The following is a 140462-nucleotide window of genomic DNA, read 5'->3' on the forward strand; positions in this document are numbered from 1 at the left end:
CTCACCTTCCCCTACCTAACCCACCCGCCTGCCCCTGTCCTAAACCCCCCTTACCTTTGTCGAGGGATTTACGCCTCCCGGAGGGAGACGTAAATCCCCGCGCGCCAGCAGGCCGCTAGCGCGCCGGGACGCGACCTGGGGGCGGGTCCGGAGGGCACGGCCACGCCCCCGGGCCGTAGCCACGCCCCCGGAACGCTCCCGACACACCCCGAAAACGCCCGCGCGGTTCGGGGCCCGCCCCCCGACAGCCCCCCCTCAGAAAACCCCGGGACTTACGCGAGTCCCGGGGCTCTGCGCACGCCGGTAGGCCTATGTAAAATAGGCTCACCGGCGCGCAGGGCCCTGCTCGCCTAAATCCGCCGGATTTGGGTGGATTTAGGCGAGCAGGGCTCTTAAAATCCGCCCCTTAATGCGAACTCCGCCCAAGGAAGGAGGTCGGCCCAGTCGTCCTGCGCAAACTCACATAGGCTCGCAAGAATTGCTTTAGAGTTCTATTGGTCCTCTCTGTTTGGCCATTGGCTTAAGGGTGGTAAGCCGAGGTGAAATCTAATGAAATATTAAACTTCTTGCAAAGAGATTTCCAGAAGCGGTGTGGTGAATTGAAACCCCACAGTCTGAGAGAATATGCTTGGGAAGACCATGGAGCCGGAAACACACGCCGAAAGAACAATTTGGCCAGCTGGGGCGCCGTAGGAAGGCCGGGTAGGGCCACAAAGTGTGCCATCTTAGAGAAGCGATCAACAGTGACCCATAGGTGTTATTCCCTTTGGAGATGGGCAAATCCACAATAAAGTCTGTTGCAATATGGGTCCAGGGTTCGCTTGGAATGGGAAGTGGCTGCAAGAGTCCCATGGTCTTCCTGCTGGAGGCTTATGACAGGTGCACGTAGGGCAGGATTCTACGTAAGCTTGGATATCCTTCCGAATTGTAGGCCACCAGAAGTACTGCTGAAGATGGGAGAGAGTCCTGGGCTGACCCGGATGTCCAAAGGTCAAAGAGGTTGTGAGCCCATTGTAAAACCTTTCGTCTTAGCGGGCGAGGGACCACCATCTTCCCCGATGGTACTGGGAAAGGTGGCAGACAAAATGACCTTAGGCAGGGTCTATTATATGCCATGGGGTATCAGGAACATCCTCAGCAACAACAACCTGGAGAGGGCAATCGGCACAACCATTCTATTGGCTGGGCGATAACGCAGTCTAAAATTGAATCGAGTAAAGAAGAGGGACCAGCGGGCCTGCGAATGGTTTAAACACTGAGCATGATATAAATACTCAAGATTTTTATGATCCGTGTATACGGTAATCTGTGTTGTGCACCTTCGAGCCAGGGTTGCCATTCCTCAAAGGCCAGTTCGATGGCCAACAATTCTTTATCCACGATGGCGTAATTATGTTCCGCCGGTGAGAAGCGTTGGGGAAAAAAAAGAACAGGGGTACAGAATATGAGTAGTGGATTATTGACTCAGTACGGCTCCTACTCCAATGTCGGAGGCGTTGACCTCAACCACAAACGAGCACATAGGATCCGGATGGCGGAGACAAGGTTCCTTATGGAAGGCAGACTTGAGGTCCTGAAAGGCGGTCATAGCTTCGGGCGACCACTGGGAGGGGTTGGCCCCCTTGTGAGTCATGGCCGTGAGTGGTGCGGTCAGTGTGGAATAATGGTGGATAAAAGAACGATAGTAATTGGTGAAGCCAAGGAATCTCTGGAGAGTCTTGATGCCTGTGGGTTGAGGCCAATCACGGATGCTCTTTAATTTTTGAGGATCCATTCGAAACCCCTGACTGGACACCATGTCGCCCAGAAAGGAACAGTTTCTTGTTCGAAGGAGCACTTTTCAAGTTTGGCGAAAAGTTGATTATCTCGCAGCCGCTGGAGGACATGAGAGACATCCTGGTGATGGCGAGGAAGGTCGTGAGAGAAAACGAGAATATCGTCGAGGTTTACAACTATGCACTGGTAAAGCATATCTCTGAAAACCTCGTTCATCAGGTTTGAAATACCGTGGGTGCATTGCAAAGCCCGAATGGCATCACAAGGTATTCAAAGTGACCGTTGCGTGTGTTAAAGGCAGTCTTCCATTCGTCGCCCTCACGGATCCAGACCAAATTATAGGCTCCACAAAGGTCTAATTTTGAAAAGATCTTTGCTCCTTGAAGCCTGTCAAAAAGCTCGGAGATGAGTGGCAGTGGGTAGTGATCCTTGAGAGTAATTTGTTTAGGCCACGGTAGTCAGTGCAGGGATGGAGGGAGCCATCTTTTTTCCCTATGAAGAAAAACCCTGCTCCTGCAGGGGACTTGGAGGGCCAGATGAACCCTTTGGCCAGGTTCTCACAAATGTATTTTGACATGGCTTGGATCTCCGTCCATGAGAGAGGCTAGATCCTACCCCGAGGAGACTCTGTGTTGGGCAGTACATTTATCGCGCAGTCATAGGAGCGATGAGGAGGTAACGTGTCCGCAGCCTTCTTTGAGAACACACGCATATTGTGGTAGAAGGCCTGGTAGAGAGGGCGCTGTAGTCAGACAAGGCAGTGGAGAGACGGGTTCCAAGCAGTTCTTATGGCAAGCAGGCCCCCAACAAGAGAGCTGTAGGGTGGCCCAATCGAACTGTGGAGTGTGCTGCTGGAGCCTGGGCAGTCCCAATACTACGGGATGGATGGCCTTGTCCAATATATGGAATGAGATGGTTTTCACGTGCAGTGTCCCAATGCGTAGCTGGATGGGAGCTGTGGTGTGGGTAACCTCACCAGGAAGAGGTTCCCCATGATTAGATGAGAGTAGTAGAGATGTGAATCGTGTGATCGATCGTCTTAACGATCGATTTCGGCTGGGAGGGGGAGGGAATCGGATCGTCGCAGTTTGGGTTTTTTAAATATCGTGTAAATCGAAAACCGGCACACTAAAACATCCCTAAAACCCACCCCGACCCTTTAAAATAAATCCCCCACCCTCCCGAACCCCCCCAAAATGCCTTAAATTACCTGGGGTCCAGTGGGGGGGGGAGGGGAAGGGGGAGGGCGGGAAAACCGGCACACTAAAACAACCCTAAAACCCACCCCGACCCTTTAAAATAAATCCCCCACCCTCCCGAACCCCCCCAAAATGCCTTAAATTACCTGGGGTCCAGAGGAAGGGTCCCGGTGTGATCTTTTACTCTCGGTCAAAGGTAGCGCCGGCGCCATTTTGTTTTTTTGTCCCCCGACGTCAGGAGCGTAGGAGATCGCTCCCGGACCCCCAGGGACTTTTGGCCAGCTTGGGGGGGCCTCCTGACCCCCACAAGACTTGCCAAAAGTCCAGCGGGGGTCCGGAACGACCTCCTGCAGTCGAATCGTGTTGCCGTATGGCCGGCGCCCGCTGGACCCCCAGGGCCAAAAGTCCCTGGGGGTCCAGCGGGGGTCCGGGAGCGATCTCCTACACTCCTGACGTTGGGGGACAAAAAAACAAATGGCGCCGGCGCTACCTTTGACCTGTCATATGACAGGTCAAAGGTAGCGCCGGCGCCATTTCTACAACGCACGGAGGACCGAGAGTAAAAGATCACACTGGGACCCTTCCTCTGGACCCCAGGTAATTTAAGGCATTTTGGGGGGGTTCGGGAGGGTGGGGGGTTTATTTTAAAGGGTCGGGGTGGGTTTTAGGGTTGTTTTAGTGTGCCGGTTTTCCCGCCCTCCCCCTTCCCCCGATTTACGATTTTTTAACGATAAATCGGGGGAATTGTTATTGTATTGCGGCTCTAACGATTTTTGACAATTTAAAATATATCGGACAATATTTTAAATCGTCAAAAAATGATTCACATCCCTAGAGAGTAGTAAGGGCACCAGAGAGCGGATGGTGGGACTCCTTAGGTGTTAAGTGAGTTGCTTTAATATGAAGTTCCCACCAGCCCCGGAGTCCACCAGTGCCAAAGTGTGAAACTCCTGGTTGTACATCTTGATGGACACGGGGACAGTCAGTGGAGGAGAGGGTGAAATCAGGCCTAGGAGTAGTCCTCCAGCAGAACCTAGGCCCAGGAGTTTCCCGGACAGACTGGACATGAGGCAATGGCATGTCCGGGCTGGCCACAGTACAGACAGAGGTCGGATTGCTGTCGATGGTGTCATTCCTTAGGAAAAAGTCTACTCCTACCCATCTGCATGGGTTCCTCCTCTACTGGATTCTGTGGTGTGTTCACTCGCGGAGAAGAAGAATGTCGGGCTCGGGACGGGCCTGGTGCAGACTTCTGGACTGCTCTGGACTCAAGAGAGCATTCTTGTAGTCGACGTCAATATACCCAGTGAGGTCAATCAAGGAGTCCAAAGAGGAGGGCAATTCGCGAGCCGCCAACTTGTCTTTAATCTAAGGATTCAAACCCTCGAGAAAGATGGAATGTAGACAGTCGGAGACCCAGTGTAATTCTGAGGTGAGGGTTCGGAATTCAATAACATAGTCCGTTAGAGGGCGAGAGCCTTGTTCGAGATGAAGAAGAGATGACCCGGAAATGGCTCGTCGACCAGGGTCTTCGAAAACGGACCAAAAACAGGGCCAGGAACCCTAGAAGGTCGTGGAGGACTTGGTCTGCTCGCTCTCAAAGAGGTGACGCCCAGGCCAAGGCCTTATCATCCAAAAGGGCCAGGATGTATGTAGTCTTGGTGATCGTGTCTGGGAAGTAAGCTGGTTGCAGACAGAAGTGCATATTGCACTGATTCAAGAAACAGGAGAAGGTTTCCTGAAAAGCGTGGGGGTGCTGGCAAGGGCACAGTCAGCCGAGGAGCCAGTGCAGAGGTGGAGGTATTGAACTTGATAGACGTCGTCGTAGCTGTCACAGTAGCATCTAGATGAGAGCTCAGGTTGTCTATGGCAGCTGCCAGAGACTCCAAGAATTTCTGTTGTTTGCTGATCCTTTGTGCCAGGCCAGGAATCTGTTATGGTTTGTGGGTATGTGGACCCTTGGCCCGAGGTGAGGTCAGGCACGGCAGGGAGCTCTGTGAGACTGTGGAGAGGTGCCGAGGAGTCAGGAGGAATTCCTCAGTAGACAAGCAGGGAGCACAGACAGTCTCTGTATGATAGAGAAGCACAGCCCTGTGGTTCTCCTCAGTCTTGGCCAGGGATTCATGTTTTCTTCTTTTTAAGCCCTGGCGTCTCCCCTTTCTCTCCCCTAGAGCCTGTAGCACACAGTTAATGGGAATGCACTGGAGTGGGGGCAGGGGCACAAAGAGGTGGAGGCAAGCTCAGTCACAGAAAGAGATGGAGTGAGCCAGAAGGAAATGTCTGTGTAGTGTTGGGGAGACTTCTGTCTGCTGGGCTGAAAGGGTCAGCTGGCTGTGGAACCAGTGAGTCTCCTGGAGTGGGAGTGCCAAGAAGGGGTGGATGTGGCAATGGGAAAGGGAGAGGGATTCTGCCGGCTATAGAAGGCCTGGCAGCAAGTAAAAACTTTTTACATGATAATGCAGCAGTACTGGAGCGGGGGCATTCACTGTCAGGCCGATACAGAACAGTGCGCTCCAACAGAGTCGGAGGTCCCGAAGGGTAAAAAAAGTAAAAAAAAAGAAAAAAAATTTTTAAATGGGCCGGTGGCTGTCGGGCCAAAAACCGGACGCTCAATTTTGCCGGCGTCCGGTTTCTGAGTCCATGGCTGTCAGCGGGCTCGAGAACCAATGCCGGCAAAATTGAGCGTCGGCTGTCAAACCCGCTGACAGGCGCCGCTCCGGGCTAAAAGGAGGCGCTTTTGCCCGTTTCTACCGCCGGGCCTCAATTAAATACTGAATCGCACGCACAGGCAAGTGGCCTGTGCGCACACCGGGAGAGCGGGTGTTCGTCCGCTCTCCCGCGGACTTTACTGAATCGGCCCATGTGTGAGCATATGAGCAGCAGCACAACCGTGGAAAGTGTGTGTCAGAGTGTGTGTATGGGTTTCTTTGCCAGGTTCTTGTGGCCTGGTTTTGGCTTCTGTTGGAAACAGGATGCTGGGCTTGATGGACCCTTGGTCTGACCCAGCATGGCAATTTCTTATGTTCTTATGACACCCACACGCTCACTTTCAGTGTATGAGCATAGCATATCATAGAGACAGTGTGTGTATATGTGGATGTCTTTGTGTCAGAGAGATACATCCACACACACTCTCTTTCAAACACTGATAATGTGAGTGTCTAAAAGAGTATGTGTAGGTTTTTGTGTCTGGGAGAGTATGTATGTGTCTGAAACTGGCTGGCAGTGTGGTTGTCACATTGCTTGGCAGCTGGTTCCAGAGCTGATTGTGTGGCAAGAGACTTTAATACCAGACCAGGACTACCATTTTGTATACACAACAAACCCTCCCTCTATTACATCATTGGTTGATGGAAAATAATGCTCCTATAGGGCCCCTCACCTCCTATTATCACCAATGCTAACCAACCACCTCAGTAAAAAAGCTTCCCACTCAATCACCAAATTTAGGCCTCTAGGAGCCATTGTTCACCAGTTATAAATGTATCATTGTTCATGGTGTCTGAGGGCTCAAGTAAACTGCATTTGCTGGATAATAAAAACATGCATGTCATCTTCCGTGTATCCCTTCTCTAGCCAGTGTTGAACCACTGGGGCTTCAGGTTTTTTTTGTTCTAATGCAACTTTTATCCTGTATGATCCTTGTTTTTATGGCTCTCTTAGGCTTAAATTCATCAAACTGCTATAAATAGCGCCTGCAATAAAAAAAACTCTGGAATTCACTACCAGTTCATTTAAGGTCACAGCGAGAAAAAAGCAAGTTTAAAGCTGAACTTAAAACATGGTTATTCAACGCAGCTTACATTGAAAATGAGCAACAAACACGCGCTTAAGTTCATGATGCACAGGCTGCTTCCTATTAATCTTTAGGCACCTTTAAAGCGTATATATTTTTACGGTTTCTAATGGTTTTATTGGTTTAATATTTTAGCTTTATCTTATATTTTGTTTTATATCTTTTAACAGCTAATGTGTTTTAGTAATTTCTTTTGAATAATTTTAGCTGTTTTATCTTTTATGACCGAATGTAATTTCCCTACTGTATTTTTATTGAGATGTAAACCGTTGTGAAGGCTTGCTGAGACAACGGTATATAAATATTAATAAACCTTAACCTTAAACGGATACCTATTTTACCACAACGTGCGCAGGAGGGGGAGGGAGAGAGAGAGAAGACTCTATAGAAGCTCACAAAAAAAGTTAACTATATTTATCACTTGATCCTGGGGGAATTCTGCACTACCACGAAGTGCAGAATTTGTACAGAATTCTCCCCCTGCGCCGAATTGCCAAATTCTGCGCAGAAATGGCAGAGGAGACCTTGACATGCCGCAAACAGAGCGCACGAAGATGAAGGCCCCAACGCGCCGTTCGTGGTGAAGGTAAAGTTCCCCATGTGCCAAGAACGGAGTGTGTGCCATTTGCAGCGAAGATGAAGGCCCCGGTGAAAGGGAATGTGTGTGTGTGTGTGTGTGTGTGTGAGAGAGAGGGGAGGGGATGTGAGATAGGAAAGGGGGAACAGATGTGAGAGAGGGGAGGGGAGAGGGGGTGTAAGAGAGGGGAGTGGAGGGGTGTGAGTGAGGGGAGGGAGACTGGGGTGTAAGAGAAGGGAGTGGAGGGGTGTGAGAGAGGGGAGGGGACGGGTGTGAAAGAGAGGAGGGGAGGGTGAGAGCAGGGGGAGAGAATGTGAGAGGGGAGGGTGAGAGAGCACGGGAGGGGGTGTGAGAGAGAGCAGGGTGGTGAGCAGGAGGCTGTGAGAGAGAGCATGGGAGATGAGAGAGCAGGAGTGGGGGGGGGGGGGGGGGGGGATGCTTGAGTGTGGTTGCCAGAGAGAGGGAGCCTATATGAGGAGATTGTGAAGGAGTGTGTATGTGAGTGAGAGATTGAGAGCTGGTGTGTATGAAAAAGGGATCTTGTGTATGTGAGGGTGCTAGCCTGTGTGAAGGGACTGTGTATGTGTGAGACAGACCCTGTGTGCAGGAGTGCATGAGAGAGAGAGAGAGACATAGGTAGCCTGTATAAGGATGTATGCGTGAGAGAGAAAGGGAGCTTGTGTGGGTGTGTATGCAAGAAGAGAGAGGGACCCTGTATGAGGGGATGGGTGTGTGTGAGAGAGTGAGGGAGTCTGTATGAGGGTGTGTGTATGTGTACTAGAGAGGGAGCATGTGTGTGAGAGAGGAAGGGACAGAGGGAGCCTGTGTGAGGAGCAGTACTGAGAACGGGGTCAAACTCTGGGAATGGTGATAGAGTGGAAGGGGTTAAGCCTAGAGGTGGAGGGGAGAGATACTGGCAGGTGGAGGAGATGAGGCCTGAGAGGGCAAAGTGGCCAGGGGAGTAGGGAGAGCGAGTGGAACATAAGAACATAAGAAATTGTCGTGCTGGGTCAGACCAAGGGTCCATCAAGCCCAGCATCCTGTATCCAACAGAGGCCAAACCAGGCCACAAGAACCTGGCAATTATCCAAACACTAAGAAGATCCCATGTTACTGATGCAATTAATAGCAGTGGCTATCCCCTAAGTAAATATGATTAATAGCCGTTAATGGACTTCTCCTCCAAGAACTTATCCAAACCTGTTTTGAACCCAGCTACACTAACTGCACTAACCACATCCTCTGGCAACAAATTCCAGAGCTTTATTGTGCATTGTGTGAAAAAGAATTTTCTCCGATTAGTCTTAAATGTGCTGCTTGCTAACTTCATGGAATGCCCCCTAGTCCTTCTATTATTCGAAAGTGTAAATAACCGAGTCACATCTACTCGTTCAAGACCTCTCATGATCTTAAAGACCTCTATCATATCCCCCCTTAGCCGTCTCTTCTCCAAGCTGAACAGCCCTAACCTCTTCAGCCTTTCCTCATAGGGGAGCTGTTCCATTCCCTTTATCATTTTGGTCACCCTTCTCTGTACCTTCTCCATCGCAACTATATCTTTTTTGAGATGCGGTGACCAGAATTGTAGACAGTATTCAAAGTGCGGTCTCACCATGGAGCGATACAGAGGCATTATGACATTTTCCGTTTTATTCACCATTCCCTTCCTAATAATTCCTAACATTCTATTTGCTTTTTTGACTGCTGCAGCACACTGAGCCGACGATTTTAAAGTATTATCCACTATGATGCCTAGATCCTTTTCCTGGGTGCTAGCTCCTAATATGGACACTCTTACACTGAATTTCTTGGGAAATTCTGCTCAAAATATTTAAAATTCTGCATCTTTGGAGGTCACGTTATGCGGTGAGCCGGACGGGCTGGTCTCGCGGCGGCTCCGGGTGTAGCCCCCCTTGAATCGCTCATAGCGGCCATAAACTCGTTGCTGGCAGCTGAAATTTGGGCAGCATTCGGTAGGAGAACTGCTGCAGCTGATAAACGCGCCGAGGAACGTTGTCGGAATGGCGGCAAAACCGGCGAAAAAGGACAAAAATAAAAGCGGCGAGCAGGAGCTTAAAATGGCTGACGCACGCAGTACTGCAGACGGAACAGGCCTAGATGACTCGGCGATCACAAAGCTCACAGATGCAATGCTCAAGGGCTTAGAGCCTAAATTTGAAGGCATCGCGGTCAATTTCCAGGTACTTAAAGACGCCATGGGAGATATCGGGAGAAGAATAGACATAGCGGAGGGACGGATAGCAGTGGTGGAAGAGGATGCCCAAGCCCTTACAGTGCGCGTGGCAACTTTGGAAACCGAGGTAAAAGCGGCTGCCAGCAGAGTGGAAGATTTAGAAAACAGGGCCAGAAGGAATAATCTAAAATTTCTTGGGTTGCCTGAAGCGATTGGTGAGAGGGAGCTGAAACAAGTGCTGGAAGAATGGCTCCCAATGGCCCTACAGCTGCCGGAACTCTCTGGAAAATTGATTGTTGAAAGAGCGCACCGTTTGGGGCCAAGACGTGAAAATGAGCGCAGACCCAGATTGGTGATAGCACGGTTTTTAGATTGGACGCAGAAGACACGGATCCTGACCGCTTTCCGAAAGCAAAGAGAACTGAAATATCAAGAACAGAAGATCATTATCTTCCAGGATTTTTCAGCAGCGGTGGCGGCAAAACGCAAGCTATTTTCTCCTACTTGTAGTGACTTATACAATAAGAATATCCGTTTTTCCCTGATATTTCCAGCCACCCTGAAAGTTTGGAAGGATGGGAAGGTTTTCTCCTTCGAAGGTCCGGAAAAGGCTGCGGAGTGGTTAACTAGCCTGGAAGGAAATCGCTGACAGAGCCTTACAAGTTGAGATTCTGGAGGACTTGGATCAATCACGAGGACTGTATTCCAGTTAAATGGTTATAATGGGTTGCGGGGATGCTTCAGGCCCCAGTGGTCTGTGTGGTTTGGTTGGCTATAGCTACCTTAGTTACAGTAGGTTGCTTATTATTGGGGTGCTGAGAGTTTGAGCATGGATGTGGGAGGGGGGGGGGGCTACACCCGAACGCATTTTAGACACTGACCTCATGCCTCGTTTGGGAGAGGCCGTTGTTACCTTTTTGTTCTTGGGGGTAATGGGGTGGTGGGGACTCAGGGGAATGGGGGTGGGAGACAAGGGGAGGGTGGGTATGGGGGAGAAAAAGGGGGGTAGTGCGGGGGGAGGGAGTCGAAGGCACACAAATTTGGGAGGAGATGATATAGTTGATATGTATGACATCAGTTACTGGCTTCAGACAATACCAGTGTATGTATGGGAGGTTCAGGATGAGAGTGGGCGGGGGGTCCAAGCTGGGAGGCCTTCTGCCACAAGGTGGCGAATGATGTATGTGGTTAAGCTCTATAATTATATAGGGGATGGGTAATGTGAGATACTGTACATGGAATGTAGGGGGATTGAACTCTCCAATCAAACGGCAAAAAGTGATGAGCGCGTTAAGTAGACAAAAAACAGAAATTGTTGCTTTGCAGGAAACACATCTATCAGACCAAGAGAGTAAAAAGTTAAAACGGGGATGGGTAGGGTATTGTTATCATACTCCAGCAGTAGGTCGGAAAGCTGGAACAGCTATCCTCATTCACAAAAATTTACAGTTTGAACTAGATCAGCAAGTTATTGATGACACAGGACGTATCCTGATAATTACAGGACGGCTACAGGGGAGGGAAGTGACTCTTTGTTCTATCTACGCTCCTAACACGTATTCACATAAATTTTTTCAAACATTGGTGAGCAGACTGCTCTCTATACAAAAAGGCCCGCTTATCCTTATGGGAGATTTTAATTGTGTGCATGAGCAAAGCTTAGACAGATCTCAGGCTCAGCCTCCCATTAGGACCTCACTGCAAAGGGGAATAGCGTACTTATGTACAGAACTCCATTTATTAGACATTTGGCGTACCCTGCACCCCACTGAACGGGATTACACGCACGTATCGAGGGCCCACGCAACTATGTCCCGGATTGATTATATTTTAATTTCTGATGTTTTGTTCCCTAAAGTACAGAATGCGCAGATTGGGAATGTAGCGGTCTCTGACCATGCGATAGTGTGGCTGGATGTGAGAGGGGGTAGAGCGGAGGAGTGCCGCCTATGGCGTTTCCCGTCGCAACTGGCGAATGACAAAAACTTTCAGGAGTATCTGCGTAAACAATGGCATGAGTATGAGACACACAATCAAAGGCATGCGTGCGACCCCAGTTTATTTTGGGAAGCCAGTAAGGCAGTATTGCGTGGAGACATAACTTCATATCTTATAGCAAAAAATAAGGCTATGCACAAAAGTATCCTCCTTATGGAGCACAAGGTGGGGTTGGCGAAACAGAACTTGGCGCAACAAAAGAATAGTGCGAATCAAAAGGAGTATAACGAGCTCTTGAGCGCTCTGAATACGCTATTGCATGTGAGAGCACAAAATATGATTCAAAAGGGAGCGCACAAATTTTTTCAATTTGGAAATAAAACTGGGGGGTTGTTGGCAAACATGATACGGAAACAACGGGGCAAAACGTATATAGATAAACTTAAAAATGAAAAAGGAGACCCCATTGTATCTAGTGCGGAGGTTTGTGCGAGATTTAGAACCTTTTATGAGGCCCTTTACAGAGACGATAGAAAGGGGGGTTCAAAGGAGGAAAATGAGTTCTTTAAGGAGCTACCCATTCCTCAGATCACTACTGAACAATTGGAACGTCTGAATGCACCCATCATGTTAGACGAGCTGATAGATACAATTAAGAGTAGTAAGAGAAATAAGGCTCCCGGCCCAGATGGGATGCCTGCAGAGTATTATAAAATCCTGCTTCACCAAGCAGCGGGGGCCCTTCTGGAATTTTTTCGAGATGCCCAACAGAAGCGGCGGTTTCCCAAGGGGGTTACGAAAGCCTATATCACTGTCCTTGAAAAACCGGGTAAAGACCTTTCTGCCCCAGCTTCATATCGGCCAATCTCGTTGCTTAACTTTGAAGCAAAGCTGTTCGCCAAGATTTTGGCAGACCGGCTGAGTACTGTTTTCCCGGATATTATCATAGCCCAACAGGCGGGATTTGTTAAAGGGAGAACTGTAAGCGCTAACATGATTAAGTTGATTGTAGCTATGGAAACATGTCAGAGACAGGGTCGGGAGGCCATTGTAGTAGGTTTTGACTCGGAAAAGGCCTTTGACAGGGTCGCATGGCCGTACCTGTTCTCAGTATTAGCTCGGTATGGGATCCAGGGGGAAATTGCAGATAGTATAGCTATGCTTTACAGAGAGCCGCACTCAGCTATATGTGCTAATGGGCAGGTCTCTGAGGAGTTCTGTCTTTACAGAGGCACGAGACAGGGATGCCCATTATCCCCTTTATTGTATGTGTTGTCCATTGACCCTCTTCTACGCAAGATAGCAGCAGACCCGAGGATTACGGGTTTTCAGGTGGGGCACCAAAAGTTTACAGTATCTGCGTTCGCAGATGACGTCCTGGTGTTCCTAACTAAGCCTCAACAATCCCTGACATATGTGCTTCAACACCAGCTTGCTTTTGGAACCTTTGCTGGTCTAAAAATTAATACAGATAAATCGGAGGCCATGGCACTGGGTGGTTCGGTACAATTAAACTGGGAAGGCCCTTTCCCATTGAAGTGGGTGGATTCTGAAATGCGGTATCTGGGGGTGAGACTTCCCAAAGAGGTATCCAATATTTACGCTGCGAATATTGGACCGTTACTTAAAAAGATGGAACAGACCCTTCGTATGTGGACTGGTTTGCCCCTGTCCCTGACAGGAAGGATATGTTTATTGAAAATGGTGGAACTGCCTAGATGGCTGTATGTACTCCAACAGCTCCCTCTATGGCTAAAGAGACCTGACCTGGTGCATATTAACAGAATAATTCGGGCATACTTGTGGGGCTCTCACAAAGCGCGATTACCTTTGCAAACTATAATGAAACCAAAGGGAAGGGGTGGCATGGGATGTCCTAATTGGAGAGAATACAATTTGGCGTGTAGTCTCAGGCATATATATGACTGGCTAAATAATACTAGTATCTGTACGCCTTTAGCATTTCTTAATGCTTGGTGTTACCCTCTTAGACCGGGGAATATCCTTCAGGTTAAGAGTTCTGAATTGCCGAGCCCAATTAGGGAAAGTCTACTTTTTGAGTCGGGAAGGGCGGCCTGGCGGTTCTTTTGTAACCACAAATTGGGAATGAGGAATGGATATACGCCCTTTTTGACATTGCTTGGTAATCCCCAGTTTCCTGGAGGTATGAGCTCGCCGATGTTTAGCTCATGGGAGATACGGGGATTAACCAATTTATATCAATTCTTGGACCCGCGTACAGCAGGGGTCAAAGACTTCCAAGATCTTAAGGATCAATTCAATATAGAATCCAAGGAGTTCTATGGGTACTTACAAGTGCGTCACTATATACAACAGCTGTGGCCCAAAGGGGCTGACCCCTACCACCCAGAAATATTGAGAGATTTTTTCTGGCAAGTGGGGAAAAGAATAAATTACAGTGCTTTATACATGAAACTCCTACATTCTATCCCGAATGATGAGGTATTGGTTAGCATCCAAAGCAAATGGAGGAGACAGGCTAACCTTGAACTTACTATTGAAGAAATTAAGCAAGTTATAAAGGGATGGGATATGTTTTCAGAGAACTCGGTTACCAGGGAAGTGGGGTATAAAGTGCTACAATGTATGTACATGTCTCCCACTTGGATGTTTGCGGCAAAAATATGCGAGTCTGATAAGTGTCTGAAATGTGTTCAGGAAAGAGGAACTTTTTTCCATTGCATTTGGGAATGTGCTGAGATTGCATATTTCTGGACTGATCTCTTATTAGAGGTAAACAAAGTGCTGAGTAACAACATACCTCAAGATCCGAAAATATGCCTATTCCGACTGTTCGGTGATATTGTGACACCTCTTACAGACTATCAGGAGATATTTCTAGGAAAAGTCCTATTAATTGGCCTACAAACCATTATGGCACATTGGATATCTAAGGACCGGCCGCAGGTAGTTCACTGGAAAAACCGGGTGACCATGGTCATGCAATATGAATACATAACTGCTGGAGCTAGGTCGGAGAAAGCTTGGGCTACATGTGAGGCCATATGGAAGGATTATTCATCCCATATATCGCCTACCATAAGAGACTCTATTATACAAATTGCTCGGCCTAAGTATAAAAATTCATCTTAAACTTTACCCTCAGTCTGAGGGATGCCTTGTGACTCCTTCAAAGGGTGGTTGGCAGTGCTGTGTGTGGGTGGGTGGGAGGGGGGAACGGGGGGGTTATCCTTAGGACATCATTAGGCTATTAATAGCTATCATTCATATGTGGTCTGTATTCTCAATTGTAGTCTTTACGCCAATGTGTCTTTATTTAAGGGAAGGGTGGGAAACGGCGTGGGATTGTGCAGGTTATTTTATATGACTTAGTGCTTGTCTTTTTCTATGTGGTGCACTTAATAATACAAAATGTTAATAAAGAAAATATGAAAAAAAAATTCTGCATCTTTAAGTAATAACTTTTTTCTGTATTAATTTAAAATGTAATTACTTAAAGACTGTCATATAAATTGTGTTATTTTGACCAATATAAAGTCTGCAGAATTTTAAGTTTTTATGCACAGAATTCCCCCAGGAGTAACCACTGTAAGAGGGGGCACTAGTAACTCGGGGTGAGGTTTGTGGGGTGGGCTGGGTTCTGGGGGACAGTTTTACATGCACAGTCATACATATGAACAGCACAGTTACCATCAGGGAAGATTTAATGTGATTTGGAGTGATGAAACGTGAAAGAAGAGTAGATGTGTACCATGTTCTCTGTACTTAGCTTACAGCTTACAGACACTTTATTTTGTAAGGTAGTAAGACGTGGAGTCCAATTAGTAGTTATTGAGAGTGTATCTAGCAGTATTGCCCCTCTGACATTTTATAAAGAGCCAATACCTGTATAATATGGGCCCAACATTCAAAGCGTGTTCAGTGCTATTTAGCTGGATAAATGGGAATTATGTGGCTAAGCAGTGGCCACTGAGGTCTCAAAACACATTTAGAGAACTCACTCTAAAAACAACAGTTTGACCCCAGTTAAAAAATTAAAAAACATAGTATCTTTTGTAGTTTTTGGAACAAACTTCTTTATATTGTGCTGAGCTGTTTGTGCATTATATTGCATTCTAATGTTGTTGTCTAGCAATGTCAAAGATGCGTCAATTGGTAATTTCAACAGTTTTTAATTAGACAAGATAAATTGTGACAGTGTGTATGCGGTATGAGTGCTTGAGTGTGCATGGTATGCAAGTAGTTACAATATGGGCGCAGAATTATGTTAAATCTTTTTTTTATTAATAGTTGCAATGAGCAATCAAAAAGATGGCATATGATACATAATGAGTTCTGTTACATATCATACAGATGTAGACTTCAATGAACTTTTTAGGTCCCCCCAACATACCTAGCCCATCCCTTTCCACTCCCCCCGACCCCCCCAGCACTGAGAAGGACTGTTTAAATATAACAACAGAGATCAAATTTATCTTTTACGATCTCTGTTGTTATATGGGTGCAGAATTATAACATAGATATTTGAATATGCAGGTGGTTCCTTTTGCAATTTATTCGTTTTAAGTATGTATATGTGTTAGACTAAAGGATTTTCAATATCTGTGAACACTGCATGGGTGTACTCTTGAATATTGCTTATATTTATTTATTTAACAGTTTTATATATATATTTATATATATATACACGCACACACATATAAAAGGTGTACACAAACACGCATTCACACCCTTGACAACTCACACGTATAAATATAAGGCTTAATCTCTTCTATCTCATCTTTTTTCAGCCCCCTTAGGAAAATGTACAGGTTGGAGGGAAGCAGACATGGTGCACGAAGGCTCTCTGGGAGAGTTGTCCTTTCGGTTTTATGACTCTGGCCTATGAGATGAAGTTGCCTTCTGAGGTCACCTTAGGATATACAAATTCTCAACCCTTTCTCAGTGAAAACAGGCACAGATTTCTTTGATTTATTGATCTTTTTTTTTTTTTTTAAAGAACAAATGCTGAAAGTGTGTTGGGTTTGGGGGTTTTGTTTTCCAGTATCACAAGTGACCAGGGGACGGCACTATTGCTCCACCCAGCACAGATATTCTCACTTAAAGAGTTTAGCTGCCAGAAGTTTTTAGGCTATGTGGCCTTTCTCAAGAGACTGCCAAGCACTCTCATTTCCCCCGTCTACCTTGCACAAGCTGTGCTGGAGATTTCATTTTATTTATTTCACAATTTTTATAAACCTCCTTCCCGATCCCGGTCCCGGTCCCAAAATGGTGTACAATCAATCAGAACAACTGGGGAACATCCTTGCATGGGTGCTTCTACTGCTTATTCTCGTCAGAGGTTCAGCCATACTTCAAGAAGCCATAGGCACCGGAGACAGGTAGTGAAAGAGGTGAGAAAATGCTGGACCCAAGCAGCAAAAAAAGAATGGCAAAAACATTAAGGATAATCTTAGCCACCTGATGCTTCAACTGATGGTTTGCACCCTGCAGAGGTTCTCTCGTTCCCAGCCCCCCTATTATATAGAAGGAAGAGAAAATATATAGAATTACTGTTTGAATCAGGCTCCAGATCCTAACTATCCCCCCAGGAGCCTTTGTTTATACACTCAATCACTGCAGCATGATGAGGCAACAATGCTCAACAACTGCTCGGCAAGTAATGTCATCTTTTGCTCATTTTGCTCTGGCCTGAGGAAGGGAGTATTAGATCCCAAAAGCTACTCAAGAAATGTATTGTTAGTCCAATAACAAGGTATCATCTTATATATATATATTTTCTTTTTTTGTGTACAGATTCCATGGGGGATCATTCTCGACTCATAAGTGACCCTAGTGTTTGGTCTACTCTTACTTCCTCACCGGTCCTTTCTGTTTTGCTATGGCACCCCCACTGAAGGCTGCTGCAGGGGTGGGCTCCTGCCTACTCAAGGACAGATGATCATACAATGGGAATTTTTAATGTTGAATCATCCTGAGATTTTCGGCAATTAGTAGGGAGAGGGGGAGGCAGGCAGGCAACGTGTGCACATTTCCTCACACACACTCACATGCCCACTCATACTTTCAAAAGGTCCAAAAAAATATGTGCATTTCCTCTGAAAATCAATGAATCCCAAATACAAAATCAGAGGTACTCGGCAAATTTATATGCCACTATTTTTATTGTAAAACAAAATTTAATTATCTCTTTTCATAACCCATATAATTTAAATAGACCACATTACATGCTTATATATTATATACCCTAAAAACATCTACAATGTCATACATTCATTACCCTACATACATACCAATCATACCTTTCATTCTCATCTAACCTCATACCCAACCACTCACATTAAATATTGATTATATTGTCAATATTACACAATTCTTCAAATACAAACTGTTAGAGACTCAATCTATCACATATACAATTCTCATGATACAGGAAATTGTTGTAACAAATTCATTATCTTCATATTATACATTCATCCTTGTTGTAACAAATTCATTATCTTTATGTTATAAATTCATCCGACGAGAGCCTCGTTTCACCCTAAAGTACAGGGCTTCTTCAGGATGTAATGCGTGTGACGTGGATTCTTACAAAAGTTTGTGATTGGTGAGCGGGAATTTAAATAGACTATGGGAGGAGGCGAATGATACACGCTACGTTGTAAGGAGTGGTTTGATGAGAGGACCCGCTGCCGGTTTCATAAAGTGAGTACTTGATCCGTTTTAAGATATAATTTATCTGGTTGCCCATATTATAAGTGGATAGATGACGTTTGTAGGCTAGGGAGGAGAGTCTGATGTTTGTAGTTCAGGTAGGAGAGTTAAACAATTATATTAGAAACTTAAGGAGGATAGTTAAATGCTCAACAACATGTTATGTAAGTAGGAACATCGGGTAGGATTGAGAGTCAGGTATTCACAATACAGAAAAGTATATTGGTTAAGGCATTTGATATTCAATAGTGGTTACATATGTTTTGATGAATGTTAAGATTATAGGGATAAGATGTTAATGTCGGTGACCATATATTTGTTTTAGATGCAAAGAAAATTGTAGATAAAAGGCTGAAACCTGACACATCATTAAGTAACCCTATACCAGAGAGATTATCGATTTGATGGAGAAACATGATTGTGATCATTCCAGTGTGGTAGTAATCCTGACAAGCTGGTACTTTTTTAATAGTGATGGTGGAGGTTCACAAACATTTTTTTTGAGCACAACTATAGGTGGGTAGAGATTATTGAATGTGAGAGTTGACAATAGGTCAATATTTATTTTTACAGATATCGTTGAAACATAATAGACCACGTTGTAACAGATATTTGTGTTGAGTGAGAAAGTGGTGTTGAAGTTGACATTCGATGTTGATACATGAAGAGATATTAAGGGTTGAAGGTCCCTGAAGAAGCCCTGTACTTTAGGGTGAAACGAGGCTCTCATCGGTTGAATGTATAACATGAAGATCATGAATTTGTTACAACAAGGATGAATGTATAATATGAAGATAATGAATTTGTTACAACAATATCCTGTATCATGAGAATTGCATATGTGATAGATTGTTATTGTTTGTAAGGTTTTGGGTGGGCACTTGGACACTGTTGCAGCTGACCACGCCCACGGGGGGTAGTCCCGTGAGGGGCCACAAGTCAGGCTCAGCTTTGGGACACACAACACAGAGTTATATCTTTTATTAGACAGAGTTGATAAGCCACCAGAGGTGGCAGTAGTGAGTAGAGATGAAGCCCGGCTGTGCTAGGGTTCCTCAGGATACTGGAACAGCGATTCCCTCTATGACTGTGCTGTAGTGGAGAAAACTGAGATAGTGAGTACAGTGGAGCATACACAGAGTTCTGGTATAGAGCCTCGTTGGTAAAGTTACTCACACAGCGGTTTCTCCCGGAAGGTGACACAGAAGCTGGAATAGAGGCAGGCCCTCGAGGAGCGAGTACCTGGTTCCAGGGAACAGCTCTGAGGAAATAAAGTTGGTAACTCACTGATGATGTAGGCAGCGGTTTCTTCCAAGCAGAAGCGATAAGTTCAGGCAGCGAGTCAGGGAACATGGGCCCTCGAGGAGCGAGTACCGGTTCCTGATAGCGACCTGAAAGAAATGAGAGAGGCCCCCGAGGAGCGGGTACCCCATTAGGATAAAGTCCAAAAGTTGGAGAGGCAGAGTAGCTAGGTATGGAGAGCGAATCTCATCCGTAAGGATTCCCTTGCTAACTCGATTAGCTAGCAAAAAGTGTAGGCTTTTGTATCCGGGATGCGTGATGTCATCACAGGGGGACACCCCTGAGGTTCGCGCCAAAGAGAGAATAAGAAGCAGGGCCGCACGGCGTGCATGCCCTATGGTACCTGGACAACATGGCGGGATGCAGCGCCCAAGCCGGACCGGGGACGCCGGAGAGGATGGCAGGCAGACGCCGTGGCAGCCAGACGTCCATCAACCGCGGGAGGAGTCGCAAAAAAGGTAAGGTGGGCGGAGCGGAGACTTCGGGCAGTGACAGTCGTAACAGTACCCCCCTTCAAAGGGCGGTCTCCTCTGCGGGTACCAGGTTTTGGCTTCAAAGGATGAACGAGATGAAATTGATGGAGCATCTCCATATCAAAGATTTTAGCCTGAGGCTCCCAAGAGTTTTCTTCGGGGCCGAAACCTTCCCAAGAAAGAAGGTATTCTAATGTTTTGCCTTGCCTTCAGACATCAAGAATAGCTTCGACCTTATATTCAAGGTCATCTTCTGCTTTGATGGAAGGTGGTTCCTGAGTCTTGGAAGAGAATTCACTGAGTATGAGAGGTTTCGAGAGTGAAACGTGAAAAGCGTTGTGGATGTTTAGTTCAGGTGGTAGCTTCAGACTGTAAGTGATGTTGCCAAGATGTCGGAGGATTGGAAATGGTCCAACATAGTGAGGAGCAAATCAAGTGGAGGGTAACTTCAGTCTGAGATGTTTGGTGGATAACCAGACTTTGTCACCAGGTTTAAAGACAGGCGCTTGAGAATGGTGAGCATCATAAAACTTCTTAGTACAGTCACTCGCTTTAATTAGCATGTCTTTTGTCTGAGTCCACAGATTATGGATTTCATCAGCAGTAGATTGAGCTGCTGGGGACGTCACTGAGAGCTTCAGTGGAAGTGGAGGTGTTGGTGAACGACCATATACTACTTCAAAAGGTGTTGATCCAGTTGATGTTCCTGGATGAGAATTGATGGTGAATTCAGCCCAAGGTAACAGTTCAGCCCAGTTATTCTGACGGCAACTCACGTAGGCTCGAATGAACTGTTTTAAGGTTCTATTCATCCGTTCTGTTTGGCCATTTGATTGCGGATGATAGGCTGAAGTGTAGTCTAGAGAGATGTCGAATAACTTGCACAAGGCCCTCCAGAATCTTGCCGTGACTTGGGATCCTCGGTCTGAGACTATGTGTTTTAGTAGGCCGTGAAAGCGAAAAATGTGCGATATGAAGAGCTTCGCAAGCTCCAAGGCTGAAGGTAAGCCAGGCAGCGCCACGAAATGGGCCATCTTGCTGAAGCGATCAACTGTTACCCAGATGGTATTCATTCCTCCAGAAAGGGGTAAATCGACTACAAAGTCAGTAGCAATGTGTGATCAGGGCTGTTCCAGAGCTGGCAGCGGTTGCAGCAATCTCTACGGTTGGCCAGAAGCGGGTTTGTGTTTGGCACAGTTGGTACAAGATGCCACTTAGGATAGTGTATCTTTTTTAATAGTAGACCACCAATAGAACTTCTGGATCTTGAGCAGGGTGTGGCGTTGACCAGGATGGCCAGCCAGCTTGGAATCGTGCGCCCAAAAGAGCACTTTCTTTTTGAGATGTTTAGGCACGATGGTTTTACCAGCGGGCAAAGAATGTGTAGTCGTCAAAATGACTTTCTTCGGGTCAATTATGTGCTGAGATTCTTCAGGCACATCCTCCGAGAGAAAGGAGCATGACAAAGCATCGGCTCTGGTATTCCTGTCTCCAGGGCAATATTTAAGCAAAAAGTCAAAGCGATTGAAGAATAAGGACCATTTAGCTTGACTGTGGTTAAGACGTTGTGCTGGCGGAGATATTCTAGATTTTTATGGTCCGTGAATATGGTTATTTGATGTTGAGCGCCTTCGAGCCAAGGCCACCATTCCTCGAATGCTAGCTTATTAGCCAAGAGCTCTTTATCTCCGATCCCATAGTTCTTCTCTGCTGGGGAGAAACGACATGAGAAGAAAGAGCAGGGTCGTAAGGATTTGGAGACTCCAGTTTGGTTCAATACAGCCCCCGCACTGACATCCGAAGCGTCAACTTCTACAATGAATGGCTTGTTGGGTTCAGGATGACGTAAGCATGGTTCCATGGAAAAGGCAGTCTTTAATTTCTCAAAAGCGGAAATGGCCTCCGCAGACCATTTTGAAGTGTTGGCTTCCTTGCAAGTCATTGCAGTCAAGGGCACTGTTAAAGAAGAGTAGTTCTTTATAAAGCTTCTATAATAGTTGGTAAACCCCAAAAATCATCTCAGGGCCTTCAGGCTGGTAGGTTGGGACCAATCTTTAATACTCTCTAGTTTTTGAGGGTCCATCTGGAAGCCATCTTTAGACACGATATAGCCAAGAAAAGGCACAGAGTCTTTAAGAAATTCGCACTTGGATAGTTTGGCGTAGAGGTGGTGTTCATGGTGTCGGCGAAGTTCTTGCTTGACATCCTCTAGATGAGTGGGCAAATCCTGAGAAAATATCAGGATATCATCCAGGTATACCACGACACTCTTGTACAATAGGTCCCGCAAGATGTCGTTCATCATGTTCTGAAATATAGCTGGTGCATTGCACAGGCCGAAGGGCATTACTAAGTATTCAAAATGGTCGTCTCGAGTGTTGAAGGCTGTTTTCCATTCGTCGCCACTGCGAATGCGAACTAAGTTGTAGGCCCCCTTCAGGTCAAGTTCTGAGAATATTTTGGCCCCCTGAAGCCGGTGAAACAGCTCCGAGATTAAAGGCAGGGGGTAGCAGTCTTTAATCGTGATCTCGTTCAGACCTTGGTAATTGATACAAGGACATAAGGTACTGTCCTTCTTCCCCACAAAGAAGAAGCCTGCGCTGGCTGGAGACTTTGATGGTCTAATAAACCCCTTCTGTAAATTCTCCTCGATGTAGTCAGACATAGCCTTGTTCTCAATCACTGAGAGTGGATAGGCACGTCCTTTAGGAGGTTCAGTATTGGGTTTCAGTCTTATGGCACAGTCATAGGACCTATGCGGAGGAAGAATGTCAGCAACTTCTTTGGAAAACACATCACTAAAAGATGCGTATTGAGGCGGCAGTCCCGGCATCGCTGGAGTTGTAGGCATGCAGATGACAGGAACAATCTCCTTAAGGCACTTTCCATGACAACCTGGGCCCCAGCGGGAGAGTTCCAAGGAAGCCAGGTCAAATTGGGGTTGGTGCAACTGCAACCAGGGTAAACCAAGGACGATAGGGTGCATAGCCTTCTCTCACACAAAGAAGGTAATTGACTCTGTATGGAGAGCTCTGGTGCGAAGGGTTACCGGTTCGGTTTGGAAAGTCACGTAACCCGGTAAGGGCTCCCCATGGATGGAAGATAGGAGTAGTGGAACCTTCAAAGTGACGAGGGGAATCCTCAAATGTTCCACTAGGCGTCGAAGAATAAAGTTTCCTCCTGCCCCTGAATCCACCAGGGCAAGAGTTTGAAACTCAGACGGTCCGCAGATCAAGGACACTGGGAGAGAGAGCGGAGGAGAGGGCGTAGTAAGGCCTAAGAACAGTCCTCCTGCAGGACTTAGGCCCGTCCGTTTCCCGGACGAATTGGGCATGTTGGGACATCGTGACCAGCCTGTTCACAATACATACACAGACCATGCCTCTTCTGAAGTCTTCTCTCTTTAGAAGTCAAATGACTACGACCAAGTTGCATCGGTTCATCTCCACTAGCAACAGGAATTACTGGAACCATCTGAGCTGCAGGTTTAGCACTAACCTCCTTCTGACCTGGTCCTCCATTAGACCGGAGTTCTTTCACCTTATCACGAAGCCGGTGGTCGATTCTAGTAGCCAAAGCCACTAGTTCATCCAGTGAGTCAGGTGTTTCACGAGCGGCCAGCTCGTCTTTCAAGCGAGTATCCAGGCCTCTGAAGAAGAGAGTTTTCAGGCATTTCGGGTCCCAGCAGAGTTCTGTAGCAAGAGTCTTGAACTCTATCGCAAAGTCAGCCAGTGATCGGTTGACTTGCTTCAGGTCCACCAGAGCAGAAATGGCAACAGTCACTCGGGCAGGATCGCCAAAAACGGATTCAAATAAGTCAAAAAATCTGTCAATATCCTGCAAAATAGGACCCTTGCATTCCCACAGTGTTGAGGCCCAAGACAAGGCCCTTTCATCAAGATAAGATAGAATGTAAGTAGTCTTGGCAAAAGCTGTGGGGAAGTGAGAAGGCTGTAATGCAAAATGCATGCAGAACTGGTTTAGAAAGCCCCTGGTTCTCTGAATCTCTCCCGAGAAACGAACTGGAGCAGCCAGCGGTACAGTAGTCTTTAAAGTTACTTCAGGTAACTGACCTTCATTACTGGAAGTAGCGCCTTGGGTCTTCTGTGTGTGCAGCTGATGAAATGCTGAAGTGAGTTCCTCCAACGCGTCTTGCTGTTCAGCAATGCGCAGGGCCAGGCCCGGAATGGCCTGCAGGGCATTGAGCTGTGCCGGATCCATGTAGTTAGCAATCTGTTATTGTTTGTAAGGTTTTGGGTGGACCCTTGGACACTGTGGCAGCTGACCACGCCCACAGGGGGAAGTCCCGTGAGGGGCCACAGGTCAGGCTCAGCTTTGGGACACACAACACAGAGTTATATCTTTTATTAGACAGAGTTGATAAGCCACCAAAGGTGGCAGTAGTGAGTAGAGTGAAGCCCAGCTGTGCTAGTGTTCCTAAGGATACTGGAACAGCAATTCCCTCTATGACTGTGCTGTAGTGGAGAAAACTGAGATAGTGAGTACAGTGGAGCATACACAGAGTTCTGATATAGAGCCTCGTTGGTAAAGTTACTCACACAGCGGTTTCTCCCGGAAGGTGACACAGAAACTGGAATAGAGGCAGGCCCTCGAGGAGCGAGTACCTGGTTCCAGGTAACAGCTCTGAGGAAATAAAGTTGGTAACTCACTGATGATATAGGCAGCAGTTTCTTCCAAGCAGAAGCGATAAGTTCAGGCAGCGAGTCAGGGAACATGGGCCCTTGAGAAGCGAGTACCGGTTCTTGATAGCGACCTGAAAGAAATGAGAGAGGTCCCCGAGGAGTGGGTAGCCCATTAGGATAAGGTCCAAAAGTTGGAGAGGCAGAATAGCTAGGTACGGAGAGCGAATCCCATCCGTAAAGATTCTCTTGCTAACTCGATTAGCTAGCAAAAAGTGTAGGCTTTTGTATCCAGGATGCGTGATGTCATCACAGGGGGACGCCCCTGAGGTTCGCGCCAAAGAGAGAATAAGAAGCAGGGCCGCGCGGCGCGCACGCCCTATGGTATCTGGACAACATGGCGGGATGAAGTGCCCAAGCCAGACCGGGGACGTTGGAGAGGACGACAGGCAGACGCCGGGGCAGCCAAACGTCCATCAACCGCGGGAGGAGTCGCAAAAAAGGTAAGGTGGGCAGAGTGGAGACATCGGGCAGCGACAGTCATAACATAGGTTGAGTCTCTAACAGTTTGTATTTAAAGAATTGTGTAATATTAACAATCAATTGTGTAATAATAACAATCAATATTTTAATGTGAGTGGTTGGGTATGATGTTAGATGAGAATGAAAGGTATGATTGGTATGTATGTAGGGTAATGAATGTATGACATTGTAGATGTTTTTAGGGTATATAATATATAAGCATGTAATGTGGTCTATTTAAATTATATGGGTTATGAAAAGAGATAATTAAATTTTGTATTACAATAAAAATAGTGGCATATAAATTTGTCGAGTACCTCTGATTTTGTATTTTGCACTCATGCTGTTTAGGATGAGTGCAAGACAACTAAAGAAGAAGAAACTGAAGAACAAAGTGGAAAAAGAATGAAAAATTTGAAAGATATTGAAAACATTATCTGGAGAGATCGAATACACATCTTTGAAGTGCTCAGACAAAAAAATGACTAAGGAAGCTCATGAGGCACTACCCATGTGGGAATTCCTGCACATGCTTAGTAGAGGTTAAAGCTGTACTAGTTAGGAGAGAAGAGACCATTCCGTGTCACTGGATGACACCAACCCAGGCTAATTCAGCCTGTTTATTGATGGAAAAAAGTGCCTGTGTAGGTCCTGGAAGAGAAAATCATCTGGGCTCACCAAGGCAGAAAGAAGGAGGTGCACACTAAGAGGCAGCATTAGCCTGCATGAGTTAAAAAGGAGGAAAGGTTATCTGCTGCATGGCCCTGAAAGAAGAATCTGCTGGAGCTGGTGAGTTTGGGGCAGGAGAGGGAGAATGAGTGATCATGTGTAAGAGTGTGTGTATGTGAGAGAGAATGTGAGTGGAAGCCCTCTCACATTCTGTTTCTCATACACACAGACGCCCACTCACATTCTCTCTCACATACACACACACACACTTACACATGATCACTCATTCTCCCTCTCCTGCCCCAAACTCACCAGCTGCAGCAGATTCTTCTTTCAGGGCCATGCAGCAGATAACCTTTCCTCCTTCTTAATTCATGCAGGCTAATGCTGCCTCTGAGTGTGCACCTTCTTTTGGTTACGTGGGTCACTGGGACTCTTCTTCCTGCCTGCCAGCACAACTAGTGCTGGCAGGCAGGAAGAAGGCGAGGGTCCCGTGGCGAGGATCCCGTGGAGAGCAGACAAATATGTCAGGAAGGAGGCCAAGGTCAGGGCAGGCAGCAAACAGCAACTTCAGAATCCAGGCACAGGTCAGGGCAGGTGGCAGACTGCAGAATCAGCATCCAGACACGGGTCAGAACAGGCAGAAGTTAGGCAGTGTCAGAATCCAGGCACAGTTCAGGGCAGGCAAAGATTAGGCAGCATCAGAATCCAGGCATGGGTCAAGCACAAGAGATCAGTCCAAGGAGGGGCAGAGCAGGACAGAGTCAGGAACGAAGCAAGGATGGCAAGATCAGGACAAGGCTAGGACAGAGCAGGGCAAAACAAAGCAAAGTCAGGCTAGAATGAGGAAAAGCTGGGAAAGGCAATTACAGGCTGGAATGAGGCAAGGCTGGGCAAAGCAAAGTCAGGCTGGAGGGCAAGGCAGCATCCGGTAGCAACATGCACTGCAAGGCAGGAGGATCCGTTGCTGAGGGGCCGGCTAGGAGCGTGGCTGGGGTTTAAATCCCCAGCCTGCACTGCCATCATCTCCTGGCAGCACTTCCCTCTTCTTACTGCGGGACCTTCAAGATTCAGCACACACCATGCGCACCTATGGAAAGCCAGGGAGGAGGGAGTATGGCAGCATCCCACTGTTGGTGGCATCCTGGGGTGAGTGAAGCCGGCCGTGGAACAGTTCCATGTTCAGCCAAATGTTACCACCATAACACTTTCACCTTCCAAGCCTCTGGCACAGGATTTCCATTTGGAGTCACTGGACCCCTATCTGTTCTCTGATCCCACTTACCTCCAATTGGCCTCCTAAACCAAGAGCAGGAGCCCATTCTTGTCTCAGAAGATGTTCCATCCATGCCAGGTCAGAGGACATGGCTGTCACTTGACTAGATAGTGGGATTGGTGAAGAGTTTCTTTACTTCTTTGACTATGGATGCAGTAAAAGGTTTCCATCCTCTCCTTTCCAGCTTTGCTTCAGCTAACCCTCTGAATGGAGTCCCAGTTTTCCCTCTTAAGGGAAAAACGTCATCAGAGCCCTTGATAAAAAGGTTCCTCATCATGCTTAATTGTAGTGGAGTCCACCTGATCAGAGGTTGTGGACCAGGGATTATCCCCTCAGACATAACCAAGAGAGTCCCCTGATTCACTGTCTTCATAATTGAGTTCCTGGATTGGTGTTTCTACACCCTTGGGCTCTGAGGAAGGTTAGATAGGGATAACTTCTGATCTGTTTCCAGAACCTCCAGAGGGGAGGTCTCTGGAAGACTTGTCTTAATCAAACTTCATGGAAAAAATGGGAAAAGCACTTGGAGTAAGATGCTTCAAGAATATAGACTCCTGAATGGAAGTCTTAAGTCTCCCTCAAATTCTGGAGACTGCTTCAGAATCATTGACAAGGAAGTTAGATCTTACGTTTAGTGTGCAGGAATCACCTGGTTTCGGTATAATTTGATTGCCTCATAAGTCGTTAAGGTGGAGTCCACCCCAAAGAAGGTAAAGAAGAAGAGGATTCATTCAAATCCTCCATCTGGAAAAGACCATGGGCTGCTTAACAATTATGGAAAAAAACTGTTTCAGAGTTTAATGCTAATTGCACATATCTCAGTTCACTGATTTTATATGGTACAATGCCTGCACAAACTGCATTCAAACACTGAAGCCTGCCATTCAACCTAATGAAGAGGGAGATTATTTTCTTCAGCCACTCCTAGATGTAGAGGAGTGCATACGATGCTTTCTTCGCTTAGTCTATTGTTTCATATCATATCAAGTACCTCATCTGCCTGAATTGACGCTTAATGCTTGGCCTGGTTCCAAGCCAGCAATATTTGAACAACATCCATAAAATGTTGGCAGATGTGACTTGTCTGGGTGACAACCTATTCAGAGAAAAGCTGACAGACATTGTAGCCCAAATAAAAGAACAATTCGTGGCAATCCAATCTCTCTCAATAGAGCATGAGCAACCATTTTCTTCAAGACACTCGTTCTTTTTGTACAAGAGGCCATTCTTCCAAAGATGCTCTTTCCAACCTTTTGAAAGGTACTGACTCCCATCTCTTCTGGAAAAACATAGAAACATAGAAATGGCGGCAGAAAAGGAGCAAATGGTCCATCCAGACTGCCCAGCAAACTTATGGTAGTATCTGCTGTGCCATATAAGTCCCACTCATATTTATCAGTTTCCAAGAGCATCAAGTCAGGGCCTATGTTGGTTGCTTTTTGAGTCCAATTCCCTATCACCTCTTGCCGTTGAAGCAGAGATCAATGTTGGAGTTGCATCAAACGTTTCAGGTTTATTGGTTAAGGTTTATAACAGCCACATCAGCAAGTTACCCCCATGCTTATTTGTTTTCCCAGACCATCAAATTCAGTGTCCTTGTGGTTGCTTTCTAAATCTAATTCCCCTTTTCCTCTTTTCTCCCTGCCGTTGAAGCAGAGAGTAATGATGGAATTGCATCAACAGTATGAAAGCTTATTGGTTAAGGGGAGTAACCACCATACCAGCAAATTACCTCCATGCACTCTTTTCTTCATTTCCATCTTCTAGCTTTTAGGGATCCACAGTGTTTATCCCATGCCCCTTTGAATTCTTTCACTGTTTTTATCTTCACCACCTCTTCTGGAAGGGCATTCCAAGCATCCACCACCTTCTCTGTGAAGAAATATTTCCTGACAGTTCTGAGTCGACCTCCCTGGAGTTTCATTTTGTGACTCCTAGTTCTACTGATTACTTTCCAGCAGAAAAGGTTTATTGTTGATTATGCATCATTAAAACCTTTCAGATTTCTGAAGCTCTATATCATATCTCCCCTGCACCTCCTCTTTTCCAGGGTATACATATTTAAGTCCTTCATCCTCTCCTCATAAGTCATTTGATGGAGACCCCACACTATTTTAGTCACCCTTCTCTGGACCGCCTCCATCCTGTGTCTGTCCTTTTTTAGATATAGTCTCCAGAACTGAACACCATACTATTCCAGGTGAGGCCTCACCAAGGACCTGTACAAGGGGATTATGACCTCCTTTTTCTTACTGGTTATTCCTCTCTCTATGCAACCCAGCATTCTTCTGGCTTAAGCTATCTCCTTGTCACATTGCTTCGCCATCTTCAGATCGCTAGACACTATCACCCCAAGGTCCCTCTCATGCAACAACTTCCAGCATGAGCTCATCAATGTGAACACGGTCAGCCTAAGGTACAACAGCAGGTCCAACCAAAACCTGGACCTAGTTTTTGATCCCCACAAATACTCAGCAATTCCCCTCTCCAGTGGGTGGCAGGACCAAGTCCTCCTGGACGAGAGGCTCCAAATAATCAAGGACCCTGGGTCTTCAAGATCATGGAGTCTAGACAGCATTTGCATTTCTCCCAGCTACCATCTCTTCCGCACTGTTTGACTCAGTCTGATTAGAACTAGAATAATTTTTTTCAGCAGAAAGCAATAGGACCTATCCCTGCACTACAACATGGACAGAGCTTCTACTCCTGATATTTTCTCATCCCCCCTATAAAAAATGTGGGGGGATTGAGACCCATTCTAGATTTGAGAAAGCTGAACAATCATCTTCTCTAAGAGAAATTCAAAATGAATACCCTCAGCATGATATTCCCTTACATACAAAAGGAGGAATGGATGTGTGCTGTAGATCCATTACATCCATCCCACTGGCACAATCTTCGCTTTCACTTGGATTCTTCCTATTACTAATATATAGTGCTTCCCTTCAGCCTGTTGGCAGCTCCTAATATCTTCACCAAATGCCTCACAGGAGTCTCTACCCACAGGAACAGGATTGAGAAGAATGGAATTTATGGAGTTAAGCGGCAGATCATGGATATTTGGAAAGAGATATCTACTTAAGATAGAAGATCTCATTCTATCCTGGGCATCTTATTTTTCCACTTCCTTGGAAGAAAGGGAACCCTGAGACATATACCAAGGGACACATACACAGATTCATTTTGGAGTTAGAATTTGAGATTGAACATGGATGTAATTACAAGAAATGTAATGTTTGGGCTTGATGGTCCCTTTGTCTGACCCAGTATGGCATGTTCTTAAAGCAGGTTTGGTGCCACAGTAAACATTTAATTTTTGAACACCCAATCCGAATGTCCAGTCTGATATGTTTTGGCACTTAAACTCACAAGAACTTAGGTACTGAGCTATTACCCTAAGAGAAACCTTTGTATGACACCCTGGGCCCTGGAGATCTATCCTCCCTATCATATAGAGAACCACACCCGAGTTTGGTGAGAGTTTGTCAGAACTCAGCCCTGAGGCTGAGTGTGATCCCTACTTTCCTAGCCAATACTAGAAGAGGGGCTACATTTGTTGTCCTATCTCATGTATTGATGATTCCTGCATTTGCAGCTCTATTTGGATTGTTTTCTGAATCCTGCTGAGTTCCATTTTGAGCAGAACTCCCATTGTTCCTCAGATGTGTGCTAGCGACTGGCTGCCTTTGATGATGCCGCTATGCGTAGAGATTATTGTTTTGGCACCAGCATTCCTGAGTCTGGAGACATTCCCAGTAGTGCCGGATTTCTCAGTTGTACAGTCCTGTCAGCCCATCCCTGGGATTTCACTGCCTTCTTGATTACTACGCTTAAACAGGGACCATCTCCTTATGGCTGCAGTCATCCTTGCTACCTCCATCACCTGCAATACATCATGGAGCTTGAGGCTTTGCAAACCAAGATGACCACCCGCCTGTCTCCACTTTTATAGCTCAGTTGCTAAGCTTTTTGGTCAGATGAAGAATAAGAAAAATTATGAAAAAAAAACTCAAGAAATCCAAAAGCAGAGAACATTTTTTTAAATGTTTTATTTTATTATTTTGATGCTCTGCTGGAGATAACCAACCTCATTCTTTAAGGAAAACCCAGGCAGGAGGAAGGAACATTCCCTCCCCCCTCCCAGCTGTTCCATCCCACCAACATGAACCTCACTGGATACCTAGAACGGCATTCAATTAGATTGCTCCTCTCCCCTCAATACAATCAGCTATCTCTTAGGTTTGCAAGTCAGAATTAAATTTTCTGTATAAGTGCTGTGTAATAAGTGGTTATTTCCCCATATCACCTATATTATCTATATAAAATATCTCCTGCAGGCTCTGCTTTGCTTTGCTTGGTTGTAGTTTTAAATTGCAAACCAAGAATGAAAAAAAACAAATAAAGTGCTTCTGTGGGAGCATGCAAAGAGTTTCCTGTCCTTACAGTATAGTTCATGGGGAAGGACCCCAGGAGTTCAAGCATGCAGAGTCCTCCCCCCATCTGTTTGTGATCCACACTGAGTACCCAGGACGCAGCCTCCTAGGACAGCCCCTTATCCCCATCCACTTCAGCTCTACTACAGATGCCCATGGTGGAGAGAAGTGTTGGGGATGCTGGCATTAGGGATACCTGGTTTTGGGAAGAGGAAGTAGAGGAACAATACATATGCATCCTCTTGATAATTTTTGCCAGTCCTTCCCTTGAGAAAAGTTATGTCCTTGAAGAGGTAGCCAGTTCTGGATTTTGCATGCCCTTGTGCGGATGTGGTGTGGGTTTCTGACCCATGGTGTATAGCTGGGGAGATGTGCATCCATATCAACCACCTTCCTTCTCACCTCCCTCTGATTTAAGGCCAGGCCTGAGGAGGGGAAGGTTCAATTCCCGTTGTAAGGTAGAGGGAAGAGTGGGTCTACAAATCCCAGAATACTTAACAGCACAGGGACTGGGGGGAGGGGGGGGGGTAAGAGCTTTAAAGAAAAGCAGGACCAGCCTGGGTGGAGATGAGGAAGGGAGGCTGGCTACCAGTAGATGCAGGATTTACCTGGAGCCCTCTGGGGACAGTTGGTGAGGTCATTATACCCTTTTCATCCAAAAGCTCCTAAAAATATGAGCATATTCTCCCAAAGATCCTTCCCCACCAAATGTACCTCAGCATATGATGAAATTTCATAAAGACAGGCTAATTTCTGTCCTGCAGGTTGAGCAAATCAGTGCAGCTCTTGCTATCCATTTCATATATACACGCACATACATACATATATACATATATAGATATATGTATATATATACATATATGTATATATGTAATGAATATTTTTCATTTTTATTGTGAAATATATTTCTGTAAATGCAGGCTGTTTCTTTTTAATTATTATTTTTTTTTAAAGTGAACTGCATTATCATCCTGCATTCTTTGCATCCTGTCATAGCCACAGCCATGGAAAGTTCAGTTAAAATGATGCAGCATTCTCCATGCTACAAGGAGGAAATTTTGACAGCATCCTGGGCATAGCAGACGGCGAGGGCACCGGAATTCCTGAGGACGCCAGGGGGCGAGGGGAGCCGGCCACCATCAAGTGCATTGGCAGGTCGTGTGGGAATGCTGATGATGGCAGCAGAGAGGTCAGAAGCATCACAGTTGAGTGTCAAGTTGTCATGGGCTTTGGCGTTAAGATGGGAGCGGCTGGAGATGGGGGTAAAAAGAAGGAAAGAGAAGGGGAGAGAGTTAGAGAGTTGAAATTTTATGGGAGAAAAACATGATGGAAAAAGGAAATGTTGAGAGCACTATAAAGATTAAGATATGTATAGATCTACAGTATCTATCCATCACACTCAGACATACAAAATATATATATGTGTAGACACACACATTCTCACACACTGGCCTATCTCCTTGGTCCTCTTCCTCCCCCTTTTCTCCCTCACCACTCGAGGGCTGCTCTTTTACTACACCCTCCCACTTTCTCACCTTTGAGGGGGGCTGCTCTTGTGTCCCTGCAACTCATCCAGTTCCTGCATGCTGCCGCGGCTGACGGATATGGTGGAGTTAGCAAGACGGATGGCCCGGCGCTTGGCCCGGCGTGGGCAGCAGGAAGTGCTGAAGCCCTGGTGCGAAGAGATAGATGTACTGCAGCTGGTCCGGTAGCCTAGGGACTCAGTCATCAGTGCCTCACTGTATGTCTGCTCATCCGTGAAATCATGGTTCTGCAGCAGATAAAGAGAATGGTTAGGTGCTCCCCAACTCCTCCCTCAAGATTTGACAGTAAAGTATTTATCATAAAAGTACAGACAACGCCATCCCCATACATAGCCTAGTGGAAGCTAACTCACATAGCTGCGACTTCCTTACTTCAAAGAGCTTACAACTTAGAGAGTGTTGAAAGAATGATAGCAGAAGGTCATCATCCAGCACTGACAGCAAGGTGTTAAACCCCCCCCCCCCTGATATGTCACCTGACCCTGTGGGGGGGCAGGTCTGCAAGGGCTACTAGATAAGATGTAACCTGTATTAGTGAGTGGTGTCTCCATCTTTCTCCCTGACTGTTGTCATAGTTACATTCCAGCACAATCACTTGTATAAACCAATAGGACTGTGTATATAAAGGTCCATATTCAAAAGCATTTAGATGGATAGCTCAGAAGTTATCCAACTAAATTAATATTTGGGAATTTAGCCAGCTAATATGTTAGCCAGCTAGAGTTTAGCTGGCTAAGTCAGGGGTGTTCAAGAGGCGTAACTAGAAGGTCTTGATAGCTAGCTAAGTTATTTGCCTAACTCTGATACTCAAGGATAGCCAGCTAACTGGCTAGTTAAGTCTGGTTGGGCCAAAGAGCTGTTCTAAAGTTAGCCAGGTAAAGTTAGCTGGGTAGCTCTAACATAGCAGGCTATATTCAGTAATACAGCTGCTCTAAAGCTTATACAGTACCTCTAAATTTAGCTGGGTAAGTTTATCAGGGTAACTTTTCTATCCAAAAAGTGACTAAACATAGACTTCATAGTGTTTATTGTTTTCTATTCTGGTTTCTAAGTAAAATATTCTTGCATTCTGCCATAGAAGAACTCTTTCTCATTTCTGCTCCAAAGTAAATGTTTTTCCCACTGTGACCACAAATAGTGAGTAGAATGAAAAAAGGCAATTGGGATGTGATATGCACAAACAGACCTACTGAAAATGCAGATCTTTGAGACCAGAAAAATATCAAAACAAAAGTATTTTCTTTTTCAAGAAAACCAAAAGTACACATCCACAGCTGTGTCACTGTGAAAAGATGCAGGAAAGTTTGAAAAGATTACATGAAAGATGTAATTTAAACAAACTGTTTCTGCTTCACAAATTGTACAATTTAAGGCTGAAAGAAGAAAGGGTAGAGCATATTAATACCATGCTAAAAATCACAGAGAAATTGAAATATATGGGAGAAGATTGAAAGGTGGTCATACAATGCACTCATAAATGCTCTGTAATCATATCAGTACCCCTCAGCCTGTATCCTTGGAGTCATCTTTGACTCCTCGCTCTCCTTCTGTACACATATCTAAAACCCTGCAAAAATGTGGTGTTTCTTTCTCTATATCATCACCAAAATCCATCCCTTTCTTTCTGAACACACTTCCAGAACCCTTCTCCACTCTCTCATCATCTCCCAATTAGGCTACTTCAACCTGCTCCTCACAGGTGTCCTTTCAAACAGTTCTTCGATCGCTAATTTTTTCCAGTCTAGATTACTACAATGGACTATACCTAGGCCTCCTGGATTCCACAATTAAACCATTGCAAATGATTCAAAATGCAGCAGCCCGGTTGTTAACCAGTACACCTATGAAAAAAACATATCACTCCTATATTATACAAATTACACTGGCTACCAATTAAATACAGAATTAAATATAAAATGCTGTCATTAATACACGCACTCGTCAATAATCAAGATTCCATATGGTTGTGTACCTCTTTATGACTCTACAAACCATCTAGAAACCTTAGATCCTTAAATAAGAATCTGCTTGAAGTTCCTACAGTATGGTTAGCCAAACTGAATATTACGAGAGAAAGAGCATTTTCGGTAGCAGGTCCCATATTATGGAACACCCTCCCCAATGATTTGAGACAAATTCATAGTAGTAAAGAATTTAAAAAGGCACTAAAAACACACCTTTTTAAAGAGGCTTTTGCAATGTGATTCAGGCCAACAATAACCTGGTAAACTGGAGAAAGTTAATTTGTTTGTTAGGTTTTTCGGTTCTTCACCTTTCCTACTGTACTTGATTTTTAAATGTAATTACTTTAGTAGGGAGTTTAGTTTACTGATGTATTAGATGTCAGATTAGTATAGGGTTTTTAACATGAAATTGTATTTTTCTCCATCTTTCTATTTGATTTCATTTAATTTATATTATTTATTTTATTATAGTTATCTTGGTTTATGCTTAATCTACACAAGTTAGCTACTGTCATTTTATTGAGTTATTTTTATTACTTTCTATGATTTGATTTATTTTATTCTATTTTATTTTATTTCAATTTTTTACCATTGTAAACCATTTTGGTCAATTCTTTATTGTTATTGAGGTATAGAAATACCATAAATAAATAAATAAATAATGGGCCACCTTTCTTCACTACAATCCATCCAAAATTCAGCTGCATAACTTATCTTTCACTAAAGTTGCTGTGGCCATATAAACCTCTTCATAAGCCACTACGTTGGTTCCATATCCCTTCCTGCATAGAGTTCAAGCTCTTCTTATGTACATACAAGAGCCTTCATTTTGTAGCTCATTACCTTTTCTCTCTTATCTCACTCTACACCCATCCTCATGCACTCTGCTGATCAGGCAAATCACTCCTATCTGGAGTGAAGGAGTAGCCTAGTAGTTAGAGCAGTAGGCTACAAACCAGGAGACCAGCGTTCAAGTCCCACTGTTGGTTCTTGGGCCAGTCATTTTACCCTCCATTGCCTCAGGTACAAACTTAGATTGTAAGCCCTCTGGGGATAGGGAAATACCTCCAGTACCAGAATGTAATCCACTTTGAAGCACTGAAAAAAAAAGTGCAAAAAGTGGAATATAAATCTATACCTTTCTCCTCTACTGCCAATTCCTGATTCCGTGCTTTTCACCTGCCTGCACTAGATGCAGGCAGGTGAAAAGCATGCACTAGATGCATGCTCCCCAGAGCATGATAGTGCTCCCCAGAGCACTATCATGCTCTGGGGAGCATGATATACCAGCTCCCCAGAGAGGGAGCTGGTATATCATGCTCCCTCTCTGGCCTTATTTAAATTCCATCTAAAAGCCCACCTTTTCAAGCCTGCTGTTAAATCTTAACCTTTGATTGTCCTGCTTATAGCCTTATTAATTTTTAACCATTTTCTTAATAAATGAAATTCCCAGAGTCTCTTTTGCCCTGTATGTTTGTCTTGATTAGATTGCAAGCTCTAATGACAAGGACTCTGTTATCTTTTTGTATAGATGTGAACCCTGGGTCGAGATAAGAGATGTCCTGTGGGCTTCACCGTCGATGGGATGGTCTCAGCGACATAGGACACAGCTGTATAGTAGACTTTATTATGAAGGAAGGAAAAGCAGACCCCGCAGAGCAGGGACTGCAAATAAGTTCAGTTCTGAGCAATGGGTATGCTCATGGTGATACCACAGATGTGATGATCCAGTAGTGGCCCGCAGAGCAGGGTACGCCAGGAAGTTCCTTCAGCTGAGTAGATGTTACCTCAGAAGTGCAGATCTGGTAGTGGCCCACAGAGCGGGGTACACCGAGGATGACTGTGATGAAGATGATGATGAATCAGTCTGAGGTCTAGGAACCCGGAAGTGGATCTTGTAGTTGTTATAGCAATACCCTGCAGCACAGAGTATATTGGAACAACTTCTACTGAAGAGGAAAGGTAGTGGCCCGAGGCACAGGGTACACTGCAGAGAAGCTTCAGTAAAGCTGGTATCGCTGAAGTCTGTAAAAAGGTACTCACAGTGCTAGTCCCAGAGTGACCCGAGAAGCGGGTGACCCGAGAAGCGGGTCAGGTCGTAGACTACGTAGACTACGTAGACTTCGACCTGACCCGAGAAGCGGGTCAGGTCGTAGTCCAAGGCAGGAAAGCCCTCTGAGGAGCGGATAGCCAGGAACGCGGAAGGGCCCCCGAGGAGCGGGTACCCAAAGCATCCACACGCCAAGAGCAAGACTGTAACAGGAAGTCCAAGTATGGAGCGGATTCAGCAACGAGGAAAACTCCTTGCTAACTCGTAGTAGCAGAGGGCCAGTCAGCTTAAGTACAGCAGCGAGTTGACGTCATCGGGAGGGGATGTCCCCGAGGTTCCCGCCATGACGTGTACAAAGGAGGCCCTTGAGCGCGTGCACCTTAGGTGATTCCGGAGGCAAGATGGCGGTCGGCAGTGCCTATGCCATCCCGGGGACGCCGGGGAGGTCGGCGTTGGTTAGCGGAGGCCACCATTCTTCCTAGGATTGACGGTGCAGGGAAAAAAGAGGTGAGCATGAGAGGTCGCAGCTGTCTGCGACCAATGGGCATAACAGACTATCTCTGATATGTTTTTGTACAGCGCTGCATATATTGATTAGTTAATAGTAGTAGCAGAGACTAGAAAAGACTACGACTAACACTGGACTATGTGAAAGGCAGATTCATAGATGAGTTTGTTTGCAGAAATGAAAAACTAAAGGAGACAAAGGCAAGCATCACAAGCATCATGAAGTAGCCCTGCATGGAGGAGGGAGAGAAAGACACAAAGGATTTTCAAACTGTCCTTGCTACAGAGGGAGAGGCTAGTGTACAAGAGCAGCCCATAAGAGCTAAAGTTCCTCATGCAGGATGGACAAGCACAGCCCTGAAGAGGCAGTGATTCCTATACAGAAGGGGGTGTAGCTGAGGAGTGGTCGCAGCCCAAGCTATGTTATCACTGCAAGAGGATGGACCACTTGAAGAAGAACTGCCCAGCATGGAAACTGGATAGCAATCGGTCATCAGCTGAGGCAACAGAAGCAGTTAAGAGTGCAAGCAGCCAGAGAAATGCTGAATTGCTTTGGAGCTGCAGATTTAAACTCCCTGAGAAAAGCATCATAGAAAATTGGTGTATTGATTTGGGTGCAACAAGCCACATGACAAGTAATAAAGATTTTTTCACAGACATAGACTATAGTGTGAAAGATAAAGTATTTGTGGCAGATGGGACTTGGATTCCTGCAGCAGGGATAGCTAGAATGTATCAGCATAGCTGGATGCAAGCACAGAATGCTCATGAAAGATGTGTTGTTTGTACCAGACCTGAAGGGCAGCTTATTGTAAATGAAATGCCTGATAAACATATCTGGGAACTTCTAATTTTCAGTCATCCTGAGATTGTCAAGGAATAGTGGAAAGGAGGTGGGGCAACAGGAAATACACAAACCTTTTCCTTTCTCTGTCATACACACACACACACACACACACACACACATCTCCTTCTACCCTCTCTTCTTACTCCCCCTTCCCCTTCAGTCTCACTCACTCATACCTCTTCCCTTTCCTCCCAGTCACTCACCCCCTCACTCCCATTCACCTTCCCTTTCCTCAGTCACTCACCCTCCCTTCCCTCTCAATCACTTGCCCCCTTCCCTTTCAGTCACTTACCTCTCACCCCTTCCCTCTCAGTCACTCACCCTCCTCCACCTCTGCCGCTGGGTGGGATGGGATCCCTCCTAGTTCCCCCCCCCCCCCTTTTTTTAAACACAGAATGTTGTTTTTCCGGGTAACCAAAACACAGTAGAAACTGCCAGTCTCACACTCTGTCACAGGACCCCTTCTCCACTGAAAAAGCCATGCTCCCTCTGGCAATCTAAACTTTTAAAATTGACACTCCCCCTGAACCTCAATGTCAAAATTGGGCAGGAATCATCCACTAACAGTTATGTAAAAATGGTGCCGGCTGGCCCCGTAGCTAGCACCATTTTGTTGTATAGAAATATATGCGCTACTATGGTACCATCTAGTAAACCCATATAGTATTAAGCCTATTGTAACATATTGGGGGTGTGTTTGGCCCTCAGAAAGTCTTGAGTAAACCAAGTAACAATAATGATATAGAAAACTTCCCATACTAAAATAGTACTAACTGCCAACACTCAAACAGGAACAACCATATCTATGAAAAGGCAACATTGCAAATATTAAACCAGGATTAAAACACCAATATATGTCTTATGGGACAAACAGAACAAATCAGGCTGCTATAAGTCCCTACATAGAAACTGCAAGCTAGCACACACATCCAGGCAGGTTCCCATTCACTCACACATACTCAGGTAGGTTTTCATTCACTCTCACTCTCACTCTCCCTCACACACACACACACACATCCAGGCACGTTCCCATTCACACGCACACCTACACACACACACATCCAGGCACGTTCCCATTCACACACACACACAGGTTCCCATTCACTCACATACACATATTCCCATTCATACACACACACACCCAGTCAGGTTCCCATTCATACTCACACATCCAGTCAAGCTCTCATTCACTCATGCATTCATTCATTCACACACGCATACCATTGGGAGCAGGGGAGCCCATTCTGCTGCTCTTCTTTGTGTGCCGGCCCCTACACTAGTCAAAGCTCGTGGGGCTAGCACTTCCTCTATGCTGATCTTCATTTTGGCCACCAGTAGGATAGGAGTTCATCGGCAGCGCTAGTTGGCGTATGGCCGGCGCCATTTTCCGTACGGAAAACGATTCGCGGTAGGAGATCGTTCCGGACCCCCGCTGGACTTTTGGCAAGTCTTGTGGGGGTCAGGAGGCCCCCCCAAGCTGGCCAAAAGTCCCTGGGGGTCCAGCGGGGGTCCGGGAGCGATCTCCTACGCTCCTGACGTCGGGGGACAAAAAAACAAAATGGCGCCGGCGCTACCTTTGACCTGTTGACAGGTCAAAGGTAGCGCCGGCGCCATTTCTACAACGCACGGAGGTCCAAGAGTAAAAGATCACACCGGGACCCTTCCTCTGGACCCCAGGTAATTTAAGGCATTTTGGGGGGGTTTGGGAGGGTGGGGGATTTATTTTAAAGGGTCGGGGTGGGTTTTGGGGTTGTTTTAGTGTGCCGGTTTTCCCACCCTCCCCCCCCACTGGACCCCAGGTAATTTAAGGCATTTTGGGGGGGTTCGGGAGGGTGGGGGATTTATTTTAAAGGGTCGGGGTGGGTTTTAGGGATGTTTTAGGTTGCCGGTTTTCGATTTACACGATATTTAAAAAACCCAAACTGCGACGATCCGATTCCCTCCCCCCTCCCAGCCGAAATCGATCGTTAAGACGATCGATCACACGATTCACATCTCTAATATGTTCTGTGATTTTCATGTTTAGAATACTTTCCACTATTTTTCCTGGCACTGAAGTCAGACTAACCAGTCTGCAGTTTTCTGGATCATCCATGGAGCCCTTTTTAAATATGGGGGTTACATTAGCTATCCTCCAGTCTTCAGGTACAATGGATGATTTTAATGACAGGTTACAAATTTTTACTAATAGATCTGAAATTTCATATTTTAGTTTCTTCAGAACTCTGGGGGGTATACCATCTGGTCCAGGTGATTTACTACTCTTAAGTTTATCAATCAGGTCTACCACATCTTCTAGGTTCACCGTGATTTGGTTCAGTCCATCTGAATCATTATCCATGAAAACTTCTCCAGTAAGGGTACCTCCCCAACATCTTCTTCAGTAAACACCGAAGCAAAGAAATCATTTAATCTTTCCGCGATGGCCTTATCTTCTCTAAATGCCCCTTTAACCCCTCGATCATCTAACGGTCCAACTGACTCCCTCACAGGCTTTCTGCTTTGGATATATTTTAAAAAGTTTTTACTGTGAGTTTTTGCCTCTATGGCCAACTTCTTTTCAAATTCTCTCTTAGCCTAGCTTATCAATGTCTTACATTTAACTTGCCAACGTTTATGCATTATCCTATTTTCTTCTGTTGGATCCTTCTTCCAATTTTTGAATGAAGATCTTTTGGCTAAAATAGCTTCTTTCACCTCCCCTTTTAACCTTGCTGGTAATCATTTTGCCTTCTTTCCACCTTTCTTAATGTGTGGAATACATCTGGATTTTGCTTCTAGGATGGTATTTTTTAACAATGACCACGCCTCTTGCACACTTTTTACTTTTGTAGCTGCTCCTTTCAGTTTTTTTCTAACTATTTTCTAACTATTTTTCTCATTTTATCAAAGTTTCCCTTTTGAAAGTTTAGCACGAGAGCTGTGGATTTGCTTATTATCCCCCTTCCAGTCATTAAATCAAATTTGATCATATTATGATCACTATTGCCAAGCGGCCCCACCACCGTTACCTCTCTCACCAAATCCTGTTCTCCACTGAGAAATAGGGTGAAGGTTCTGGTGTCTCTTGGACTTGGGCCATGTACAAGAGACTGCAAACTGGTATACCCTTTGTGGTCTGGGTGAACCATCAGAGTGTGGACCCCTTAGGGTCTAGCCTTTCAGCCTTGCTTGAACTGTTTGAAGTCTCTTCCTTCTTTGCCTCAGCTGGTTGTTCTGCAGTCTTATCTGGATCCATGCTGACATCAGTATTTATGGGTATATTCTGTCCCAGGCTTGTGGGTTTCATGACATTTGATAAAGGTGTCTCACTGAAATATATGTTCTAGCTTACTATCACCTTGTCCATCCCTGGAAATACGATCCTGTATCCCTTGCTCTGTTCACTATATCCCAACAGCACATCCTCTGTAGCTCTGTCTGCTTCTTGGAACATTTTTCACTCAGGAATTGCATGTAGGCTATGCATCCAAACATCTTCAGGTGATGCACATGAGGTCTTCGGTCATGCCACATTTTGTGTGGTTGGCAAAAGGTTCTTTAGAATTTGTCAGGAAGGTTGGTGTTCAGCAGTATGCTCCTTGTCTTCTCCACCAGCGTCTGGTTCTTCTTGGCTATGCCATTATGTTTGGGGATGTAGGGCACTGTGGTCTGATGCTTGATCCCTATCACCGAATGACAGTATATAAAACTGAACAAATAAATAAATAAATGAATACAGATGGTTCCAACTTTACGCTGCTTGTCACTGAGTTTCTTCAATGTCTTATTTTTTATGTCTCAAGAGGTATGTCTTTGTGTACCTGGAGTAATTATCAATGAAGTTCGGAAAATATCTCCTTCCAGAAGAGATTGATATATTCATTGGTCCACATAGGTCGCTGCGGATTAGCTCCAGTGGTTGACTGGCCCTGTGGTTGTTTGATTTAGGCAATGGTGCATGTATTGCTCTGCTTTTTAGACAGCACACATATGGATATATTTAAATCTACTTTCATAAGAACATAAGAACATGCCATATTGGGTAAGACCAAGGGTCCATCAAGCCCAGCATCCTGTTTCCAACAGTGGCCAATCCAGGCCATAAGAACCTGGCAAGTACCCAAAAACTAAGTCTATTCCATGTTACCGTTGCTAGTAATAGCAGTGGTTATTATCTAAGTCAACTTAATTAATAGCAGTTAATGGACTTCTCCTCCAAGAAGTTATCCAATCCTTTTTTAAACACACCTATACTAACTGCACTAACCACATCCTCTGGCAACAAATTCCAGAGTTTAATTGTGCGTTGAGTGAAAAAAGAACTTTCGCAGATTAGTTTTAAATGTGCCACATGCTAACTTCATGGAGTGCCCCCTAGTCTTTCTATTATCCGAAAGAGTAAAAAAACGATTCACATCTACCCATTCTAGACCTCTCATGATTTTAAACACCTCTATCATATCCCCCCTCAGCCGTCTCTTCTCCAAGCTGAAAAGTCCTAACCTCTTTAGTCTTTCCTCTGGACCCCAGGTAATTTAAGGCAGTAGAGTTATGCAAGTGAGACACATAGATATGAAGACAGCTTTCCTTTATGGAGACATCAGTAAAGATCAGTACATCGAGCAACTATAGAAACATAGAAACATAGAAATGACGGCAGAAGAAGACCAACCGGTCCATCCAGTCTGCCCAGCAAGCTTCACACATTTGTTCTCATACTTAACTGTTTCTCTTGGCTCTTAGTAACCTTATGTTCTAATTCCCTTTTCACCCCCACCATTAATGTAGAGAGCAGTGCTGGAGCTGCTTCCAAGTGAAATATTAAGTTTGATTAGTTGGGTAAGCGGCAGCATAGCTCTCTGCCATGAAGCAGAGGGCAATGCTGGAAATGTGTGAAGTATCAGTTTTTCTTTTCCCCTGTCATTGAAGCAAGGAGTCATGCCGGACATGCACCGAAAGTGAAGAATGCCTTGAAAGTCACATTAACTATCATCAAATATTGAAAAGCCTAATAATTGGTAATACCTATAAGCCCATGAACCCATCCCTGTTTTTTTTCTTTTTTTCTTTTCTTTTTTTAATTGGGAGATGGATGCCCTTCATCCTTCTACTCTGTGAAGGTGGACACCTACCACCGGCCACTGGCATCCCGCTCCGTTAATGCCTCTGTGGCTACTGCCGCTCCATGCAGTGTTTTACTACCTGCTCTTTATATGCGTCCTCTAGAACTGATGGATCCCATCCCTGGGTTTTTTTATTATTTATTTAATTGGGAGATGACAGCCCTCCATCCTTCCGCTCCGTGAAGGTGGACACCTACCACTGGCCACTGGCATCCCGCTCCGTGAATGCCTCTGTGGCTACTGCCGCTCTGTGCAGTATTTTACTACCTGCTCTTTATATGGACACCTACCACTGGCCACTGGCATCCCGCTCCGTGAATGCCTCTGTGGCTACTGCCGCTCCGTGCAGTATTTTACTACCTGCTCTTTATATGTGTCCTCTAGACCTGATGGATCCCATCCCTGTTTTGTTTTTTGTTTTTGTTTTTTATTTAATTGGGAGATGACAGCCCTACATCCTTCCGCTCCATGAAGGTGGACACCTACCACTGGCCACTGGCATCCCGCTCCGTGAATGCCTCTGTGGCTACTGCCGCTCCGTGCAGTATTTTACTACCTGCTCTTTATATGCGTCCTCTGGACCTGATGGATCCACAATATTTATCCCATGCCCCTTTGAAGTGCTTCACAGTTTTGGACTTCACCACTTCCTCCGGAAGGGCATTCCAGGCATCCACCACTCTCTCCGTGAAGAAATTCTTCCTGACATTGGTTCTTAGTCTTCCTCCTTGGAGCCTCAGCTCGTGACCTCTGGTTCTGCTGATTTTTTTCTGTTGGAAAAGGTTTGTCATTGTCTTTGGATCGTTAAAGTTTTTCAAGTATCTGAAAGTTTGAATCATATCACCCCTGCTCCTCCTTTCCTCCAGGGTGTACATATTTAGATTCTTCAATCTCTCCTCGTATGTCAACCGATGAAGACCCTCCACCTTCCTGGTCGCCCTTCTCTGTACCGCCTCCAACTTGTCCTTGTCTCTTTGTAGATATGGTCTCCAGAACTGAACACAGTACTCCAGGTGAGGCCTCACCAAGGACCTGTACAAGGGGATTATCACTTCCCTTTTCTTACTCGATATTCCTCTCTCTATGCATCCCAGCATTCTTCTGGCTTTTGCAATCGCCTTGTCGCATTGTTTCGCCGACTTCATATCATTAGACACTATCACCCCAAGGTCTCTCTCCTGCTCCGTGCACATCAGCCTTTCCCCCCCCATCGAATACAGTTCATTCGGATTTCCACTCCCCAAATGCATGACTTTGCACTTCTTGGCATTGAATTTCAGCTGCCATATCTTCGACCACTCTTCCAGCTTCCTTAAATCCCGTCTCATTCTCTCCACTCCTTCCGGCGTGTCCACTCTGTTGCAGATCTTAGTGTCGTCCGCAAAAAGACAAACCTTACCTTCTATCCTGTCCGCAATGTCGCTCACAAAGATATTGAACAGGACCGGTCCCAACACCGATCCTTGCGGTACACCACTTAAAACCGCTCTCTCTTCAGAGAAAGTTCCATTTACCATCACGCATTGTCTTCTGTCCGTCAACCAGTTTGCAATCCAGGTCACCACTTCGGCACTCACTCCCAAGCTTTTTGTTTTATTCACCAGTCTCCTGTGCGGAACCGTATCAAAAGCTTTGCTGAAATCCAAGTAGATGACATCTAGCGCTCTTCCTTGATCCAATTCCTTGGTTACCCAGTCGAAAAAGTCAATCAGATTTGTCTGACAGGATCTTCCCCTGGTGAATCCATGCTGCCTCTGGTCCATCAATTCTCCGGACTGTAGATATTTCACTATTCTCTCTTTCAACAGTGACTCTATTACTTTTCCCACCACCGAAGTGAGGCTAACCGGTCTGTAGTTACCAGCCTCTTCTCTGTTCCCACTCTTGTGAAGCGGGACCACCACCGCTCTTCTCCAATCACTCGGCACCACTCCCGTTTCTAGGGATCTATTGAACAGGTCACACAGCGGACCCGCCAGCACATCTCTGAGCTCCCTCAGAATCCTTGGATGAATCCCATCAGGCCCCATGGCTTTGTCCACTTTCAGATTCTTTAGCTCTTCCCATACATTTTCTACTGTAAAATGATTTTCATCTATTCCACTACCCTCCAGCTTCTTGTGTAGAAATGGTCCTTCTCCAGGGTCTTCTTTAGTGAATACAGAGCTGAAGTATTCATTTAATATTTCTGCCATTTCTTCGTCTCTCTCCACACATTGATCATTTCCACCTTTCAATTTCACTATACCACTATGGACTTTTCTCTTTTCGCTGATGTATCTGAAAAATGTTTTGTCACCATTTTTTATCTCCTTGGCAATCCTCTCTTCCGCTTGACTTTTTGCCAACTTGATTAATTTCTTCGTCTCCCTCAGTTGAATCAAATATTCTTCTTTGTGCTCCTCCCTTTGGGATCTTTTATATTTTTTGAATGCTGTTCTTTTAGCTTTAATTTTGTCAGCCACCTCGTTTGAGAACCAGATAGGTTTCATTTTCCTTTTGCTTTTCTTTACATTTCTAACATAAAGAGTAGTTGCCTTGGTGATTGCTCCTTTTAGATTGATCCACTGCTGATCCACATCTCTCTCATTCTCCCATCCATTTAGTTCTTCCTCTAGGTACTTCCCCATTTCCTCAAAGTCTGTGTTTTTGAATTGTAAAACTCGGGTCTTTGTGGTTCTTTTCCCTATTCTTTTAGTGATATTAAACCATATTGTTTGATGATCACTGGTGCTGAGGTGGGTGCCCACCTCGACATCAGAGACATTATCTGCATTAGTGAGCACTAAGTCGAGTATATTTCCTTCTCTCGTGGGTTCTAATACCATTTGTTTGAACAAAGCTACTTGCATGGCATCCACTATTGCTCTACTATTTTTAGATTCTGCAGATGGGATTTTCCAGTCTACATCTGGCATATTAAAGTCACCCACGATCACCACTTCTCCCTTCTTACCTATCTTATGGATGTCTTCAACCAGGTCTCTGTCCAGCTCTTCCTTTTGGTTCGGGGGCCTGTAAACCACTCCAATATAAATTGATGCTCCATCATCTGTTTTTAGGTCTACCCATAGTGCTTCTTCCTTGCCCCAACTTCCTTGTAGCTCAGATGCTTGGATATTGTTTCTGACATAAAGAGCCACACCTCCCCCTTTTCTATCCACTCTGTCCTTCCTTAACAAGTTATAGCCTGGTATTGCCGTATCCCAATCATGAGATTCTGTGAACCATGTCTCTGTGATAGCAACAATGTCCACTTCTGCCTCTATCATTAGGGCCTGCAGATCTGGTATTTTATTTCCCAAACTATGAGCATTTGTGGTCATAGCTTTCCAGGTACTCTCTTTAAGATTATTGCTTTTCCTGTACTCCTTATGAGACTTTAGTTGAGATTTGTTATTCACTTCACTCTTTCCTTTTGCAGTTGTGCCACTGATGCCAGAGTTATCCATCTCAATTTGCTTTTTCTTTTGGTTATGTATCTTGAAATTCTGCATGCATTGGTTTTCTCTCTTTTCTGGTAACACTTCAATGTTTTTCTCTAGGACTTCAGTTTTTAATATAGGGAAGGCTTTTTGTTCTTGTTGCATTTGATACTGTGTGTGTCTCCTAGTAACTGGTCCAATTCTACCAGAGCCCACTGTAATCCTGGTTTTTAATGATTTACTTAATGACCTGCTTGAGTGGGGGGGTATACTTGTTGGCTGCAAATCTGTCACGAATGGGTGACTATGGGACACATGTGTAATCCTACCTGAGCCTACTGTATTTCTTTTTCTTGACTCCTGGTTATTCTTTGGTATTGGGGAATTATTTTCTGAGTAATGCAATGTGGGTGTATTTTTTGTAATTAAAGCTAATTGAGCTTTAACCTCAGTCAGCTCCTTTTTCATAGAAGAGAGTTGTGCACAGATTGGGCAAGTTCTACGTTTCCAGATGTTTTCCCTCAGAATAAAGGCTCCACAACAGTTGCAAAGGATAGTTCTCATATTGGTAAAGTTTTGGGTTGGTGATTCTTAGATGGTAACAATTTACTAATTTATCTTGTTGCTAATGCTAATTTAGTCAGTCTATATTAGAATCTAAGGCCAGGGGTGGGTGGGCAGAGGGGTAGGGTGGGAGGGAAACAAACAGTTGAACCTGGGACAAGCTGAGTAGAGCAGGACACTTTCTGGAACTTTATTCGTCCTTAAGCTATTAAAGATCCCTCAGCACTTCTGTGCCAATATTAAGCAGATTATTAAAGAACAGCTATACAAAATAGAAATGCAGTTATACTGGATCTTAAAAAACAGACAGTTTGCAAGGAACCAATTATAATTATTATATAATAACAGACCTAGAGAAAGGTATAAACTGAGCAGTTCTACTTCACAGAGAACTCAGATATTAATGGAGCACAGAGCAATGATCAGAAGGAAAAGTGAAAGTAAACCAGCAGGGTTTTGGGGTTTTTTTTTTGTTTTTGTGGTTTGTTTTTTTCCCCCAGAAAGACCACCACCAAAATTAAGAGTAAGAGCACTTGAAAGAAGGGAGATTTATGTATAAGAACATAAAGGGGTCAAGGGGTGTGTCCAAGATGGTGGAGGATATGCAAACAGGGCTATGAGCCAGCATCAGGGCAACACTGATGGTGAAATGCAAGGGCACGTCATCAGGCTTGAGCGGCCAATGATTTCCAGTTTGGCATCCTTGGAGGTTCCACTGTTGTGTAGGGGAGGAAGTATGGTGGAACATTTTTCACTCGGGATGTGCATGTAAACTATGCGTCAAAACATCTTCAGGTGATGCACATGAGGTCTTCTGTCATGCCACATTTTGTGTGGTGTTATCTCACCCCGTAGATGCGATCATCCTCTGCTATCCTGTTCCTCGAATGGGGATCCAGCAGAGATGCCAAGAGTCAGCAGGAAAGGAACCTGCCGGATCTGCATTGATTTTACAGCTTATACAGTGCTGAGAGTGTTGCAGTCTGACACTGCAGGCGAGGTAGTGGACCCTTGGGCCGGCCCACCTAGGATGACAGGGTAGGCCGGGAGGCGGAGCCACAGGCTGGCGGTGTGCACCCGGGAACCAGGAACCCCCCAGGAGGAGCCCGTAGGGTCCTGGAACCTTGGGATTTGGGAAATAGGCTAAATGTCCAGTGGCAGGAATGGCCTTAGGCCGGAGCTGTAGTAACGGAAGTCCAAAGGTATTTGGTAGTCCGAGAATCGGCTGTACAGGCCGAGGGCCAGCTGATGGCAGGACAGCAGGCGGCAGCAGGGACTGTAGCTAACCGGATACTGAGGCAGAGTCTGTAGTAAGCTGGAACTGAAGCAGGCTATAGACTGGAACGGAGTCTGTAGCCGGCTGGAACTGAAGCAGGCTGTGGACTGGAACAAAGTCTGTAGCAGGTTGGAACTGAAGCAGGCTGTAGACTGGAATGGAGTCTGTAGCAGGCTGTGGACTGGAACGGAGTCTGTAGCAGGCTGTAGGCTGGAACAAGGTCGAGAACAAGCCGGGGTCGGAGGCAGGCAGCAGACAGAAGTGAAGTCGGGAACGAACCAAGGTCAGAGGCAGGCAGCAGGCTGAAGCGAGTCAAAAGCAGTCCAAGGGTCAAAGGCAGGAACAATGAACAGACGATGCGCAACTCAGAACTACTAGGCAGTAGTGAACCTCGTTGCAAGGCAAAGAGAAGGAGTCCGGGCGCCGGTTATATCGGCCTTAGGGCGTGACGTCATCAGCGCAGGCGGGGCCAGACTTCCGGGAGCTGTGCGCACAAAGTGGGCGTCCTCGCGCGCGCGAGGCAGCGGAGAGATGGGCAAGCAATGGCGGCCGCCACATGGAGCAGGCCGCCGGGGTCCCAGCCACGCGGAACGCGGCGTTTCCAGCGGCGGAGGTAGGCACCGTTCAGTCCTAGCGAAGGGGAAGTGGCGGAGACCGCAACAGGGAGGTACTCGGGAATTCCATCAAATTCAGAAGAGACATCAAGGGAGGCTCCCTGAGTGTCCCATGGAGCCAGGATTCGGTGAAGAAAGTTGATGTGATTAGAGCACAAACTGTGAGACATGAGAGTTTACCTATGGTTATTTTGAATATGGAGAGATCTCTGTTAAGACAGATACAAGCTTTGTCTGCATAATTTCAAAAAATTCCTGAAAAAATTTCAGATGGAATCTGAATTGATTGGTTTAGATCAAAGAGTAATTTCTGTTGAAAATAAAATTGGAAAGATTCAAGCCAGAAATTATTATTTGGTTAAGGACAACCTAGTATTAAGCAATATGTTAGGGAATCTGGAAAATGAGCTCAGAAATCAGGCTTTGCAATTTTTTTTAATTTTCCTAATGTGTTCTCTTCTCCACCTTTGCCTTTATTGAAACGCTGCTTTATTGAGATATTAAAGATTCCAGAGAATGCTTGTCCTGCTTCCAAGTCTTACTATATTTCCTCTCAGTCGGGATTTGGGAATATGCCTATGGTCCCTCAGTTATTTTTGGATTTTTTTAGATGTTTCTAAGACCTTGGAACAGGAAGATATGGATACATATTGAATTTATTCTCATTTCAGTTTAACAGTTAATGTCAGAAGCAGTAGCATGTTTCCAGAGCAGAGTATGGATCTTTGCATATGATCTGTCTATTTTAGTTAAGTAGGTTTTGCATCAATGTACTTTTATGAATGTTTTATTGTACACCTCCTTGGCCTCCAGTGTGAAGCAATTAATACATTTTATTAAATGAAATGAACGTTAGAATAAGCTACACTTATTGTTATGTTTATTTTGAAACCAAAGACTGGGTTTTCAGACTTTTTTCAATATAAGGATGTTACCGTCTGGCGTCTTTAATTCTAAGGTATGAATTTTTCCAGATGTAGCTCGGCATACTCAAAGAAAGAGAAAGCAATTTCTGATTATGAGATCTCAGGTTTTAGAGTTGGGTGCAACCTTTATGTTGAATTATCCTTGCAAAAGTACAATTATCAAGGTTTAAAATTTTTTTTTTTTACCTTCCCCAATTTATGGGTTTTTTTGTCATCTAAAGTGAGTCCTAGAAGGGAGCTCCGATTTCCTCTTCTCCTATGAATAGGTAGATAGATGATTTGCATAGATTATGATTATCTGCTCCCTTACATGTTCTCCTTATTTTCTCAAATTTTGATTATTATTAATATTTGATTTATGGATGCTACCCAATACTGTGGACTGTTATTGAGCATCATGCTTATTTTTCTTAGCTAATTACTTTGTATGTATATTTCTTTGATATCTTATTTCAATCAAGATTATTCTTGAGTTGTATTTTCAAATTAAATAAATAAAATTGAGGAAAAAAAAGAACATAAGAACTTAAGAATTGCCATGCTGGGTCAGGCAAAGGTACATCGAGCCCAGCATTCAGTCTTTGACAGTTTCCAATCCAGGTCACTAGTGAGATTAGCCCCCAGATTAGAGCCCCCAGGCAGAATGCCAGTGTGCACAGTCAGAGCCCAGAATAGATGCTGACCGAATTTGGGCTGGGGGAACCAAAAGACACAGAGCTGAACTACCTGAAGAGTGACAGCACAGATAATCTATTGCCTGACAACAACCAATACTGAAAGGCGATTGGTAAGCTACTGAATGTATCAATAGCAACCAGACCAGACATTACAACTGCAGTCAGACTACTGTGCAAGAACACTGAAGCACCAAATGGATCAAAGTGAAAAGGGTCATGCATTACCTGAAGAGTACAATCCACAAAAAGCTAAAGCAACTCGTGACTGAGAACCCTAGCTATATGGATGCGGAATGGGCTGGTGGCACGACAGACCAAACGTCTACCACTAGCCACCTCTCTCAATTTGGAAATATCAATTGGGCTAACAAGGAGCAGTCAACAGTGGCACTCTCATCCACTGAAGTGGAATACATTGCACCAGCCCAGGCATGCCAGGAAGTGATTTGGCTAAGCCAATTGCTGATGGATGTCGGAGTCAACATACATGAACCCATGACTCTACTAGAAGACAACTAGAGGTGCATAAAGCTGCCACAAACTGAGAAGATGAACTTTTACACCAAGCACATCGATATGAAGTACCAACTTCTGAGTGACTTGCAAGAAATGGGAACTTTTGAATTGAATACTGCCCATCAGAAGGGATGGTTGCAGATGTGCTGAAGAAAACGCTGCCCAGAGACTGCTATTATGACCTCGTAGAAAGGATAAACCTCAGGAACTGACCATTCAGGCATCAAGAAGGGGTGCTAAAGGACCAAAAGCAAAAGATCATCCTCCAGCACAGACAGCAAGGAGTTAACTCCCATTCCCCTCTCTCCCCTCCCCCCAGCTATGTCACCTGATTCTGTAGGAGAAGGGGTGGGTCTGCAAGGGCTACTAGATATGATGTAACCTGCACTAGTGAGTCCTGTCTTCATTTTTCTTCCTGCCTGTTGTGCTGGTTATACTCCAGCACAATTACCTGTACAGAACCATGTAACTGTGTATATAATATTTATTGTTTTATATCCCAGTTTCCCAATTAAAGAACCCTTGCATGCTCTGTCTCATTTCTGCTTCAAGCTGTTTCTCCTAGAGGTATGAGGATCCCTGCTGCACACACACCCAGTTCTGACCCTGAATAAGCAGATCAGGCCCAAATTGGTTCTAGATGAAGAGCAAAAAAGACATCAGAGACTACAGAAAAATAGAGCAGCTGGCTTTAATAACAGTAGATCAAGGCAGATAAAGATCAAATTGGCCCATCTAGTCTGCCCAGGTGATATTCTTCTACTTTAGGTAGATGCACATATACATTTCCATATGTCTTTTGCCTGACCTCTCAACTCTTTACCTACAAACAACTATCACCTCTGCTGGAAAGCTGTTTCAGGCCTTGTCATTTTTAACTCTGATTCTTACAAGAACAATACTTAATCCAGTACCCAGGATCCTTCCATGTCTTATTACTAAGTTTTGTAATAATCACTGTAGCCACCAAAATCAGTGAGACTGTTGTCCAAAAATATCCACCATCCCCCTGCTCACTGAAGTATGGGTTTTAATCATGGTCCCTCAATACAGGTTACCCCAGTCTTCTTTGAACCTCAAGTTTGCACAAATCCATAGATGCAGTTGGGGACAGGGGGGATTATTCTAAAGATCAAAATCACAGAGCATATAGAAAGGCATGGGTTTCATGGGACACAGCCAGCATGGATTTACCCAAGGGAAGTGTCATGTAGGCGGCCTCGAGAGGCCTAGCATACTGTTACGTGACGGGTGCTTTTGTGTGCCCTTGGGCCTCAGCCCGACCCCAGATGGATCCAGGACCAAACCGAGGGTTGACGACGTGTTCCAGCATGGCTGACGGTCTTACCCTCTGCCTGGCCTGCAAGCTCCCAAGGCCAACAACAAGATGATGTTGGAATGTGAATGGTCCTCCAACCATTCCGAGCCCTTTCGGACATGCCTCTTGGATCGGCATGGAGCAGCAGGCCTGGCCTGAGGTCGAGGGCAGACGGACCTTGACACGAAGACATAACACCAAGGCATCGCAGACGAAGACATGACACCATGGCTGATGCAGACGACATCAGAGACGAGGGCTGGCACAAGAAATGACACCAAGGTAGCTGAAGAAATGACACCAAGGTAGCTGAAGACATGACACCAAGGCTGATGCGAAGACATCACGGACCAATGGTTGATGTGACGGCATCCCAGACCAGGGTCGATGCGATGACATCAGGAGCAAGACGTTGACATGATACCAAGACTGATGCAACGGCATCCAGGACGAGACGAACTTGATGAAGTCCAGACGAGACAAGAAGCTGGGCGGAAGGACATTGGCACTGTCTCTCAGGGCGCCCTACACAGTCCATCCGCGGGACTGGTCACGGACCACCGTGTCCCACTGCGCGCCTTACACAGCCCGAGGAGGCTGGTCACGGACCACGCTGAGAACAGGACGAGCGCAGGGAAGAATCCAGCCGAGGCAGAACTTTGACAACGGAGCCATAAGTCATCCGGAGCTCCGCAAAGGCTGGCAGGACATGACAGCTCAGGAGCACAGGAACGAATTCCACCTGTAGGCTACTCCACACTCGGGAAAGATGTCATCCGAGAGAGCACGGCCTGACAGGTACCAGAAAGCTCAGGAGCGCCGAAGCAAACACCAAGAAGGGCAGGACACCAAGGTACTTGGGACATCAGGAAGCAGAAGATCAAGACGAGACACCAGGACACCTGGACGGGGACCTCAGGCACGAAGACTTGACATGACATGAAGACGAAACGAAGAGGAGCGCCACGAAGAAGACCTGACGGAGCTCTGGCAGGCAGGAGCCTCCAGAGTGAAGAAACTCCAATGCAAGGCGAAGACTGAAGAGACGGAGCAGCCCTTTTATAGGGCTCAAGCAGGAAGTCCACTCCTTAGGTGGGGCCAGCACACTTCCTGTGCCTGGCACTTTAAATTCAACAGAGAGGCGCACGCCGGCGCCTAAGAGAAGCAGGAAGAAGCTGTGCAGGACCGCGGACAGTGGCCTGCATGGAACGTCGGCATCATAGACGCAGGGCTGGCCTGAGGAGCAGGCCTCGATGACGGCAGCGGCTCCAGCTGCTGCAGGAGGCCGCTGCCTCGAGTAGCGGCTCCAGCCGCTACTCGAGCCTGGGGATGCGGCCTCCGCACCGCGAAGATCACATTGCCACCGCCGGCGGCTCCCAGCCGCAAGATGGTAGGAAGTCCGCGGCTCCGACCTCAGTGAAGACCCGACTTTGGTGGCACCGTGCCGCGACAAGGCAGGATACAAGGGGCGGCCTCCGGGCCGCGAGGAGAAGTACAGTCCGCGGCTCCGGCCGCATCAGGGAGAGGCAGAAACAAGGTAAACAGGGCCTGCTCGCGGGGTTTAGCTCCGCAGGCAGGTTCATAACAGTACCCCCTCCTCAAACCTCCTGTCAACAGTCCGAGCAAAAGGGTATCGGTCCATACCGGATGGAGGTATTTGAGGGTCCCATAAAAAAAAATGGAAGCTGGTAACTCCGGGGACTGCATGAAAAAGACAAGAGCAGCAGAAAGACAAGAAGACAACGACGAGAGACCAAGAGCACGAGACCGAGGGAACACGAGACCAAGGGAACACGAGACCGAGCGAGCGGTGACCGAGCGAGTGGAGACCGCGCGAGCGGAGACCGAGTGAGCGGAGACCGCGCGAACGGAGACCACGCAAACAGTGACCGCGCGAACATTGACCACGCGACTGACACACAACAAAAACAAAAGAGGGAGCAAGGGAACGGAGAGTAAGGGAACGGAGAGCAAGGGAGCGGAGAGCGAGCGAGCAAAGAGCGAGAGAGTGGAAAGCGAAAGAGCGAGTCACGAGGGAAGGAGAACGAGGGAGAGGAGGACGGGAACGAGGAGGACGGGAAATACATAACTGGAAAGCAACAAACGGGAAACAAAACAAACGAAGAACAAACAGAAAACAGGACAAACAAGCAACAAACAAAGAACAAGGCAGAACAAGCAACAAACAAGACCCAGACAAGAAGCACCAAGAAACACCAAGAAGACCTGGGGGAGGGAACCCAGGGCGGGCAAAACCCCCCCCCAGCAAAACCAGTAGGGGTGCAGGTGCCTCCTGCAGGTCGTAAAAACTCCAACCTGGCAACATGACAAAAAGTCTGGATGCAGGCGCCTCCTGCAGGTCATATAAAAAAAAATCCAGACAGCTGGCGCCTCCAGCAGGTCGTAGCAATGGCAAAGCTGGCGCATCCAGCGGGTTGAGAACACAAAGTCCTGAAAAAAATTTTCAGTCCCATAACCAGTCCAGGAACAAACAAGACTCTGGAACAAGGCGGATCCATCGGCGGAGCACCACCGTAGGGCACATGGCCTTGCATTCTGTCGTGTAGGTGGCCTCGAGAGGCCTAGCATTCTTTTACGTGACGGGTGTTTTTGTGTGCCCTTGGGCCTCAGCCCGACCCCAGACGGATCCAGGACCGAACCGAGGGTTGACGACGGTTCCAGCATGGCTGACGGTCTTACCCTCTGCCAGGCCTGCAAGCTCCCAAGGCCAACAACAAGATGATGATGGAATGTGAATGGTCCTCCGACCATTCCGAGCCCTTTCGGACCTGCCACTTGGATCGGCATGGAGCAACAGGCCTGGCCTGAGGTCGAGGGCAGACGGGCCTTGACACGAAGACATAACACCAAGGTCGATGCATAGGCATCGCAGACGAAGACATGACACCAAGGCTGATGCGGATGAAATCAGAGACGAGGGCTGGCACAAGACATGACACCAAGGTAGCTGAAGACATGACACCAAGGCTGATGCGAAGACATCACGGACCAATGGTCGATGCGACGGCATCCCGGACCAGGGTCAATGTGACGACAACAGGAGCAAGATGTTGACATGATACCAAGACTGATACAATGGCATCCAGGATGAGACGAGGAACTTGACGAAGTCCAGACGAGAAGAGAAGCTGGGCGGAAGGACATTGGCACTGTCTCTCAGGGCGCCCTACACAGTCCACCCGCAGGACTGGTCGCAGACCACCCTGTCCCACTGCGCGCCCTACACAGCCCGAGGAGGCTGGTCACGGACCACGCTGAGAACGGGACAAGCGCAGGGAAGAATCCAACCGAGGCAGAACTTCAACGACGGAGCCATAAGTCATCCAGAGCTCCACAAAGGCTGGCAGGACATGACGGCTCAGGAGCACAGGAACGAATTCCACCTGTAGGCTACTCCACGCTCGGGAAAGACGTCATCCGAGAGAGCATGGCCTGACAGGTACCAGAAGGCTCAGGAGCACTGAAGCAAACACCAAGAAGGGCAGGACACCAAGGAACTTGGGACATCAGGAAGCAGAAGGTCAAGACAAGACACCAGGACACCTGGATGGGGACCTCTGGCACGAAGACTTGACATGACATGAAGACGAAACGAAGAGGAGCTCCACGAAGAAGACCTGACGGAGCTCTGGCAGGCAGGAGCCTCCAGAGTGAAGTAACTCCGATGCAAGGCAAAGACTGAAGAGACGGAGCAGCCCTTTTATAGGGCTCAAGCAGGAAGTCCACTCCTTAGGTGGGGCCAGCAAACTTCCTGTGTCTGGCCCTTTAAATTCAACAGAGAGGCGCGCGCCGGCACCTAAGGGAAGCAGGAAGAAGCTCTGCAGGACCGCGGACAACGGCCTGCACGGAAAGTCGGCGTTACAGACGCAGGGCTGGCCTGAGGAACAGGCCTCGATGACGGCAGCGGCTCCAGCCGCTGCAGGAGGCCCCGGGGGCGGCTCCAGCCGCTACTCGAGCCCGGGGATGTGGCCTCCACGCCGCGAAGATCACGTTGCCGGCGGCAGCTCCCAGCCGCAAGATGTAGGAAGTCCGCGGCTCTGACCGTGGTGAAGTCCCGACTTTGGCGGCACCGTGCCGCAACAAGGCAGGATACAAGGGGCGGCCTCTGGGCCGCAAGAAGAAGTACAGTCCGCGGCTCCGGCCGCATCGGGGAAAGGCAGAAACAAGGTAAACAGGGCCTGCTCGTGGGGATTAGCTCCGCGGGCAGGTTCATAACAGGAAGTCCTGCCTCACAAATCTGCTATATTTTTTAAGAGGTTAATAAACGTAGATAATGGTGAGCTAGTGGATGTAGTGTATTTGGATTTTCAGAAGAAATTTGAGAAAGTGCCCCTGGAGACACTCCTGAAAAAATTAAAACATCATAGGATTACAAACTGGTTAAAAGATAGGAGACAGTGCTCTGTAATATATGTATAAATGATCTGGAAAGGGGAACAATGAGTGAGATGATCAAATTTGTAGACGACACAAAATTATTTCGAATTTTTAAATCAGAAGCAGATTGTGAAAAGTTGCAGGAGGACCTTTACAGACTGGAAGATTGGGCATACACATTTATGTATTTATTTATTTAACAGCATTTATGGATCACTTTCCAAACCAACTGGGATTTGCCCAACGCGATGTGTGCAATTGCACATAAAATTACAAAAAAACCCCGTAGAAGTCAATCACAATATAGTTAAAACAAAACCATACAAACAAATACAATCTCAACAACTGCTATCAATGGCTGAGCATCCTTCTTCCTCACCTATCACTCTCTTGGGACATCAACCATGTTTTCAGACCTTTTCAGAATTTGAGCAGATCACTTTCCTCTCGTAACATGAGAGGAAGCTCATGCCAGCATTTTGGTAATGCTGCCCAACAGGCCCGATTCTGTAAATGCAAATACTTAAATCCTTTGCCACTGGAAGTTGAAGTTGATATCTATTGTTTCCTCGCAAGTTACAACAGCTAGATGCCTACCTCAAACTTCCTGTCAAATGAAGGCCAAAACGAGACATTGAAATCTACAATGCTGAGTTATAGAGAGCCAGTGTAGCTGTCTAAGTAATGGTCCAGTTGAAACACATCATGAATCACATGTAATAAGACAGGCGCCATATTCTGTATTACCTGCAATTTTCTAGTCATTTTCCCTGGCAACCCCAAATACAATAAAGAATAGCCGAAAGTCCTTCAAAAATCCTTTATTGATTGCCCGACTCTAGGCCTGAGTTTCGCCCACCAAAGGGCTGCTTCAGGGGCCATTGACGTTACTTAAGTGAGCCTGTGATGTACTCCAACGGATTGAGCTCACCTATGCACATGCCAATTTGAATTTTATTCAGCCCCTGAAGCAGCCCTTTGGTGGGCGAAACTCAGGCCTAGAGTCGGGCAATCAATAAAGGATTTTTGAAGGACTTTCGGCTATTCTTTATTTCATTCCTCATGGCTTTTCTAGACCGCCTTCCTCTCTGTTTTCTGGGCCAATCCCAAATACAATGCATTGCAATAATCCATTTGAGACACAACTAATGCATAGAAAATCTTCTTTAAAGCAGAAAGGTCTCCAATTGTCTAATTAACTTCAAGATCAAATAGGCATTTTGAGCAACCTGGGAAATCTGACTTTCCAGTGAAAAAGAGGAATCTAATATCACCCCCAAGAATTTCACTTCCTCTTTTGGCACCAGCAAATTGCCCCCACAATAGGGAAATTCAGAGAACCCTCTGGCCTAATTCGCAACAATTTTGCTTTACAAGCATTAACAACTAACCCATTATTTTTCAACTACTTTCCCACTAAAGCTAGACAGGTATTAGCTCATTGAACAGCTTCCACCCCTTCCTTCCCAAAGGCACTACCAACTGTCTATCGTCCATGTAAACAATGGACATAAATCCCAGAGATTGAATAAGGGCCCCCAATGGGACCGAAAAGTGTTGAAAAGTACACCTAAATGAAGTTCTCTAACACAGAGATCTTACCCTGAAAGGCCACAGCTTGAGATCTACCTTGAAAAAAAACCCCCCAATCTATTTCAACACTTGACCTCCCAGTCCCTAATCTAAACACCAAAAGATTAAAAGTAAACGATCCACTAAATCAAAAGCATTTAATAAATCAAGCATAATCAATAAAACTGTTTCCCCCCGATTCAAACAAGGAAGGAAAACATCATTGATACCATAACTGTTTCTGTATTGCAGCCCCTGCAAAATCTGCCTGGGCCGCATTCAGACATCATATTTTCAGAAAATTGTTCGGTCACCACCTTCTCCTCCACCTTTGCTATAAATGGCAAGTTTGACACCAATCTATAACTACTACAAATTGTAGGATCCAGCTTATTATTTTCAAAAGAAGAGAAACCATTGCTTTCTTCAGAATTTCAGGAACAATACTATCTGACCAAAAAGTGTTTACCAGTTTTAAAAGAAAGGATAACACCTCGACTGACAACCCATGTATCAAAAAGGAAGGACAGGAATCTAATGCAAAGCTTGATATCGTCTCAAAACCAACTTCAGTTAAAATAGAGAGAGAGAAAATCTAATGTGGTCCAGTGCAAAGTAATGCATATGAGGAAAAGTAACCCACACTGTAGTTTCATGATGTTACGTTCCATATTAGGATCTGGGTGTCATTGAGAACAATACTTGGCGGTGGTCAAAAAAGCAAGCAGAATGTTAGGAATTATTAGGGAAGGAATGGAGAATAAAATGGAGAATGTCATAATGCCTCTATATTGCTCTATAGTGAGACCACACTTGGAGTACTCTGGGCAATTCTGGTTGCCTCATCTCATAAAAGATACAGTTGCATTGGAAAAGGTACAGAAAGGATGATAAAAATTATAAAGGGGATGGAACAACTCCCCTGTGAGGAAAGGCTAAAGTGGTTAGGGCTGTTCAGCTTGGAGAAAAGAAGGATGAGGGGGGGGATATGATAGAGGTCTACAAAATCATGAATGGAATAGAATGGGTACATATAAATTGGCTATTTACTTTAAAAAAAAACATACAAAATCTAGGGGCTCATTCCATGAAGTTAATAAGTAGCACATTCAAAACAAATCGGAGAAAATTCTTTTTCACTCAACACATAGTTAAGCACTGGAATTCATTTCTGGAGGATGTAGTTAAGGCATTAGTATAGTAGATTTAAAAAAGGTTTAGATAAGTTCCTGAAGGAGAAGTCCATCAACTGTTATTAACCAAGTAGACTTAGGGAATAACCACTACTTATCACTGCACGGTAGCAGCATGGGATCTATTTATTGTTTGGGATCTTGCCAGGTACTTGTAACCTGGATTGGCCACTCTTGGAAACAGGATACTGGGTTTGATGGACCCTCGGTCTGACCAAGTATGGCAATTCATTTGATTTTTGTAATTAATGTTTTATTAACCAATAAACACAATAAAATACTGAGATAACATTTCATCATAGATTTTACATAAACATAAAAGAAATCCCGCCCTTTCCCCAACTTTTAACCTTACCATCCCCCCACCCACCCTTCCTATCACCCATCAACACTGTCAACACATCCACGCACTGACAGAGCTGGTGTGTGATAGCATGGCAATGCTTATGTTCTTGTGTGAGACTGGTTTACCCTGTCGCTGATGACTTGCAGCTATCTGGCATCTCCTTCTTCCCTAAACCTTGCACCAAATTCAAAATCCAAGAAAGTATTTAATGTCTTCCTTCAGAGATACACCCAACCACCTTCCCCACCCAGATCTTGCTCACCGTGGTCTTCTCCAGACAGTGTAGGAGGTGGTGGTGCTGCTGCTCAAAGGCTGAGCGGCTCTTCACAAACAGGGTATGAGCATCACTGTCCTTGTCCTGTCAGACAGAGAGAGAAAGTACAGGGATTAGAAGTTCCTTCCCATCTAGCTCTTATTAGCAAGCTCTTTTGCACAGCTTTTCCCTTTCCTGCTTCCTCATCTGGTTATCATCAGGAATTTGTGCATGGCCTTGCTCTTCACCGCTTACTTATCTGGCATTCCCCAGGAAGAAATCGTACATAAGCTCCTCGCTTACTTGGTTCCCCATCTGGCTCTCATTAGGGAGCCTTCTTCCTTCTCCTTCTGACATTCATCAGGTAGATATATACTATATCTTCTCTCCTTATTCCTTCCCCATCCAGCCCTTATCCAGGAGCCATCATGCACAGCCCCTTTCTTCATGCCTCCCCCTCTGGCTGTTACTAAGGATGACCCGATCACTAAGCGGTTCTTGCGGACTTGGGATTCAAGTGTCAGATGTCCTGAATGGATCTGAGGACCTCTTTGCCCCACCCACAGTTCAGGGGGAGCTGGGAATTTCAGGATCCCCTCCCCATGTTCTGCTCCTTGCCTTTCATACTCATACCTCAAGCCCTCCGTTCTGCTTATATAGCATGAAGGCATTCGTGGTGCCATTCTTGGTCAGCCTGATGCGAGCCAGACGCACTTTCTGCAAAGCAAAGTGAGAAGATGATAGTGCAATTAAACACAATTGTAACAGGATGAGCGCTAAGTTCCAGCAAACCAGTTCTAGCTGGCTCAGCCATCCATGGGAAGGTGTTCACTCTCCACTGCCAAAGAAATGAATGGAGGGGAGGCTGAACTGAAAAGTGCTGCCTTAAAATGGAGGCTGTCTCTGGTAATGATGAAGGATCAAAATCATAGATTTTTCCATTGCTATTTACTTTACGTTTTGAAACCAGCAGCATTGTGATGTCACTGTTAAAGCTGCCTTGCGACTATGATGTCATCAGGCAGACTTGCTGTTGGAAGCAATTCAAACTGTTGTGATGTCATCAGGTTTTGATCAAGCTGCCCTAGTATTGGTTAGCTTGTAGGAACCATTGTGATGTCATAAAGTATTATTAAAGCTGCATTGCTGTTATTTAGCAACTCAGCAGATATATAAATGAAGGCTAATTAGAGACCTATGACAATGAAACGCTTCTGTGATGTTATCAGGCTCTGTTCAAGTTGCCCTGGAATGGTCAACGCCTCAGTAGATTATATAATTGAAGGTTACCATGGAACTACTGGTAGTTTTTTTTTTTAGCATGGCACCATGACTCTGGGACCTGCAAATCTAGAAGACTGCTTAAAATCCTGGACCCAGATGCACGGTTCTGATGAACAGCTGAATCTGTACCTGCTGAGCCCGCCGTTTGTCAGCTCGCTGATTCTGGTGGTAGATCCGACTGAAGTTGGACACAATAACAGGGACAGGAAGTGCAATCACCAACACACCACTCAGGGAGCAAATGGAGCCAAAAATCTTCCCTGCAATTGTATTTGGGACCATATCACCATACCTGAAAAAAAGGAAGACTAATCATTCTGGATATTTTCTCACTCTGGACAGCGTTAGGAAAATAAAAACCAGAGCAAGAGAAAGGGAAGGATTTTGTTCATTTTTAATTAATCTTATTGTTAAAATGGTAGACAGATCACTTAGAAGACATGCCAAAAGCTTCATCTAGGTTTCAAGTTTGCTTTTGCACTTTTCATAGTCTATAAATAATTCACACAATATACTGCAAAGATGACTTTCAGAGGCTTCACCCTGGTTTTTTCCTTTAGTGGATGCTGAATTGTACTGTTTGCTTCCTTGACTCTCAATCTCTTTGGGTGGATCCACTACTAGGGGAAGGATTCTGAGGGTGATTGGCCTTAAATTGGACAGTGCCCTTTAGAAGAGAAACATAGTGGGGTCCATCTAGGTACCATACTGGGAAACTATGCATAGAGACTTATATTATCTATCTATCTATATGTGTGTGTGTGTGTGTGTGTGTGCGCGCGCGCGTGTGTGTTGGTGTCTAATGGAGCTTCAGGGTTCAAGTTCAGGAAACTTTATTGGCATGACAATTTGTACATGTGATACCAAAATAATACATAAAGGGTTAAAGTTTCAAAGGCTTAGTTGGAAACTGCATGTAAATTTAGGGTTTATATGGGTCAAATAACTGAATCCACCCTCGTGCATTTTTAGCTGGCTGAAAGTACAGTAAAAGCCCCATTATTCAGCACAAGTGGAGAAATGGTCTGTTATCTAAGAGTCCCCTGGTTCCTGCTCTAGGACATGGCAATGGACAGTCCCTACTCTTTGGAGTTTACAATCTAGTCAAGATGAACAGGCAAGGCACATAACAACAAACAAATAAGAGGCTTTAAGTTACAACAGTGAGGCTCTGATTGGGAAGAGCTAAACCAGGGGCTGTAAAATTATACTTGGAGACCCATAATTGATACCCAGACTGATCAGCATTTGAAATTAGCTTACAACTGTTTTCTGCAATTCTAAAAAATGTATTAGAATCAAGGGGGAAGATTTCAAGTCTCAAAAGTGGAGTTTACTTAATTGAGCAAAGCTGCAAGCATTTGGGTTATTGCCCCACCAACCAAAGTATATTAAAAAAAAAAAAAAAAGAAATCTCGTTCTGGGGTTTTTTTTTTATATATAGGAAAATGTATATTAAAAAAACACAGGACATGGGGTGGGTGGGTGAGGTGCTTGCGCATACAGGATGCACAACTGTAGCCATAGTAAAAAGAAGCAGTTTGATGGAAGGGAGAGTACTAAACAAGTATGTTAAAGTATATACACACATAGCGGATATATGTGCTTTACATCATTGTTTTACATGGTATAAGTGTATGTACGGAGTTTTTAGCTGCAGAACAAACACAAAGTATGTGCAGACCTTGGATATCAGCTCTGGATTTGTGTGGCTAAAAAAAAGGTGCCTAGAATGCCAGTTAGGTGCCCAAAGAGTTAAAAGAAATATATGAAGCCTGCCCCGCCCATCCCTGCCACTTAAGGCACTGTTGGGGACCTTACAAGAGGGTTTTTGTGGGTGGGAGGGGACGAAGCCCGCCTCCTTGGATAACCTGAAAATGAGTGACATCCTGGAAAGGCCCACAGAGGAGGAAGTTGGCAGGGCTGCTGCCCTCTTGCTGTTGTTTATTTTTTTGTTCTTTTTCTGGGTCAGAAAATATGGGTGTTTCCTAAATTTGACACAGAGGGAGAGGAAGAATTGTCTGCAGATGCGCCAAGAGGTGTTAGCTGTTGGGGGCTGAATATTTTCTGTTTCCTCTGCAAGTGTCTTGTTAAATACTTTAATAAGCGATGCATATTCTCTGAGCCTAAGCAATTAGGGACTTATTTTTGGATTCTAAAATGACTTGGAGTGGGAGCAAATAATAAGGTTATCTTAGGTGTTTAGACATGTTTCTCAGAGATAGCTGGAAGCTGTACTATGGCCACCACAGGGCCTCGTGGATTGGTTTAGGTACTGCTAGCCAGTCTGGCAGAGTCATGTTTTCCACTATTTCTAATATATATGGCCCCCTATATTGTGGGCTGTATAGGAAATACATATTTGGTAGGGTGTTTTTCTTGTCACTTCTTTTTCCTTATGTAAGTTGATTTGTTGCCAGAATGTGTAATTCATTTCCTTTCAAGTGTTCTTGAATTTAAATTGTTAATTCCTGACAATGACACAATACAACTAAATAAATTAAGGGAAAATACAAAATACTAATAATATCTGTAAATTAAAATTTAAAAAAGTACCGACAGGACAATAACAAGGATGGTTAGAGGATTCTGGTGATTGTTCAGTACGGATTCTGATCACATTCAGGCCAATGCAATATCGGCGCACGTTAAAGGGGCGCTCATGATTGAGCACCCACTCCCTTAACACGCGCCGATCCACCTCGCTGGGGCGCCCAATGCAAAATGCAAATGGGCTGCCGTGGTAAAAAGGAGGCGCTAGGGGAAATTGCGCGCCCCTAGCGCCTCCTCGGCAGCGGGCGCCCGGGAGAGGTGGCTGTTAGTGGGTTAGGAAAACGGACGCTCAGTTAACAAGCTTCCATTTTCCTAACCTGACCGCCGGCACCCTTTTTTTTTTTTTTTCTCAGGACATTGTAATTTTTTAGTTCCTCTGACTTAATATTGCCACGATATTAAGTTGTAGGAAGTACAGAAAAGCAGCATTTTCTGCTTTTCTGTACACTTTTAGGGCTCCTCCACATTAATTTTGGCGAGTAAAAATGTGCACGCCAGGCACACATTTGTTTTTTTTTTGCATGGGGGGAGTGGGGGGGAATAGATAATAGCCTCATCAATATGCATTTGCATGTGATGAGCGCTATTACCTATGCACGCGATTGGACGCGCATTTTGGACGTGCTTTCCCCCGTTTTGCATTGGGGGGTCTATGGACGCGCGTCCAAAACGCACGTCCAATCGTGGGTCGAGCCGTACGCTGCAGCCAGTGCATGGTATTGCATCGGCCTGATTATTTTCTGGAATACTTTGCTGCTGTAGCAGTTGTTTTTCCTCCCCACCCCCAGGATTATACAGAGTTTATCCTGCTCCTTCATTTGTGAGAAATCTGGAATGCACCAATCTCCCTTCTCTCTTCCCCTACTCCCACCCCTCCCTCCCCCCAAAAGGAGCCTTCTGTGCTGACTAAGACTCCAGGATCTGTGACTGCTTTGCTAATGAATTAGTCATTAGCATTTAATGGAGTGTCAGGGAATATTCAATCATTCTCTCTGACTCACAAAACACATACCACCTCAATCCTGCCTTGCAGCAACCTCTGCTATTCCAGTACTGAGCACATGCACACGGGCGCGTGCGCCTACACACACACACACACAGCTCTGCCAATGCACTTCACTCCTACTTCACAACTTCCCCACTATTCCAATGCTCAGGACCCCCCACACACATACACAGCTCTGCCAATGTACCTCATTACTGCCCTGAAGCACTCCCCCTGTTATGGCAGATCTCTCTATATTTGTGTCTACACTTATTTGCCTGTTCTGCCTGCCTATATTGCTACAGTAGCTATGAAAGGCAATTTTCAGAGCATGTTAAGTATCTGGTATCAATCGATGCCCTGCTTTCTTCTCTGATGAGTTGCTACTGAATGGAAAGAAAAAATCTCTTCAATTTCTTATAGTCCATTTCTAAAGCATGCATGAGAGAGAAAAAGAGGAGAGGGAGAGGGTCAAAGGGAGGAATAGGGAGGGCGTGAGGGATACAGAGAGGGAGAGAAAAACAGGGAGAAAGATTAAAAGACGAGGAAGGGATATGGGAGGGCGTTTGAAAATGAGGAATACCTGTCACTGGGGGATTAGGGTAAATCTTGAGCACTTTGGGATCATGGGATGAGCCTGAAGGGAGCTGGCCCAGGAGTAATCTAAGGAAATATTTCTTCACAGAAAAGATGGCAAATACATGGAACAGCCTCCCAGATAGGGTTGCCAACATACCGGGGAACTCACTGGATTAGACCCAGAGACCTGGAATTCTGGAGGAAGAAGACTGCAGGAGCCGCGCGGGCAGGAAGGAGGAGGAGGATCAGGGATCAGGGCTGCTGCGTACTCCATCCCATGGCAGCCCAGCAGCAGGGCCACCATGGACTTCATCCTGTGATGGCCGAAAGTGAATGTGTGTGAGAGAGAGAGAGAGAGAGAGAGAGAAAGACAGCATGTGAGAGTGAGAGCCTGTGTGTGTGCGTGAGAGAGAGAGAAACAGCATGTGAGAGTGAGAGCCTGTGTCTGTGTGAGAGAGAAAGAAACAGCATGTGAGAGTGAGAGCCTGTGTGTGTGTGTGTGTGTGTGTGTGTGAGAGAGAGAGAGAGAGAGAAACAGCATGTGAGAGTGAGAGCCTGTGTGTGTGTGTGTGTGTGTATAAAAGAGAAACAGCATGTGAGAGTGAGAGCCTGTGTGTTTGAGGAAGGAAGGGAAGAAGAAATCACGAGAGAGAAGAAACAGAAAGCAAAAAAAGAGATCCTAAGAAATGAATTAGGAAAAGAACGAGATGTGGAACGTGGAAAAATAGGCCAGGACCAACCGATTAGAAAAATAAGATAAGACAATAAAGGTAAAAAAAACAACATTGTATTTTGATTTTTTTGTGATTGGCATGTGCTACATGTTAGACTCACCACTCGCAGGATGACCCTGCGAGCGGCTTTACCTGACCCGACGCCAGCCCGGAGTTCCTGCTTCGTGCTGCTGCTCCTGCCTCCTACGTGCTTGTGTGCATGACGCTTCTGCAATTAAAGTGGCTGTGGAGGGAAAGCCCGCGGTGCCCTTGGATGACGGCTTTGCTGGTTTCCCTGTAAAAGCGCTCTTCAGACTCCTCAGCTTCACCTCAGCAAGAAGGTTTCTGGTTCCAGCTCTTCCTGGTTCCAGTCTTCTGTCTTGCTCAAGCTTTCCAGCCTGGTTCCTACTTTCAGCTCTGGCCTGGTTCCTGCCTTTAGTATCAGCCTGGTTCCTGCATTCGGTTCCAGCCTTGTACCTGCCTTTGGCTCTAAGCCTTGTTCCTGTCTTCAACTTCAGTCTGGTTCAGTCTTCTCAGCCTTCAGCTTTGCTTCAGTTTTCGCCTGTGGCTCCACTGTAGTCTTCAGCTCTGTGTCAACCCTCAGCCTTGCCTCAAACCATCAGCCTTGTCTCAAGTCATCAGTCTTGTCTTTGCCTGGCTTCAGGCACAGCCTGGTCTATGTATAGACTTTTGGACTCAGTCATAGTCTGACCCGTGCAAAGTCTCACTCACCCACCACTGGCATGAGTCTCGGGACTCTACCAATGAGGCTACATCATGGCAAGAGGGGCTCAAGCATATGCAGTGCCTTAAGTTTGCTGAGGCCATGAGCTCAGTGAATGCGTCCCTGCGATGGGCCATCACTGCCTTGATCACGCAGATGCAGGAGCAAAAAAGCAGAAATGATTGGTCTTCTGCACCAGTTCATACAAGAGGCCCAGTAGCAACTCGATCAAGTAAAAGACTCATTATGGTCCTTTTCACAGTCTTTAGACGTAATACAAGTTCAACATCCATCTTTAGTCTCAGTTCCAGTTTTGGCGAACCCTGCACCAGTACCTATCTGGACTGGTGAGTCCATGATTCAACTATTGCTGTTTCTAAGATATGGGGGTGATCCTAAAGCATGCAGAGGATTCCTTAACGTATGCAAGATGCAATTTGAATTACAGCCAGTTTGTTTTTTCTCTGATTGTGTCAAGATCACTTATATACTCTCCCAGTTGAATGGTCCAGCTCTTGCTTGGGCTTCTCCCTTGTGGGAACAAGATGATTTGCTTCTCAGGAATTTGGACAATTTAATTCAGCAGTTCTGTCTGATCTTTGATGAATTTGGGCATGTCACGACCACTGCCACAGAGCTCCTTTGTATTCATCAGGGCACTCGTTCTGTTGGCGAATATGCAGTAGAATTCCATACCTTAGCTTCTGAACTTGGTCGGGGCAAAGATAGCCAAACCGCCATTTTTTGGCAGGGATTATCTAAGAGAATAAGATGAATTTACAGCCTGGGACCTTCCTCCCTCCCTCGAAGCACTCATTGCCTTGATTATTCGTATTGACCTAAGATTCCAGGAACAGGCACCTGAAAAAAAGAACTCTCAGCAGACCTTGCTTGTGGTTCCCAGACCTCCAAATCTTTCACTTCCCATCCTGGAACCACCAAAGGTGGATGCCTTCGAAGAACCCATGCAATTGGGTAATACCTGACTTTCACTTGAAGAGAAGCAGAGGCGAAGATCGCATAATATTTGTCTGTACCGTGCTGCACAAAATCATTTTGTCCATCAGTGAAACCAGAAAACTCTATAAAGAGAAGTCTTGTCGGGAAGGCAGCCTTGCACTATCCTGCTTCCTCTTCACTACTAATAATACTGGTGTGTCTTACCTACGGAAAACAATCATTTCAAACTGAAGCTTTCGTAGATTCCGGATTCACGGACATCTTTATCCAAGAATCACTGCTATGTCAATGTGGTTGCCCTACCTCCAACTTTAATCAACCCCTGTGTCATTTTGTCCATCTACGGAGAACCCCTACTTGGTCATGTGACTTCAGCTTCCTCGCCCATCATGATGCAGATTGGGTCTCACTTAGAGTACATTCAGTACTATGTACTATCTAAAGCATCCAGCCCTCTTATATTTTGACTACCCTGGCTGAATCTTCATCAACCATCTACTGACTGGAATTCTTTACAGATTGACCAATGGTGTCCATTCTATCGAGAACATTGTATTGTTTCACCTTTGACTCTGGCCAATTCATTTCGAACCACCTCGTCTGAAGTGCTGATTTTGCTACTTCAATGTAGAACCTGTTCCTACATGAATTCTGAATTGTGTTGTACTCCTGCTGAAGAACCTTTGCCCTTCAATAAGGACAAGTCTCAGTCCTTGTCCAAGCTTTCAGCCATGTCTTCAGTTAAGTCTTCTGCTTTGAATGTTTTTTCAGTCCAATCTCGAAACCAAAGAATCTCTGGATCCTGGGTCTGGATCCCCAAGCCCCCATTTGGTAAAATAGTACCTTTGTCTCCTCAGAAGCCGAAGAGAAACTTGAGGAGGGGGTACTCTTCGACTCACTGCTTGTGGGCCGGCCCTGCGAGTGGCTTTACCTGACCCAATGCTGGCCCTTGTTCTTGCTTCATGCAGCAGATGCTGCCGCAGCTGGTCCTGCTTTCTATGTGCACGTGCGCATGACGCTCCTGCAGTTAAAGGGGCCGCGGTGGGAAAGCCCATGGCACTCTTGGATGACATTTTTGCCAGTTGCTCTATAAAAGGGCTCTTCAGACTCCTCATCTTCACCTCAGCAAGAAGGTCTTCTGGTTCCTGCTCTTCCTGGTTCCAGTCTTCTATCTTGCTCAAGTCTTCCAGCCTAGTACCTGCCTTCTGTTCAAGCCTCGTTCCTGCTTTCGGCTCCAGCCTGGTTCCTGCCTTCAGATCAGGCTTGGTTCCTCCCTTCAGCTCTAGTCTGGTTCCTGCCTTTGGTCCCAACCTGGATCCTACCTTTGGCTCCAGCCTGGTTCTTGCCTTCAGTTCCAGCCTGGTTCCTACCTTCAGTGTCAACCTGGTTCCTGCCTTCGGCTCTAGTTTTGTTCCTGCCTTTAATGCTGGCCTGGTTCCTGCCTTCGGCTCCGACCTGGTTCCTACCTTCAGCTCCAGCCTGATTTCTGCTTTCAGTGTCAGCCTGGTTCCGGCTTTTGGCTCCAGTCTGATTCCTGCCTTCTGCTCTGGCCTGGTTCCAGCCTTTGGATCCAGCCTGGTTCCAGCCTTTGGATCCAGCCTGGTTCCTGCCCTCGGCTCCAGCTTGGTTCCTGCCTTCAGTGTCTGCCTGGTTGCTGCCTTAGGCTCCAGCCTGGATCTTGTCTTCAACTACAGCCTGGTTCATCTCTTCAGCTTCTGCCTGGTTCATTTCTTCAGCTTCTGCCTAGTTCTGTCTTCTCAGCCTTCAGTCTTCACCTGTGGTTCTGCTGCAGTCTTCAGCTCCGTGTCAGTCCTCACCCTTGCCTCAAGCCATCAGCCTAGTCTCAAGCCGTCAGTCTTGTCTTTGCCTGACTTCAGGCTCAGCCTGGTCTTTGTACAGACTTTTGGATTCAGTCATATACTGGCCTGGGAAAGACCTGCTCGCCCACTGCTGGTGTGGTTCTCAGGACTCTTATCTACGAGACTGCATCATGGCAAGAGGGGCTCACGCATACACAGTTCCTTATACTACACAGTGTATGTGAGAAAGTTTTGCACGCACATGCTCCAAAGATGGAGGGAGGTTTGACTGGGATCCTGTGGGCCCAGACACGTTTTTGGGGGGAATGAAGCAGTGAGAGTTGGTGAGGGGAAGGGGGAGGAGCCTGGATAGCCAAAACCTTTCAAGGGTGGGAGGTAAGGAGAAGATTCCTTGCACTAATAAGTCCTTTTCATTTTAACTGGCTTGGCACATAGTTCCCTAAATGGGTATTGAGGCCTTTATCCACTGTCATATTCTGTACTTTGGAGATGTGCCAGAAATCTTGCACGAGTGAACCTCCACAGGAAATGTCAGATCCCAGTTACTGTTCCATGCTAGCCTAAGTACGGAGAGACAGAAAATCATCAGGTGCCAAGAGATGCGACCAGAGACCTGGAAAATGTGACAGAAAGAGACAGATGGGGAGGGGGAGGTGCAATTTTAAAAATCCGTTAACCCAGGAATAAGGGCTTTTTGAACATTGGCCACACTGTACACAGGTAAAGGTATGCACAGGAAATCAGCAACTCATGCACATTTATCTGTGGGAAGAGTAGATAGGCTCAGCGGCAGGGCTATGTAGGGGGAGGCAACAATACACCTAGTTTTACTTATTCAAAAGTACGTGTGTTGTCTTTCAGGGAAAAAGTAGTTGCAAAAAAAGCAGATTCAAATCTCTGTGGGTACATTATCACCCAAAGCAATTTTCAGAGTGAAAGTGTGACTGTGTCTAGGGAAAAGTACCCATGAACTATGCAACAATACAGACACTATTGAAAATTGCTACCATAATCCCAATTATTTTGGGTGCCTCTAGCCTGATTTTAAGTACCACTTCCCAGCACTTTTCATTATGATGCCTCTATGCAGATCCCCGGTTTCCTGCGGCAGAATTTTCAAAATTCTGCATAAAAACATAAGAAATTGACATGCTGGGTAAGACCAAGGTGATTTAAGGATCAGGTGCTTTGAGGACTTTGAAAAAGCATGTGCATCAATGGAAGTGGCACCAAGCAGCAGTGTATAGAGGATGCATGCATCAACTACATCAGTGTTGCTTGCATTGAAGTAATGTTGGTGCCATGTGTCCATGTGCTGATGGGCCACATGTCAGTGGTGCTGATGCACCGTGCATTGACATCTGAGCACTGTGCAGAAACGGTGTCATGTTAAGAGGAAAGGGTGCCAATGCAACATGCATTGATGCGGGGTGGCCAGCACTACTCAACCCCAAAGCTTCAGCCTGGTGCATCAATGGGGCAATTTTTGAGGAGTTCCTGCTCAATTCAAGGTAGGTGAAGTTGCATTATAGCTTCTGAGGGACTTGCACTGTTCCTCCATTTTGTGCACTCTGGACCATTGAGTACAGGGACATTCTTCCACAAGCAATAGCATAATTTATGTCATAAGAACATAAGAACATAAGAAATTGCAATGCTGGATCAGACCAAGGGTCCATCAAACCCAGCATCCTGTTTCCAACAGAGGCCAAACCAGGCCACAAGAACCTGGCAATTATCCAAACACTAAGAAGATCCCATTCTACTGATGCAATTAATAGCAGTGGCTATTCCCTAAGTAAACTTGATTAATAGCCATTAATGGACTTCTCCTCCAAGAACTTATCCAAACCTTTTTTGAACCCAGCTACACTAACTGCACTAACCACATCCTCTGGCAATTCCAGAGCTTTATTGAGCAAAAAATAATTTTCTCCGATTAGTCTTAAATGTGCTACTTGCTAACTTCATAGAATGCCCCCTAGTCCTTCTATTATTCGTAAGGGTAAATAACCGATTCACATCTCCTTGTTCAAGACCTCTCATGATCTTAAAGACCTCTATCATTGTAAGACAATCTTATGTCATTGTTCGTTTGTTGTTAGAATGTAAACCGAAGTGATTAGTAACTCTGTTACCTGAACATCGGTATATAAAAGTGATAAATAAATAAATAAATAAATAAATAAATATCATATCCCCCTTCAGCCATCTCTTCTCCAAGCTGAACAGCCCTAACCTCTTCAGCCTTTCCTCATAGGGGAGCTGTTCCATCCCCTTTATCATTTTGGTTGCCCTTCTCTGTACTTTCTCCATCGCAACTATATATTTTTTGAGATGCGGTGACCAGAATTGTACACAGTATTCAAGGTGCGGTCTCACCATGGAGCGATACAGAGGCATTATGACATTTTCCATTTTATTAACCGTTCCCTTCCTAATAATTCCTAACATTCTGTTTGCTTTTTTGACTGCTGCAGCACACTGAGCCGACGATTTCAAAGTATTATCCACTATAATGGCTAAATCTTTTTCATGGGTGGTAGCTCCTAATATGGAACCTAACATCGTGTAACTACAGCAAGGGCTATTTTTCCCTATATGCAACTCCCTGCACTTGTACACATTAAATTTCATTTGCCATTTGAATGCCCAATCTTCCAGTCTAGCAAGGTCCTCCTGAATTGTATCACAATCCGCTTGTGATTTAACTACTCTGAATAGTTTTGTATCATCCGCAAATATGATAACCTCACTCGTCGTATTCCTTTCCAGATCATTTATAAATATATTGAAAATCACTGGTCCAAGTACAGATCCCTGAGGCAATCCACTGTTTTCCCTTTTCCACTGAGAAAATTGACCATTTAATCCTACTCTCTGTTTCTTGTCTTTTAACCAGTTTGTAATCCACAAAAGGACATCGCCTCCTATCCCATGACATTTTAGTTTTCTTAGAAGCCTCTCATGAGGGACTTTGTCAAACGCCTTCTGAAAATCCAAATACACTACATCTACCAGTTCACCTTTATCCACATATTTATTAACCCCTTCAAAAAAATGAAGATTTGTTAGGCAAGACTTCCCTTGGGTGAATCCATGTTGACTGTATTCCATTAAACCATGTCTTTCTATATGCTCTTCGATTTTGATCTTTAGAATAGTTTCCACTATTTTTCCCGGCACTGAAGTCAGGCTCACTGGTCTATAGTTTCCCGGATCACCCCTGAAGCCCTTTTTAAATATTGGGGTTACATTGGCCACCCTCCAGTCTTCAGGTACAATGGATGATAGGCTACAAATTTTAAGTAATAGATCAGAAATTTCATTTTTTAGTTCCTTCAGTACACTAGGATGCATACCATCTAGTCCAGGTGATTTGGTACTCTTTAGTTTGTCAATCTGGCCTACTACTTCTTCCAGGTCACAGTGATTTGGTTCAGTTCTTCTGACTCATCACCCTTGAAAACCATCTCCGGAACTGGTATCTCCCCAACATCCTCAATAGTAAACACGGAAGCAAAGAATTCATTTAGTCTTTCTGCAATGGCCTTATCTTCCCTAAGAGCCTCTTTAACCCCTCGGTCATCTAACAGTCCAACCGACTCCCTCACAGATTTCTTGCTTCGGATATATTTAAAAAACGTTTTTATTATGAGTTTTTGCCTCTACGGCCAAATTCATTTCAAATTCTCTCTTTGCCTGTCTTATCAATATTTTACACTTAATTTAACAATGCTTATGCTTTATCCTATTTTCTTCAGATGGATCCTTCTTCCAATTTTTGAAGGATGTTTTTTTTGGCTAAAATAGCCTCTTTCACCTCACCTTTTAACCATGCCGGTAATCGTTTTGCCTTCCTTCCACCTTTCTTAATGCGTGGAATACATTTGGACTGCGTGTCAAGGATTGTATTTTTAAAAAATGTCCATGCCTGTTGAACACTTTTAACCTTTGCAGCTGCATCTTTCATTTGTTTTCTATTTTCCTCATTTTATCAAAGTTTCCCTTTTGAAAGTTTAGTGTTAGAGCTGTAAATGTACTTATTGTCCCCCTTCCAGTTATTAGTTTAGATTTGATCATGTTATGATCACTATTGCCAAGTGGCCCCACCACCGTTACCTTTCTCACCAAATCCTGCATTCCACTAAGAATTAAATCTAAAATAACTCCCTCTCTCGTTGGTTCCTGAACCAATTGCTCCATGAAGCAGTCATTTATTACATCCAGGAACTTTATGTCTCTAGCAAGTCTTGATGTTACATTTACCCAGTCAATATTGGGGTAATTGAAATCTCCCATTATTATTGCACTGCCAAATTGGTTAGCTTCCTGATTTCTCTTAGCATTTCATCATCTGTCTGACCATTTTGTCCAGGTGGACGGTAGTATAATCCTATCACTATATCTTACTCATGGGATTTCTACCCATATAGATTCTACTGAGCATTTAGTCTCTTGTATGATCTTTATCCTGTTGGACTCTATACCCTCCCGGACATAAAGTGCCACATCGCCACCAAGTTGATCCTCCCTATCATTGAGATATAATTTATAACCTGATATAGCGCTGTCCCATTGGTTATCCTCCTTCCACCAAGTCTCTGTGATGCCAATTATGTCAATCTCATCATTCGCTGCTATACATTCTAACTCTCCCATCTTACTTCTTAGACTTCTGGCATTGGCATACAGACATTTCAAAATGTGTTTTTTGTTTGTATTAACAACCTGCTTTTCAGTTGTTAGAGATAATTTGGAAATTTTTAGCTCAGGTGATTTTTTTTCATATAGGCACATGGACTACGTTTGCTTTTATTGGAACCTGTTGGGATGTCCTAACTCTCTTGCTTCATTAGTATCCTTCGAAGATACCTCCCTCTGAACCATGTGCTTCTGAGTGTCTGTCGGCTTTCCCCCTTGTTCTAGTTTAAAAGCTGCTCTATCTCCTTTTTAACCCTGGTTAAGGTGTAACCCATCCCTTTGGAAAAAAAAGTCTCCCTTCCCCAAAAGGTTCCCCAGTTCCTTACAAATCTGAATCCCTCTTCCTTGCACCATCGTCTCATCCACGCATTGAGACTCCGGAGCTCTGCCTGCCGCTGGGGACCTGCACGTGGAACAGGGAGCATTTCAGAGAATGCTACCCTGGAGGTTCTGGATTTCAGCTTCCTACCTAAAATCCTAAATTTGGCTTCCAGAACCTCTATCCCACATTTTCCTATGTCGTTGGTGCCCACATCTACCATGACAGCTGGCTCCTCCCCAGCACTGTCTATAATCCTATCTAGGTGACGCGTGAGGTCTGCCACCTTCGCACCAGGCAAGTTACCAGGCGGTCCTCACGTCCACCAGCCACCTTGCTAATTCTCTGGAAGATTTTTCAAAATTCTGTGGCAAATTTGCATAATGTTGCATCTATTTGCAACTTAAATAATGTAATAGTTTTTAAACTTTATACAAATAAAGTCATTTTATGACATTTCTGTGTCCAGTTAATTTATTTGGTTCTTTATTAGAGGAAAAGGGATCTTAGTGATTGGGACTGGGGAGGAAAAAGTGGAAGGGATCTGGGAATGGGAAGAGAGGAGATTGCAGAGGAGGGAAATGAAAAGGAATCTTAGGCAGGAAGGGAAGTGAGATAAGGGATGGAGGAGGTCAAAGGAAGAAGAAGAGAAATTAAGGATCAGGAGTGGGGAGGAGAGGGAGGATCAGGGATGGGGAGGTAGGAAGAAAGCAGGCTCTGCACAACCTGATGTGCATACCATGCACATGCACAGGGCGGCACACCCAGGAGGGTGGCGGGACGGCAGAATCAAGAGAGGCTGCGAGGTCACTGGTGGAGCCTAACCCATTGGCAGCTGAAGAAGGAGAGAGGCTGCAGGCCACTGGCGAAGCTCAACCCACCAGCAACTGAAAATGAGAAGCCCAGTGTTCCCTTTTGTTTGTGTGCGTGCACAGCTTCCACTTCCCCCACCCCAAGCAGGAAGGCCAATGGACTATGGTGGAGCTCATCCCACCACAGCCCAAAGACAAAAGGAGACCTGCAAAATCATGGTGGAGCTCATCCCAACATGACCCAATAAGAATAGGAGGCCCGTGTGGGCCAATGTGAAGCTCATTCTGCCATGGCCCGATGTCAACAGGAAGTAATGTGTGTATGTTTGTGAGCTTGTATGTATGTGTTTGTTAGCGAATTAGATCCTGTGTCTGTCTGTGAGAGCCTGTGTATGTTTGGGAGCCTGTAAGTGTCTGTGTCTGTGTAAGAACCTGTGTTTGTGTGAGAGCCTGTATGTGTGTGTGTGTGTCTGTTTGAAAGCCTAATGTTGTGTGTGTTTGTCTGTGTTACAGCTTGTGTACCTGTCAGTGTGTCTGTGTGAAAGTCTGTGTGCTTGTGTGTATGTGTGTATGCCTATGAGAGCCTATGTGTCACATATAGAGTCTCACAGACATGCACACACTTACACACACACACACACACACAATGTATCTGTGATGGAGAGGGAGCCCATATAAGTGACAGAGTGTGAGTATATGTGAGAGCAAAGACATGTATATGAGAGAGGGAGTGTGTGAGAGAATGAATGTGTTATTGTGTGTGAGAGAGAGAGAGAAAGAGAGAAAGTTTGTGTGTCCCTACTTCCCTCAATCCACGATAATCTCAGGCTGACTGGAAATCAAAAGATCCCAGGTATGGAAAGCAGGAGATTTTTTTATCCTTATTAGTTTTAATTATGGGGTGTAATTTGATGCCTCTGCTCTTTTGAAATATTTAATTTTTGGGGGGGAAATAGAACATTTTTTAATTATTAGATTTTTTATTTATCAGATATTTTGAAATATTTTCTTGGTGTTTGGGAAATTTTGTATATTCTATTCATTAACTCTTTTAAATATTCTTTTTATGAATATGATTTTACAATTATGATTATTTTATATTTCTTAATTATTATTATTTCATGTTTTATAAAGAATGGTACTGACTCTGTTTTTCCATTGTTGTTGTGATTATAGAGGCTTGATGTGGGTTCCAGTTCAGATCTTCTCAGCACGTTTCTGTTTATACTTTCTGATCTCCTTATTCTGTATTTGGGCAGGGTCTCTCTGTGCTCTGCATATGTGACCAAGGTGAAGTACTTTGCTGGCATGTAATTTCTGTGTAGGGATCTAGAACAGCCTGGTTACCTAATAAGAGTTTTATTGGTGTTCTAGAGCCTGGTGTTATATGTGCAGTGTTGCCTTTTCATAGATAAGGTTGTTAGGGTTGTTTTGGTATGGGAGATCTACTTTATTGTAATGATAATTCTGTTTATTCATGGCTTTCTGTGGGCCAAGCCCACACCCCACACACATTATAAAAAGTCTAATTCCACAGAAGCTCCAAGTGTCATTTTTGCAGAGTTTTCTGGTTGGTACCACAGCAGTGCATGTTGTAAGTGATATTTTTGCCTTAGAAAAATGTACTTTTGAATGTTCTTTTTCATGTAAAATTTGTTATAAATGCATAACTTAATTGTGTGTGTCTGTAAAGAGTGTGGGAGTGTTGGGGGGGTAAGGCGTGTGTGCAAGGCTGTAAAGTTTGCCTACGGTACCTAATACTCTTCCTCCTTTCCATGAGTTCAGAGGGGGGAGGCGTGTTAGTTTGTAAAAATATAGATTGCAGGAGGGAGCTGGGCTTTATTTGACAGGCCCAGGACAGAGTCTGAATGAATGGAGTGGTGGGGGGGGGGGGGAGCAGCACAGTAATTGTTCTCACAGGGCAATAAAAAAGCTAGCACCGGCCTTGAAAGAAAGGGAGTATTGGGGATAGGATGGAAAAGGAAAGAAGAATGGAATGGGGTAGAGAAGGAACGAAGCCACAGCCCTCCAATCACATCCTATCCCCTCTTTCCCTTATTCCCCCTTCCAAAACCCCTTTGATCCCCTCACGCTCCCTCTTTCACTTACTCACCCCCCCCCCCCCAAGAACACCTCACTCACTTGATTTCCCTCCCACTCACCACATTTCACTCCCTTCTTCCCGTAAACCCTTCACTTACCCTGGTTCACTCCCTCCCCCCCCCACAAATCCCTCCCCCTAGTTAAGACCCTCCCCCACCCCAAGGACCCCTCACTTACCCCGATTTCCCCTTCCAATAACCCCTCATTTACCTCAGTCTCTCCCTCTCCATGAATCCCTCATTCAATCTGGTGCCCCCCAACAAATCCCTCACCCCGGTTCCCCTCACCACACTCCTCCCTCCCCCCGCTGTCCACCCTCCCCCATGAACCCCTCACTCACCTTGGTTCCCCCCCCCCAAATTCCTCACTCACCCCAGTTCACTCACTGTCCCTCAACCCACCAACCGTCATTTGCCCTAGTTCACTCACTCCCCTTCCCCATGGTTCACTCACTCACACACACCCATTGGTGATCTCCTCCGGCGTATCCTCCCTCCTCCCCTGGTGAGGCTCGAGCGTCACACTTTGAACCAGATGGTTCAAGGCGCACCATTCGAATCTCAGCAGGAGAGAAGGGAGGATGTGCCCGAGGAGCTGCAAGGCTGCCCCCCTCCCCCTCCTCCTGTTTCGCAGTAATAGGAGCCGGTGAGCGAAGGGATATGGGTGGGGCAGGGAGAGAGTAAACCGGGGATGTGGGGGGGGGGGGGGGGTGGAGAGGTAAATCGTGCCATCCACTGCCACCAATGCTTTTGATTTGAAAGGGTCCCCGGTCTCCCATGGCAATTCAGCCAGAATTGGCCAATTTTGCGACAAGGGCCCAATTTTGTGGTCTTTTCCGAAGCTGCACAATTGTAGGAGACCAGGCGCCCTGCCTCTATGTATATCCCAATGTACAAGCTCCAGCAGGAAGCTCTTTGGCACCATGCAAGTACCAAGAAAAGCACAAGCAGTACATTTGAGAGAATGTGATCATGCCCTTTGTATTTCATTATATTATTTTGAATTGCATGTTTTGTTTTTTTATTGTAAACCGATGTGATGTCTTCCACGAACTTCGGTATATAAAAACAAATAAAATATATAAAACAATACCCATTTGGAGACACTAATCCAATAGTTGCTGATATCTCCTGGAGACAACCTGAGAAAAAGAAGGGAAGACCCCCCCATCCACTGATAATAACGCATACTTTCCCATTCCTTTATCAAGGTGAACAGAGTAGGTAGGAAAGCTCTAGGCTGTGAGGAAGGTTTTGCTGCTGAGAGTTCTTTCCCCTGCAGTTATCACCCAGAAAAGTAACATCATACAAAATGGTCACCGCATCTCAAAAAAGATATAGTTCCGATGAAGAAGGTACAGAGAAGGGCAACCAAAATGATAAAGGGGATGGATCAGTTCCACTATGAGGAAAGGCTGAAGAGGTTAGGGCTGTTCAGCTTGGAGAAGAGACGGCTGAGGGGGGATATAATGGAGGTCTTTAAGATCATGAGAGGTCTTGAACGAGTAGATGTGAATTGGTTTTTTACACTTTCAAATAATAGAAGGACTAGGGGGCATTCCATGAAGTTAGCAAGTAGCACATTTAAGACTAATCAGAGAAATTCTTTTTCACTCAACGCACAATAAAGCTCTGGAATTTGTGCCAGAGGATGTGGTTAGTGCAGTTAGTGTAGCTGGGTTCAAAAAAGGTTTGGATAAGTTCTTGGAGGAGATGTCCATTAACGGCTATTAATCAAGTTTACTTAGGGAATAGCCACTGCTATTAATTGCTTAAGAAGCATGGGATCTTCTTAGTGTTTGGGTAATTGCCAGGTTCTTGTGGCCTGGTTTGGCTTCTGTTGGAAACAGGATGGTGGGCTTGATGGTCCCTTGGTCTGAGCCAGCATTGCAATTTCTTATGTTCTTATGTTCTTATCTGTTACGATTCATGTTAGAACATAAGAACATAAGAAATTTTCATGCTTGATGTTTCACGGGGCTGCCCTGCTAGCCATCTTACTCACCGTAGCACCACCAACACTGCTTTACAGCCTGAATGCCACCTGCCCCTGACCTCAGCCAGGAACACCACCAGGACCTCTCATGCAAGCAATGCCACCTTGCCTCCAACCTGGCTCCGATGCCGCTGCCTTACTGATCATTCCTGTCCCCATAGGCACGCACGTGCACCACTCTATGGCACAGAAAGGGCCAATGATGGGAAAAGCCCCATGGTACTCTTTGATAACATCAGAGGCCTGCTCCTATTAAAGCGCGCCCCATGCTCCCTGTCTCTGGCTCAGTGAGGGGTCACCTACTGCTAAATAGTGCATGTTGCTCCTGCGTTTCTGATTCCTGCGTTTCTATACCTTATCCAGCCTTGCTTCGTCCTGCCTTGCCTTCTCATCCTTGCCTTGTCCAGCCTTGCCTCATCCAGCCTTGTCTTCTTCACTCTTGTCTCGTCCAGCCTGGTTCCCTTCTCCTTATCTTGTCCAGTACCTCTGTGTATCTCTGTCCATTCCGGCCTGATTTCCTGGTGTTGACCTCTTGCCTTGGACCTGGCCTCTTGCTTTGGATCTGATTACGCTTGCCTGCCACTTGGACCTGACCTCTTTACTTGAACTTGACCACACTTGCTTGCTGTCTGCCCTGACCCTTGGCCTGCCTCCGTATCTTCAGCTTGCTGCCTATCCTGACCCCGGCGTGCCCCTGGACTCTTGCTCTTTCCAACATCCTAGGGACCTGCCTAAGTCCTGCCAGCCGCCAGAACCCAATGGCTCAACCTCCAGGGGAGGCAGCTGGTGTAGGTGAAGGTCCAGCCTGTCCCGCTAAAGGGCGTGATCACTAGGTGCCAGCGTAGGCCTCATAGGTTTGCCTACGAGGCTGTGTCAACTACACTGCAGCATGAAGAGCACACTCCTTTGCCAATCATTACAGCATCTGACTGATTACAAAAGAAAACCAATCAGAAACATTCAAAATAGTGGCCACTCAATGATGTGGACCAATGGGGCACGACAAGAGCGTGCACGATATCACGGTTAACACGTCAGTCTTACTTCATGGCAGTTCCAGAAGGAGCTGCTTAAAATCTTTTGTGAAATAAAAGTGACTTCTAAAATAAAAGTAAAATAAACCCATCTCACAGGGGATTGGCATCAGTGGAGTAGTGCCTATAGCTAGGGCTGTTTGCCAACAGACCCTAATTTGAAGGAATGTGCCATAATTTGCATTTAGCATGAAAACTGCCCTTATTTTTCAGCCGCAATGTTGGGAACTTTACCTGTGGAATTCACAGCAACTTCAGCTTTCAACCACTGTCCCCACTGGGTGAATCAGAGGCTTTACAAATGGGGAACGGCATTCCAAAGTTGAGGCAAAAACCTAATACAGGCCGAAAAACCTCCCCCACAAAAGTAGCAGTGGAATTCCTGTAGTTCTAGGGAACAAGAGATGCCAAATGATATCTGGGGAGGGGTTGGTTGCTAGTTGGCTGTTGTAACCCCTGGCGGGCACTGTTATATTCTGGACATGCAGGTGCCTAGGCTTAAATATGCAACAGGTCACCCAAGGGAGGCTTGTAGTCAGCCAGGCTCCCACAGCTGATCCATCCTAATCAGGAAGCCCTATTGGGAGTGCAAGAGGAGGCCAGAGAGCGAGAAAGGGGCAGAGCTGATATAAAGAGTGAGACAGAAGACAGAGAGATAGTGAAGAAGAGTGGTATCTTGGCACCTTCCTGCTATCTCCTGTCCTTTTCCCTCATTACTCCCACATACGGGCAGAGCCGATGGTTGGCTCAGCCAGATGTTTCTGCACAACTGCACACTGGGAAATATTAAGTCGCTGAGAAATGAGGAGAGGAAACTGATATTTTTTTCTAACCTAGTAAAGGAGAGCTAGAGGTGTGATACCAACAGACCTGAGATCCATTTTCCACCGCTGCTCCAACTGGGAGCCTGAGGGCGTGCAGGATGTGGAACTTTACCTAGGCTTCGTGGAGGCAGGTCTTCTCTACAGAAACCTTCAGACTGCCGGCCTAATTTGCTAACTTGAACACGAGTTATACACCACTGGACTCTTAATGCCATACCACCTGTGAAATTGCCAACTGTGAATTTAACTCTAATTGAATGTTAATTCAAAATGTATTGTCTTTTTTTTTTTTTTTTTTAATTTGTTGTAATCTGCCTTGAGGCCTTTCGTGGCAAAAAAAAAAAAAAAAAAAAGCAGAATATCAAATGTCTATAAATAAATAAATAAATATATATATTTAAAGCCTCATGGATTTTCCAACAGGGGTTTTGATATTAAAAAAACACAAATGGGACTTGCCATGTGGGAGAACTACATTTGGTTTCTGTTCCTCGGGCAGCCTATGGCTCTGGAATTCTCCAGCGTGTGTAACCGTGGGTAAGTCACAGTATGGATGGGGCAAGCTCCGAATGTGTTCCGTGCTGCTATCAGTTTCTCTTCAGCACAAAGGTCTTGTGTAAATAATGACCCTGTTTAGGAACGCCTCTGTGTGTCTCTGCTCTGTGACTCCTGGATCAGATCTGCTCAGCTCTCTGGTTAAAAGTCCCTTATCTGAATGTATTCCTGTCAAGAATTTTATGTACCGGCTGAATCACGGGCTGCCTGGCTCACAGCCCCCCCCCCCCCCCCCCTCCGCTGCTGGCCATGATGGATGGCCTGGTGATTTGGCAGGATCTTCTGATCGCTGCTGACTCATCCATCAACGGGAGCAAGCACGGGAGGCTAGGGAACACTGCTGCTCTTGGAACCTTCTGTGGTTATTATAAAAGAAGGCGGGTGGGACTGGGTGGCACAGGGATACAGGGCTTTCCACACTGCCTGTTCTCTGTGTATATCTGTGCATGAGTCTCAGCGTGAAAGGGTGCCTGCATGTGTGAACCTGAGCATATCAGTGCATGGCTATATGCATATGGGTGTATGAGAGTTTTCGCTGATCGTGTGTCCATCAGGCACACACCGCATACGTATGCACGTGGGGAAAGATGCTTCATGCCAGGACTTCACAACTGTAGATCCACAGGACACTTGGCACTCAGACTCCCTCTAGCAGCCTTGGTGGGAAAGTGGAACCCTGAGAAGCCCCGTGAGTGCTGCTCACTGCTCAGCTTTTATTTTGCTGCCGTCTCCCAGAGGCCCATTATCTGAAGGATGGTAATTGAAAGACCATGGGATGGGGAGAGCAAGGGAGGAGGGGACTGGTGCAGTTCCTAAATTGGCATTGGCAGGGCAGACCTATATAGCTAGTTTATGCCGTCCTGAAGGAATAAAAACCCAAAGCCATGTGCATCATAATAGAAGCCATGCAGTAAAGGGTAGGAGTGATGTTGAGTCAGAGTAAAAAGGAAGGAAAAGTTAGAAGACAAGAGAAAGGAAGAGGTAGAGAAAGACTTGGAAAGTCATTGTAGTCAATCTAGCAAAATAATTGGCCTAGAAACCAACATAATGGAAGAAGACCTTGATGTGGTTGCAGTCACGGAATCATAGTTCATTGATAATCAGGACTGGGAATATACAGAATACATTCTTTCCAGAAAAGACAGGATAGGTAAAAAAAAAAAAAAAAGGAGAGGGGCAAAGGAATAGTTCTATATGTTACGGGCAAAATACAAGTTATTGAGATACAAAGTGAGTAAAAAAACAACTGAAATGCTGTGGGTTGTCTTGGAGAAATCTAAGGGATTTAGTATTTACACAGGTGAAATCAATAGGTCACTAACACAAAGGAAAGAGGTAAGTATGACCATGAGAGAAGCAAAGGTGAGGTGCTGTAAATGGGGGACCTAAATCTACTCGATATAGATGAGAGGATGCCAGCTGTAGAATCAACTAGAAGTAGGGAGATACTGGAATCATTGCAAGAAGTATTTATATAGAAACAAAAAAAGATGGCAGATAAAATACGACAAGGCCTAGCTACTCTGCTCATTCCTGATTCAATACTGCAAAGCCTAATTGATCACAAGCTTTTCCCTCAGAGCCCCACATCTAAGGATTCTCCTTGCTTATTTAAGGCTTTCTGAAATGGTTTGACCTACTGGGAGGCTGTGCCATCTATCAACCACCTTTTCTGTGAAGAAATATTTCTTTTTGTTCCTCCCGAGTCTACTCCTTTGGGTCACATATCATGCTTCCCCTTCTTAGTGTCTGCTTACACAATCTCATAATCTGCTTCCACAGTGCAGCAGAGGACTTTGATCAGCCCTTGCCATGTGACCCGGAGTTTGTCATTGCCCGATCACCCAGCTGGTAGACCTGAAGTTGGGCTTTCTGGTGATGATGGTCAAACGTGAACCTGCAAGATATTTCACAGACTATTTTGGGTAACCCTTCCAACGGTTTGGAAGTACTTGCTTGTTTTTTCTCTGTTTCCCTGAGCAGGCCTAGGGTTTCCAGCTAGGCTTTCGCCCATACATTGGCTCAAAGACAAAAAGCTCAATAGAAACTTGGGGTACTTTTTGGATGACAAACAGCAGAAAGGACAGAAGCTTGACCCGCATTTGGGTTTCTTCTATTACAAAATGTCTGCGCATACCTTTAAGGGTCTGGTCGAACATTTCCATCAGCCCAGTAGATAAAGGTCTATACTGAACTCACCTGCAGCTCCTTCAAGGTCTCCTACATGAGTCTGGACATTAAATTGGTGCCCTGGGTCTGCAAGGATTTCCCTGGGGAGTCCCAACTTGGGGAAGAAATCACCTGTTTGGCTGAGGCCGACTGCAATGGGAAAGCCTCTGGGTATCTGATGGCACAGTCAACTATATCTAGGATAAATCTCTATCTATTGGAGGATGGCTCAAGGGGGTCCTGGTATCTCAGCCTCAGTTCATTCAAATGGGGTACCTAATGGTGGTGGTACCAGCTGGGTTGGTTTGGAGTCGTGCTGACTGATCATCTGACAGTCTGGGCAGGACACACAAAACCATAACAATCTGCACGTATTTCTGGACCTGGCTTGCATTGTATTTTTTTTCTCGAGTGCCCAGCCCATAGTAGGAAATAGGCCAGCTGAAGCATTTTGACTTGAAAGCCCTTAGGTCCTAGTAGCTGCTGGGTCACCCCCCTCCAATTTGCCTGGGTTTGTTTACAATTCAGAAAAGTAAGTCTCTCAGGACCTCAAAGTGGAGAAAGGTGAACTCCTGGCTAGGGTTCCCGCCTTGGAAACTTGCTGCTATGCTTGGCCTAGGAGGGGGAAAGTTGGGAGCACTTCTTCTTTTCCCACGAGCAAGACGACGGCTCGGGGAGTTTTCCCCTTTCTCCCTGTCACACCCCCCCCCCCCCCCCCCCTTCTCAGCATGCTGGTTTTGGGAATGGCTTTCTCGAGATGTCTTGGCCACATTTAGTTATCTAGGTGCCTTTTGTTTTGGTTTTCATTGGCAGAACTGGGTAGAGCCGTAATCTTTTATTATTTTTCCAGTGGGGGCCACTTTGGCATAAGAAACTTCAGTGTAAGGGCCTGGACCGTGACCAAATGAAGTGCTGGTGCCTTGTGCAAATGAGGTTCTCCCCCCTCCCAGCTGCTCACTCGCGCTCAGGCTGACTCGTGCGACTGTACCGAAATCCGCTTCCCCCCACTTTCTGTCGCTCCCTCGGCCCATCTCCACTCTACCCCACCCCACTCTCTCTTCCCCCCACCACATCCTCTCCTCTAACCCCCATTCCAGTCAGTCTCGCCCCCCCCCCCCCCACCCTCCTGTCCCTAACCCCACACCCCCTTCCAGCTGGCTCTTTCTTCAGCCTGTTAATCACCCACTTCCCTTTCCCCAGAGGCTGGCTGCGGGCACCGCCTGCAGAATAGCTGTTCTGTTTGCTTCCAGCACTGCATAGCTCTCAGTTAAGTTTGAGCCTCGGCCGCCGTGCCCAAACTCCCACGTTGTTCTCACAGTCCCAAGAGAATAGCACAGGAGCTTTTGGCACGGTGCAGCTCGATATTCGCTGCGAGCCGCATGGTGCCGGAAAAAGAATGAAAATGGAAAAGCTGTTCCAGCGAGGGCAGTGTGAGAGAGTGTGTACTGAGGGAAGAGAGTCCTGGAGCCACACCGAGGGTTCAGTGGGAGCCACCACAGGCTCCCCGGCTTTACAGCGACGAAGACCGGGGTAATACTGAGAGCTCCTGGAGGGCCTCCTGTCCAGTGATATAAAAGTCCCTGTGTAACAGTGATTCCTAATTTGTGTGTCTCTGTTCTGTGACTCCAGGCTCACTGGTTTAAATTGCCGTTTTCTGACACTGTGCACACACACACTTGAGGCCAGATGTAAAAAATTAGCTCACATTTTCTTTACTTACATAGTGAAAACTGAGTTAACTCCCCATGCAGTAAACTAATGGTATGCTAATGCACTACTTGGTAGCACAAAATTGTGCTCAGAAAAATATGTGTGGCATACATAAAACGATTTGTGCACATGAATTTCTATGGAGAAAACACGATTTATGCTATTATGTTTTATGAGCAGAAAACATGATTTGGGCACATAAACAATTGAAAAGACATATTAGACAGGCATAGACTTAAAAACATTCTTCTCTTTAAGGAAGGCATTTATTAGCACAATTGTTGCCATTGTGCGCAAAATAGCTGTAGATGCAACTGTCTATCATTATGTTAGCTCTTTGGGGAAGGTACCTATAATAGCACAGTTGTCATCATGCAGCATGTGCTGTATATGAAACTGTCTATTGCTGTCACTTTATGCGTCTCCAGTTTGCTGCATAAAGCCCACTATCCTCTTGTCACACTGCTGACACGCAGCTCTTGCCTGGCCACTGGTTCCTCTGCCAGCTATTCTGCCAAGTCTTACGCTAATCCAGAGAAGCATGAGGTGACAGCAAGAAACAGTTCGTACAGCAACACTGCATAGTGGTGACAATCCTGCTACTATAAGTGCCTTCCTCAAAGAGCTTACATAATGATAGACAATTGCACATGCAACAATTCTACATCTCTGGCTTGGGATCCCAGGGTCGGATAACCCCTATGCTTAACCCTGGGGGTTTTTTAGGCTTGGAAATTTAACTCCTGGGTCAGAGGCAGAGTAAAGTTAACTCACATTTCTGGGGGCTAATGTTAGTTTATGATTTATGCAAGAGTAGTTCTGGACCTGGAGACCCGAGTCCAGGATCCCCTGGCACCCAAGAACTCCATGTTCCTGCACTGGGGAGTGATAGCTAATGCTTTCATTAACATGGGATTTATATGGAGAAGAACTATTTTAGCTGTACAATTTTACTTCTGTTTGTACGCTAAAATCCTTATTAATTTGTGAGTAAAATTATGCGCACAAAAATGTGTGCAGAAACAAAAATAAGCATGTGTACTCAGCCTAGTTCACTTTACTGCATCAGCCTCTGGGTCCAGCCTGAGGAAAAGGCAGGTCTCCTTAACACTGCACACACACTGACTCAAGCCTGAGGAAAAGGCAGGTCTCCCTTAACACCACATGCACGCACACACACACACACACACACACACAATTCCAGCCTGTCTCCTTTAACATTGCAGACAAACTGACTACACCCTCAGGGAGAGTCAGATCTCCTTTAAGAGCTCTCACACAGAAATTTCTTTGCCATAAAATGTGTTCTTTTCAGGCTGGTTCAAAGAGGCTGCCAGTCATGGCCAATGAAACCTGAAATCTGCCGGAAATTGAGCTGCATTGATTTCAATCTATTTGGTTCCTGTCAGTGACATTAGAATGGAACAAAAGAAATTGCAAGAAAGAACACATAAATGGAAGGAGACGAGAAGAAGACTCTAAATTCAGGGACAGAGGATATGTGAGACTGATCGTGTCCCCTGCCTGAGGTGGAGGCACCTTGTTGCTTTCTCTAACTTTCTCCATCTCTCTTGTATCTTATCATTTCCAAATTCTACCTAGTTGGAAACCTTGACCATCCCCGCTGGGACTATGCCTGTCTCCCTACACCTTCCCTGTCACACAGTTTGGTGGTTTTCATCGCTTCTCCCCACCAAGCCATTCACAACCTTGGCATAGATAATGCAGGCTGGCAGCAGGTTCCTGGTATCAGCTTCCAGCATGGTTTCTAATTTCAGAAATCACTATGATGTCAAGAAAGCTTGCTGTAGAGGTAGTTGGAAAGTGCTTGACTGCATGGTATCTAAGCTGTGGAGCTGCCTGACCTTCCAAGAAAGATGAACCACGACGTGGGCAGGATCAGCCGATAGCTCCCGATCCTCAGGGACAGCTGAGCCAGTCCTTGTTTTTCCCTTCATTGCATGTATTGACTTGTGGTCCAGTTTCTCTAGGAAAAAACCCCCCAGAAACTGCAAGTTTATAGATGCAATGAGAGCAAATTCCAGGAGAAGTTCAGCTGATCCTGGTTGGCCCAACGATATCTGGTGACCCTTCTGAAGTGTGCAGCTGGATAAGCTTCCTTTGAATGGAGTTAGGGTTCTTGGCCCCTTTTCAATTCATTCACCGGCAACTAGCAAGTAACCTGAGTTAACAATATTGATTTCTACAGGGCCCTTTGCACTGTGATGAACCCCATGAGCTTTCTAACTTGATCCTGTAGGGAGGGAGGCTGGCAGTCAACCCAGGAAGCCACTGGTTGGTAGCTAATTCCACTTGGGGGTCAACCAATGAGGGTGGCCTATAGATGGGCCACTGGAGTCCCGTGGCTGCTGGAGCAAGCATACTCCTGCAGAAATGTATATAAAGAGGATTTGGTAGAACATCTCCTGAAGGGCAGAGGGGCATAAAAACATCTCAGAGAGGGAACAGGGGCTCCTAGCAGGAGCTCCTATTAGGAACAGCATGAGAAAAAAAAGGAAACTGTAGCTGTGGGTGGGGATTCCATCCTGGGCCCCGAGTGCCAGAAGTACAATAATGGAGTCAACTTGGGCAGATAAGGCAGTTCTGGAATGCCAGAAGGTGCAGATGCAGGGGAAATCTGCCCATATTGGAGAGTAGATGGAGCTCCTCCTGGTCCTTGCCTGCCATCATTGGTTATGTTTCTATACCAAGTCGTATTTTTTTTAGGGGGGGGGGGGGGGGGGGGGGGGGGGGGGTGACAGGGTGGGGGAGGGGAGAGTAGTGTAATAAACCCTATGTTTTCTTAATGTGGGCCCATGAAGAACAGCTGGTAGTTAGTTTTGCCTGGGGCCAACCAAGCTGTTCAGGCCAAGCTCTCTATGCATATCCTTGCATAACTAGGGGGAAGGAGGCCAAGTTCACGGAAGTGAATCTGCTCCTTCAGCAGTATCAATAGGGGCACTTCAGCACTATTTATTTTTATTTTAAATACTTATATACCGCACCCTCCAAAGTTCAGGGCGGTTTACAGTAAAAACCTACATAAAGGCTAGAGGAGCATAGAGGAATTTCAGAGAGGGATAAGTATCCAGCCGGCGTTCTGACATGGTGCAGTGTGGGGGACAAAGATCTTCACCAGAGAAACTACAGATGAGGATGAAGGACAGGCAAGCAGCAGCCACCCTGAAGCTAGAGGATCGGTGTTACATTTAATGTGGGTCAAAAAAAAGGCTGTGCTAGAAGGCCAGGGGCTGCAGGTAACATAAGACATAAGACATAAGAACATGCCATACTGGGTCAGACCAAGGGTCCATCAAGCCCAGCATCCTGTTTCCAACAGTGGCCAATCCAGGCCATAAGAACCTGGCAAGTACCCAAAAACTAAGTCCATTCCATGTTACCATTGCTAATAGCAGTGGCTATTTTCTAAGTCAACTTAATAAATAGCAGGTAATGGACTTCTCCTCCAAGAACTTATCCAAATCTTTTTTAAACACCGCTATACTAACTGCACTAACCACATCCTCTGGCAACAAATTCCAGAGTTTAATTGTGCGTTGTGTGAAAAAGAACTTTCTCCAATTAGTTTTAAATGTGCCACATGCTAACTTCATGGAGTGCCCCCTAGTCTTTCTATTATCTGAAAGAGTAAATAACCGATTCACATCTACCCGTTCTAGACCTCCCATGCTTTTATAGATCTCTGTCATATCCCCCCTCAGCCGTCTCTTCTCCAAGCTGAAAAGTCCTAACCTATTTAGTCTTTCCTCATAGGGGAAATGATGCTCCAAATGATGAGAAGGAGAACATAAGAAATGCTATGCCAGGTCAAACCAAGGTCCATTGAGCCCCGCATGCTAATTTGAAGGTGGGATAGGAGGCCATCTATCCCAGGTGTGTGGTATCAGGGGGCCAGGTACCAGCAGGGCCACTGTGAAGAAATGCGGAGATGAGAAGCAGGAAGAGCCCTTCCCAGATCAGCCATGGTAGAAGTTTGTGAGTTGTCAAAACCAACTGTGCGGCTGAGGACTGGGATGGATGAGAAGCGCAGGAAACCACTAGAAGAAATCTCAGTGCTGTGGCTGGCTGATTGGTTCCTGAGACGAGGCTGGGCTGCTGCATTCTAGGGGCAACATTCTACATCAGACGATTTTCTGCCAGGTCACCAATTCAGAACCTTCTTGAACTTACCTCCTTTTCCCCACTGGGCAAATTGGAAGGTGGAGGCCACCACTAGCCCTGACCGGTACCGTTTAATTACCACTGCTCCCCACTAGTTTAGAGGAAGATCAGACCCCGGCCAAAGAAGCAGTGCAAACCATCAGTACTGTACATGGGAGGACTAGACAATGAAAAGAGGAGTCGTGCACGCCACCAATATATAGGGCCAGAGAAGCAGCACAACCGAGGCCGGCACCATACGGCAGATTCTTACATACAACATAATGGGGCGGATTTTCAGAGCCCTGCTCGCCTAAATCTGCCCAAAACCGGGCGGATTTAGGCGAGCAGGGCCCTGCGCGCCAGTGAGCCTATTTTACATAGGCCTACCGGCGCGCACAGAGCCCTGGGACTCGCGTAAGTCCCGGGGTTCTCCGAGGGGGGCGTGTCGGGGGCGGGCCCGGTCGTCACGGCGTTTAGGGGGCGTGTCGGCAGCGTTTTGGGGGCGGGTACGGGGGCGTGGCTACGGCCTGGGGCGGTCCGGGGGTGTGGCCGCGCCCTCCGTACCCGCCCCCAGGTCGCGTCCCGGCGCGCAGGAGGCCCGCTGGCGCGCGGGGATTTACTTCTCCCTCTGGGAGGCGTAAATCCCCCGACAACGGTAAGGATGGGGTTTAGACAGGGCCGGGCGGGTGGGTTAGGTAGAGGAAGGGAGGGGAAGGTGAGGGGAGGGCGTTAGAGGATTCCCTCCGAGGCCGCTCCGATTTCGGAGTGGCCTCCGAGAGAACGGGGGTAGACTGCGCGGCTCGGTGCGCGCCGGCTATACAAAATCGATAGCCTTGCGTGCGCCGATCCCGGATTTTAGCGGATACGCGCGGCTCCGCGCGTATCTACTAAAATCCAGCATACTTTTGTTGGCGCCTGGAGCGCCAACAAAAGTACGCCTATGCGCGCTATTTGAAAATCTACCCCAATGGCAACAGTTTTGAGTTCACTGGTGGCCATTTTGAAAAGCTGAAGCTGTGGGGCAAGGGCAACCGGGGCCAATGTAACCCCAATATTTAAAAAAGGCTCCAGGGGCGATCCGGGTAACTGTAGACCAGTGAGCCTGACTTCAGTGCCGGGAAAAGTAGTGGAAACTATTCTCAAGATCAAAATCGTAGAGCATATAGAAAGACATGATTTAATGGGACACAGTCAACGTGGATTTACCCAAGGGAAGTCTTGCCTAACAAATCTGCTTCATTTTTTGAAGGGGTTAATAAACATGTGGATAAAGGTGAACCGGGAGATGTAGTGTATTTGGATTTTCAGAAGGCGTTTGACAAAGTCCCTCATGAGAGGCTTCTACGAAAACTAAAAAGTCATGGGATAGGAGGCGATGTTCTTTCGTGGATTACAAACTGGTTAAAAGACAGGAAACAAAGAGTAGGATTAAATGGTCAATTTTCTCAGGGGAAAAGGGTAAACAGTGGAGTGCCTCAGAGATCTGTACTTGGACCGGTGCTTTTTAATATATATATAAATGATCTGGAAAGGAATACGACGAGTGAGGTTATCAAATTTGCGGATGATACAAAATTATTCAGAGTAGTTAAATCACAAGCAGACTGTGATACATTACAGGAGGACCTTGCAAGACTGAAAGATTGGGCATCCAAATGGCAGATGAAATTTAATGTGGACAAGTGCAAGGTGTTGCATATAGGGAAAAATAACCCTGGCTGTAGTTACACGATGTTAGGTTCCATATTAGGAGCTACCACTCAGGAAAAAGATCTAGGCATCATAGTGGATAATACTTTAAAATCGTCGGCTCAGTGTGCTGCAGCAGTCAAAAAAGCAAATAGAATGTTAGGAATTATTAGGAAGGGAATGGTTAATAGAATGGAAAATGTCATAATGCCTCTGTATCGCTCCATGGTGAGACCACACCTTGAATACTGTGTACAATTCTAGTCGCCGTATCTCAAAAAAGATATAGTTGCGATGGAGAAGGTACAGAAAAGTGCAACCAAAATGATAAAGGGGATGGAACAGCTCCCCTATGAGGAAAGGCTGAAGAGGTTAGGGCTGTTCAGCTTGGAGAAGAGACGGCTGAGGGGGGATATGATAGAGGTCTTTAAGATCATGAGAGGTCTTGAACGAGTAGATGTGACTCGGTTATTTACACTTTCGAATAATAGAAGGACTAGGGGGCATTCCATGAAGTTAGCAAGTAGCACATTTAAGACTAATCGGAGAAAATTCTTTTTCACTCAACGTACAATAAAGCTCTGGAATTTGTTTAGTGCAGTTAGTGTAGCTGGGTTCAAAAAAGGTTTGGATAAGTTCTTGGAGGAGAAGTCCATTAATGGCTATTAATCAATTATACTTAGGGAATAGCCACTGCTATTAATTGCATCAGTAGCATGGGTTCTTCTTAGTGTTTGGGTAATTGCCAGGTTCTTATGGCCTGGTTTGGCCTCTATTGAAACAGGATGCTGGGCTTGATGGACCCTTGGTCTGACCCAGCATGCCAATTTCTTATGTTCTTATGTTCTTATGATCGCTTCTGCCCCTGGAAGACCTGCGGACCTGTGATGAGGTAAGGGCTGCGGTGGAGGGAGATCGAGGGGTACTGAGGGAAGAGGGTGGACTTTCTTTAAGTGGGGGAGGGGGAACTTTCGTTTTATTTTGCTTTGCATTTTTTTCTGATTATTTTGTTTTGAGTAAACAAAACAAATCTTAATAAAAAGGAACAAAATAAAAAAAAAACACAACAGGAAAAATGTTCATGTACGCACCCCTACTGTATAAGAGCTTTCTTCTTTTACTAAGCAGAACCAACAATGTCAGAAAGTCTTCAGTAGATCTAGATTGTCTTGTCACCAAATGCAGTATGGCTAATTGGATCTCGAATTGTATATCTATGTCCTATAACAAACCAGGCTTATCTTTACAGGGCTGTATCAAAGCCTGTTAGGTGAGAGCCATGGCTGCCCTCCATAGAAGACATTTGCATTTACAATGCTGCCACTTGAAGCTCTCTATGCATATCTTTGCATCCTACTATTGCCTATATGTTGACTCCTGAAGAGACAGCAACTTTACATAAGAACTTGCCATGCTGTGTCAGGCCAAGGTCAATCAAGCCCAGCATCCTGTCTCTGACACTGGACAGTCTGGGTCAGAAGTACCTGGCAGATCCCATGAAGTAGATCTGTTTCCTGATAATTGCTCCTAGGAATTGTAGTAGGTTTCTTTAGTCTACCTGGCTAATAATGTTTTATGGACTTTTCCTTCAGGAGATTGTTGAAACCTCTTTTTTAAAGCCACTAGACTAGTTGTCTTGATCAAGTCCCCCTGGCAACAGATTCCACAACTTGATAGTGCGCTGAGTGAGAAAGTACTTTCTACAATTTGTTTTGAATCAGCTGGTTGTTTATTTATTTATTTGATTTTCTATACCGATATTCTGGTACAATCATACTGGTTTACAACAACATAAAATAATAAAAAAAATTACATAAAATAACATCAGAGTATAAATAGTACATAAAATTGGCTACATAAAATAGTAAATTAAAATTCAAAAAATAATAAAATAATAAACCAAAATAAAAGCCTCTACTTGCTCTCCATGCTGAAAACAGATATCCCAATTAATCCAAACAGATTTAAACAAATCCAGGTCAAACTCCGAATACCTGTTTATATAGACTGGTTTTCACCTTCTTTTTAAAACTTTGAAAGTTCGACTCAAACCTTAATTCACTCGGGAGCATGTTCCACAGAACCAGGCCAGCTAGGATTGTTCATGGAGTGTCCCCTTGTTTTAGTATTATTTGAAAGGGTAAATAACTATCCTTTACTTACCTGCTCCACCCCACTCATGATTTTCTAAACTTCTATCATGTCCCCTTTCAGCAGTCTCTTTTCCAAGCTAAAGAGATCTCACCTGTGTAGCCTCTCAGCATAGGAGAGCCGTTCCATTCCCTTTATAATATTTTTTGTCGCCCTCCTCTGCACCTTTTCTAGTTCCATTATGACTTATTTTAGAGAAGGGTCAACTAGAACTGCAAACAATACTCAAGGTGCAGTCACACCATGGATTGATAGAGAGGCACTATAATATTTTCCATTTCATTCTGCATTCATTTTTAGTTCATTCCATACATTCTATTTGCTTTTTTTAACCGTTGTCACAAGCTGAGCTGAAGGTTTCAATGTATTATCACAAGCACTTCAAGGTCCTTTTCCTGGGTCGTGACTCCTAATACTGAACCCAGCATTGTGTACCTGGAGACAGAGAGGGCTGGAGCGCTGATAAATGCTTTATTTTTAAATTTGAAGGGGTTTTGGGGGAACCTGGCCAGCAGGGAGTTTTGATTTGTGATGGTGGGGTGAGAATCAGGTCAAGAGGCCAGAGATCAATTAATTAATTAATTAATTAATTAACTTTACAAAGGAGTATCACTTAGCTAGATATCTTTTGAAGATATCTGCTTAAGTAGCTAGTTATGCAGCCATACAAGGATGGATAACTTTAGACCTAACCAGCCATTTTCAAAAGCTGGCCGGTTAGGTTTAAAGTTATCTGGCTAAAGGTTGCTGGATAACTATAGGTGAGTATATTCAGAGGGACGTTTATCCCATTGAATATTTGGGACAAATTATCTGGCTAACTTTAGCCAGATAACTTGTCCATTGACTGGTTCACCAATTATTACCCCCAGTGTCACTGGTCCCATTGAGAACATAAGGTTCACTAGGATTGCCTCTTACTGAAACTTGCCATTGACAACACCTGGATGATGGAAAGTCCTTGGTAGAGACCAGCTCTTTCTTGGAGATGAATTGTACTGAAGACACAATGTCAATTACTCTCCCTTGGAATCAAAATGGACCTCACTGAACTTGATTCACAAGCAGGGACTGAGACTAGACTTTTGATAGTTCACTATGGATCTGAGTGTTCTAACCACTGGATCACTGTCCTTAAGGACTGGTTGGCTAAATGGCAGGATGACCCCTTGATTAGCCAATCATCCAGATAAGGGAAAATGTGGATACCGTGGCACCTCATTGTGTCGCCACCACCACTAGGCACTTGATGAACACTCTCTGTTATGGGAATGCTGGAGGCGGTCCCATTTCTGGGATTTCGTGTACCCTTTGGCCACGACACAACTGTAGAGGAGCTCCGGAAAGTGCCGAGGCAGGGGAGGAGTGTCCAAGCACAGGCTAGAGATGCAGAACCCTGGCCTCTGCTGAACCTGATCGCATCAAAGAGACCCAGCAACTCAATGTTGGTCTCTGGGGTAGCCCTCTGGCCACTCGATAGCCCTTTCGACCCGTCGTAAGGAAACAGCGAATGCGACAGGACGGGCAGAGGCTGAAGGGCAAAGACATCAGACGAAGACGAAGACTCAGGATACGTGAGGGATTCACATGAAGAATCAGGATACTTGAAGGTTGAGACAAAGACTTGAAGGTTGAGACAAGACTCAGGATACTTAAAGAATTGACACGAAGACTTGAAGAACTGAGATGGACTCAGGTTGCTTGAAGAACTGAGATGGACTCAGGTTGCTTGAAGAGAAGGACTCTGAAAGAGTCACAAAGATACTTGAAGAACTCTGAATAGGTACTGCCACACCATGTGCCCTACCCAGTCAGTCAAGGCTGGTCACGGACCATGCTGATGGTTCCCAACTCAGGTTGCTTGAAGGTTCCACAATGAAGACTCCGATGAGGCCTGCACCGAGGTGCGCCCTCCACAGCCAGTTAAGGCATGGACCATTCAATTACGATACAGGTTATGCAGAATTCAATTCATATGGATGGAGGCAAATGCAAGAGGCTCCAAAGACACGGACAGGATTCAGGAAAAGGAGAAGGGCCTCAGGATCCCAGGGACTCGGAGTAAAAGGCTTGGCGCGAAGCTTGAGTGAACGCGGAGTGTGGAACCTGAAGCTTGGCGGATTAAAAGCCGGAATCTTCTGGAGGCTTACGCTGCTGAGGAGAGAACATCTGAAAACAAAGATCAGGACGAGAAGATATCCAGAGAATAGGACATCAGGACTTCAGGGACTCTGAAGGATGAAACATCAGGAACATCAGGATCTGGACGAAGAAGACACAGGATCAGATGAGAGACCTTGACGAAGATGAAGACAGGAAATTCCAACATGGAACAGAGTACCAACAAGAAGCAAGATGGAAGAGAAGTCCTAGGGAGGACTGGCTCCTTGCAATGGCAATGAAGACAGGCCCTTTTTATAGGGCTGAAGAGGAGGCTCCCACGATGACATTACAGGAGGACAACTCCCACACTGGCCCTTTAAGAGGAGAAGAGAGGCACGGCCCGCGCCTAAGGAGATGGAAGTGGGCAGGACCTTGGAGAGCGGCGTCCCTGCCGCTGAAGACGGAGCAGGAGCAGGACTAGGCCTTGAAGCAGGCCTGACGTTGGAAGCGGCTTCCTGCCGCAGAAGAGCAGCTGAGGGAGGCTCCCTGCCGCAAGCGAGACCGGGGATGAAGGCCCCTCCCCATGGAGGGGACAAGGAAACTTCGGCGGCCTCCGGACCGCGCAAGAGTGCACCTGGACACCTCCCTGTCGCCGGGCAGCTGCTGGAACTTTGGCGGTCCCCGAACTGCGTGGGAACACCGTCGGCGGCCTTCTGGCCGCAGTGCAGCACCAGAGCAGCACCCTGCCGCCAGACCGCAGGAAGGGATGTCGGCGGCCTCCGGGCCGCGAAGGCTGCGCTGGGGTGGCTCCAGCCACATTAAGGGAGCGTCAACGGCTTCCGAGCCGCAGAAAAGGCTGTAAAAGGGAGGTGAGAGGCTCCGGCTATGGGCAGAATCGTAACACTCTCAGTGCAAGTGATAGCCAAAAAGAAGCACTCCATACTGGAAGTAGTGCTGGCCCACCACAAATCTTGGGATCTGCCTATGGTCATGGTGATCATGACACAGGGGCAGATGTCTTTTAGGCCCAGAGAGCTGAGCCAGTCCCCTTACCGCAGCAGAGGCAAGCTTCTGGCTAGCTTGACCATTTTGAACTTCTCTCTGCAGCGAAATTTGTTGAGGATTCAGAAAACCCGAATGGCCCCTTTCTTTGTGAGGATGAGAATGTATCTGGAATAGAACATGCTGCATCTCTCTGCAGTGGTGTTATGCTCTATCACACTCACTTCCAAAAGGGATGAAATGTCCTCCTGCGAAAGGGCTCTGTTCTGGCTTCTTGTCGGGGAAGGCCAGCCTAACCGTCTTCTCCCTCACACCCTAATCCCACCCCCCTCCTCCCAGCTCCTTCCCTGCTCTCCCCCTCCCCAGTTTATCTTATCAAGTTCATTGTAAAGCCCTGTTGGCTAATTATTGTTCTATGGAAACCGATGTGATGTTTTCTTAACGAATGTCGGTATACAAAAACTTTCAAATAAAATAAATAAATAAAAATAAGGCTCTGAGTCCACGATTCGAAGGAATGTGGAGGAAGTGCTGCCTGTAACCCTCATTGACAATGCATAGCCAGGAAAATCTGATGCAAAGAGAATGAGGCAACTTCCCATAGGACCCTTGACCTGAGTTGGTTCCAGGGTATTAACACAGTCTTCTGTAGGGAGTCAAAAAGTCTGTTTTGACTGGGAGATTAGACCCGGTGTTTTTGGCTTTCTGTCTCCTTGCCATGCTCTAGAGACACAGAAACAAAGAAAAAGATGGCAGAAAAGGACCAAACGGTCCATCCAGTCTGCCCAGCAAGCTTATTGGGCTGCTGTTGGGGGTCCTGTGTACCCCTGAGGCAGATACCCCTGTGGTAGGTACCACTCCTTTTGATAGAAAAATTGTCCTTTCAGGGAAGGCGTGTGGAACTGTTTGGTAGTTGGTGTATAGGAGCCGCAATCTTTAATCAGATCCACCATCTTCTTTATCTTGGTTTTGAAGAGGACTTCCCCATCAGTGCAAGGTGACAGATAACTGCTCAAGCAATGCCTGTAGCCAGGCCATTCTTCTGGCTCCGACAGAGAGGGCGAAACCCTTGGATGAGGTACGGAAACTCTCATATGCTGATCTGATAAGATGCATGTCCCATTAATCTTCCACTGCAAGGAAGTTCTTCTTACATTTGTCCTGCTTATTTTAGGGTAATGAGTCTGTGAATCCTTGCAGCTTCCTAAAAAGGAAATGCAGGTTTTGTACTACAAGAAGCAGATACACTGAGATGCAGCCAGACAACCTAGAGCAAATGAAACCCTTTCTGGCAAAAAGATCTAGGATTTGCAGGTAACTACTCTGGAGAACTGAAGCACATGATCTAAATCTTCTAGATCTCTGTTAGGCAGCTTCTACCACTACAAAGTGTTAGGACAGTAGCCTAGTGGTTAGCGCAGAAGGCTGTAAACCAGGCTTTAAATCCCACTGCCACTCCTTGTAACCTTGGGGAAGCCACTTCACCCTCCATTGCCTCAGATACTAACTCAGGGCCTCATTTACTAAGCATTTTGCCATAGGCACAGAATGGGAGAAAAGCCTTTCTAATTCAGGCCCTTGGATTGTAAGCTCTCTGGGGACAGGAAATACCTACAGTGCCTGAATGTAATCTGCTTTGAAGGGCCTGAAAGGCAGATTATTTAAAAAAATCAAATCAAAAGGCAGTTGTGGCTTTTCAAAGTCCAGAATAGGTTGTACATATCCACACTCTTACTCGCTGGAATTTGCCAGGCCTGCATTTGTAGGTACTCGAGTATTTGACGGATCAGAATAGCTGAAGTTTGCTTGGGAATGTTAAAATATCTCAGAAACCCCAGCATAGGGGCTCTGGATTCTGATTCCTTTGTACTCCAGTATAGAGTAGCCTGGGACATCTTTCTGATTAATGTCATGAAAGAGAGCTCCTCTGGAGGCAAAGTATTCCTAATTGTTGGAGATGAATCTGACATAAGACTGAGGGAGTCTATAAGAACATAAGAACATGCCATACTGGGTCAGACCAAGGGTCCTTCATGCCCAGTATCCTATTTCCAACAGTGACCAGTCCAAGTCACATGTACCTGGCAAGCTCTGTGTCTGCAATGTCAGGGTCACTCTGTAGCTCTCAGGAGTGCTAAGGCTCAGATTCCTACAGGGGGAGATGCCTTTGAGAGAGTTCCTTCTCTGAGACAGATCTGTTGTGGTAGTCAAATCTGCCTCAGAGGGTCAGCTCTGCACTGACTGCACTTATTGTGGGGAGAGTACCTGAGGTGGCTGCACTGACGTACCTAAACTTACAAGGATAGACCGAAGGCTTGTCTGGTGTTGGACTAGTAAGTCCTGAATCATCTCGCTGCGATCCTACTTCTGTCTCAGCATGATGGTGCCACAGGGGAAAATTAGTACTCCTGGGCAACCAATGGAGATCCAGGCTTGGAGACCACTGGAGAAGGCAAAAGGAGGTTAAGTGTCATGCCTGACTCCAAGGACAACACTGGCATAGATGCTGATGGCATTAAACCCGACATTGGATCAACACTGAAACACTGATGCCAAAATCATAGGCATCGACATTGGTGGCCTCGGTGATAAGGAAGCAGGCACATGTGCCAGGAGAGCCTCCACAAGTGTAGGCAGCATCAATGCCTCGGTCATCGAAGTAGCCTGTGCCAATATACTGGGCATCAAAAGGGGATCCTCTAAGCTCAGGTATGTGAATGGTCTTTACCTTCCTCAGCCCTGAAAGGCTAGCTATGACTGCTAAGCAGCAAAGGCTTTTAGGTCTGAGCCCACTGTTTGAGAATGAAAGCCCGCACTCCCTTGAGAGACTGTGCCTCATGCAGGGTAGCTTGAGGAAAGTGGATGTGTTTCAGTCTGTCCTGCCTTGATTCCAGCTCTGCAGATTAGGAGGTGGCCTTTCTCGAAGTTGAGTGACTTAGAGACTGCTGACTGACGGCGCTGCTTCAGGATCAGCTGACCTTTCCAGATAGCTCAGATCATACACATTTTGTTACATCGCAATCTACATTCTAGGAAACACAGGCACAGCTCATCAGTTGTGGTCCTTTTCATGTCACTGTCAGTACACCACTTCAGTCCCGTGGTTCTTTTTGTCTTCATGGCATGGAAAAGGAAATTGGTCAAATTGAAGAAAAACGTTCTCTTTCTAGAACCGGGATTCTCAACCCGATACAGCTAGCTAGTCAGTTTTTCAGGATACCAGTGATGAATACGCATGAGATAGATTTGCATACAATGGAGGCAGTGCATGCAGATCTACTTCATGCATATTTATTGTGAATATCCAGAAAACCCGACTGGCTTGGTGTGTCCTGAGGTCTGGGTTGAGAACTTCTGCTCTAGAGGGCAGCAGCCTGCCAGACAGCACAGGGTCACTGCCGAGGAAGTTAAAGGAAAAAAGGTAAAAGTGAAAAACCTGTGGTCCCTTAAGGGACCTTATGACCAAATGATGAGAGCCCTGCAGCAACCATCGTACTTGGTCCCAGAAGAAAGAAAAAGAGAGAGATCCTCACTTGATCACTGGGCAAATGCAGCACACCACATCAAAGTGCAGGAGAGCACAAAAGTTTTACTTCAGAGCTATGCACCGCTGTCCTTGCTGCAGTCAGATGTTGTTCCCCACAAGTATGACTGACTCCTGCTTATCCTTGGAGAGAGCCAAGAAATAAACTGGTTGATATATATCAGTGATGGCGAACTCCAGTCCTCGGGTGCCACAGACAGGCCAGGTTTTCAGGATATCCACAATGAATATGCATGAGATAGATTTGCATACAATGGAGGCAGTGCATGCAAATCTTTGTCATGCATATTCATTGTGGATATCCTGAAAACCTGGCCTGTCCGTGGCACCCGAGGACTGGAGTTCGCCATCACTGATATATATCTTGCAGAATCTAGGAAGGCTCCTGTCTGATGTTAGCTGTACAAAAACTTGGCATGTCAGGTCCCTTTCTTAATAGGATACATATGTCATTTATACTAATTATATGATGCAAATTATCTCCAGGGGAGAAACTTCAAACACATTTCAGCTAGAATGAGGTACAAGGCAGGGTTGCCCCTTTTCCTCTGTCCTCCTTGTTCTCCGTTATGGAGGTTTGCGGCATGCACGGGCATTTCCATGGGATGGGATGTAATCAGATTAAATCTTTCTGCAGATGACACGCTTCTGATGCCTTCAGAGCTGGTGGCAGCCCTGCTCTTGGCCTTCGAAATCATTCAATTATGGGGAAGCTTTTCATGCCTCCGTATAAACTTAGATAAATCAGAAGCATTAGACTTGAACTGGATAAGGAGGCAGTGGCAGGGAATGACACTCTGTTGTGATGAGTTCACATCCATGTTAGATATCGTGGGCTGCTAATCCCAAGAGACTTACATGAAATGTATAGCCTGAACGCTCTTCCTGCACTAAGTGCCACTGAAAAATTGTTAGATAACTGGATGAAACTAACCCCTCCCCCCAGCCTTTGATAGGAAGGGTGCAATTAGTTTAAATGGTGATGCTCCCAAAATGGCTTTCTATGCTTCAACTGCTCCCATTAGGGATTCACAGTAAAGACCTATCAAATAAGGCCATTTCCTCCTTTTTATGGAAAGGTAAAAAGTCCAGGATCACACTACATAAACTTTCCATCCAATTCAAGATGGGGGTCTACAATTTAGCATACTCATTGAGACATTCATACAGCTGGCTTGGTAAAGCATCACATTATACGGCTTTGGAAATAGAGAAACAGTTAGTGAAGTCATTAGCGCTTCCATATTACATGCACGAGCAACGACAACCACAGAGGACATTAGGAATAGCTGTGTGATTCAGCCTGGGTGTTGGGCATGGAAGACATTCAGGAAAAGCCTTAAGCTCTCTCCAGAGAGTTCCTCCTTCCTCCCAGTTGTGGGCAATGAGGATTTTGAACCGAGAATTCATTCTAGGGCGGGGGTCCCCAGACTACAGCACCCAGAATGTGTTCTTCCTGCCCAAATGTGGCCCATGGATGAAATCTTTTCGGCAGGGGGATTCACATGCCAAAGCTGCAGAACGACCCGGCCAGTGTTTTCCAGACCTCACCAGTGGAAGGGGTGCGGGCAACCTGTGCGAATGCAGAGCATACCAGGAAGATCAAGAAGACATGCCATGAGCGAGGGGAGTGAGAGGGAAGATAAGAGGAAGGAGGGGAGTGATTGAGGGGGGGGGGGGAAAGAAGGAGGAGAGGAAGGGATGAGAGGGAAGGTCAAGTTCTGAGTTAAATGTACACCGATACGATGTGCAAACGGCTATCGGTATATAAAAAATGTTAAATAAATAAAATAAAAATAAAGGGAAGGGAAGTGAATGAGAGAAGCAAGGAGAGGTGAGTGAGAGGTAAGGGAAAGGACGAGAAGGAAGGGGAATAGAGCGAGGGAGGAGGGACTGCCCACCCCCATACACACATCTGGGGGCAGATGCAGGGGAGGATAGGGGTCAGGGATTCCAGGGGTGGGGCAGGGTTGCCCGCTTCTCAGAGATCTAGGAGTGATATTATGGACACGTTGACCATCTGCCTCCCCGCTTTCTCCGCATTTCAGATTATAAAAAGGGCCAGACATGTCCCCCCCTCCGGTCCTCGTACTCGTTTGAAATGTTCTGTGTTCTATCCTAAGCCCTGCTCCAGGTTTAGGGGCTGAACACGCTGGAGATTCAGTTTCAGGCGTTACCCAGATGGTACACTCTTTTCAGAAATTCAAAGAGTGCTTTCCTGGATTTATGCATTCCTACAAATTAGACGTCTCTCCCGGAACCTGAGCCCATGGCAGTTCACTGCACTGGATGAAGGTCAACATTTTCTGGCTCGGAAAGTTACACGTCCTGTGCATCTGGCCCCTCCCTAACATCGCATCTGGCAGCCGAGATTGTGTCTAAAAAAGAATATAATATGCTAGGATTGTAATTTATTTTGCAAATTTTAATGAAAAGATAATAAATAAGATGCAGAGTAAAAGCGGTTTTCCCCTCACCCCCTTCGCCAGCCCCTCCCCAGAGAGGGCTTGGTTTTCAGCGTGACCCCGCGTGCGTAAAATCCTGCTTTCTGCGCGTACGTGGCATTTTGGAAATCAGATAGTGGGCTGTGCTTGCAAACCCCCATTTCACGGGTGCTTTTTCCCACACTAACAAGGGACGTTCCGGGGGAACGGAGTCGAGGCGGGGAAAGCGTTTCCGCGCATGCTTTGAATTTTTTTTAAGCATGCACATAAATGTACCCTCTGGAGCAGGGCGCAACTTTACACACGCGAGTGCATGTGCGGACCAGGGCCACTTGTGAATTTTCCAAGCGGACTGATGTGCATTGGTCCTGCTTCGAAAATAGGGGGTAAAGTTTGCAGGAACTCTGGAGCCCTGCGCAGGGCATTTTTAAATGACCCCTCTTTGTTAGGTTTCACCGGTCATGGGACCGGCCCACAAGCAGCTGTATTCACCCCAGGGCCAGTAGACCTTGCCGTGGCGGACACTGCTGAAAAACACATGCAGCAGGACGCTGCCAGGACACCGCTTCCGGACTTTCTTCTAGGCGCTCGCACGCCTAAAATCATTGCCCTTAAAAGGCCCATGGTGGGAAACACCACGGCATCCTTGAATGATGTCAAGACTCTTCGGCCTATAAAATGGCCCTCCTGGCATTCCTTCGTCGCCTCAGCAAACAGGTCCTTCAACTTGTAGTTGTCTTCAGCTTGCCTTGTCTTCATCCAAGACTTCAGCCTTGTCTTCGAACAGCTCCAGCCTTCAGCCTTGCTCCACTTCTGTCTTCGGCTCCAGCCTCAACCTTGCTCCCAGTCCGTCTTCAACTCCAGCCTCAACCTTGCTCCATGTCCATCTTCAGCTCCAGCCTTGTTCAGTTCTTCAGATCTGACCGTACTCACAGCCTTGTTCACCCACTGTAGGCGCAGACCTTAGGGCTCCACTCGCAACATTCTTACAGGGCAAGGAAAGGCTGCAGCTACTTTATGCCTGGACAGCTGTGGAGTTTAAAGCTCAAGAGAAGGATCCGAAAGAGTTCTCCAACAAACCGAGGAGCAGATCCCTCTTTTTCTAACATAAGCTAATATTAGCTTTGTTTGCCTAAAAAAGTCACTTATACACACACACACACATGGACATAGAAGCATATACAGACACGAAGGGATAGGTGCAATAAAGTGTACCCAGTCCAGGGCACAGGTTTACACGCGGTTGGATGCACATTTTGGACATGATAGACTAGAACCTGATGCAATAAGGAGATCAGCACGTCCAAAACATGTGCCCGAACAAATGCGTAGCCGATAATGCCCATCACATGTAAATTCCATGTAGATGAGGCTATTAGCTATTACCCCCAATGCAGAAAAGCACTGGGCACCCAATGCAAACATTTTAACGCGGCAAGTTTAACTTCAATACTGGAGGTGGTATAAAGTCAATCCAGGAGTCAAGAGCTCATGAGAAATTTAAAAATATGGGCCTCTGTGGTTCCTCCTACTTAGTATCATTGTGACACTTAAATTTTACTGCTTGCTGTGTTGAAAAATAAATGTATATTGGCTTGATTTAAACAAAATTCTTCTGGGCACACAATTTAGACCCTGACAGCAAGGGGCTCTTAGCCATGGGCATCTTCAGCGACCTCAGCAAAATCGTCCAGAAGAAGCGGGATAAAAGCAGACGCTCGCGTTGCAATTGTGGGGCACTTGATGCGTTTGAGCGCTAGGGGCGCACAGTTCTCCCCCAGCGCTTCCTTTTTTTATGCAGCCCCCTCCTCATTTAAATACTGCATCGGCCACCCAGGGAACGTGGCTGCGTGTGTGTTAGGAAAACGAGTGCTTTTTCCGTGCGTATCTTATTGCATTGGGCCCTGAAGAGAGGTGAGGGTCCCCGCATAGACGCGGTATCACAGAAGCAATGCTACGACAGGAGTGCAGAGGCAGTAACGCGTTTCCTTACATCCAAGACAGGGAAATGCAGTCACACTAACATGGACACACACACACACACACACACACAAACTCCAACATATACTCAGTAATTTATTGCTATTGACAAATAAACAGATCTGTATGCACAACACACACGTACACCGGCGCACATGAATTAACACATCGCACCCCAGATACACAAAATGCAGGCACAATTTGAACATTGAGGTTGGGTTTTTTTTTTTGGTTTTTTTTATGAATAGAAAACTGCGTAATCGTCCCCAGATTACCACGGTCAGATGATGGAATAAGTTAATGTTCCCAGATAGTAAGTTAATTCACAAACTGTCTCCCTCGTATTGTCCTGAACCTTCACTGAACTCATTCCCCAAGCCTCTGAGTCTGTCTCGCCCGGTAATCTTTCAGTAACTGCACGCCAGAATCAGCATTCAGCCCATGTATCATTGAGGTGAAAGCCCATGCTCCCCCTCCCTGAGTCACCCCCGTGCACCCTGCCACCATTACAGAGAGCAAAGGATGCCACAGAGCTTGGAAAGAAAGAACCAGCCTGGGAGAGGAACGGCAGCTGTAATTTTGCAAGAGGCCTTCCTGCATCCCACTGCAGTAACGCAGAGACACCCCTCCCTCCATGAACTCTGCATTCACACAGAAACTTGGAAGGCTCTAGGCATGCAATCATTCCGCTGCCTCCTCCCACCTCTTCTGACCCCCACCACTCCACATCTTTTATTAATTCCCTTCCTGTGCTGGATCACCTCTCTCCTGCACTTAAGATACTAATCTGCCTGGCTCTGTGCGGCCCCTGCTGCCACTCACTAATTCTATCCAGCGATGCTCCCTAAGAAGGAACATTTGTAAGAAATGCAAGATAAGGGGACAGCCCAGGGGCTCGGGGCGGCAGTGCTGCTCACTGCTTTGTGAAGGGAGCTGTGGGGGGTTTTTTTATTCCTGGGTCAGGGCTTCCGCTCCCTGGGGAGACCTAAGCCATTGTACCATGGCGACCCCTTCGTGGCGGGATTCAGGGCCCACGACTGCAGGGGTTCCACAAGGAGACCTGGCGCATGGCAATGACTGGACTGAACATGAGGTGGGAGGGGATATGAAATAGGGAAACAACCTCCTGGTTGTTATGAATGAAGGCTCGGGGTACCAGATCCCAGCCCCCAGTTCGGGCTGCCCACAAGAACAGGTGGGAACCGCCAGGGCAATAACAAAGGCTAGGTAAAAGTTCTGCCATTCTCCTCCCCTCAAATAAAGCAGACATAAGAAACATGCCAATGCAAACACATAAGCCGACATGCATCAGACATTTACCATTGCTCATCTGGAATTGCACATATATATATTGTGTTATCTTTTACTGGTATACCGCCTTTCTTAAAACAAAGTTCACTCAAAGTCATTTACAGAGTAATCAAATACAATAAAGTACAATAATACATGAGTAATCTGAAATATATCAGTTAAATGGCAGCGCTGTATAATGCTATAACCCTATGTCTTCTATCTCCTGTTGTCTTTCGATCCCAAGATTTCTATCCATCCCCCTAGCTGTTCTCTCCACCCCTGTGTACTAAGAAGGAGAAGCACCCCCGGGCCCCAGAGTGCCTGGGCAAACACCATTAACGTAGTAGCACTGCTTACCCAAGGGGGGTGCTCCCCTAGGGTGGCGAGCTCCTTTTGTCCACTGGATGGAGGCGAAGGTCAAAGGTGGGGCCAGGCAGGTGGTATAAATGGGGGAGATCTCTCTTTCCCTTTTCCTACTCCCACCCATCCATCTTAGCTGTAGGCTGGTTATGGGGGCACAGAGCTGGGAATGGGGTTACGTTTACGGTTATATTACAGCTGGGAGGAGGTGGATACGTGAACCAGTAAGTTCCCAAAAGAGGGGGGTTAGCAGAGAATGTGTGGAACATCAACCGGCCCGTTGGCTGGAGGGCCACGGAGGTGGGGTGTGTGCTGGACCTGGATGGCTGCGCCAGCCACTACCTTCGCCTGGCTGGCACTGGACGGTGAGCTGAGGGCAGCAGAGAAGAGGTCCAACAGATTGAGGAGTGGGGACCAGCTCAGGCCTAAAATGCCATATGTGTAAATATATAAGAAAGCTGCTCACCTATTATACCAACAAGATGTGCTGTGGTGATTTGGGTTGTGGCTGTATGCGGGGGGGGGGGGGGGGGGGGGTGAGAAGTACATGGGAAAGGGGGTGAAGCTGCCAAAATGAGAGTCCTCCCCCAAATTTCACTTTTATAGAAAAGAAATAGAGAAGTGGAAGTTTCAAGAGAGACACAGGGAGAGAGACATACAGAGAGAAAGAAAGTAACGCGGTCAAAAAGAATGAGGGAGGAACCGAGAAAGTCAAATAAAGTGCAGTTCTTACCTGCCCTGGGGATGTATGGAAAAGAGAGGAAGCCAGCTGGCAGGCACCCCCCTCTCCCCCCCCCAGCCAGCTTCATTTTATGATCCTACAGCTCAGTTGAAACCAGGGCTGGGAACTGGTGCCTTGAGCCTTCATTCACAACCACCCCAGGGATTTCCCCTTCCCCCACCTCCACTTTAATGCAGTGACTGAAGGGTCAGTCCTCAGCCGGGAGAAGGGGCCCTGCATCTGAGCTCCTTCTAGAGCCCTGCAATCCTGGGCCCTGAGTGCAATCAGTCGGTGTCTGGGGCTCCCTCGCCAGCACATGAGGACAGCCAAGGAAGTGGAGGACCAAAGCTGGGAATAGAACCCAGGTGCCTCTGCCGGGCACAGGGCTATGCCTGCTCTCTCCCAAGACAGTTTTTAATACTAGTGTGAAAGCTTCAAAAAAAAAAAAAAAAAAGCAGCTCTGGCATAGTGGGAAAGGCTTCAAAATGCTTTGGACATCCAACTCAAGCAAGACCTTCAGGGCAGTAGCCACCTGAAATCTGATCAAATCCTGAGACATGCCCCTGGTATTACACTTTCTGTAACCTGTAACTTTACTGTACTGTTATTATTGTTTTGTAATTTTTACCTTGCTTTTCTTCCCCTTTTCACTGTAATCATTCTGTGTATGACTTGGGCAGCACGTGTAAGAGTCTCATGCCAATAAAGTTATCTGAATCTGAATTTATAGTATGAGAGTGATCAGGCAACAATGTTGGGCATTTTAGAGTGATTCCTATGTGATAATGAGATTCTTCAGCCTAAAGAAATGGCAGTTTACAGCCAGAACACACACACACATCTGAAAAGGTGATACAAATGCCTGGGGATGTTTTTTATACCCTACAGTGTGATACAGTGAGATAGAAAGGACAGAAATGCCTGGGGATATTCTTTATTCCTTGCAGTGTGATACAGTGAGATAGAAGAGATAGAAATGCCTGGGGATGTTCTTTATTCCTTGCAGTGTGATACAGTGAGATAGAAAGGACAGAAATGCCAGGGGATGTTTTTTATTCCTTGCAGTGTGATACAGTGAGATAGAAAGGACAGAAATGCCTGGGGATGTTCTTTATTCCCTGTAGTGTGATACAGTGAGATAGAAGGGATAGAAATGCCTGGGGATGTTCTTTATACCCTGCAGTGTGATACAGTGAGATAGAAAGGACAGAAATGCCCGGGGATGTTCTTTATTCCTTGCAGTGTGATACAGTGAGATAGAAAGGACAGAAATGACAGGGGATGTTCTTTATTCCTTGCAGTGTGATACAGTGAGATAGAAAGGACAGAAATGCCTGGGGATGTTCTTTATTCCTTGCAGTGTGATACAGTGAGATAGAAAGGACAGAAATGCCAGGGGATGTTCTTTATTCCTTGCAGTGTGATACAGTGAGATTGAAGGGAGAGAAATGCTGGAGATGTTCTTTATTCCCTGCAGTGTGATACAGTGAAATAGAAAGGATAGAAATGCCCGGGGATGTTCTTTATTCCTTGCAGTGTGATACAGTAGGATTGAAGGGATAGAAATGCTGGAGATGTTCTTTATTCTCTACAGTGTGATACAGTGGGATTGAAGGGATAGAAATGCCCGGGGATGTTTTTTATTCCTTGCAGTGTGATACAATGAGATAGAAAGGATAGAAATGCCCGGGGATGTTCTTTATTCCTTGCAGTGTGATACAGTGGGCTTGAGGGGATAGAAATGCTGGAAATGTTCTTTATTCCCTGCAGTGTGATACAGTGAACTAGAAAGGACAGAAATGCCTGGGGATGTTCTTTATTCCTTGCAGTGAGATACAGTGAGATAGAAAGGACAGAAATGCCTGGGGATGTTCTTTATTCCTTGCAGTGTGATACAGTGAGATAGAAAGAATAGAAATGCCTGGGGATGTTCTTTATTCCTTGCAGTGTGATACAGTGAGATAGAAGAGATAGAAATACCTGAGGATCTTGATCTTCTTTATACCCTGCAGTGTGATACAGTGGGATTGAAGGGATAGAAATCCTGGAGATGTTCTTTATTCCCTGCAGTGTGATACAGTGAAATAGAAAGGATAGAAATGCCCGGGGATGTTCTTTATTACCTGCAGTGTAATACTGTATCCCATGCATTTCTATTCCTTCTGTCTCACTGTGCATGGAATTGTTTTTATTCCGTAAGATAAGCATCGCTTATGCTTTTTTTTCTGACACAGATTATTGGGATTTGCTCTGTGCTGACACATGGGGTTATTTGCCAATTGTAATTGTTCTCTGTAATAGGGTTTCCCAGCATACCCTGGAATCCATCAACAGAAAACATAAAATGCATGAAGTGGAGATGACTTACTGGGAAAAATGAAACAGGCACAGAAGCAAAGAGTTAAACATAAGGAAGTGGCAGATGTGGGCAAGAGAATTAGAGACTGAAAAGAGTAAACAGGGACCAGAGGAGAGATCTAGAGAAGGGAGAAAGAGAGAAAGAACTGGAAAAAGAGACATAAAGAGGAGTAGGGAAATAGGGCAAGGGAAAGAAAAAGACAGAGAGGCAAATGAAGAGATAGATAGGAAGAGACAGAGAAGAAACTCTTGGCACACCACAGAAAAGCAAGGTAGACAATGTAGAGACAGATGACCAGCCAGAGGACGAAACCCAGAGAGCACCCTCAGCAAACTCCAGAGACTTACCCGAGTGTGGTCATGGTGACAATGGTGTACCAGAAGGCAGCTGGGATGCTGGTAAAATTGGTCTTCTGGGTGCCCTTTTCAGCATAGAACATGACGGTAGCAAAGATGATGATGGCCATGGTGAGGGAGAAGAGCAGAAACCCCAGCTCAGACGCACAGCTCTTCAAAGTGTATCCCAGGATCCGCAGCCCTTGCGAGTGCCGAGAGAACTTGAAAATCCGGAAGACCCGGAAGACCCTGAGGGTGACAAAGGCCCCGCTTACATCCTCATTCTCAGGCATGACCAGTCCAATATAGTAGGGCATGATGGCCACTACATCGATGATGCTCATGACGCTCCTCATGAACTTGCAGCGGCATGGGGCCGCAAAGAGCCTCATGAGGTACTCAAAGGTGAAGATGAGAACGCAGGCCGTGTCCATACAGAAGAAGGCAGATGAGTACTTCACCCCGCAAGGCTGTTTCTTGATGCGCCCAGGCAAGGACGGGCAAGGCACTGTCTCCACTACATTGGCGATGACGGAGACAGCAATGAAGAAGCCTGTGACATAGTAGAAGACCAGTGCCATGGTGCTAGTGTGCGGGTTCTCAAATGCCCTCCAGAGTTTCTGGCGGACAGTGCTGTCTGGGGGCAGGGGGGCATCAGTGGCCATCTCGGCCTCAGTGTCCTCAGCCAGCCGCTCAGCATTCTCCTTCTTGCGGTCTCGATACTCCTCCAGGCAGCAGTCGCCAATGATTTCCGGAATGATGCCGTAGAAGGACAGCTCCTCATCAAACGCTTGGATGCACTCGTGGCGGGGGTAGTGGAGCTTGCCCGTCCTGTAGAAGTTGAGGATGTGCCGAAACATCTCAGGATCCCGGTCAAAGAAGTACTCCTGAGTGTCTTCGTTGAAGAAAAACTCTTTCTCTGAGCTACCCAGCAAAGTGTCTGGATAGCGGTCCAAGGTGTTCTTCCAGGTCTGGAACTTCTTCCCGCTGACATTCACCACTAGGATCTCATCGCTCCTCTGCTGCTTTCTGTCACTTGGAGGGTCCGGCATGGGCCTCTTGGCCAGTGGGAGCCAGCCCACGGCTGCTGCCCGGGCAAACGGTAGCCAAGTGGCCACTCCAGCTGCCATGATTTTTTTTTTTTGTTCAGTGAACCAAGTCCGGACTGGCCAGGATTCTAGAGAGGTATAGGGGGGGCTTCGTCCTGCTTTTCACCATCAAATCGCAGATGCCGCCCCAAATACATCTGAGAAAAACAATGTCAGGTGAATGTAAGATCTATCCCACCCTCCCCCTCCCTATACAAGACAAATTTCCTGCTCCAGAAGCCCTTCCCCCCCCCCCTCCCCCCCAGAATAAACTAGGTCAGATAGGATAAAAAAAATATTGTGAGCATATTCCTCGTCAGACTCGAATTTCCGGGGAGAACTAGGCCCTGACTAGCCTAATGCAGGGGAGTACAGGGGTTGCCCCCAGTTCTGGAGCGTCTCTGATTTCCAAGACAAGGGAGCTGCTCCTGTCTCAACCATTTAAGTAGCGTGGACTCGTTCTCTGGATGAGGCTCTCAGGAGGCTAATGGCCTACTCAGATCGAGTCTGGATGCAGAGGGTCCCAGTACTGGTTTCCACAAAAGTTTCAAAGGCCATGAGATGCGGGTTTTCTCCTTAATTCCTCACTGTCTTCTTTCGACCTTGATTGCATGGAGGGGGGGGGGGGTTCCTTTTCCCTTTTCCCTCTGTCTTCAAGTCCTTAGAAATGCTTGAGTGCTTTCAATTAAATGCCCCTGCATGGAACAAGGATCCTCTTAATGGACGATTAGCGGCGGCACTGCAAAGGGAAGATGGAAAGAAGAGAGGTGTAAAGGGGGCTGAGGGGATAAAGCCTGGCACCTTGTAACCCACCAGATCAGAAGCTCTGCACATGCCTCTGCCTTCGTTCAACTTTCTGCGGTCCTATAATATCTATCTTTGTACCGTGGGATAGTTCAGGAAGGGAACTGAATTCAGTAAGGCAGGGCTGGTGCATATGAATACAATTTTCTGGCCTGTGCTCCAGCGATGTTTTCTGGGAGCAATGAGGTGCATTACAGGAACCACCAGCAACATAGCCCTGGGTTTCTGATACAATAAGCACACAAGCCATGATACCTTAAAAACCCTGACGCCCCTTCCTGCAGAAACACACAAACTCTGAGCCCACTTCCCACCCCCCAAACCTCAAATCCTTACATCCCTGCCTCCCATGTGCAGCCATACATATCTTGATACCTTAAAACACAAATCTTGACATCACAACAACACAAATTCATGTCCCCTGACCCCGAACTACAGATGTCAAAATCCTCCACCTTCCCCGCCCCCGCCCCCACCCCCAAACACAGAAACCCTGGCACTCCTTCCAAACACAAACAGGCAAACCTGGGCACCCCTACAAAGACCCACACACAAACCCTGACATCACGGCAGACCCACAACCCTTGACCTCCCATCCAATACAAGAACACAAACCCGGACAGAGCCCCCCCCCCCCAAACAGAAACCTTGGCAGCCCCTCCCCGCAGAAGCGCACAGATCCCGACCCCCCCCGTCCTAGAAATGCATAAATCTGCTCCCCTCCCCATCACAAACCCTGCCAGGCAACCTCCGCCACCTCTTCCCAACCCCTGCCACCCCAAACACAAAGCTACACACCCTGCCAGCCTTTCCCATCACAGGCACCGCAAAGATGACTGAACATCCATATCACATCGACCAAACACTCGCAAACTACCTTGAAACCCCCCCCAGCCCTCCAAAACAGCAAAACAACAAAAAAAAAGGCAATTTCATTTTACAGACGTGCGATCCTTGCCCCCTCAGTTCGCCAGACGGACTCGGCGTTTTTATTTGTGAACTGAAAACCGAGAGAACCAGGGAGAAGAGGAGACAGCAGGCAGTGGTGGGAGGCAGGAGCGAAGGGAAGGCTTTGGGCTGCAGCTCGCCCACGGAGCCCGGATCCCGGCCGGGACAAACTTTCCCTGCACGCTCCGGGGGAGGGGGGCCCTCCCCTCCCCCTCCCCCGGGGAGAGAGGGGGCCGCCCCGGGAGCGCCTGTCCCATTGGTCCCCCCCCCCCCCCCCCCCATCCCGGGACGCAGCGCCCGGGCTCCCCCGCCGGAGGGAGGGAGGGTGCGGGCAGAGCTCCTCTCCTCTCCCGGAGCCCTGCACCAGCAGCCCGGCGCTCACCTACCCCCGGAGCTGCCATCTCTCTCTCTCTCTCCCCCCCCCCCCTCCCCCCTTCCTCCCCGCAGTCCGCAGTTTCCCCCCTCACCTCCTGGGCTCGGTCCAGGGCTGCGGAACCTGGCGGAGGAAAGAGGAGACCCGGCGAGGAGGGGGCGGCATGAACGGCAGCGCCGGCTGCTCGTCCTCCCTCCCTCCCTCCCCTCCCCTCCCCTCCTGCCTGCGCCCTCTGCAGGGGCTCCCACCGAAGGCGTGCGATGTCCGTGTGGCAAAGCTCTGCCCGGGACGAGCAGCAGGCGAGCGCCTTGCCGGTGTCCCCCCCCCCCCCCTCTCTCTCCGGACAGGACTCCCCCTCCCCCCACCACCAAAAGCGGGAATCGGCCCCCTCCTGATGATCCTTTCATGGGGACTACGCTGGAGCTCGCGATCAGAGGCAAACGCAGCCCTCGCAACGCCGCCGCCGCCGCCGGGGCTGGAGAGATCAGCGATGGGGTTTTTGCCTCCTGCGCTGCCCCCGCTCCCGGCGCTGCGATCCCGCCCGCCAGCTCCGCACGTGGGCAGCCGGGATCGCGGGGCTGCAATAGGGGCAGGGGCGCTCGTGCAGCCCTGCGGCTTCCCGGCCTCTCCCGATCCCAGTAAAGGGGCACGGGCAGGGCGACGCGGCTCGCTCACAAGTTGAGATGTCTCGCAGGGATAACTCTTCTTCTTCCCTGAGTCCGGCACTTTAAAGGCCACTGGAGGCTAAACAGAGCGGATCCCCAGCCGCCCGACGGGGTCCCCCGATGCAGCACCTTTAGTTACCCAGAAATATCTGCTGTGGATTTGTGCGTCTTCATTCATATTGCGCGTGTGTGTGTGTGTGTGTAGTGTACATCTCCATACGGCTCTGTGTATACACATTACCTGGGCTCTTCCACGTCCCTGCAGCATCTTCTCCCCACCACGCGTGTTCTCCGCATGAATCCTGGACCCTTAAGCACAGGCACCTGCAGGGAGGCTCATTCAGCCTCCAGGAATCGTCCAGCCCTTGCTCAGAATGGATCAGAAGCAGTCAGTCAGCATCACCAGCCTGCGCTTGACAGCAGCAGCAGCAGCTCCCCAGGTCTTCTCTCTCCCACCTCCTGAGCCAAATACACTTTTCTCTCCCAGATTCCCCGGCAGGCACCAACTCCAGCCCCTCAAACGGCTCCTACCTCCTATAGAGCGAGCGAGAAAGAGCAAAGCACCAACGAGAGACAAACTTTAGCAGAACTGAGGACAACAAATAAGGCAATAGTCAGCATGGCACGATCAGGCAGCTTCCTCCTGTGCTGGTCCTGCAATGTCTTCTAGAAGTAAATGGATTTACTCAAGTCAAGAGAGAGAATATCGACTCAGGTGCTGACCATACTGCAGGAGACTCCGGCAAAATGCAGAGAATGCAGGAACTGAAAATGCCAGAGAGCTGGGATGTCAATTTTAATCCTGGTTCTGCCAATGCTATTAGATCTTGGTTGAGTCTTTTTTTCTCCCTGTGCCTCAGCTCTAATCCGTGGCTGTGTCACTGATTCTGTGTGTGACCTTAGAGGAGTCACTTTCTCCGATAATAAGTAGGTCCACCATGTCACCCAAGTGGGTCGTGTGACCATGACTGAGCTGAAGAAACTTTTCAGAGCTTTCTGGTAAAGACTAAAAACCTTCACTAGATTGTGCCAGGATGTGGAACTTCCTGCACTTCAGTGACCCCAAAGCTACTTTCAATTTCTATTTTCGCACTCGCCCAGTCAAACATGTTCCAGCAGGCCCACCAGCTTTTTCTACACTCCTTGCGCTAATTTCCTCCTGGGTTTCATAAGAATATTACCATACTGGGTCAGACCAAGGATCCATCAAGCCCAGTATTCTGTTTCCAACAGTGGCCAATCCAAGTCACAAGTACCTGGCAGGATCCCAAGCAGTAGATAGATTCCATGCTGTTAACACAAAGGGATACATAGTGGCTTTCCCCAGATGCAGATGATACACAATTGTTCAAAGTAGTTAAATCACAAGCAGATTGTGATAAATTGCAGGAAGACCTTGCGAGACTGGAAAATTGGGCATTGAAATGGCAGATGAAATTTAATGTGGATAAGTGCAAGGTGATGCATATAGGGAAAAATAACCCATGCTATAGTTACACAATGTTAGGCTCCATATTAGGAGCTACCACCCAGGAAAGAGATCTAGGCGTCATAGTGGATAACACATTGAAATCGTCGACTCTGTGTGCTGAGGCAGTCAAAAAAGCAAACGGAATGTTGGGAATTATTAGAAAGGGAATAGTGAATAAAACGGAAAATGTCATAATGCCTCTGTATTGCTCCATGGTGAGACTGCACCTTGAATACTGTGTACAATTCTGGTCACCGCATCTCAAAAAAGATATAATTGCGATGGAGAAGGTACAGAGAAGGGCTACCAAAATGATAAGGGGAATGGAACAGCTCCCCTATGAGGAAAGACTAAAGAGGTTAGGACTTTTCAGCTTGGAGAAGAGACAGCTGAGGGGGGATAGGATAGAGGTGTTTAAAATCATGAGAGGTCTAGAACGGGTAGATGTGAATCAGTTATTTACTCTTTCAGATAATAGAAAGACTAGGGGGCACTCAATGAAGTTAGCATGTGGCACATTTAAAACTAATCGGAGAAAGTTCTTCTTCACTCAACACACAATTAAACTCTGGAATTTGTTGCCAGAGGATGTGGTTAGTGCAGTTAGTGTAGCTGGGTTTAAAAAAGGATTAGATAAGTTCTTGGAGGAGAAGTCCATTATCTGCTATTAATTAAGTTGACTTAGAGAATAGCCACTGCTATTAGCAATGGTAACATGGAATAGACTTAGTTTTTGGGTACTTGCCAGGTTCTTATGGCCTGGATTGGCCACTGTTTGGAAACAGGATGCTGGGCTTGATGGACCCTTGGTCTGACCCAGTATGGCATGTTCTTATATTCTTATGTTCTTAATAACAGTTTATGGACTTTTCTTCCAGGAACTTATCCAGACCTTTTCTAAACCTAGCTATGATAACTGCCTGTTACGATGCCGGTCGCGGAACCCATCCCCTGAGTAGCCTCTCACCTCCTGCGCTGGTCAGGCCGGTGCCCGACCGTCTTCTCTTCATCTTTGCAGCCCGATGCTCTTGTTGTCACTTCTTCGTGGCGTGGAGCCGCTGCACCTTCCTTTCCTTCGCGGCATGGAGCCACTGCCGGGATGCTCCTTTTTGCGGCCCTGGTGCTACCACCATCTCTGTCTTCTCACGGCAGGAGTGCCACCGCCGTTGCTTCCAACTATGCGGCAGGACGCTGCCAACACCGCTGCTCTGCTCCTGCCTGTCCCTGGGCCCCTGCATAGGCGTGTGCGCATGCCTCTTCTCACTATTTAAAGGGAAAGCGGTGGGAAAAGCCCTGCGGCCCCAACGGATGATGTGATCAGTCTGTGCCATGTCCAGCCCTATCAAAGGGCTCTGCTTGCTCTCCTTGGGGCCTTCATATCGGACCTGCATGGTTGCCCATGGCTTCTTCTGTCTGACAAGGTTGTCCATGGTCTGCTCCTGTCCAGATGGTTCCGTGTTCCTCATTAGATGTTCTTGGATGTTCCTGGTCTCTGTGGATGTTCCTGTTCTTCATTGGAACTCCTTCATCGCCTGTCCAGTGTCCTGATGTTCCCTGTTTCTGGCATTCCATGTTCCTGCTGTTCCAGTCCTGGTCCTGATGGTCCCATCTCCAGCTCTTCATCCTGCTTCCAGGTTTCCTTCTCATCCACCTTTCCTGGCATGCCACAGTCGTGGTCTGTGATCAGCCCATGGGGAGCTGTGTAGGGCACTTCATAGAACAAGGCCTGTCTTCATGTGTGCAGCGCAAGTCTTTTATTGCCGAGGTCTGTTCCTGAATCCTTGAATCCTGTTCCCAGTCTTCGGATTTCCTTGTTCCTGTGTCCATCCATGCCCTAGACTCATGCCAGAGCCTGCTCCACTTCAGCATGATGCGCAACCAGCCACGGGCAGCTGTGTAGGGCATGCCTCGGTGCAGGCCTTTCCTGACTCTTCATCATAGTTCTAGCTTCAAGTCTTCATCTTCTCGTCTGGAGTCTGCTTCACTACAGGCATGGTTCGCGACCAGCCATGGGTGGCTGTGTAGGGTGCGCTGCAGTGCAGTACTCATCCTGTACTAGTGCCTGAATCCTGAATCCGAACCTGAGTCTTCCAAGTTTCTCAAGTCCTGGTCTGAGTCTTCCAAGTTCCTCGAGCCTTTGTCTGAGTCTTCCAAGTTCCTCAAATCTTTGAGTCTTCCAAGTCCCTCGAGTCCTTGTCTTAGTCTTCCAAGTTCCATGTCTCATCTTGTTCCTGCCCTCAGCCTCCATCTGGCCTCACGCACTCATTGTTCCCAAGTGGCGGGTCTGGAAGGGCTACCGAGTGGCCACAGGGCTACTCTTGAGACCAGCATTGCGTTGCTGGGTCTCACCTATGCGTGCAGGACCAGTGGAAATCTGAGCCTTCCTTGTTTCAATGCCTACGAAGTTCCTCGTCTTGACTCTGGTCCCGCCTTGTTCCAGCTCCAGCCTGTGCTTGGACACTCTCACCTCCCACAGTGTGTACCTTGGGGCTCCTCCCTGAGCCACGCCATGGTCCAAGGGCTCACATCCCTCTAAGCAAGCGACTGCACCCCCATGCTCGCAAAACTGACTTTACCTTATCCTTTGGCAATGAATTCCAGAGTTTACTTGTGCATTGAGTGAAAATGAATTTTCTTTGATTTGTTTTAAATGTGCTACTTACTAACTTCATGGCGTGTCCCCTAGTCTTTGTAGTTTTTGAAAGATTAAATAACCAATTTATATTTACCCATTCTATACCATTCACAATTTTATAGACCTCTAACATATCCCCCCTTAGCTATCCTTGCTTCAAACTGAACAGTCCTAATCTTTTTAGCCTTACCTCATGGGGAGCCATTCCATCTCTTTTATTATTTTGATCACCCTTCTCTGTATCTTTTTTAGTTCACATATATCTTTTTTGAGATGTGGTGGCCAGAATTGCAAACAGTAATCTAGGTGCACTCTCTCCATGGAGTGATACAAAGGTATTATGACGTTCTCCATTCCTTTTCAAATAATTCCTAACATTCTGTTTGCTTTTTTGACCGCTGCCACCCACTGAGCCAAAGATTTGAAAATATTGTCCACGATGACCCCCAGATTCTTTTCCTGGGTGGTAACTCCTAATATGGAACCTAACATTGTGTAACTACAGTGTGGGTTACTTTTCCCTATTTGCATCACTTTGCACTCATCCATGATAAATTTCATCTGTTATTTGGATGCCCAGTCTCCCAGTTTTGCAAGGTTCTTCTGCAATTTCTCACATCCCACATGTGATTTAACAACTTGGAATAATTTTGTGTCATCTGCAAATTTAATCACTTCACTCATCGTTCCCATTTCCAGATGATTTATAAATATATTAAAAAGCACAGTCCCAGTACAGATCCCGAGGCTCTCCACGGTTTAGCTTTTTCTATTGAGAAAACTGACCATTTAGTCCTATTCTCTGTTTCCTATCTTTAACCAGTTTGCAATCCACAATCAGACAATGCCTCCCATCCCATTACTTTTTAATTTTCTCAGGTATCTGGGACTTTGTCAAATGCCTTCTGAAAATCCAAATACACTGTATCCACTGGCTCATGATTATCCACATGTTTATTAAGCCCTTCAAAAAAATGTAGCAGATTGGTGAGGCAAGACTTCCCTTATGTAAATCCATGGTTTCCCATTAAACCAGATCTTTCTATATGTTCTGTGATTTTGTTCTTTAGAATAGTTTCTTCAATGTTTTCCATCACTGAAGTCAGACTCACTGGTCTATAATTTCCCGGATCATCCAAGAACCCTTTTTAAAGATTGGCATTACATTGGCCACCCTCTAATCTTCAGATATAAAAGACAATTTTAATGATATGTTACAAATTATTAGTAATAGATATGCAATTTAATTTTTTAGTCCTTTCAGAACCCTGAGGTGTAAACCATCTGGTTAGGGTGATTTGCCACTCTAGTTTGTCACTATATCCTATTTCATCTTCTAGGTTCCTTGTGATTTGTTTCAGTTTTTGCAAAACATTTATTTATTTATTTTAAAATTCTTATATACATCAGTGTACAGGATTTCATGATACAGTTTACAAAGTAACATACACAGTAAAATAACTTAGATATACAACATTAAACAATGCATATGAAATACATATATTGCTTCTGCAAAATAAAAGTAGGTCTGCGAAGAACAAGCACTAGAGGAGAGATCTAGCCATTGAAATTGGAATTGGGAATCAAGTTAATGCCTTATATTTTAAGAGCACGAGACTTGAGAGGGCCATACTATTATATTCAATTATATACCAAAGACCTGTTTAAATAGGAATGTTTTTAGATTCCTTTTGAAATTCGTGGTCTTCAGGGAGCGAGTTCCACAATTTAAGTCCAGCAATGGAAAAGGCACGATTCCTCATGAGGTCCAATCTTGCTACCTTCAATACAGGAATTTCTAGTGAGCTCTTGTTGGTAGAATGCAATTGTTGAGATGGTTTATATATACACGGAGTGATGCACTCAGGCAAGCAGCAGAAACTTTGTATAGCAAATTGAAAATTACAGTTAAAACTTTATATTGTACACAAATGGCAATGGGAAGACAATGTAAGGAGGAAAGTATAGGTGTTATACGATCTCTTAAATGGGTATTCATTAAAATACAGGCAACTGAATTTTGAATTAGCTGCAATGGACCACCATTAAATACCGTTTCTGGCATGGGTATCTCCTGAATATCTTCTCTGGGAAGGAGGGGGGAGTAGCCTAGTGGTTAGAGCAGTGGGCTATGAACCAGGAGACCAGGGCTCAAGTCCTACTGTCACTTCTTGTGACCTTGGGCAAGTCACTTTACCCTCCATTGCCTCAGGTACAAACCTACAGGCCAATACAGGATGTGCATTTTCCCTTACCCCTTATTCAGTAAGGGGCAGGAAACATGCATCCAATCTGCTGCACCTAATAGCGCCCTCAACATGCAAATGCATTTTGATGGCCCTATTAGGTATGCCCGCATGATATAGAAAGTAAAATGTGCAGCCAAGCCATACATTTACTTTAAGAAATTAGCACCTACCCAAAGGTAGGCGCTAGTTTCTACCGGCACCGGGAAAGTGCACAGAAAAGCCATGGCGATATTAAGTCGGAGGTCCCGAAGAGCAAAAAAAGAAAAAAAAAATTAAAATGGGCCGGCGGCTGTCGGGCCGAAAACCGGATGCTCAATTTTGCCAGCATCCAGTTTCTGAGCCCGTGGCTGTCAGCGGGCTCGAGAACCGACGCCGGCAAAACTGAGCATCACCTGTCAAACCCGCTGACAGCCGCCGCTCTGGGTCAAAAGGAGGCGCTAAGGACACGATAGTGTCCCTAGCACCTCCTTTTGCCCGTTTCTACTGCACCACCTAATTTAAATACAGAATCGCACACACATGCGAGTGGCCTGTGTGTGCGCCGGGAGAGCGGGCGTTCGTCCGCTCTCCCGTGGACTTTACTGAATCGGCCCGTTAGATTGTAAGCCCTGTGGGGATAGGGAAATACCTACAGTAGCTGAATGTAATCCACTTTGAAGCGGTGAAAGAAGTGTGAAAAGCGGAATATAAATCTAAATAAATAAATAAAGGAAACACTAAAGCAAAGAATTCATTTGCTTTTCCACTATGACCTTGTCTTTTCTAAGTGCCCCTTTAACTCCTTGATCATGCAAACAGTACAACCAACTCCCTCACGGTTTTCCTGCTTTGGATATATTTTGCCTCTATGGCCCAGCTTCTTTTCAAATTCTGTTTTTGTTCTTTATCATTGTTTTACCTCTCACTTGCAACTGCTAATGCATTTTCCTACTTTCTTCACATGAATCCTTTTTCCAATTTTTGAAAGAAGTTCTTTTGGTTAAAACAGCCTCTTTCACTTCACCTTCTAACCACGCTGGTAGTCATTTGGCCTTTCTCCCACCTTTATTAATGCGTGGAATACATCTGGTCTAAACGTCCACACTTTAACCTTTGTAGCTGTACCTTTTTGTTTTTTTCTATTTTCTTCATTTTATCCAAGTCTCCTTTTTGAAAATTAAATGCTTAGAGGAGTAGATTTACTTAATATCCTCCCTCCAGTCATTAAGACAAATTTGACCATGTAATGTCACCGTTGCTAAGGGGCTTCACTATCATTACCTGTTGCATCAAATCCTGTGATCCACTAAGAATTAGGTCTAAACTGGCTGTCCCCTCTTGTCGATTCCCAGGCCAGCTGCTCTTTCATCTAGAAACTTTATCTCCCTGGCATGTCCTGATGTGACATTTACCCAGTCAATATGCAGGTAATTGAAAGTCTTCCATTATTACTGTGCTGCCAAATTTGTTAGCTTTTCTAAGTTCTGTTAGTATTTCATCATCTGTCTGTTCATTTTGACTAGGTGTACCGCACCACTATATGCTTCCCCATCACACAGGGAATTTCCACCTATAAAGATTCCACTGTGCATTAAGTCTCCTGCAGGAGACTTAATCTTATCCTATTTGAGTATAGGACTTTATCCTATTGGAGTCTATGCCATTTCTGTTATGAGTTGTGGACCCTTGGGCCGGCCTGCAGAGGATGATGAAGGATGGATGGAAGATCTCCGCAGAGGATGTAGTGGCCGGGAGGCGGAAGGAGCCAGGAGACCAGTCAGGAGCTTCACCACTGGAAGCCCGATGTCCCCCGGGAGGAGCCCGTGAGGACCCGAGCCATTTGGACTTAGTTGCCGTCTCCTGGAGATGAAAGTCCAAGATGACACAGAAGTGGTCGAGAGCAGGGCGGAGGGACGGTCCGAAGGTCAGGACTGGAGGCAGACAGGAGAATCCAGAAGACGTACTGAATCAGAAACCAGGAAGACAGGCCGAAGGAACAGGAACCAGGGTTGGATCAGGCCCAAAGGCTGGAGCAGGAATGGAAGCTGGAACTGCAACTAGAAACTCTCAAGAGTGAACCTCATTGCAAGGCAAAGTTCTGAAGCAGGGGCTGGGTTTAAATACCCTGCCGGCGTCTGACGTCACTCTGGGGGCCGGCCGAGGTTTCCCGCCTCTGTCCCTTTAAATTTGGGCTCCTTGCGCGCGTGTGCGCAAACCTAATGGGCGTGGCCATGCCAGAGAGCTCGGCGGCGTCTCCCTCGTGGAGAAGCCGCCACGGAGAAAGGCCTGTAAAGGCCTGAAAAGCGTCGGGGAGTGCGGCTGCTTGCCGGGGCAGACTGAAGAAGGTAAGAGCCCGGATGTGGGACCTGCGACCGGGATCGCAACAATTTCTAGCTTAAAGCACCCCCCCCCCCCCCCACACACACACACACATATACACCAAGTTGATCCACCTTATCATTGCAATATAATTTGTACCCTGGTATAGCGCTGTCCCATTGGTTATCCTCCTTCCACCAGCTTAGAAACTTTATTATTTATCCTCTTAACTTCCTAAGCCAGAATTTTTTGGGCCTTTCTCAACTTTAATTTCTGCTTTGCCTCTCTGCTGAATCAATTCTCCCCCAGCCCCATTTTTTTTTTTTTTTTTTGTGAAAAATAGGGTTTCAAGCAGGTCTCCAATTGTTTTTCTCTCTTGGAGGTGTCTTTTGTCCAAAAAAAAAAAAAAAGACATTTTCATCTTTTAATTTTGCATTGATGGATTCTCTCACTATGTCAGAGAAGCAGGCCAGCAGCTTCAAATTCTGTTCCAAATGCCCATGAAAGATACCTTTCACTGATCATCACAAAGTGTGCTACATCTGCCTTGGAAAGAACCACCGCGTTAATAGCTATGAAATCTGCTTCTGGCTGTTACTCATAGTAACATAGTAAATGACGGAAGATAAAGACTGAAATTGTCCATCCAGTCTGCACATCAAGTTAACAGCTGCGGCTCTGTGCAGGTTACCCCCAAACAGAAATGTAAACTTTAGGTATAATTGAAGTTACCAGGATGTAACTGCAGTTATACCTACAGTTTTAGATACCTAATTTAGTTTTAGGGACCCCGACATAGTTCTATGTTTCAATGTACAGACTGCAGCAGGGGGATCTTTATCCATGATCCCAACTCATGTTTGCAGACCAGCGTTCATGCCTATTCTGGCGCCAACATTTTAAACCAGTCTGCAAACATGAGACGGGGTCCCTAAAACTGTACACCATGACTATATGAATAGCATGGCAGCAAAAGATAAGTACCTGGTTTATCTGCAAACTGAAAAAATATTTTAAAAAAAACCAAACAAACCATAATTGACCAATGCTTATTTATAAGGCTATGAAAGAGGAGGGTTGCTAGTAGAGCCTATTATGAGGTCTGTTCATCCTGTTTAGTGGAGATTATGCAGAGTGTTTAAAAAAAATTACAAATTTGACTTACATGTTCTATATCCTGAGGATTTACATCTTGATAATTCTTATTCCTCAGTTTATAGATATATATTCATAATAAAAGTTACCCCATTTCTTCATTTCCATTCTCTAGCCCAGTGGTCCCCAACCCTGTCCTGGAGGCCCAATGCAAACTTTCTCTCATGCATATTCATTGTGGATATCTTGAAAACCCGACTGGCTGGTGGGCTCCCAGGATAGGGTTGGGGACCACTGCTCTAGCCAGTAGGGATCCTCTGTGTTTGTCCCACATCCTTTTGAATTCCATTACCATTCTTGCCATCATCACCTCTTCCAGGAGGGCATTCCATGCATCTACCACCCTTTCTGTGGCATTGTTCCCTCTTGGAGTTTTATATGGTGACCCCTAGTTTTACAATTTCCTTTCCATTGGAAAAGAGTTGATTTTTGTGTATCATTAATTCCTTTCAGGTATTTGAAAATCTGTATCATACCTCCCGTCTCTCCTCTCCTCCAGAATATACATATTTAGGTCCCCCAGTCTAAGCTCATAAGTCTTTCTGAGCAAGCCCCCACATCATTTTGGTTGTCTTTCTCTGGACTGCTTCCATTCTGTCTTTATTCTTTTTAAGATACGGTCTCCAGAACGTCAGGTGAGGCCTCACCAAAGACCTGTACGGGGCATTCTCACCTCTTTTTTCCTACTGGTTATGCCTCTGTCTATACAGTCCAGCATCCCTCTGGCCTTAGCCACCACCTTGTCACATTGCTTTGCCATCTTCAGATCATCAGACCATCAGACAGTATCACCCTGAGGTCCCTCTCCCAGTCAGTGCACATCAGTCTTTTGACCCTCAACACATACAATTCCTTTGGATTGCTATACCACAATGCATGACTCTGCACTTCTTGGCATTGAATTTCATCTGATAAACTTTTGACCAGTCTTCGACCTTTCCTAGGTTACTTCTCATTCTTTCTACTTCTTCAGGTGTGCCCATTTGCCTCTTGCACTGCTTTTGGCCTGTATAGGCGTAGTCTTGCTCTGTGGCCTTTCTAGGCCTCTCCTTGTCCTGCCCCTCAGGGCTTTCTTGTATCACTGCCTTTGGGCTTTATTTTCCATGTTCTGTGTTGTCCTTGTCTCGCCCGGTCCTGTCTTGTCTTTCTAAGCCTCAGTTTCATTTTCACTTGCACGCTGTTCCTGTCTAAGCCTCAGTTCCAGCCTTACTTGCACGCTGTTCCTGTCTAAGCCTCAGTTCCAGCCTAACTTGCACGCTGTTCCTGTCTAAGCCTCAGTTCCAGCCTTACTTGCACGCTGTTCCTGTCTAAGCCTCAGTTCCAGCCTTGCTTGCACCTAGGCCTCAGTTCTGGTCTCACCTGAATGCTGTTCCTGTCTAAGCCTTGGTTCCAGCCTTACCTGCACTCTGTTCCAGTCCAAGCCTTGGTTCCCACCTTACCTGCACTATGTTCCAGTCCAGGCCCTGCACCAACTTTACCAACATGTCCAAGCCTTGCTTCAGTTGTACCAAACTGTCCAAGTCTTGCTCCAACTTTACCAGACTGCCCAAGCCTTGCTCCAGCCTCACCCTGCTGCCCTGCTCCACTCCGGGGGTGGTGTTCCCCACTCTCGGCCGGAGCCATGATAATAATATCTACCCCATTCTCATCCATACCCTCGCTAACCCTTAGTGAAAACCAAACTGAAGTATTTAATATTTCTGCCTTTTCTTAATCTTTCTTCATACCTTGCTCTGCAACTCCTTTCAATCTTAAATGCCACCTCTGATTTTTCTCCTTTCTCTGATATGATAGAGGGGTAAAAGAGGCACTAAGACCATAATGGAGAGATTGAATTAATTCTTTGCTTTAGTATTTACTGAGGAAGAGGGAGTCAGTTAGACCATTAGATGATCAGAAGGGGCACTTAGGGATGACAAAGTCATAGCAGAGAGACTAAATTCATTCTTTGCTTCAGTCTTAACTGAGAAAGATGTAAGAGAGATATCCATAATCAAAAAGAGAAATGTGTAAAAGCAAGTTCAGCTTGTTCTATTTACTCAAACCAGAGTCTTTTCTCATTCACATTACCGCTATTTTATTCCAAAGTTTTGTCAAAAGAAAGGTGTGTACAAATTTTACAGTCCCATGCCAGAAATGATATTCGAAGGAGATGATTTAGCAAAACTGAAACAAATCTCAGTGTATCTGGAAGATGTAGTAGGACAAATTGACAAATTCAAGAATAGCAAATCATCTGGACCAGATAGTATACAATCCAGAGTGTTGAAAGAATTGAAAAATGAAATTACAGACTTACTATTAGAAATTTGTAAATTATCATTAAAATCATCTATGGTACCTGAAGACTGGAGGGTTGCCAATGTAACACCAATTTTTAAAAAGGAATCAAGGGGTGATCCACAAAATTACAGCCCAGTGAGACTGACTTCTGTGCCAGGAAAACTGGTAGAAACTATCATAAAGAACAAAATTGCTGAACATATAGATAGGCATAGTTTATTGGGATAGTAGGCAATGTCCTTTTGTGGATTACAAACTGGTTAAAAGACAGGAAACGGAGAGTAGGATTAAATGGTCAATTTTCTCAGTGGAAAAGGGTAAACAGTGGAGTGCCTCAGGGATCTGTACCTGGACCACTGCTTTTTAATATATTTATAAGCAACCTGGAAATGGGAACAACAAGTGAGGTGATCATATTTGCCAAAGACACAAATTATTTAAAGTTGTTAAATCACAAAAGGATTGTGAGAAATTGCAAGAGGACCTTGCAAAACTGGGAGACTGGGCATGCATAAGTGATGCTCTTTGAGAAGAGTAACCCAAATTATAGTTACACAATGCAAGGTTCCACATTTGGAGTCACCATTCAGGAAAAGGATCCAGACATCATTGTTGATAATACATTGAAACCTGCTCAGTGTGAGGCAGCAGCCAGGAAAGCTAATAGAATGATAGGAAGTATTAGGTAAGGAATGGAGAATAAAATAGAGAATATCATAATGCCTCTGTATCACTCCATGATACCCTGTTTCCCCAAAAATAAGACATCCCCCGAAAATAAGACCTAGTAGAGGTTTTGCTGAATTGCTAAATATAAGACCTCCCCCGAAAGTAAGACCTAGCAAAGTTTTTATTTGGGAGCATGCCCGTCGCACAGAACACCAGAGCATGCAGCTGTGATTTTTTTACCCTGCAGGATTCACAGTTAGTTGTCATCACAAACCAGCATAACCAGACAACTATTCAGAATATGATAAATGTTCATTTTTTTGTTCAGCAATATATGTGAATTCTTCTTCATGGAAAAATAAGACATCCCCTGAAAATAAGGCCTAGTGCATCTTTGGTAGCAAAAATTAATATAAGACACTGTCTTATTTTCGGGGAAACACGGTATGACCACACCTTGAGTACTGTGTGAAGTTCTGGCCACCATATCTCAAAAAAGACATAGCAGAATTAGAAAGGTACAGAGAACGGTGAACAAAATGATAAAGGGGATGGAACGAGATAAATACTAAAGAGGTTAAGGGCCCGTTAGTTTGGAGAAGAGATGGCTGAGGGGAGATATGATTGAGGTCTATAAAATAATGAACGGAGTGGAACAAGTAAACGCAAATTGGTTGTTTACTCTTCCAAAAAAAATACATAGACTAAGAGACACACATTGAAGTTACTAGAGCTGTACATTTAAAACTAATAAGAAAAGATATATTTTTATTCAATGCATAACTAAGCTCTGGAATTCATTGCCAGAGGATGTGGTGAAGCTGTTACTGAAGCTGCATTTAAAAAATGTTTCCTAAAGGAGAAGTCCATAAACCATTATTAAGATGGACTTGGGGAAATCCATAGCTTAGGGATAAACAGCAAGGAATCTAACAACCTTCTGGGATCCTGCCAGGTACTTGTGACCTGGCTTGGCCACTGTTGGAAACAGGATACTGGGCTTGATGGACTTTGGTCTGCCACAATATGGTAAATCTTATGTTCTTATGTTCTTATGCTTTGTCATCATGCTTTACCTCTTTAGGGATCCTTTCTTCCACTTGAGCTTTTGCCATCCTTCAGTTCATCAGATATTGTTCCCTCTGTTCCTTTTTTTTTTTAAATTCCTTTATATTTTTTTTAATGTTGATCTTTTTGCTTTTATTTTCTCAGCCACCTCCTTGGAGAACCACGTGGGTGTCACAGGCTTGGAAGAGTGGACCCTGGGACTGCTGATTGACAGGACCAAGGCATGATACAGAGATAACATAACCCAAAAATGGAAGTTTTGACTGTTCAAAAATGCACTTGTTCAACTTGGCATATAGAGAAGAACTTCTTAGCTGTTGGAGCATAGCCTTAACCTGAGAACAGTGTGACTGGAGGTCAGATGAGATCAGAATGTCGTCTAGATATGTTATGACACAGGTATACAACAAGTCTCTGAATATGTCACTGATAAAGTTCTGTAAGACCACAGGGGCATTGCACAGGCCAAAAGGCATCACTAAATACTTGCAGTGGCCATCTTGAGTACTCAAGGCAGTCTTCCATTCATCGCTTTCTCATATGTGTGTGATGTATGCCCCCCGAAGATCCAGCTTAGTGAAGATTGAAGCTCCTTGAAGCCAGTCAAATAATTCAGAATTCAACAGCAAAGGGTATTTGTTTTTATGGTGATAGCATTCAAACCCTGGTAATTGATACATGGGTGCAAAGAACCATCTTTCTTGCCAACAAAGAAGAATCCTGCTCCAGTAGAAGTGGACAGCCTGATGAGATCTCTCTTCAGATTCTCACGAATGTATTCAGACACTGCTTGAGTCTCTGAGATGGATAATGCATACACTCTGCCCCAAAGAGGTATTTTGCCAGGCATTAAATCTATGGTGCAATTGTATGGGACAATGGGACTCATGTTTTGCTAAAGACATCTGCAAATGATGGGTAAGGCATAGGCAAACCTGGAAGAACTGTGAGATCCAATGAGCAGAATTGCATAGGTAGATATACAGGAAGCAGTCAATTGTAAAAACAAACAATGGGCAGTCCAGGAGAGGATATCTTCATTTTGTCAGTTCATGACTGGACAGTGTTGCTGTAACCAGGGTAGACCAAAAAGAATGGGGTTAACTGCCTTCTGGAGTATGAAAAATTGGATGCCTTCTTCATGCAGGAGTCCCACTCGTAATGTCATTGGTCCAGTAGTGTAATGAATGGTTCCTGGCAATAGTTCTCCATAGAGTGAAGAAATGCAGACAGAGTTTTTCAATAGTACCAGAAGTATATGAAAGTTTTCCACCAGGGCTTCATCGATGAAGTTTCTGGCAGTGCCAGAGTCCAAAAAGGCTTCTGAGAAGAATTTCTTAATTCTGAAGCCAGATGAATAGTCATAAGAACATAAAAAATTGCCATGCTGGGTCAGACCAAGGGTCCATCAAGCCCAGCATCCTGTTTCCAACACAGGCCAAACTAGGCCACAAGAACCTGGCAATTACCCAAACACTAAGAAGATCCCATGCCACTGATGCAATTAATAGCAGTGGCTATTCCCTAAGTACATTTAATTAATAGCCGTTAATGGACTTCTCCTCCAAGAACTTATCCAAACCTTTTTTGAACCCAGCTACACTAACTGCACTAACCACATTCTCTGGCAACAAATTCCAGAGCTTTATTGTGCGTTGAGTGAAAAAGAATTTTCTACAATTAGTCTTAAATGTGCTACTTACTAACTTCATGGAATGCCCCCTAGTCCTTCCATTATTCGAAAGTGTAAATAACCGATTCACATCTACTTGTTCAAGATCTCTCCATTTGACGTGGGGAAGGAGGGGGAATAGTACCTAGGACTTCCTCTCCCATCAACCCTAGGCATGGGAGTTTCCCAACGTCTCTGGACAGGAGTAGGAGTAATGACCCTTCCCTGTGCAATATAAATTGAGGTTGTGCAACCTTTGTGGAATTTGAATTATTGTAATTTTATAGTGTTGAAACTATAACTTTCCTAGAGTGCTATGGCATTAGGTGGCAGATAAATTAAATAATTATATAATAATAATAATGTTGAAGTGGAACTGTTATGAACTGGATAGTTGTGAACCGTTTGGTCTGAGTACACAGCACACCCTGGTCTTTATTATGGAAAGAAGGCAAGCCCGCAGAGCAGGGTAAAATAGAAAACACAGTTCTGGTGCAGGAGAGAAAATACCCTGATGGCACTGGTCGTTGCTGCAGAGTGGATAAGCCAGGAGTTCCCACAGGCGATAGAAGGTCCTCAGAGTGCAGCTCCAGTAGCGGTCCACAGAGTGGGGTACTCCGAGGAATCTGCAATGGTAGCAGCAGAGGAATAGTCTGAAGAAACTGTAGCGAAATGAAGCAGGAGCAGCTGTGCAGGGCAAGGAGAGGCTTGGCTGTAGAGAGGCGGTAGTGGCCTAGCGAGCGGGGTACACCATCGTAGAATCCAGCAAGCATAGCAGAATAAGGAGAAGTACTCACAGAGAGATCCAGCAGCTCCGCGAAGGTGGTTAGGAAGGAGACGCAGGCAGGAAGGCCCTCCGAAAAGCGGATAGCAGGATGTGCCAGTGAGCCCCCAAGAAGCGGGTACTCAGCGTCTAAACCACGGAGAAGGAAGTCCGAGATGAGCAGAATTAGATAGGTAGGAAGACCTTGCTAACTCATCTTAGCCAAGGGCCCAGCAGATTAAATACTGTAGGCATCTGATGTCATCGGGAGGGGACGCCCCTGAGGTTCCCGCCATGATGTGTACTTAGGAGACCCTTGCGCGCGCCCTAGGTGATCTCTGCTGGAAAATGGTGGTCAACAGCACCCACACTGCTCGGAAGACACCGCGGAGGTCGGCGTTCACTAGCGGAGGTTGCTACTTGTCCCAGCGAGGCAGGCACAGGGGAAAGAGAGGTGAGCAACAAGGTTCGCAGTCTTCTGCAACTGAGGGGCGCAACAGGAACCAACTATGCTACACACAGTGTAATGTTTTGGCTGGCTGCGGGACGGCCTGCAACCAGTTGCACTCATCCTGCGTTCCTCACACCACTAATGCGGCCAAAATGCCATCCTGCCATGTCTCTGGAGCCTCGTTAGATGCGTGCATGCATAGTGCTGCACCTCTTAAAGGCCCCGTGCGGGGAAAACTGTCAGCCAGTGAGGTGGTCATCAACCTTGTTACTTAAACCCCAGTGCTACAACAAGCAGATGCCTTGGCAACAAATCCTCCTGCCTTGCAGTGTGTGTTGCTTATTGTTTCTGTGCATTACTTTGCCTTGTCTTGACTCATTGTTACCTTGCCTTGCCCTGCTTATATCTTGGTCCACAGTGCCTTGTCTTTGTCTTGTCTATCCAACTCTGCCTGAATTCTGGTTCTAGCCTTTGCTATTGACATTGACTTCTCTTCTGGACTGCCGCCTGCCCTGACCCCAGCTTGGATCTCGACCTGCCTGCCTGCTGCCTGCCCTTATCTTGGCCTGGACCTGGATATTGTTTGCTTGCTGCCTCCCTGACCTCTTCCCGAGATTCAAATGCATCTGACTACTCCTTACACGACTCTTGCTTAAGCCCTGCCAGCCCCTGGACCCCAAGGGCTCAACCTGCTGGGAATGGGGCTGGTATAGGTGAAGCCCTTGAACCAGTCCTTGTAAGAGCGAGTCCACCAGCTGTTGGCGTGGGCCTAGTAGGTTCACCTGCTAGGCTGCATCAACCATGCCACAGCCCAAGGGATCACATCCATGATAGATTGCTGATGCCATGAGCTTGATGGATTTATCCCTGGCTCAAGCTATCTCAGAGTTGGCTCTCCAAGTTCAGCAGCAGCAAGATCAGCTCAATAATATGACTGGCATACTCCAAGACCTTGTGGCCAGAATGGAGTCAATGCAGGTTCATGCCCCTGCACTGGCGTCTCCTCCTTCTGCACCAACCCAGATAAGGTATTTACGTGGCCCCATGATTCCCACCTGACAGACCACCCTGGTATAGCTAAAACCATGGAACTGCTCCTCCACCACTATTGGTTACCAGTTTCTGACATCCAAGCTCCCAATCTTACCCAAGAGTCCCATCACCTCTTCCCATGTAAGCCTAGGCCCAGGGTCTTGGGGAGGGGGCATAGGAGGGGGGTATTGTAATATTTTGGCAGGCTGCAGGACAGCCTGCGACCTGCTGTACTTACCCCCAGCTCCTCATGCTGCCAAAGTGGCCAAAATGCCATCCTGCCATATCCCCAGGGCCTCCTTAGGCAAGTGAGTATGAGGTGTGGCATCATTTAAAGGCCCAATGGTGGGAAACCTGTCAACTGATGCTCACTGATGACATCATCATCATCATCATCAACCCTGTTACTTAAATTCTGGTGCTACAACAAGCAGATGCCTCAGCAACAGGTCCTCCTGCCTTGCAGTGTGTGTTGCTTATTGTCTCTGTGCATTACCTTGCCTTGTCTTGCCTCATTGTTACCTTACCTTGCTCTGCCTTGCCCTACTTGTGTCTTGGTCCCTAGTGCCTTGTCTTTGTCTTGTCTGTCTGCCTCTGCCTGACTCCTGGTTCTGACCCTTGCTATGGACATTGACTTCTTTTCTGGACTGCCATCTGCCCTGATCCCAGTTTGGACTTTGACCTGCCTGCCTGCTGCGACCTTGACCTGGACTTGGATATTGTTTACTCACTGCCTGCCCTGACCTCTGCCCAAGACTTGACTACATCTGACTGCTCCTTACAGGACTCTCATCTAAGCCCTGCCAGCCCCTGGAACCCAAGGGTTCAACCTGCCGGGAATGGGGCTGGTATAGGTGAAAGCCTTGATCCAGTCCTTGTAAGAGTGAGTCCACCAGCAGTCGGCGTGGGCCTAGTAGTTTCGCCTGCTAGGCTGCATCAACCACGCCATAGCCCAAGGCTCATATCCATGACACACAGATCTTTAAAACCTGGGTACACTCAAATTATGTCTGTGGAACAGCTTGTAAATAAAAGTAATTTCAGATCCCAATTAATACAAATCAGAGCTGCCACAGAGAACCCTTGGTCACCTTGCCTTTGACAGCTTTCACCTGTGGTATATTACATCATCTGATCGACCATTCTACAAAGAACCCAAGACAATCAGGAATTGACCTCTGGAACAAACAGTTACATATCAGTATACTTGCTTTCTTTTTTTCAAATTCTGAACAAATTGCTAATTTTTTTTTAGAGTTAAACCTGTTTATTATTAGTCTTCTATTTCTCTGATATGTCTTAGTTGTTGTATATTGAATATCCATTATATATTATTGTTGTACTAAGTATCTTTTTTTTTTTTTTTTATTTCTGTGTTTTGATATTTTCTCTTTTTTCTTTAATTCTCTCGTGACCTTTTGTCCTGGAATTTCCTAGAATAGTGGACAGCAGAATTTTGACCTTTTTATTGTAATTCTTCTTCATGACTCCCGCTTGGCAGAGCATTCAGGTATTACCCCAACCTTGGAATTAATCGTGTGACACTACTGGTGGCCTCAGATGAAGACTGACGGGAAGCGTTATGTGGAGTCTTTCCCCACATGTGCCAACCTTGGGGGATGTTACAGCCACTGTCAGCCCTCAAGGAACCCTGGATCCACTTGGCCACTGACTTCATCACTGACTTTTTCCTCTCTGACAGCAACACCATATGGGTGGTAGTGGATAGATTTTCTAAGATAGCTCAATTCAAGCCCCTTCTGGGCCTCCCATCTGCATGTAAACTGGCTTTACTCTTTGTCCAACATAAGAACATAAGAAATTACCATCCTGTTTCCAACAGTGGCCAATCCAGGCTACAAGTACCTGGCAAGTACCCAAACACTAAGTATATCCCATGCTACTGATGCCAGTAATAGCAGTGGCTATTTTCTAAGTCAACTTGATTAATAACAGTTAATGGACTTCTCCTCTAGGAACTTATCCAAGCCTTTTTTAAACTCAACTACACTAACCACATCCCCTGGCAACAAATTCCAGAGCTTAATTGTACATTGATGCTAGGGCCTGGTCGTAGCCATGTCCCAATTGCCAAAGCCTGGGTTGACTTAGGCCAGGCCTGAGGTTTAGGTCCAGAGGTGTCTTCTTTTCTTGATCAGGTGACTAAAAATGATGCCCTGCACTCAAAGGACATACCACAGTTTCATCACTGAGACAACTTCTTCCAGGGTAGACAGCACCATTTTGTTGTATTGCCCGGGCCTTGACAATGGGACCTGGCTTTGTGCCATATCGCAGGCCCATTTTTCTTTTATAGTGAAGTCAGTGGGGCTTTCCCCCTTTGACTTCACTTTAAAACAAAAAACAAATGAAACAAATTAAATATATTTTTAGGGGGTTGAAATTATTTAAATGAATTGAAGTACCCCTGAAACTAATTTATGAATCAAAACAAATTTTTCCCTCTGTACATCCCTATTAGATACTCCCCAAGTCCTTTTAGATGTTAAACACTGAGTCACCGGATCCTGGGGAACTCGGTCAGATGATAAAAATATAAAACTATTCCAAAATACAACCAAAATGGAGAAAGGAAGGATGGAATAAAATCTCTTTTATCCCAACTCAAAAGGGACAGAAACTGATATTGTTAAGGTTGGTACCAGGCACCCTTTCTCTCTTTCCATTTCCAGACCCAAGGGTCCTTTTCCAAAAGAAAATACAACAGTTTCAAGAGCAGGAACAGATATCTTGCCCTCTTAAGGGATAAACAAAAATCCATACTGCAAAATGGTGGCACTAGTTTACTCTATGGAGTCTACCATTTCAGCCTCCACCCAGGGGAGCTAAAACCCAATAAAACATCTACTTGTATTCCTCCTGTTAATATGGCACAGTTCTTTTATTAGAACCCCAGTAGGGCTCTGTACAAATATTAGATGCAAGGAAGCAGAAGCAATGGCATTTGAAATCTCAGTTGGAATCAAGTCACAGTGACTTTGGGATCACATCTGTGTAATGGAAGAGCTCAAATTTTCCCTCACCAAATTGTTCTCAGTTCTCACCACAGATGCATCCAGCTTGGGATGGGGAGCCCGTTTTGAGTGTCTTCACACTCACTCCTGTACTGAATGGTCTAAAGGCTTTCATAAATCGGGTGGCCAACAAAATTGTCCTAGTCCAGGCAGCAGGGCCAGTGCAAGAGAATTTGGCATCCTAGGCACCCCTCCCTCCCTCCCTCCCACAACTTACCTGTTGGTGGCAGCTTCACCACAGTGCTCTCTTTGGTGGTATAGACTTTGGCACACAACACCTCTCTGGACCTTGTGCTGGCAGGATTTTGCTGCCTTCAACATTTTGGCACTCTAAGCGACAAGCTAGTTTGCCTAATGAAAGTATCGGCCCTGCCAGACAGCTAGGTAGTAATGTTCTACCCGAGCAGGTAGGAGGAGCAGGTGCAGCCCTTACTCAGGCCAACACTATATCGTGCGCTCAGCCTAGCGCACAGGCGAACGAGCTCTTGGACCCATGTTTTGGACGTGCTAGACTAACACCCGAGGAAATAAGGGGAATAGCGCTTCCAAAACGTGCTGTATGAGGCACACGTAGATGAGGCTATTAGCTATTGAACCCTGCTACAACACAGAAAACTTAATGCCAGCCCCAGGGCTACTGTTAAGTCTGTATGCACTCCGAACTGTCTGAAACCCCCCCCACACACACACACACAAAGCCACAAAAAAGCCCAAAATACTGCTTTTCTGTGGTTCCTCCTATTTAGTATCATCCCGATACTAAGCAGGAGGAACCACAGGAAGCAACATGAAAAAAAAAATCCCGTCATGGGTCAGGTTAGGAAAACAGACACCCATTAATCGAGAGTCCGTTTTCCAAACCGGCGCACAGCCACTTCTCCTGGGTGCCCGATGCCATGGACGCATGTGCTAGGGACGCACAATTTATCCCTAGCGCGTCCTTTTTAGCGTGACCCTCCCTCGTTTAAATAATGCATCGTACGGCCAGGAGAGATGGCTGGGCGCACGTTAGGAGAGCGGACGCTCAAGAGTGAGCGCCAGTTTTATGTGAGCCAATATTGCATCGGCCTGACTGTGATTTTCCCATGCTAACACATTAAAGCGAGATTCCTTTAAGGCTTCAGCAAATCCTGCAGCAGCCATTAGGGGGGGGGTCTCCTGCCTGCTGGTAGTGAGTTGGTTGAACAGCAGGAAAGGATGGGACTACAGGAGGCGCTGTTTTCAGAATCAAGTCCTGAATAAAATCTTTAAGGAGGGATCTTAATATTATTATTTGTCTGATGTAAAGGTAAGCGGCTTCTGTTGTGTTATATTACAGAAGGGGATATAAAATGGGGGAATCCACTGGTGGTTGCAAATGAAGGCTCCTGGTACCGAGATCCCAGCCCTGGATCTGAGTAACTGCATGTACAAAGGATCAGGAGGAAACTGCCAGGGGTTAAAAAAAAAAAGGGAGCAGGGAACTGTGATACTCAGAGCTTCTTTCTGACTGAAACAGATTTGGTTTTCAGTGCTGTGAGAACTATTCCTTAGGAAAGCAGGCAGGTTGGGGAGTTCCCTGACCTTAATCCTGCAAGTACAGGGATTGTTGCTCCACCGCAACATCCATAGCTCTCCTGACCTCAACGTTAAAAGGGCTGTAAGTAACTGTTTGAATGCCTTCTGAGCCCAGCCTTAAAGCCAACTCCATTAAGGTTCACCTAGTACGACTGGCGCTTGTTGCCAAGAGGTAGAAGGATATTTTATTTTGGTACAGCCTGTAGTTGTCAGATTTATGTGTGGTTTGCTTCAATTGAAGTCTCCATCAAACCTCCTGCTGTGTCATCAGACATCAAAGTGGTATTAACTCAGCAGATGAAAGTCCTTTTTGAGCCTCCTGATCTGGAAGGTTGCTTTTTTGGTGGCAGTCATTTTAGCCTCCAAAATCTGCGATCTCTAAGCCATAATGATTTGTTCCTCTTACACTAGATTTTATTATAATAGGGTGGTGTTTTGCAAAACTCTCATATTCCTGACGGGGGTCAAATTTTCTCTTTATTCAGTTAATTGTTCTACCTACATTTTTCCCTAGGCCATTTGCTCATAAACAAGAAAGCTGCCGCCTGCCACCTGGAGCTGACTCTATCAAGCCCTTAGAAATTTCACCCAGGTTTTTTTTTTTTGTTTGTTTCTTTTGCCAACAGTAGAGCTGTCAATGCAGTGTCAAAACACACCATTTCAAATTGGGAAACAAACAGCATCTCCTTCAGTTATGCCAGGCATGACTGAATTTAGAGGAACATGCTAGGGCCGTGGCAACACCGGTTGCCCATTTCCCTTGATGAAATCTGTAAGGCTTCAATATGGAGTTCAGTCCACACTGTCTCATTGCATCATTGTCTGGCAGGGGTCTCTTGTCAGATTGTGAGATCTGCAGTATCTGCCCTCCATGGCCAAGAGGTAAAATTCCAACTCCCTGCATCTCAGGGCCCAATTTTATGATTTCTTTAAAACAGAGAACCAAATGTAAAAGGGGTTCTCCTAACGAAAGACATTATCACCCTCTGGTGACTGTTACTGTGTGTTGCTTTGGCCGGCTGCGTAACTTGCGACTGGCCTTCCTCACCCGCCGCGCCGCTGCAGCGGGCCCTGGCTCCCCGGGGATGGGGAGGGGGTGCCCCCGGCGCAGCTCTCTCTTTCACGGCCCTGCCGGCCGCCGGCGTGCTCAGGAGCATGGCAGAGACGCTGCCACCGACTGCTTCTCACGTTTGTGCTCCTTAGGCGCGCGTACCCCGTTAATCTATTTAAGGGACCCACGGCAGGCAAAGGCTGCTGGCCCTCTGAGATGATGTCATTGATCGGGGCCTACTTAAGGCAAGCTCTGACAGTCATAGCTTGCCTTGGCAACAGGACTCCATGTTTGTCGTGTGCTTAGTTGCTACTCCTTCGTTCCTGTTCCCGCTCCTGTGCTTCTTTGTTCCAGTCCTGCATTCCTGTTTCCAGTTCCCGAGTTCCAGTACCTGTTCCCTGTTCCTGATCACCTTGGACCGATTCCTGGCTTTGACCCTCGCTTGTTCCTGACCACGCTTTGGACGGATTCCTGGCTCTGACCCTTGCTCGCTTTTGACCTTGTCTCTAGCCACCTGCCCCAGCTTCCGACTGCACCTGACCTTGTCTCTAGCCACCTGCCCTGACTTCAGCTTGCAACTGACCTTGACTCCAGCCACCTGCCTTGAACATCCTTCACAGGATCCACCACACGGAGGCCCGCCTAAGACCAGCCGGCCCTGCTACCCAAGGGCTCAACCCAAGGGGAACGAGGGCTGGTATTAGCGAAGCTCCAGTTGGCCTCCGCTTCCTGTTCAGCTCCGCCTCCCAACAGTGGGGACCCATGGGGGATCTCCCCATGGGTAGCGCCAACTCCACCTCGGGCCAAAGGTCCACCTCCACAACACTGTGCGCTCTCTTTTTATGCCAAAGACAACAGTTAGCTAGGGAGCTCCACACATGTGACTTGGTGAGCTGCTTGTATTCAGAGAAAGCAAAGTTGCTTACCTGTAGCAGATGTTCTCTGAAGTCAGTGGTTAGTCAGTCACGCAGATCTGTCCTTCTTCTTCTTGAGACTTATTTCCCCTCTATGAGCTTGTGTATTCATGCAGTGAGAGTGTCACGGGGAGCTGTGCTGAGAACAAGGAATACCCCCTCAGGAGCAGTGCAGGATTGCATGGCTGGAGCTTGGATTATCTTCTGCCTAGCTAGCCTCCTCCCCCACAGGTTGGGCCCTTGGGTTCTGGGGGCAGGCAGGATTTGGCTTCGGTGGCTGTGCAGACTGGAAGCTGGAGCAGGCTGGATTAGAGTGGTACAAGGCTGGAAGCATGGAACAGACTGGGCTGAACTGTACAAGGCTGGAGGCTGGAAACAGGCTAGGTCTGAAGCATGACTGGATAGGCAGGAGCAAGGCTAGTTCTTGGGACAAGCCCAGGACAAAGATTAAGACAAGGTACAGACACAAACAGGGTCCAGGCAAGACAATGGCAAGACAGGAACTGGGGCAGGACACAAGATCAGAGAATCACATGACTAGGTAAGACAGACAGGATTAGACAAGGGCTAGACAAGACAACACTGAACAAGGAACACTGAGGCCTGAAGGCAGCATAGGAGAAAGCTCGAAGGCCGCCAAGCAGAAGGCCTGAAGGCCACTAGACACTGCAAGACCTGAGTAGGCCATAGAACTAGGAACAGGCAAATAGAAGGCCCGTAGGCCACAAGACTTAGAAACAGAGACAGAGGCCAGGTCAAGGAGCCAAAAGAGACTCTATGAAATAGCAAGGTGGTTCTGGCAAGGCTAAATGGGTCCAGAACCTGGATGTGGTGCAAGCAGCAAGGAAGAGCTTTGGCAGGGCTGGGGTTGAAGCTCACTGAGGCCCCCCAGGTGGAGAGGAGGATGCACTAAAGGCAGAGTCGGGTAGCCTGCGAAGAGATGGCTCGAGCAGCTGGGGGCAGAGTTCACTGGAGACCTCTGCTGGTAGAGAGATGTCACAGCAGATTGGAACAGGGCATGGTGAGGCTGCATGGCAGGCGAAACCGTGACAGAGAGTAGCCACATATGCAGGTAATTTATCTATCTTTGTAAATTTGTATAAAGTGTGCGCATTAAAAGCATCCGTGAATTTTGCAGCTACGAGTTATTTGAACATTGCCCCTCCCCCTTAGTTTTCACTATAAAGCTCAGGAATATTTGCTCTGCTCTGTGCCGTGTGCAGTCACGTGACTCGCCGTGTGACTGGTGACTGCTGTCTTCAGAAAACATCTGTTACAGTTCAGCAATTTTGCTTTATCTCACTGGACCTCAGCTCAAGTCCCCAGCTCCATCATTGAATCTCTGTGTGTGACCTCGGAGGAGTTGCTTTATCTCCCTGTACCTCAGTTCTAATTTTCCAGCTCTGTTACCAATTCCCAGTGTGTATTCATTGGAAAGGGCAGGTTTTTCCATTAAACAAACCAGGCTGTTGCCTAGGGTGCCAAAATTTTGGGGAGTGGCAAAAACCCTGGAAACCTCCAGGTGCTGCTCAGTTGCACAGCACCACAAAAGAGAAGGGAATGGATGCTGGGTAAATGTGTAAGGTAGAGACAGAGAGTTTTGGAGAGAGGGTGCTGGGCCGATGGAAAGGGAGAGGATTCTGAACAGGTAGGAGGTGGAGCGAGAGAGAGAGAAGATGCTGGGCACTGCAGAAAGGGAGCAAAGAT

General features: G+C 46.2%; 1 protein-coding gene across 1 annotated transcript; it reads right to left on the reverse strand.

The window, feature by feature from the left end:
• Positions 1–32416: 32416 nt before the first annotated feature.
• Positions 32417–111704, reverse strand: KCND1 (potassium voltage-gated channel subfamily D member 1). Its single transcript, XM_029610447.1, has 6 exons — positions 110587–111704; positions 62000–62162; positions 61220–61303; positions 60596–60691; positions 33027–33262; positions 32417–32741 (listed from the first exon to the last, which is right to left on the reverse strand). Exons 1-6 carry the CDS (start codon positions 111702–111704, stop codon positions 32534–32536), a joined length of 1905 nt encoding a protein of 634 aa, XP_029466307.1. The 3' UTR covers positions 32417–32533.
• Between the last annotated feature and the right edge of the window lie 28758 nt (positions 111705–140462).

The sequence above is a fragment of the Rhinatrema bivittatum genome, chromosome 1 (assembly GCF_901001135.1).
Source record: "Rhinatrema bivittatum chromosome 1, aRhiBiv1.1, whole genome shotgun sequence".
Lineage (NCBI taxonomy): Eukaryota > Metazoa > Chordata > Amphibia > Gymnophiona > Rhinatrematidae > Rhinatrema > Rhinatrema bivittatum.

Coding starts and splice junctions, on each gene's coding strand:
- KCND1 (XM_029610447.1), bottom strand. CDS start 111,704: ATGGCAGCTGGAGTGGCCACTTGGCTACCGTTTGCCCGGGCAGCAGCC. Junction 61,304..61,999: donor ACAAACGGCGGGCTCAGCAG/GTACAGATTCAG, acceptor TTTGCTTTGCAG/AAAGTGCGTCTGGCTCGCAT. Junction 33,263..60,595: donor ACTGTCTGGAGAAGACCACG/GTGAGCAAGATC, acceptor TATCTGCTGCAG/AACCATGATTTCACGGATGA.